Below are 144,179 nucleotides of genomic sequence, written 5' to 3'. Positions count from 1 at the left end.
TGTGTGCCCACGTAAGCATTTTTGTCGCATTTTTTAAAGCATTTTAACCAGCAAAAAATGCTTAAAAATCACTTAAACGAAGCAACCCTATTCTTTTTAATGCATTCTGCACTTTTTGTGCATATTAATGCGTTTTTTTCCGCAAAAAAATTCATCGCGGTAAAAAATGCAGTATGCTCATTAATTTTGCGGAAAGGTCCGCGTTTTTAGCTATTTTCTATGAGACTGGGGAAGCATGGATAAAACACATAAAAAACAAGCGTTTTTTGTGCAAAAAAATGCACAGAAAGCGCACAAAAAAGCACGTTTTCTGGGAAGGAGTCCGGTTTTCATTCAGAAATTTTCTGCATATGTGGGCACATAGCCAAAGGCGGATGCCTTATCTCATTGTTCTTCTTGGGGTGGAGACAATTGGGAAAATGTTCCTATACTACAAAAAGGGGTGGTTATTGCGTCCGATCTTGAAAAAGAGGTTTTGGAGGCTCAAGGGGATGCCCCTGCTGCCTGTCCATTAGGTAAACTGTACATGTGAATCTTGTGAGGTAGCGCTGTCAATCAAGGTTGGGGGACACTCGCTTGGCAGCCTCACAATCAGATCCAGCTCGGGTTTTCATAAGCCATAACATAGTCCATGAGGTTTATTTGTCATCATAAACCACAGCAATATAAACAGCATTACAGGATAGCGTCCATTATACAGGCTATTCAGCCTCATCCTTATCTCACCCACGTCAGGGTTCCCACATGGCTGTTTCTCCAGGCTGCAGAAATCCACTCACTCCTCAGGGACTCTCAGACACTGGCCTCCATTACACACACAGGCTGTTAGTGAGGAGATCCTTCTCCTCACGGGACCTTCCAAACTGGACCAATCAGGTGCCAGCATTCCCCTCATGTGACCTACCCTAGCCACATTATATGGTCTATAGCCACGCCCACCGGGTCAAGTGACTATGACCTCATCACAGGTCCTTCACACACTCACATAGCCTTTTAATACAGGCATTTTCAGACACACCCCTGGGCTGGTTTGTAGGTAACCAGAACCCACCCATCTCTCTAGTTACCTGAAGACTTCTCCCTTATACTTAGAAACAACACCTCAGCAATGATATTGCGGATCACACATACACAAGTCTCCATCTCAAAGCCACCCACTTTGAGATACATAACTATCCTTCCGGATTCTGCCACTCATCCATTCTCTTGGGACATCCACACAGCACCCCCTAGTTGACACAGTGGTCATTACACCACAATCTCCATCTTCTTAGTTAACATCATGATTCGGTCTTGGCTGGACATCCCGGTAATAAAGCCAACACAGATCTTCTTACTCAGTGTTTTTGGTGGTCACGGAAACATCTGGGATGTCTGGGAATGTGTAACTGCATGCAGTGTCTGTGCGCATTCTAAAACCTATCATACTTATCCATCTTGGTTTCTCCATCCAATAGACCTTGGACTTATTTGTCTGTTGTTTTTATCACTGATCTACCCTTGTCGGCAGATAATACTGTAATTTTGGTGGTGGTGACAAGATTTAGTGAAATGTCACATTTTATTGGGCCACCCACTTTACCTAACACCAAGACTTCCAGATCCTTCGGTCCTTATAAAATTGTGACCATTGTCAATCCCGTAGCAGTCCGTCTTGCTTTTCCGCCCACTTTTAGGATCCATAATGTGTTTCATCGATCTCTACGCAGAAAATACATTGCGTCCTCTGTACCATCACTGCTACCGCCATCTTCAGACATTGTAAATGGAAATTTGGAATTTCAAAAAGCTAAGATAGTTGATTCTCGCTTAGTTAATCGGTCCCTTCGGGATCTGGTGCATTGGAAGGATACGGTCCTGAAGAGGGGATGAGGGTGACCCGGTCCGTGGCCCTGGGCGTCCAATGAAAATGTTCAATAAAGTTTATAGGGGATGATTTAAAAGGGAATTAGTTTTTGACGCCACCTGTGAGATTCGTCAAATAAGGTGTTAGTCGACGCTGCTTCAGAGTCCATTGGGGCTGATGGTGATGCAGCAGAGTTGTTATAGCTCTCCACAGGTAGAGCTGGGCCCCAGGTCAACTGAATGTGTAAGTGATGAGATGATGATGATGGTGGTTGTAGTGCAGGGCAGATGGTATAGCAAACAAATCTGAGAATACAGCGGGTGTCACGGGGTTACCGTGACAGAACAGAGCCAGAGAACCGCAGCATCTTGTGGCTCCTGCATTGCCGCCGAGAAGAAGCACTTCAGCATTTTAAGGGTGTTTGTTTCTTTCAGCAGGACAGGGGTTAATAGGTCTTGTGGAAATCCCTGCTTTCAGCTGTGCTTGGTTAACCACTCCTCACTCCTATAAAAACTAGGTCCACTGGCCAGATCTTTGTCTGAGATAGCATTTGCTTCAAGGATCTGGAAAGAGAGAGAGGAGCTGGTGTTAGGAGTGCTGGAGTTTATTGTGCGACTACTGTGTGGTTTGTACGCTTGGAGATTCCTCATCCATTCCTGCTTTGTTTTCTTCCCCCATCCTTCACACCCTGGTGTATACCTCTGTTTGCTTGTGAGAGTATTATTTGTGAGTGGAATTTTCTTTTACCCTTGTCTCGTTTCCCCTGTCTGACGGGTTGGTGTACTTCGGTACACGGTAGCGCCTCTCTTCCCCGGGAGGGGGGAGGGGGACAGACGCAGGGCTAAAGCTAGGAGACAGGGCTAGGGCGGAGCCCCCGGCATCCTCACCATCTGAGGTATCCCGGGGAGCAATGCGAGTTAGGGTGCCCCCTAGTGTCAGGGCCAGGAAAGGTGCCCCTGGTCCCAGGTTACTCGCCAGCCCAATCGTGACATTATCTCAGACCCAGAACCTTTTTCTGATCCATGATGGATCCCATCACAGCGCTGACAGGGAAGTTGCAGCAGCTCAGTCTGGAGGTGGCGGATTTACGCACGGTGGTTTCACAGCCCCCTGTTACATCTGGTGTGGGGATTGCGTCATCCAGACAAATCATTGTTGAACCTAAGGTTGCGCTGCCAGACAGGTTCTCTGGTGGGCGGGACAAGTTTGTTGTGTTGAAAGAGGCCTGTAAACTTTATTTCTGGCTGCGTCCGGTATCCTCCAGTACGGAGGAGCAACGGGTGGGGATTGTTATCTCGCTCCTGCAGGGGGACCCACAAGCATGGGCATTCTCTCTCCCTTCTGACTCACACTCACTCAAGAGAGTAGAGGGTTTCTTTCAGGCTTCGGGCTTTTTTGTATGACGACCCTGATCGCGTCTCCTTGGCTGAGTCATCTCTGCGCCATCTTCAGCAAGGAGATCGTTTAGCTGAGGAGTACTGCTCCGAGTTCCAGCGGTGGGTCACCTACACTAGGTGGAATGACCCAGCCCTCCGTAGTCAGTTCTGTGAGGGTCTCTCTGAGAGGGTAAGAGATGCCTTAGCTCTCTATGAGACTCCTGATTCCCTAGAGGTGGCCATGTCTCTGGCGATCCGGGTTGATCGCTGTCTTCGCCAGAGAAAAAAGGAGTCACATCTGGGGATAGGAGGTCCAAGTTTGAGCGTGGTCTGTACAGATCCCACTGTGGAACCCATGCAGGTGGGTGCGGCTTCCCAACCTAGCAAATGTACAGTAGTTCGGCGCAAGGGAGGAGTGTATTTCTGTTGTAGCAAAAGAGGTCATTTTGTTAACACATGTCCTACCCGTCATTTGTTTAAACAACCACCGGAAAACTAGAGGGCTCGGGTTGCGGGGAGGTTGGCAACTCGGGTGTACTCGTAACCTCGGAGGAAAAGACTCAGTTTTTCCTTCCAGCCATTTTGTATATGGGGGAAAATAAGGTGGACGTATCTACCTTCTTGGACAGTGGGGCAGGGTTTAATTTGATAGACGCCAAGTTCGTCCAGGACCAAGGTCTTGTCGCACATACCTTGTCCAGACTGATACCCATTATAGCCATTGATTCCGGCCCTCTAAGGCAGGGGCATTTCACGCAGGTGGTCCATGACTTGCGACTACAGGTGGGAGCCATACATTCTGAGGTGTTAAGCTGTTATGTGCTTGAGGGCCTGCCCTCACCTGTAGTACTGGGACTTCCGTGGCTCGCAGAGCACAATCCAGTAATTGATTGGCAGACACGGGAGGTGATAAAATGGAGTACTTACTGTCAAGGACACTGCTTGGGTATCCGGTTGGCAAGGGTGTATGCTCAGTCCATGCCCCATTACCTGTCAGATTTCGAGGATATGTTTTCAGAGCAGGGGAGCCAAGAGCTTCCTCTTCATCGTTCTTATGACTGTGCCATTAATCTGGTCCCTGGTGCCAAGCTGCCCAAGAGCAGACTTTATAACATCTCAGGTCCAGAGAGGCAGGCCATGAAGGACTATATTAGGAAAAGCCTGGCTAAGTGTCATATCAGACCATCCTCTTCTCCCTTTGCCGCAGGGTTTTTTTTTGTCAAGAAGAAGGATGGGGGTTACGTCCTTGCCTGGATTTCCGGGAACTGATTGCTATCACTATCCGTGATCCGTATCCGCTACCTCTGATCCCCGACCTCTTTAATCAAATTGTGGAGCAAAATGGTTCTCTAAAATAGACCTCAGGGGGGCATACAACCTCGTCCGCATTAAGGCGGGTGATGAGTGGAAGACTGCGTTCAATATGCCAGAGGGGCACTATGAGTGTCTAGTGATGCCTTTTGGATTGACAACTGCGCCCGCCGTATTTCAGCATTTTATTAATGACATCTTCAGTCACCTAATAGGCAGGTTTGTGGTTATTTACCTGGATGATATCCTTGTATATTCACCTGACCTTGAATCACACCAGCAACATGTTAGGCAAGTTCTCCACATTCTACGTGACAATAAGTTGTATGTCAAACCGGAGAAGTGTATGTTCTCGGTTGAGGAGATCCCTTTTCTTGGATATGTATTATCCTCCACCGGTTTTCGCATGGATCCAGCGAAGGTCCGGGCGGTATTGGAATGGGATCGTCCTGAGGATTTGAAGGCCTTACAAAGGTTTTTAGGTTTCGCCAACTACTACCGAAAATTTATAAAAAACTTTTCGGTAGTAGCCAAACCACTCACTGATATGACTAAGAAGGGGACAGACTTCTCCAAGTGGCCCAGTCCTGCCAGGGAGGCATTTGACACACTGAAGAGGTGTTTTGCTTCTACGCCAATTCTTATTCAGCCTGATGTCACTCGGCCTTTTATTGTAGAGATGGATGCATCCGAGGTGGGAGTGGGGGCTGTATTGTCACAGGGTGCGTCTCTTGGTAAATGGCAACCATGCGCATACTTCTCAAAGAAACTTTCGCCAGCTGAGAGAAACTATGATATTGGTAATAGGGAACTCTTGGCTATCAAATGGGCATTTGAGGAGTGGCGTCATTTTTTTGAAGGGTGCGGCTCACCCTGTGATGGTGATCACTGATCATAAGAATCTGGTTTACTTGGAGTCAGCAAAACGTCTTACACCGCGTCAGGCAAGATGGGCATTATTCTTTATCAGGTTTAACATTTTTGTTACTTTTAGGCCAGGGAGCAAGAATGTTAAAGCTGATGCTTTGTCCCGTTGCTTTCCGAGGGGAGGCGATAAGTGCAAACCGGTACCTATTCTACAAAAAGGGGTAGTGATGGCATCAATATGCTCAGATCTGGAAAGAGCGGTTGCTGATGCTCAGGAGGACGCCCCTGCTACCTGTCCTCTGGGTAAACTGTTTGTGCCGCTCAATCTTCGTCTAAGAGTCCTCAGTGAACACCATGATACAGTGCTGGCTGGACATCCGGGGAATAAGGCCACCACAGATCTGCTTACTAGGCGTTTTTGGTGGCCAGGTGCTCATAAGGATGTTCGGGAGTATGTGGCCGCCTGCAATGTCTGTGCACATTCTAAGACTTCACATTTGCGACCATCTGGGACTCTCCAACCATTGGAGATTCCCAACAGACCTTGGACTCACTTGTCGGCTGATTTTATTACTGACTTACCTGCGTCTGCAGGGAACACTGTAATCTTGGTGGTGGTGGATAGGTTCAGTAAAATGTCTCATTTTATTGCGTTACCAGCCTTGCCTAACGCCAAGACTTTGGCGCAAATCTTCATCAGGGAGATAATCAGACTGCATGGGGTTCCTACCGATATTGTCTCAGATCGGGGGGTGCAGTTTGTCTCCAAATTCTGGAGGGCGTTTTGCAACCGTCTTGGGATCCATTTGCCGCTCTCATCGGCTTTTCACCCGCAGTCCAACGGGCAGACTGAACGGATTAATCAAGATTTGGAAACATATCTTAGATGTTTTGTGTCTGAGAATCAGGAGGACTGGGTGACCTACCTACCCTTGGCTGAATTTGCAGTTAATAATCGCTGTCAAGAATCAACCAGTAAGTCCCCGTTTTTCGGGGCATATGGGTTCCATCCACAGTTTAGTTCATTTAATGGTGATCACCCCTCTGGTTTGCCAGAGGAAGAATGGTTTTCTTCTTCCATATCTACCATATGGCAGGGGGTGACTAATAATTTGCGAAAGATGGGTTCTAAGTATAAGAGTGTGGCCGATCGGAGACGTATGGTGGGTCCGGACCTGTGTGCTGGTGACTGGGTGTGGTTGTCCACAAAGAACATTAAGCTGAAGGTTCCATCTTGGAAATTGGGCCCCAGGTTTATTGGTCCCTATAAAATCTTAGCCGTCATCAATCCGGTAGCATTCCGCCTTGCTCTGCCACCGACTTTCAAAATTCATAATTTTTTCACCGTTCACTTCTCAAGAAATACGTGACATCGGCTGGACCTTCACCCCTGCCACCTTCTCCTGTTATGGTCGATGGTAATCTGGAGTTCCAGTTAGCTAAGATCTTGGACTCTTGTTTTGCTCGCCGGTGTCTGCAATACTTGGTACATTGGAGGGGGTATGGTCCTGAGGAGAGGATGTGGGTTTCAGCTTCTGACGTCCATGCGGCCAGACTGGTTCGGGCCTTCCATGTGGCACATCCGGATAAACCACGCCCTGAGGTTCCGGAGGTCCCTCGCAGAAGGGGGGTACTGTCATGGGGTTACCGCGACAGAACAGAGCCAGAGAACCGCAGCGTCTTGTGGCTCCTGCGTTGCCGCCAAGAAGAAGCACTTCTCCGGGGTTTTAAGGGTGTTTGTTTCTTTCAGCAGGACAGGGGTTAATAGGTCTTGTGGAAATCCCTGCTTTCAGCTGTGCTTGGTTAACCACTCCTCTCTCCTATAAAAACTAGGTCCACTGGCCAGATATTTGTCTGAGATAGCATTTGCTTCAAGGATCTGGAGAGAGAGAGAGAGGAGCTGGTGTTAGGAGTGCTGGAGGAGTTTATTATGCGACTACTGTGTGGTTTGTACACTTGGAGATTCCTCATCCATTCCTGCTTTGTTTTCTTCCCCCATCCTTCACACCCTGGTGTATACCTCTGTTTGCTTGTGAGAGTATTATTTGTGAGTGGAATTTTCTTTTACCCTTGTCTTGTTTCCCCTTTCTGTCGGGTTGGTGTACTTTGGTACATGGTAGCGCCTCTCTTCCCCGGGAGGGGGGAGGGGGACAGACGCAGGGCTAAAGCTTGGAGACAGGGCTAGGGCGGAGGCCCCGGCATCCTTGCCATCTGAGGTATCCCGGGGAACAGGGCGAGTTAGGTTTCCCCCTAGTGTCAGGGCCAGGAAAGGTGCCCCTGGTCCCAGGTTACTCACCAGCCCAATCGTGACAGCGGGGTTGTAGTTTCCTTTACCTTTACTGGATGTATGGAGGTGCAGACTGGAGCACTGGTTACAGATGACAATGGAAGTCCTAGCAGCCCAAAGCAACTCAGGATCCACTCAGACAGGTGGGTTGGAGGCCTCCTTACTGTGCTTCTCTATTTGAGGTCCTTGCTGCCTAAAGCTCTGCTCAGTCCTCTGTTCCTCTCACTGTCTGTCAGAAAACGTTACCCACATGGTAGGCCACTTGAACCTTACACAGTTGTCGTTCCTCATGGAGTCTCCAGGCTCTAACCTGCTGCTGTGCCTTCAGGTGTGTGATGGGCCCAGAAGACCTGCAATCTTCTCCTCTTTCAGATTTAGCTACTGAGACCGTAGTGCTCTGCAGCTACGGACTCCGATGTCTCGTTCATGCGCTGAGCTCTGGGATGAGCGTGGTCACAGCTCCTCTTCCCAAGCTTCCCTATACTTTTCTCTTCAATCTCTGACTCAGAATGCACTCCAGTCTAGGGACAAGTTCCTCACTCGTCCAGTTCCCCAGCACTGACTGACTGAAATTCTAACTAACTTCGTCTTCCTGACCAGAGAGAGCAGTTCCCCTGAAGTCGGGTTCAGAGCTCTCCCTGCTGGGCCGGAGCCAGAACTGTGTTGCATGCTGTGTATACCTGGCCAAGGGATCCTTCCTTGCTTCAGGCCTGACATCACCCCCTGTGAGGGAGGCAATGCCATTGTCTCAATTGGACTCCTGTGGTGCCACATTTACACTCTACAAAGGAGAGAGAGAGCACTGCTAACCATAAGACCTCACACTTTACAAAGGAAAAAGAGAGGACCCCATAAGAGTTTACCTTCTATATAAGAATTAGAGAGGACCCCACTTAGCATAGAAGCTTACATTCTAAAGAAGAGAAAGAGCCCCTGCTGACTGTAAGATCTGATACTCTAGAGGAAAAAAAGAAAGGATCCCACTGACCATAAGTGCTTACAATCTACAGAAAAATATTCAGGATTGAGAGTCCTCAGTAGTTGATACCTTTTAATGGCTAACTGAAAAGATGGTAATACATTGCAAGCTTTCGAGACTACTCAGGTCTCTTCATCAGGCTAGACTAATACAAAATCTGAAGTCACATATTTATGCACAATACAGCCTAGAAAAAATGCAATAGATAAGACAAGTGACGTGAAGCAGAACTATAGGGAGAAACATAAATATAAACATTGGACCAGTTCATAGATAAGGAGTCTGGATGTTTTATGGTCCTCTGATTGGGGTCTAGTTCTGTGTTGCCCTGCAAGGTTTTAAAAGGAAATTCCTTAATTGATGTAAAAAGACATAAATCCATGCGACACATTCATTCCAGCACTGAGAGTGTCAAAGTTCGTCATAAATTTGTACTCCCAAACTCGTCTCTCTATCTGAGATGTGAAGTTACCTTTCAATACCAGTAATTTCATATCCATGCTGCTGTGATCAGGGATACAGAAATGTTTTGCCACAGGTAGATCCATTCTTTTTTCTCTTATTGTGTGACGATGAGCATTCATCCTTGTTCTAAGCTTTTGCCCTGTCTCCCCCACATACAGACCCCCAGTTGGACATTTAGTACAAATAATTAAGTACACCACATTAGATGTAATGCAGGTGAAAGTACCTGGGATCTTGTAGTCCTGATGTGAGTTGGGGATCTTTATCTTGTCCGTGGTCATTATAAATGGACAGGTTTTACATTTTTTCTGGTTGCAAGGAAAGGTTCCTGCAGCTGTTGGAGAGGACAGGGAGCTTCTGACAATGATGCTTCTTAAATTTGGGGGCTGCCTAAAACACAGCAGTGGGGGGTCTGGAAAAATTGATTTTAATCGGGCATCTTTTTGTAGTAAAGGTTGTAATTTCCGTGCAGCTCCCCTTAGCACCTCCAGATTTGGGTTGTAGGTGACTACTAGAGGCACTCGGTTATTTTCTTCTTTAGCTTTGTAATGTAGCAGGTGATTCCTTGACAATCTGGTGGCTCTTGTAATTTGGTTTTCAATTGTTCTTGGATGGTAACCCTGATTCAAAAAGGTTTTTTTGAGGCGACCAAGGTGTTTGTCTCTATCCATGGGGTTGGAACATATACGATTGTATCTGATGGCTTGGCTATAGATAATAGAGTTCTTTATGTGTTTTGGATGGAAACTGTCCCATTTAAGGTATGTTGGACGGTCGATTGGCTTCTGATACAGGGATGTCTCTATTTCATTGTTTTTTAGCTTAATGATGGTGTCCAAAAAATTAATCTCGGTACTGGAGTAGTTGAGTGTTAAATTGATGGTGGGATGAAATTGATTAAACTGTTCGTGGAACGTCTTTAGCTGTTGCTCAGACTCCGTCCAGATGATTAAAATATCATCAATGAAGCGGTAGTAGGCCAGGGGCCTGATGGGGCATGAGGACAAAAAATCGCTTTCAAGCTTGGCCATGAAAAGATTTGCATACTGTGGAGCCATTTTACTTCCCATAGCTGTGCCAGTCTCCTGTAGATAGATCCTGTTGTCAAATTCAAAGTAATTGTGGGTGAGGATGAATTTTATAAGTTTCACCACGGCATCAGCATCAGTCCCTGTGTTTTCCATGAAGAATTTGCAGGCATGTAAACCATCTTGGTGTGGGATATTAGAGTACAAAGATTCCACATCCATGGTGGCCAGGATGGTTCCTTCTGGTAGAGGACCTATTGCTGCTAGTTTATTCAATAGGTCAGTTGTGTCCTGAATGTAGCTGGATGTATCCTTCACCAGTGGTTTAAGAATACCCTCTACCCATCCAGATACCTGCTCAGTGAGGGTGCCCACACATGAAATAATTGGTCTTCCTGGATTTCCAGATTTGTGGATTTTGGGAAGCATGTAGAATGTCCCTATTCTTGGAGTCTCTGGTATCAGGTCATCGCCAGCTCTTATGGACTGGTCAGGCAGACAAGAAACCAACTTGTTTAGTTCCTTGTAATAGTCCTGTGTAGGATCCGACTCCAATTTTCTATAGTAGCATGTGTCCATAAGTTGCCTGTTTGCTTCCTTCATGTAGTCTGACGTATTCATCATGACTATTGCACCTCCCTTGTCAGCAGGTTTAATGATGATTTCTTTGTTGGTTTTTAAAGACTGTATGGCCTTTCTCTCCTGGGCACTGATGTTGGATGCTTGTCTCCTGTTAGTGTCTATGATTGTGGATTTTATCAAATGTCTGAAGGAGTCTATATATTTATCCAAATGAGGGTTGCGTCCAGGTGGAGGTGTCCAGTCTGACCTTTTCCTAGTTGTTACGATCCCTTTTCCTTCGGTCTGAGTGTTTTCTGAATCTTCTGTATCATTGAAATATTCCCTCAGGCGCAGTCTCCTGAAATACTGTTCCATATCACTGCAGAGTTCAGTTTTATCTAGGGCCTTAGTGGGACAAAATGAGAGTCCTCTAGAAAGCACGGCCAGTTCCACTTTGTTGGGTTTATAATCTGAGAGATTGATGACACAGTTAGATGCTTTTGTGTCTGGAATGGAGTGGTTGTCCAAGTTGTCAGGTTTTGGATTTGTTTTGTATCTGTTTGTATAGAGTCCTGAATTGAGACGCAGTCTGTGTAGTTTCTTTTCCTTGTTATGAACCAGAAAGGTCCGTAGTTTGTTGTAGTATTGTTGTAATTTTTGCTCTGTGCTTTCTGTAAGTGTTTTCCTCAGAGTTTCAAATTGCCCCTGGACTTTGCTCCTTATCCTTATACAATCTACAGGAGATAGAACCCTGTTGAGCATAACAGCTTACATGTTGCAAGAGAGATAGGATGCCACTAACCATAAAAACTTATGCTTTTTAGGAGACAGAAAGAGAGGACTCCATTAACTCTAGGAGCTTACATTTTACAGGAAATAAAGAATCCTGCAGACCATAAGAGTTGACACTCTAGAAGAGAGAAAGAGAGGACCCTACTGACCGTAAGAGCTTACACTCTTCATGAGATAGAAAGAGAAGACCTCACTGACCATAAAAGCTTACACTCTTCAGAAAATGGAAAGAGAAGACCTTACTGACCATAAGGGTTTACAGTGTATAGGAGAAAGAGAGAGAGGGGACCCTGTTACTATAAAGAGCTTATACTCTACAGGAGAGAGAGAATGCTGTTGAACATAAGAGCTTACACATTACAGGAGACACAGGACTCCACTAATCATAAAAGCTTACACTCTTCAGGAGACAGAAAGAGAGGCTCCTACTGACCATAAGAGCTTACACTCTACAGAAAAGAGAGCTGACAAAAAACTCAGTTAGCTAATTGGTGCAAAAATGCTGCTGAAAATCTCATCCAATACTCATTTCGGGAATTTAGCCTTGGCCTCATTCAGACTTTAGGAATTTTTCTGGTATTTAAAAAAACATTTTTCATCATTGCTTTGAATCCCAGTTTCATCAATGTTTGGTCTGTGTGTCAGTGTTTACCATCACAGTGTTACATCAGTTATTTTTCACTGCTGAATAAAAAATAAAAATCTACAAAACTTCTCCTATCCATTACATGTATATGTATGTTAATCATGGAGAGCACATGGACATTGATGACATCTGTGTGCTGTCCCTAAATTTCTTGGACCCATAGACTTGAATGGGTAATTTTGATCCATTACTTGGATCAAAAACAGACATGTCTCCATGATTTTCCGGTGACCACTCAGTCTGCAAAAAAAACACAAACGTGTCAACAGGGCCATGAATTATAATGGGTATTTGTTCTCTCCATGATAAACGTGGATAGAACATGTATGTATCTCAAAATGTCTGTATGAGGCTTAAAGGTACTGTCACACTTAGCGATGCACCAGCGATCCCGACCAGCGATATGACGCGGTTAGGATCGCTGGTGCATCGCTAAGTGGTCGCTAGTGAGCTGCCACACAGGCAGATCTCACTAGCGACATCGCTGGGGACGGGGGTCGCTACTTACCTGTCACACCAGGCGATCCTGTGTCCTCCCGCCCGGCTCCACGCGTCGCTCGTCGTCACAGCAGGAAGCGCCGCAGGAAGCTGACGATGAGAAACAGTCCAGGACGTTCTCGCGCGATCAGCGATAACCAGCGGGGGAGCGGATTGTAGGTAAGTATCACACGCAGCGATATCGCTAGCAATATCGCTATAACGTCACAAGTTATAGCGATATTGCTAGCGATATCTCTTAGTGTGACATGCCCTTTAGACAGAAAAATTGCACAACACAGGTCATCTCTGAAAAGATCTATGAAAGGTTAATACAAGCATAAGCCACTGAGTCACAGCTACAGTCAGTATGTAAATAATGTCTGCCCAACAATAGGCTCTTTGATGGGAATCAAAAAGGCAGACGAAAACATTGCCATATTTCTATGCAACAGAACCTTCGCCTCCAGGCTTGTTTAGCTGGAATTAAAAGAAACACCTACAACTGGCAGACAAATATCAGATTTTTCCCATCAATGTTTTCTCTAGCAGCTAATTGATGCTATGTCTAATGGCCAATAAAGTGATTTTAATAGTAGACATATTGTGAGCCAAATTTAAGAATATTTTATATTTTCCAACTTATATTAATGCTACTTAGTACAGTAGATTTTACATTGCCCACTGTCCTTCAATAATCTTTGCAGTCATTTTATCAGCCCACTATCACACCAAACCTCTGGCAAAAATTAGAAATATAATTTAGAAGTACTTATAATTTATAAGGAGACATTTTACTATTGTCAGTGACTGAATGTTGTAATTTCAAGTAAATGAGAAGCGAAAACATCTATAGCAACACTGCCAATGGGGACTTTCTCAGACAGAGTGGTATAAAGGATAGAACTGTAATTTAGCTATTCAGAATTTTTCAATAGCCTTGGTACTTCTGATTAGTTTGAACAGTTGTCTCCTGATTTCACTTTTTTGGGGGGGTTTTGGCAGCTGGGAAAAAACATACAGTTAGTGCTGTTCCCAAGCGCCATGTGCTGACTACAAGATTCATCATACTCACTTGGCCTCCCTGCGATCAGAGAGAGCTGATGATGCTGATGACAGTTGTAGACAGTGTATTAAGTAAATTAAAAAAAATAAAATGGCATGGGATCCCCCTCATTTTTATTAGGCAGCTGAGGGAAAGCAGACAGCTGGGGGCTGGTGTTATTATTCTGGGAAGGGGCCAATATCAATAAAGGTTCCCAGCCTATTAATATCAGCTCACATCTGTATTAAAAAGGGACCCCAAAAAATGAGGTGAAGTCTCTCCTATTTTTAATACCAGTAAAGGCTAAACAGACAGCTACAGACTGATATTAATAGGCTGTGGAGGGGCCATAGATATTGGTCCCTCCCAGACTTATAACACCAGCCCTAAGCTGCCATAGAAATGGTACATCCATTAGATGTGCCAATTCTGGTGCTTAGCGTTTGGCTCTTCCCACGTACCCTGATGCATTGGCAAGCAGGGTAATAGCTTTGGGATTGATGTGAGCTGTGTAGTATCCACTGACATCTAGCTCAGGGGTTAGTAATGGAAAGGCATCTGTCAGACACCCCCATTACTAATCCCGTAGTCAAAAGTAATAAACACACAGAGAAAAGTCCCTTAATTGTAAAAATCACTACCCAACCCTATTTTATCTATTTATTATTATTCAAAACAAATATAATCCAAAGTGGTCAGCCGTAAATTTATCCCACATCACACGACGATTTCTAACTCTGCTACATCCGGATGCTGTGCTGAACCGGTGACATCAGTAATGTGACCGCTCAGCACGATGTCCGGAACACACTGATAGCAGCGTGAGAACTCGTCTGCAGTGACGAGCGGTGAAGTAATTAAGGGTACCGCCGGTCACAGGCAGCGATTCTTATGGTAATCTCTGTGTGAGCCAACCTGTGAATTGTGATAACCTTTACTGATGTCAGCGCTCGCAGCATGACAGTGATAATGCCTATAAAGTAATGCAATGTAATGGTGTTATATAAGCAAGCACAATAAATAAATATTATTCTAACATATTGCACGTGGAACCACATTTAAATGCCTAATGATCACATGATATACTGTATCTGGACACCATTAAAGCACCACTGAGGAATCTGAGCACCACTCTTCATAAATGCCTTCTAGAAAATGACTAGTATGCAGTTCTGCAGCAGTCTGTTTACATCATATGTGAAGGGGGTTAAAGGCTTAGTAGTGCTTGCAAATCTCAGCAAATCGATTTGCTATTAATCAAAAATGGGGAACATTTCTATGAAGCTGGCAAGTACGAATTTTAGTTATTGTTCTGCAAAATCTAACATAAAGTTTAAATGTAGTTTAGGCCTGTTTCACACTTCCGTTTTTGACCATCAATCAAAATCCGCCGTCTTTAAAAAAAAACGGATCCGCCATTTTTTTTTGGCAGATCTGTTTTTTTCCCCCATTGAGTTGCATTACCTGCGGATCTTGACGGATGGCCATCCGTTGGATCCGTTTTTTTGCGGATCCGCCAAATTTTTTTCGGCCGCCGACATGTCTGGACGGACCATGCAACGTATTTTTTGCTGCAGGATCCGCATTTTACAGTGCTCATGCACTGGAAGTCAGCCGGAAATTTAACCCTGAAATCCTTTCTGGCGGACGGAAAAAAATCTCTCTCTCTCTCCTCCCTGTGCTGCGGTTCCTTTAAAGTTCTTCATTGAAAACGGTCCGGTGCCATCCGTTCACATCAGTTACCAACAGATCCGCTTTCCGCCATTTTGGAGGATTTTAACTGACACAAAAAAACTGAAGTGTGAAACAGGCCTTACACTTGTAAGTTGTCTATGCTCTGGTTCACAGTGGACAACACAAAAAATTACATTCGTAATGATTAACTATACTGACTATGAATGCAATTCAATTACACCAAGAAAACTGACTTGTAGGTCAGTTCAATTACATGTCGATGATATAAATCAGTTCTTCTTCCACTTCTACTACCAATAGTCTAGTTATCACTATGCATTGATTCACTTTTAAAACACATCAATATTTAATTTGGAGGAAAGCTTCAGATGGAAATGATGAGACAGGCTATTCAATATGTCAAATTATTCAGGGACAATGCTTAACATTTCTTAGAAAAAGAAGACAAATTTTGTACTTTGGGAAATTAGCAAGTATGAAACCCTTTGCCAACAATTCATCCTGACACCCATAATAACGATATATGTGCAGAAAATAAACCTGTGCAATATTGTGCTGTTTAGTTTTAAGATAAAGCAAGTGTTTATCAGGCGACACACATATTTCTTAAGAGGTGCTGGTCAGTATTATAAGTAGACTCAAATGCTATAAAGGTAAATTGCAACCCATTAGTGTCTGCGCTTGTAATATTGAGTGTCACTGTGAAGTGTGTGGAAAATTCTTGTCCTTGTGTATTCTTCATTAACTCATGCATGTGGCCTTCCTGTTCATATAATGGAAGGGGTGTTCAGTCTCCCTTTGTATTATAAATTAGCACCCAAGAACCATAGAATTGCCAAGTATGAATCAGGATATGGATACTTACACAACATCCTATATACTTTCTGAGAAAAAGAAATCCAAAAGTATATGACTAGATTTGTAACAAAATAATGTTAATTAATTATACCTAATAATGTTTAATAAGTAGACAAAAGTACCACTGAATAAAAACACTTCCAGTGGCACATTAATTGTCATCACACTTTCAATTCAAAGTACTCCATTTTTTCATGGAGAAATGTATATTGATTTTTTTTTTACAAAGCATCTGGTTCTAACATTTTGAATGAATGTCAAATGTGAGACATGTATACAATTAGAAAATATTGCTTACCACAATAAATATATGTTCAAAAAGGACCAATGTCTTAAACCTTCTCTTGAAATGGGACGTGTCAACCTCATATTAACCATAGAAGTATAGCTTCATTATAAATTGTGAATGAAAAAGGAAGTAAATTAAAAAAAAAAGCAAAAACCTATTTTGCTCTATGACTCACGCCTTCTCCTGCCTGCCCATCCCTCAGCTATTCAATTGAAATAGGTCTGACAGGCTTCGTGGTGATACTTTTCACTCCAGTAAATAAGTTTTCTTTCTTTCAAAACCTGCACCAGATACCAGATATGAAGATTGGGTTTTCTATGACCGGTCTAGGTACTATAGTTATGGGAAACATACTTTTGGCATTGTGGCTCAGTGTTGGACACAATGAATTTACTTGCATCGCTGTGTGGTTTGCGCATCAGCCCCGAATTAAAATCTGCCAGATGGATAACATTGTGCATGCTATATCTCTTATCTATAGAAAGCTAAAATTATGATAGGAATGATGTAATTAATATCTCTCATCTGGGACTTTCAGGGGGGCAGGTATCCATAAGAACGGTGAACCCATCATTTTTGAGAACCGTGCCGCATCTCATTTACATGCCCCATGTGAGGTTATAAGGAGAGTGACTCTTACGCAGTAAAAGCAGATTCTGATCTATAGAGCCATTGTTCAGCACTGGGAAATACAACCGGCTGCCCCATTTCCTAATCAGAGTACTTCTCTCCGCAATATATGCACAATTCCAATGACAAGTCTAGTAGTTTTCTTTTATTTATACCGTTTATTTTTATGTAACTGTAAATACTTTATTATCTTGTCCCCTTCCTAACATATTTTGTATATTTTTATAAACACTGCCTAATTGTATTAAATATAGTAAGTTTAATAGGTTCCTTCCTCTTGCTCTATAAACCGTACCCCTGAAACCTCATTAGGCCCCACATTACCATTATCTAGTATAGGTATCTAATTGGCCTGTATAAATGTCTGGTGGTGGCAGCTAGCTCTTCTTTGGTTATTGTGGCGTTTGGTAGTGACCGTACTGAAGTATACAGTTGTGGCCAAAAGTATTGACACCCCTGCAATTTTGTCAGATGATACTCAGTTTCTTCCTGAAAATGATTGCAATCACAAATTCTTTGGTATTATTATCTTCATTTAATTTGTCTTAAATGAAAAAACACAAAAGAGAATGAAGCAAAAAACAAAACATTGATCATTTCACACAAAACTCCAAAAATGGGCCAGACAAAAGTATTGGCACCCTCAGCCTAATACTTGGTTGCACAACCTTTCGCCAAAATAACTGCGACCAACCGCTTCCGGTAACCATCAATGAGTTTCTTACAATGCTCTGCTGGAATTTTAGACCATTCTTCTTTGGCAAACTGCTCCAGGTCCCTGATATTAGAAGGGTGCCTTCTCCAAACTGCCATTTTTAGATCTCTCCACAGGTGTTCTATGGGATTCAGGTCTGGACTCATTGCTGGCCACCTTAGAAGTCTCCAGTGCTTTCTCTCAAACCATTTTCTAGTGCTTTTTGAAGTGTGTTTGGGTCATTGTCCTGCTGGAAGACCCATGACCTCTGAGGGAGACCCAGCTTTCTCACACTGGGCCCTACATTATGCTGCAAAATTTGTTGGTAGTCTTCAGACTTCATAATGCCATGCACATGGTCAAGCAGTCCAGTGCCAGAGGCAGCAAAGCAACCCCAAAACATCAGGGATCCTCCGCCATGTTTGACTGTAGGGACCGTGTTTTTTTTCTTTGAATGCCTCTTTTTTTCTCCTGTAATCTCTATGTTGATGCCTTTGCCCAAAAAGCTCTACTTTTGTCTCATCTGACCAGAGAACATTCTTCCAACACGTTTTAGGCTTTTTCAGGTAAGTTTTGGCAAACTCCAGCCTGGCTTTTTTATGTCTCAGTGCGGTCTTCCTGGGTCTCCTTCCATACAGTCCCTTTTCATTCAGACGCCGACAGATAGTACGGGTTGACACTGTTGTACCCTCGGACTGCAGGGCAGCTTGAACTTGTTTGGATGTTAGTCGAGGTTCTTTATCCAACATCTGCACAATCTTGCGTTGAACTCTCTTGTCAATTTTTCTTTTCCGTCCACATCTAGGGAGGTTAGCCACAGTGCCATGGGCTTTAATCTTCTTGATGACACTGCGCACGGTAGACACAGGAACATTCAGGTCCTTGGAGATGGACTTGTAGCCTTGAGATTGCTCATGCTTCCTCACAATTTGGTTTCTCAAGTCCTCAGACAGTTCTTTGGTCTTCTTTCTTTTCTCCATGCTCAATGTGGTACACACAAGGACACAGGACAGAGGTTGAGTCAACTTTAATCCATGTCAACTGGCTGCAAGTGTGATTTAGTTATTGCCAACACCTGTTAGGTGCCACAGGTAAGTTACAGGTGCTGTTAAGTACACAAATTAGAGAAGCATCACATAATTTTTCGAACAGTGCCAATACTTTTGTCCACCCTCTTTTTTATGTTTGGTGTGGAATTATATCCAATTTGGCTTTAGGACAATTCTTTCTGTGCTTTTTCATTTAAGACAAATTAAATGAAGATAATAATAACAAAGAATTTGTGTTTGCAATCATTTTCTGGAAGAAACTGAGTATTATCTGACAAAATTTCACGGGTGTCAATACTTTTGGCCACAACTGTATGTACACATCTATGGGATGGAATTCACTGGGAAGTGCCCAATAACCTGATTAGTAGAAAAAGTAGCCGTTGTCTTGTCCATCAATTGCTAGTCAAGTGTGTGATTGTCCTGATGATTGTTGGCAATCGGTGTGCTGTTCGTGACAATAATCCTTAGACATAGCCTAGAATAAAAACATAGTGACTAAATACCCTGCAGTAAGTAATTAAGTAAATAATAATAGTACATATAAATAACATAGGGAACCTAATTGTCAACTAAGTATTTACATGTACTATTACTATTGACTTATTTTCTTACTGCAGGGCATTTGCTCATTAATTTTATTCTAGGTTATGTTTGTTACTGGCCGCAGTGTGAATATGTGCCTACAGATTACACTTATATCAACATGTGTTCCAGCTCATTTTTTGGTGTTTTTATAAGCCTATTACAGTTAAATATAGGTAATACATATTATTAGGAAGAAACACATACATGCAGCCAAGTATGTAACCAGAAAAAGCTAGACTCTGTCACAAAATTTCTTTCTTGCTACAAAAAAAATCTACGAGATGGGTAATAAATAATATTTTAGAACATGTAAAAAATATGTTGTAACACCTTTATTGTGCAACCAATGAAAGTGATGCTTGTCCTTAATATGCAGATTAATGTATAGCTCTTGAACAATATAGTCACATTTCTTGTCACGTGAACATATGCTGATTTTACAAAGTTGTGAAATTTGAGTTTTTCTTTCTCCTCCCCAAAAATCTCCACATTTCTGTAGTTGAAGAAAACCTTCAAAGCAAATGTTCAATATTGTGTAATATTTTAATCTCTGTTCTGCCCTCTTAATAGGGCAAAGAATGTTTTATTATTGCTGGGTTAATTATACCACCATCTAGTGGTGGCTGAATTTATAGCAGTGTCTTCAATAGCATTATAAAGCCTGTGACTTTAACAGAAGCAATGCACTATGGGACTAAAGCATTGCTTTGTGGGAAGGAAGCAATGTATTCTGGGATGAAAAAGGGCCATTTTGCTTTTGTGGATCTCATAGGATGCACATGTTATTTTGTCCTCCTGTGTAACCTTTGTTTTTCCTGCAACTTCTCTACTTGAATCACTACCCAGCTAAAGCATATCTGGTAAGCTTAATCTTTCTTGTAATGGAGTGATTCAGAAAGGTGTTATTTACTGTCTAGCAGCCAAGAGATGTCATTAACCCTTTAGTTGCCAGTTCTCAGTAAATGTAATCATAAACTATGTATTCCTATGTAATGTTTGCATCATGATATACACTTCCTTGATTGTGTTAGCTGTGATCATCTGCCCAATACTTATGCATGTTATTTGTATTCCTTGTAGTTTTACTGCGCATGTTCTATACGCTTCACAAATAAACAAGTTAGACTACAGAGAACAGTCTACTTTTTTTGGAAGACAGAGCTGTGGTTTATACTGTATGCTGGATTGCACATCGTGTCAGCGTGCTGAAGGCAGAATAATCTCAATGAATTCAAATTCTTTGCTAATTAACTCCTTACTATGGTTAGTAAGTTTTCAGAGCCGAAAGTCCCCTGCGTATACGTGCAATTGAAAACTAAAATTCTGACTGTCTGCATGTGCCACTAAGGCTACGGTGTAACGTTCAGTATTTGGTTAGTATTTTCCATCAGTATTTGTAAACCAAAAGGAACAATCAGAGGAAAAGTATCATAGAAACACATCACCACTTCTATATTTATCACTCACTCCTGGTTTTGGCTTACAAATACTGAGGTAAAATACTGAAAAAATACTGTACATGTGAACGTGCCCTAAGGCTCCATTCAGATTCAGACATTTTTACTGGAAAAATAACTTCTGTCACATAATTCTTTATGTTAAATGGCAGACACCATAATGGATGCACAACAAGCCCAATTATATTCAATAGGTTCAGTTGAGTGTTTTTTTTTTTACTTTTCCTATATGAAGAACTGAATTCCTAACTCAGGTGTGATCAGAGCCTAAAACAGTATTCAGTAAGTACCTAAGCTTTTTCTAATGTGGAAGCAGGAAGTCAGAATTTTATCACGTCTCTGACATATTAAAAGTAATGAACAATATAATAAATATAAATCATGAAATTTAGTTAGTGAAGAATTCTGAAGCCAAAATCAGCAAAGTGCTATAAGTTGAACATTTACTTAAAAAAAAATGGAACAAGCAGGATAACATGAGAACAGTGGTTAGTAGTGTTGAGCATTCCGATACCGCAAGTATCGGGTACCGGCCGATATTCACTGTATCGGAGTTCCGATACTTTTAGCATGTCGAATACCGGAATCAGAAGTTCCCATAATTGCTATGAGCCAGTTTGATTTGATTCAGCCAATGACAATCCTCAGAAGTGTGGGCACATCCTGTTAGGCATGTAGGCATGTTATCTAATGGCATGGCTGTGATTGGCTGCTGAAATTATGTCATGATGCACTATAAAAGCCGCCGCCGCCATTTCGGCTTCACTCTGCTGTGAATTCAGTTAGGGACAGGCTGCTGTTCAAGACTGTGAGGGACAGTTAGAGATAGCGATTTTCACAATCATAGTGTGCTTTACCCAGGCTACATAATCCACCACTGTAGCTTTCTTTTGCCTTGCAGCCTTGTTCACAGCTGTCTGCAAGGTCTGTGTGAGTGCAGCTCACGCTGAGTAGTGTGTCCTGCAGCCACGTCTGGTTGTAGGCCGCTCAGCGTGTGTCACTGCCTCATACATATTTTTCTTTTCTTGCTGCTCATTTTTCATTCTCCTATTAGTGTGCACTGTGCATCCATCCGTATCCATATACGTTGGATGCAAACACTATAGGAGTAGACAGCCTTTAAGTGCTAGTGCCCAGTTTGCTGCACTGTTCACGGCTGCCTGAGAGGTCTCTGTGTGTGAGTGCAGCTCACGCTGAGCAGTGTGTCCTTCAGCTACGTCTGGTTGTAGGCTGCTCAGCGTGCGTCACTGCCTCACACATTTTTCTTTTATTGCAGCTCATTTTTTATTCTCCTATTAGTGTGCATCCATCCGTATCCATCTACATTGGTTGGTTGCAAACACTATATAGGAGTAGATAGAGGAGCCTTTTTTTCTGGCTTGTTCCCTTCAGCTGCAGCCAGATTAGTATTACCCTATTTTTGGAGCCTCATCTTTTGCATTGTAGGTTACCTTCCTGCATTGTAATAGCTCCAAAAAGTTTGTGATACTATCGCTTTCAAATCTTTGGTCACATCCTTTTAGTTTAAAAAAAAAAAAAGTTCACCAAACACTCCATTTGACAGTTGTGTAGGCCACATTAGCTCCTATTAAAGTGTAGTCCACACACACACTTCATTAAATTAGTGTTTCTTATACCTGTTACCAGCTGTTCAGGAATTAGCACACTAAGCCCCCCCTTTGTACTTTTCTGCCTATCTTTATCAGTCTGCCAAGATGAAGAAGGCAGGGAGTAAGGCACGTGGGCGTGGAGTTTCAGCAGGGAGAGGATGTGGGGATTCTGCAGGGAGAGGACGTGGGGATTCTGTGCCTGCTGCGGGCACCAGTGAGTCAGCATCCCCCAGTTTTAGCAGGCAGCAGTCCTTTATCCGCAGCTTTGTAGGATCTCGCCATACTCTACTGCTGCGGGAGGAACAAATTGAAGCCGTTGTCGGATGTATGGCAGCTAATGCATCGACTTCAATGACTTCCACGTCCTCTCAGGGCCAGAGCACTGAAGAGCAACCATCTGTCTCTTCACCACCTGCCAAAGTGCCCAGGCAGTCAGAGAGCCCTGGACAGGAGCCATCACAGTCTCTAATTCTGTTCTCTGAATCTGTTGGCTTCAAGAATGTGAAGAAGAGGGAGTATGCAGTGATGCGCAACTTCTTTGTCCCTCGGAATCTGAAGAGGCGGGTGGGCCAGTGCCTATGGTCAGCACACCTCAGTACACATCAGATGATGACGAGACTCGGGTGCCACTTTCTGGTGCGTACGGTGTTGGCGAGACAACCCAGGAGAAGCAGGTGTTTGAAGAGGGGAGTGTAGATGATGCGGTCCTTGACCCATCATGGCGTGAGGAACAGGAAGGTGGTGGGAGCAGCTCTGAGGAAGAGATTCCCCGAACAGCCAAAACAGGAGGGAGAGGGAGGGGGCAGACTTGGTTGCCTGTAGCCTCCACTTCGGCAACCGTTAGGAACATTCCTCTTTCAAAAGCCAAAACGGGCGCTCCCAAGACTTGCAGTGTGTGGTCCTTTTTTGACACAGTTGCAGATGACATTTGCTTTGTCAAATGTAAGTTGTGTTATCAGAAAGTCAAAAGAGGGAAAAATGTCAGCAACCTCAATATCACAAATATGTGGAAACATGTGCTGACCAAGCACGAGGTGGAGTTACACAGACACACTGAAGACGTAGGCCAACGTACAGCACCACCTACCACCTCTTCAGCTCGTGTTGGGGCCTCTTCCTCCAGCTCACACACAGCTGGTTCGGCTTCCTCACAGGATCGCCAAGGAAGAACCTCTGGCACTGTTGTCCGGAGACCCAGTGACATTCCACCCACAGCACCACGTTCCCAGTCATCCTCACACTCCCAGGCCACTCTACAGCCATCGGTAGCACAGGCATGGGATAAAAGGCGGCCATACTCGGCAAACCATCCCCAAGCACAGGCTCTGAATGCTGGCATTGCCAAACTATTGGCCCTTGAAATGCTCTCATTCAGGCTGGTGGAGACTGACACCTTCCGGAACTTCATGGCATTGGCAGTCCCACAATACACCGTGCCCAGCCGCTTTTATTTCAGCAGGCAAGCTGTTCCTGCCCTGTAAAAACATGTGAAGGGAAAAATAAAACATGCGCTACTAAACGCCGTCAGTAGCAAGGTCCACCTGACCACCGATGCGTGGACCAGTAACCATGGACAGGGACGATACCTTTCCCTCACTGCCCATTGGGTCAATGTTGTGAAGCCGGGTACAGAGCTGGAGAGTGGCGCTGTACGTGTTCTGCCAACTCCACGGATTGCAGGAATCCAGTCTCTACACATTGACTCCTCCTCCTACTCAAGTTCCTCAGAAACAGCGCTGCAGGAGCCTGTTACGACCGATTTGAGCACAGCCGTGGCCAAACGTCAACAGGCCGTACTCAAATTAATTTCTTTGAGGAATCGAAGCCATACAGTGCAGGAGCTCTGGAATGCCATCAAGCAGGAGAGTGACGTGTGGTTTGTGCCAGCGAATCTCCAGCGGCCTTGGTAGTGTGTGACAATGGCCAAAATCTGGTGGCAACTCTGGGTCTAGGCAACGTCACTCACATCCCATGTCTGGCACATGTGCTGAACTTGGTCATGCAGAGCTTTCTGAGGGACTATCCGGATCTTGATGCACTGCTGTACAAGGTCCGCATAGAGTGCGCTCACTTGCGGCGTTCCAGCACGGCAAGATCGCGCCTTGCTGCTCTGCAGTGCCGATTACGCCTTCCGGAACATCGCATCATATGTGACCTACCCACCAGGTGTAATTCAATGTTACATATGTTGGAGCGGTTGTGTGAGCAGCAGGCAGCAGTCATGGAGTACCAGCTGCATCAGGCGCAAACAAGTCGCACTGTGCGCCGGTCACACTTCAGCACCACTGAGTGGGCCTCTATGAAGGACATCTGCCTTGTTTTGCGTGCCTTCGATGATTCCACGTGGATGGCGAGTGCAGATGATGCACTAGTCAGCATGACTGTCCCCCTTATCTGCCTGCTTCAAAAAACACTGCAAGCACTAAGGGAGGAGGTTTTGGAAGAGGTGGAGGATGAGGAGTCACAAATGCCATCTGCTTCTGGACAGTCTGCGCTACGTGGTTCCTCACAAAGGCCTAGGCAGGGGACACTTTGTGAGGAGGAGTCAATGGAGGAGGAAGACATCTGTCCAGAGGAGGGAGGTACACAATGCTCTAGTCAGTATGTACAGCGAGGGTGGGGTGATGCAGAGCAGGCAGAGATGACGACTCAAGGAGGGGACAGCGTTTCTTTGGCATGTGGGAGTCTGCAGCACATGGTTGATTTCATGCTGCAGTGCCTGAGAAAAGACCACTGCATCGCCCACATTCTCAACACGACTGATTATTGGGTGTACACCCTCCTAGATCCTCGCTACCGGGACAACTTACAAAGCCTCATACCACCGTTGAACCGGGAGCGTAAACTGCGGGAGTACCAAGACACACTGGTGCAGTCCATCATGTTCTCCATTCCTCCCGACAGCAGTGCTGCTAGTGCTTTACAAAGCAGCTCTGTGCGTCGAGGCAGTGGACGAAGCTCGGCACAAAGAAGGAGCAGAGGCAACGCCTCAGCACAAGGCAAGACCAGTATGGCCCAAATGTGGCAAAGTTTTGTGTGTCCGCCACAAATGTCTACACCATCACAGACGGCTCCAGTCAGCAGGAGGCAACGTTTCCATCAGATGGTAACAGACTACATGTCTTGCCCTGTCAGTGTACTCCCAGATGGCTTTTCCCCCTTCAAGTTTTGGGTCTCTAAGCTGGATACATGGCCAGAGCTTAGCCAGTATGCATTGGAGGTGCTGGCTTGCCCTGCTGCCAGTGTATTATCGGAACGCGTCTTTAGTGCCGCAGGTGGTGTACTAACAGACCGTCGCACGCGACTATCCTCCGATAACGTTGACCGGCTTACTTTTCTGAAAATGAACAAGGCCTGGATCTCGCCAGAATTTGCCAGTCCTCTTCCAGAATAAATAATTGGTTGGCAACATTATAACAGGTCTCCTGTTGTGTTCATGTTTCTACCACCTGAACTGTAATCCCTGGGCTTCAACACAGCCAGTTGTCGCTCAGAAGTGCCGTCTTCACAGAGAAAAACACACTAGCTCCTGTGGTAGTGGGGTTCAGTAACGCCAGCTGCTCCCCTGCTGTGTGGACGGCAAAGTCTCCTGCTCCCTCCACATTGAAACTACTACTGATTTTTAACCGTGCTCCACTTAGGCCTCTGGCTCCACTGTCTCTAGTTTTTCCCCTAGCCTCCAACCCCGCCAGTTTCTGCTAAGAAGTGGCGTCTGCACAATCCACACTTGTTCCTGTATTACTGGGGCTCAGTCACGTCAGTTGATCCCCTGATGTGTGTCCGGCAATGTCTCCTGCTCTGTCCACATTCCCATTACTAGTAGTGGGAATGTGGACAGAGCAGGAGACCTTGCCGGACACACATCAGGGGATCAACTGACGTGACTGAGCCCCAGTAACTCAGGAACAAGTGTGGATTGTGCAGACGCCACTTCAGAGCAGTAACTGGCGGGGTTGGAGGCCAGGGGAAATACTAGAGACAGTGGAGCCAGAGGCCATAGTGGAGCACAGTTACAATCAGTAGTAGTCTACAACCTATATAAAACTTGCTGCAAGTTGGCCTCCGCCTGCTGCATGATTGATCCTGGGCTTCAACACAGCCAGTTGTCGCTCGGAAGTGCTGTCTGCACAGAAAAAAACACTAGCTCCTGTGTTAGTGGGGTTCAGTAACGTCTGCTGTTCCCCTGCTGTGTGGACGGCAATGTCTCCTGCTGCCTCCACATTCAAAAACCATCAGGCCTCAGCCTGCTCCATGCTTGATCCTGGGCTCCAACAACGCCAGTTGGTGTTCAGAAGTGCCGTCTTCACAGAGTAAAACACACTAGCTCCTGTGTTAGTGGGGTTCAGTAACGTCTGCTGTTCCCCTGCTGTGTGGACGGCAATGTCTCGGGCTGCCTCCACATTCAAAAAACATCAGGCCTCAGCCTGCTCCATGCTTGATCCTGGGCTCCAACAATGCCAGTTGGTGTTCAGAAGTGCCATCTTCACAGTGAAAAACACACTAGCTCCTGTGTTAGTGGGGTTCAGTAACGTCAGCTGTTCCCTTGCCTTGTGGACGGCAATGTCTCCTGCTGCCTCCACATTCAAAAAACATCAGGCCTCAGCCTGCTCCATGCTTGATCCTGGGCTCCAACAACGCTGGTTGGTGTTCTGAAGTGCCGTCATCACAGAGAAAAACACACTAGCTCCTGTGTTAGTGGGGTTCAGTATCGTCAGCTGTTCCCCTGCTGTGTGGACGGCAATATCTCCTGCTGCCTCCACATGCAAAAAACATCAGGCCTCAGCCTGCTCCATGCTTGATCCTGGGCTCCAACAATGCCAGTTGGTGTTCAGAAGTGCTGTCTTCACAGAGAATAACACACTAGCTCCTGTGTTAGTGGGGTTCAGTAACGTCAGCTGTTCCCCTGCTGTGTGGACCGCAATGTCTCCTGCTGCCTCCACATTCAAAAAACATCAGGCCTCTGCCTGCTGCATGCTTGATGCTGGGCTCCAAAAACGCCAGTTGGTGTTCAGAAGTGCCGTCTTCACAGAGAAAAACACACTAGCTCCTGTGTTAGTGGGGTTCAGTAACGTCAGCTGTTCCCCTGCTGTGTGGACGGCAATGTCTCCTGCTGCCTCCACATTCAAAAACCATCAGGCCTCTGCCTGCTCCTTGCTTGATCCTGGGCTCCAACAACGCCAGTTGGTGTTCAGAAGTGCCGTCTTCATAGAGAAAAACACACTAGCTCCTGTGTTAGTGGGGTTCGGTAACGTCAGCTGCTCCCCTGCTGTGTGGATGGCAATGTCTCCTGCTGCCTACACAGTCACACTACTACTGATTTTTAACCGTGCTCCACTTAGGCCTCTGGCTCCACTGTCTCTAGTATTTCCCCTGGCCTCCAACCCCACCAGTTGCTGCTCTGAAGTGGCGTCTGCACAATTCACACTTGTTGCTGTGTTACTGGGGCTCAGTCACGTCAGTTGATCCCCTGATGTGTGTCCGGCAATGTCTCCTGCTCTGTCCACATTCCCATTACTAGTAGTGGGAATGTGGACAGAGCAAGAGACCTTGCAGGACACACATCAGGGGATCAACTGACGTGACTGAGCCCCTGTATCCCAGTAACAAGTGTGGATTGTGCAGACATCACTTCAGAGCAGTAACTGGCGGGGTTGGAGGCCAGGGGAAATACTAGAGACAGTGGAGCCAGAGGCCATAGTGGAGCACGGTTACAATCAGCAGTAGTCTACAACCTATATAAAACTTGCTGCAAGTTGGCCTCAGCCTGCTCCATGATTGATCCTGGGCTTCAACACAGCCAGTTGTTGCTCGGAAGTGCTGTCTGCACAGAGAAAAACACATGCTCCAGTGTTAGTGGGGTTCAGTATCGCCAGCTGCTCCCCTGCTGTGTGGACGACAGTGTCCTGCTGCCTCCAAAATCACACTACATCTTATTTTCTACTCGCTTCAAGTAGGCCTCAGCCTGCTCCATGATTGATCCTGGGCTTCAACACAGCCAGTTGTTGCTCGGAAGTGCCGTCTGCACAGAGAAAAACACATGCTCCAGTGTTAATGGGGTTCAGTAATGCCAGCTGCTCCCCTGCTGTGTGGACGACAAAGTCTCCTGCTGCCTCCAAAATCACACTACATCTTATTTACTACTCGCTCCAAGTAGGCCTCAGCCTGCTGCATGATTAACCCTGGGCTCCAACATCGCCAGTTGCTGCTCAGAAGTGGCTTTGGCACGGGTACTCCCTCCTGCCCAGCCTGGTTCCAGCACGCTTGCTGTTTCCGGGGATTGTCAATGTCACTTTGCCACCAATACGTTGTCCTGTTGTGTTGCGGTCGGGTTAGCCGAGTCTATGGTGCCTGCAGTTTCGGTGCTTCCTATGTGGGCTGCGGGTTCTGGTAATAAAGGCTGGTTCCGTAGTGCCAATAGGACAAACACCCCCTGTTGGACTGTGGGTTTCGGTAACTGCGTCCTGCTCGCGGCCTTGCAACTTTGTTTATTATGGGTACCTTGTGCTACTCATCCGGGTTCCAGCACCGTCAGCTGGTTCTCGGCAGTGTCTTTGGCCTAGGTGCCTCCTTCTCGGTATCAGAGTTCCAGCTACGTCAGCTGGTCCTTGGTAGTGCTTTGTAGCACAGGTACCTCCTGCTTAGTAACCGTGTTCCAGCACCGTCAGCTGGTCCACGGTTGTGCCATTGGCTCTTGTTCCTTCTGCTGCCACTCAGGGTTCCAGCACCGTCAGCTGGTCCTCGCTAGTTTCATCTGCTCTTGCAGCTTCTGCTACCCATCCGGGTTCCAGCACCGTCAGCTGGTTCTCGGCAGTGCCTTTGGCCTAGGTGCCTCCTTCTTGGTATCTGAGTTCCAGCTACGTCAGCTGGTCCTTGGTGGTGCTTTTAGTAACCGTGTTCCAGCACCGTCAGCTGGTCCACGGTTGTGCCATTGGCTCTTGTTCCTTCTGCTGCCCCTCCAGGTTCCAGCTCCCTAGTTTCATTTGCTCTTGCAGCTTCTGCTACCCGTCCGGGTTCCAGCACCGTCAGCTGGTTCTCGGCAGTGCCTTTGGCCTAGGTGCCTCCTTCTCGGTATCCGAGTTCCAGCAATGTCTGCTGGTAGTTGGTAGTGCTTTGTAGCACAGGTACCTCCTGCTTATTAACCGTCTTCCATCACCGTCAGCTGGTCCACGGTTGTACCATTGGCTCTTGTTCCTTCTGCTGCCCCTCCGGGTTCCAGGACCGTCAGCTGGTCCTTGCTCGTTTCATTTGCTCTTGCAGCTTCTGCTACCCATCCGGGTTCCAGCACCGTCAGCTGGTTCTCGGCAGTGCCTGTGGCCTAGGTGCCTCCTTCTCGGTATCCGAGTTCCAGCTACGTCAGCTGGTCCTTGGTAGTGCTTTGTAGCACAGGTACCTCCTGCTTAGTAACCGTGCTCCAGCACCATCAGCTGGTCCACGGTGGTGCCATTGGCTCTTGTTCCTTCTGCTGCCCCTCCGGGTTCCAGCATCGTCAGCTTGTCCTTGCTCGTTTCATTTGCTCTTGCAGCTTCTGCCACCCATCCGGGTTCCAGCACCGTCAGCTGGTTCTCGGCAGTGCCTTTGGCCTAGGTGCCTCCTTCTTGGTATCCGAGTTCCAGCAACGTCTGCTGGTCCTTGGTAGTGCTTTGTAGCACAGGTAGCTCCTGCTTATTAACCGTCTTCCAGCACCGTCAGCTGGTCCACGGTTGTGCCATTGGCTCTTGTTCCTTCTGCTGCCCCTCCGGGTTCCAGCACCGTCAGCTGGTTCTCGGCAGTTCCTCAGCCTTCTTGTACCTTCTGTTACTTTACCAAGTTCAAGCTTGTGGAAATGGTTTTTGGTTCTCACTCTGGATCTCCCTGATGTTGACCCTGAAGACGACGACCCTGAAGACCACACCGAAGAAGACCAAAAAGATGACCCTGAAGAAGATGACCAAGAGGACAAAGAACATAAAGACAACCACCAAGATGCAGAACAACAAGAGACAGAAGACCAAGAAGCAGAAAAACCAAAAGCAGAAGAACATTAAGCATAACACTAAAAATCAGAGAAAATGATATTATCTAAATTATAAGCAGAAGACTAAGCAGTGTATGGGAGTGAGTCTGTACCTCCTCGTGGTGCCCCTGGAAAATGGCTGCCGCTGCAGGCCAAACTGAACGCGGACAAATCCTGTTGTAAATCTTTTGTGACAGGCAGAACGGAAGGTGTAATCTTCAAACTTTTATAGATAACAACTACAGGAATGCCTGTCATAAATAAGAATATGATGAAGAAGAAGATGAAGAAGTAGAATATGAAGAAGAAGAATCGTTGAATAAGAAGAATATGAATAATGTACAAAAAAAGAATAATAGGAAGAAGGTGAAGAAGAAGAAGATGAATAAGGTGAATAAGAAGAAGTTGATGAAAAAGATGCTGCTGCTGATGAGGATCATGAAGGAGAAAGTGTGGGAGAAGTAAAAAAGAAGGTGAAGAGCATGGAAGTAGTGAAACATACATATCTGACAATATATAAAAGAGGTTAACATAGTCAATATCTTTGTAACTCTGAACATCTTTAAAAAAAAATTTAATTCCTGCTATTCCATTTGATTGGGCTAAACCTCTATGGCTTTAATGTCTCCTACACCTCCCACAATACAGTCTACATTATTATTAGTTGTTTTTCTTCATGTAGAATTAACCTACAAGGAAAGAAAGGTTTTCTTTTTTTAATTCCGATATTTCTGTTCCATTGACTTGAATGGGACTTCCGGGATTGGAATCAGAGATACCCGATACTTTTTTTTTTTATATCGGCTGATCCAATCCGATCAGATATTTTTCAATATCGGGTGGTATCGCTCAACACTAGTGGTTAGTAAGTAAAAAAAATTGGGCATTTGATCTAGGACTAAAAAAAACTTGTTATGTCTTCAAATAAAATTAATATTTTATTGACTCACAATATTTAACGATTTATTAGCCATCAATCTTATGTTGAACTTTGCGTATGAGAAAAACATATTATTCTAAAGTTCCAAATAATCTCTCTAAAATGTACAGTGGCATGCAATGTGGTCAGAATGAGGAAGGACAATCACATGTACGGGATCATTATGTGTTACTACCGTTCATCATGTGTACTGGGACTTTGAAGGTCATCATGTGTGTGTACTGGGACTTTGAACAAAGAGGATCTTTCATGGTCAGATTTTACTTAGCTGAATCCTTTCTTAGTTGATGTAAGGTAATGGATCACCTCACTCTGATTTGTTTTGTGGACTAATTTACTGTGCTGATTTTTTTTTTTTTACTTATTTTCAGCCTATTGCTATATTACAAGTGTAAACACTGTTTTTTCTAAGATGTTGGTGTCACCAATTTCGTACCTTTTATGCAGCATATTACAATTCTTGGTTCGATAATACAGAAAGCCTTCTCTATGAGACTCAGTAAAGGCACGGCATGGAGACACTCTAAAACATAGCTAGTGGGCTTCATGATCAATTTCCATCCACAGAGACAAAGATACACAAGCTCGTATCAAGCTAATTCATACAAAGCTTTCGCCCAGGGACAGAACAGTGCGCTGCTGAATGTGCTGATGAAAACACAGATAGTGTAAGCAGATCAAAGAACCATTTTGTAGCCCCCGCTTCAAAGCTTGGCACAATAACTAATATGTGGATGACAGCGGTATGCCTGTTCTTGTTATCAAATCCTGAAATTAATTAAAAGAAAATGCTGATGCTGAAAATATGCTTCACTTCCCTGACCATTACACATTAGCATCTCTCACAAGATGGTCTAAATTATCTCAGTAAATCAGATTAATACGATAACTTCATAAAATTGTAAATAAAATAATTACATTGTTTTGCGAACATTGCTAATGAGCAAACTACTCATAAGGTTTTAAAGCATCCTCTGTCAATTCACAGTCAAGAATTAATATTTAAAGAAATATCAATGTTATTTTTTTTTATAAATTTGGGAATTTTCTGAAGTGTGTCCATCCATGGATGACATTATTACAGTCATGTATCCTTCTTGTGCCTTACAGATCCTTTATGTAATAGCCACTGAACCAGACATTACAGCACAGAATGTACAGAATGAGAAGTATTGTACTTTCGTGTTGTGATCTTAGACATAAGATCACATAATTATAGTCATATTATAGCCATTTCCATGTATAACTACCCATATGAGCCATCTCTGCCATCTTTATTTCCATAGAAGGAAGTAGAACCTTCAACATTATGGTGTGAGAACCATCCTCCATCTATTATTTACCACTACACAATGGTAACTCGTAGCTTGCTGCATTTGTGTTTTACTTGAATACCATTCTCTGCATTAAAGGGGTTAATACCATCTGGTTTTAATGCTTTAAATATAGGGTTGTGGTTGGTAATTAGATTCCACAAAAGTAGGATGGTGACGCTTTCACTGATAAAAATATCCAAGTCTCTTTACAACACTTGCAAACACTGTTGGTCCTAATGAGAGTTTTCCTTCTAGAGTCATTTAATTAACCATGACATTTTACATTATATGCTGGAAACACTATAAAAACATTATACTAATGATGGTGTAGCTAAGCAATGATTAAAGTGCAATTAATAGGGAGAAGAGGTTTTTATTAATGATGTAACAGAAAATCACCATGATACTTGTAATCAGGGTCACTTTAAGATGCTTTCATTAGGGTGCTTTCACACTGCGCTTGGTCCCATGTTCTGTCGTCCTGTCAGGGCTTACATCCAAACCCACCCACAAAACAGGATTCAGGCATATGCACCAGTGGGGCCGTTGACTTTAGTGGTGATGATAGAGTCTGGCCTTAAGACTGGTTGTGTGATCAAAGATCACACTGTGCATCTGCTACATTGCAGAGTAATGCAGGTGAATGGGGTCGCATTCCAACCCCTAGGGTACCAAGACAAGTAAGATTTTTGATGCGTAAGGTACTCTAGGGGTCCCAATGCAACTCCAACCACTTGCATTATGCTGGGATGTGACAGCTGCACAGAGCAATCTGCATCACAACTAAAGCCGCTGCCTAGCCCTAGCCTTAGGGTATGTGCTTAAAACGTCTTTATCAACCTGAAAATGAGAGAACCTGTCATAAAATTGAAAATAATGCACAGCAAAGTAAAAACAAGATTGCTGTGCACATGATCAGGCTTTTAGCACAACGTTTAACCACGTCAAGGAAACTGTTAAGTGGTTAAAAGAATTAGCATTTTTTTCTTTGGCCAGCTTCCGTTAGTTATAGTTTAAATTATAGGAAAAAGATGACGGTGGCAAAACCGCTAGCAAAGCCAGATCAAGAAAAGACTGCAGGCTTTCTCCTGAAGCATCTTCATCTATGAAAACATCAGCAGGTGCCTCAACGTCTTAAAGATGTCATGCGCTTATACCCTCTTTGCTTGTTAGGAAGGATACCTCTGTAATATAGAACCTACCTGATGTAACATGGCACTCGTTTATTTTTCATATGGAATCTTACAGTAAAAACTCAGTATGCCTCTATATAAAATCAGACAGAAAAAGAGGAAATCATAGGATTCTATAACATGTTACGCCTCCATAAGATATCCCGTGAACGTGAACATGAACCACCACAGATAAGATCATTTTATAATTAGTGTTGAGCATTCCGATACTGTAAATATCGGGTATCGGCCGATATTCGCTGTATCGGAATTCCGATACCGAGTACCAATATTATTTCAATATCGGATACAGGAATCGGAAGTCCCCATAATGCAATGAGCCACTGTTGTGGCTGTGATTGGCTGCTGAAATGATGTCATCATGATGCGCAGTCTGTGTGCATCATGATGCGTGGTCTGTGCCGACTGCCGGGGGTCTGTGCTGACTGCCGGGGGTCTGTTCGGGCCTGCCGGGGGCCTGTGCCGGCTGCCCGGGGTCTGTACGGGCCTGCTGGGGGCCTGTGCCGGCTATCGGGGGTCTGTACGGGCCTGCCGGGGGTCTTGTGTGTGTGTGCAGGCATCGTCCGATGGGACTACAAGTCCCATCGGGCTATGCCTGCTACAATGACAGTGATTGACACATTAGCCAATGATGGGACAGTAGTAGTCCCATCATCCGGCTAATGTGTTGAATGTAAAAAAAAATAAAACACATAAAACACATACATACTACATACATTCTACATACATACTACATATATACAACATTCATACAACATACATACATACTACATACATACTTCATATATACTACATTCATACAGCATACATACATACATACATAAATACTACATACATACTACATATATACAACATTCATACAACATACATACATACTACATACATTCTACATATATAAAACATTCATACAACATACATACATAGTACATACTACATACTGTACATACTTCATATATACTACATTCATGCAACATACATACGTACTATATATATACTACATTCATACAGCATGCATACATACATACTACATACATACTACATATATAAAACATTCATACAACATACATACTACATATATACAACATTCATACAACATACATACATAGTACATACTACATTCATGCAACATACATACATACTACATATATACTACATGCATACATACATACTACATACATACTACATATATACAACATTCATACAACATACATGCATACATACTACATACATACTTCATATATACTACATTCATATATACTACATTCATACAGCATACATACTTACATACATACTACATATATACAACAATCATACTACATACATACATACTACATACATACTTCATATATACTACATTCATACAACATACATACTACATATATACAACATTCATACAACATACATACATAGTACATACTACATACTGTACATACTTCATATATACTACATCCATGCAACATACATACATACTACATATATACTACATTCATACAGCATGCATACATACATACTACATACATACTACATATATACCACGTTCATACAACATACATACATACTACATATATACAACATTCATACAACATACATACTACATACATACTACATGCATACATACATACTACATACATACTACATATATACAACAATCATACAACATACATACATACATACTACATACTTCATATATACTACATTCATACAACGTACATACATACTACATATATACCACATTCATACAACATACATACATACTACATATATACAACATACATAAAAAAAACACATACATACTACATACATACTACATATATACCACATTCATACAACATACATACATACTACATATATACCACATTCATACAACATACATACATACTACATATATACAACATTCATACTACATACATACTACATATATACAACATTCATACAACATACATACATAGTACATACTACATACATACTTCATACATACTACATTCATGCAACATACATACATACTACATATATACTGCATACATACATACATACTACATATATACAACATTCATACAACATACATACATACTACATACATACTTCATATATACTACATTCATACAACATTCATATATACTACATTCATACAGCATACATACATACATACTACATATATACAACATACATACATACTTCATATATACTACATTCATACAACATACATACATGCATACTACATACATACATATATACTACATTCATACAACATACATACGTACATAGTACATAATACATACTACATACATACAACATACTAAATACATACTAAATACATACTACATACATACTACATACAATACATTCATACAATACATACATATAGACATACAGTACATATAACATAGAGTACATACTCACCATTACTTGTCACTTTGCTCCCCGAAGCCAGTGTCATCTGTGAAAAAATACGAAAATAACAAGCAACCTATATACTCCCTGATCCGCAGAAATCCACGAGTGTCCCATGCCGATCTGCCGTGGAGACCAGCAGCATCTGCTCTAGGGGGCTCCAGGAATACAATGACGGGAGGTAGGTATCCTTCTGCACTGTATTCCTCCGCCACTGTAAAAAAATGGTCCCTAGTCTCACTTTTGGCATTGCTGTGTGAGAAAGTTCCCACACAGCTTTTGCCATAAAGTGAGACTAGTGAACGATAGTAACCTCTCAGTGATGCAGTGCAGGAGATCGCCGTGGCTCGTGGGACACTCGTGGATTTCTGCGGATCAGGAAGTATATCGGTTGTTTGTTATTTTCATATTTTTTGACAGATGACACTGGCTTCGGGCAACAAAGTGACAAGTAATGGTGAGTATGTACTCTGTGTTATATGTACTGTATGTCTATATGTATGTATTTTATGAATGTATGAATGTATTGTATGTAGTATGTATGTATGTAGTATGTATGTTGTATGTCTAGCATGTTGTATGTATGTTGTCTCTATGTAGTATATATGTATTATGTAGTATGTATGTATGTTGTATGAATGTAGTATGTATGTATGTAGTATGTATGTAGTATGTATGTAATATGTCTGTAGCATGTTGTATGTATGTATGTATGTTGTATGAATGTAGTATATATGTAGTATGTATGTATTGTATGTATGTTGTATGTGTGTTGTATGTCTGTAGCATGTTGTATGTATGTAGTATGAATGTAGTATATATGTAGTATGTATGAATGTATTGTATGTAGCATGTAGTATGTATGTTGTATATCTGTAGCATATTGTATGTATGATGTATGTAGTATGTATGTATGTTGTATGAATGTAGTATATATGTATGTAGTATGTATGTTGTATGAATGTAGTATATATGTATGTAGTATGTATGTATGTATGTAATATGAATGTAGTATATATGAAGTATGTATGTAGTATGTACTATGTAAGTATGTTGTATGAATGTTGTATATATGTAGTATGTATGTAGTATGTATGTTGTATGAATGTTGTATATATGTAGTATGTATGTATGTTGTATGAATGTTGTATATATGTAATATGTATGTAGTATGCATGTATGCTGTATGAATGTAGTATACATGAAGTATATATGTAGTATGTATGTATGTTGTATGAATGTAGTATATATGTAGTATGTATGTAGTATGTATGTGTGTTTTTTTTTTTTTTTTTTTTACATTCAACACATTAGCCGGATGATGGGACTACTACTGTCCCATCATTAGCTAATGTGTCAATCACTGTCATTGTAGCAGGCATTGCCCGATGGGACTTGTAGTCCCATCGGACGATGCCTGCACACACACAAGACCCCCAGCAGGCCCGCACAGACCCCCAGCAGCCGGCACAGGTCCCCGGCAGACCCGTACAGACCCCTGACAGCCGGCACAGGCCCCCGGCAGGCCTGTACAGACCCCCGGCAGCCGGCACAGGCCCCCGGCAGGCCTTACAGACCCCCGACAGCCGGCACAGGCCCCTGGCAGGCCGGTACAGACCCCCGTCAGCCGGCACTGGCCCCCAGCAGGCCCGTACAGACCTCCGACAGTCGGCACAGGCCCCCGACAGGCCCGTACAGACCCCCGGCAGCCGGCACAGGCCCCCGGTAGGCCCGTACAGACCCCCGACAGCCGGCACAGGCCCCCGGCAGGCCGGTACAGACCCCCGTCAGCCGGCACTGGCCCCCAGCAGGCCCGTACAGACCTCCGGCAGGCTCGCACAGACCCCCGGCCGCACACACAGACACGCACAGTGTCCGCCCACGCACCGCCCACACTCTTCCCCCCTCCCGAACTGGATGTGCAAGTAAAGAAAGGGGTTTTTTTTAATTCCGATATTTCTGTCCCATTGACTTGAATGGGACTTCCGGTATCAGAATCGGCGATACCTGATACTTTTTGGGTATCAATCTGATCCGATATTTCTCTATATCGGATGGTATCGCTCAACACTATTTATAATACATAAATACTTAGCACAAATATAAATCTTTGTTTGCAGACACATTTGTGATGTCAGCTTGTACATAGGCCAAGTTCCACCGAAAAGTTCTGTACATTCACATGAATTTAAATTGCTGGTAATTTTTTTCATGGTGACACTTCTTGCAAAACTATGTTACATGAGGCTTCAGGGGAGGCCATGTGGGTGGCTCCAGACATCGGGCCTGACCATAAGAGATTGGCCCCAGACACCAAGGCACGCTGCCAGACCTGAGGCAGGAGGCCCAAAAACATGGCCAGACCCAAGGCGGGCGGCACCAGACACAAGATTAGACCCGAGGCGGGCGAGCCCAGAAAAGGGGCCAGTCCCGAGGCGGGCAGACCCAGACAAGGGACCATCCCATTTCCACTTCCAAAGCAGGTGGAATTGTGCATTATGATGAGTTATTGGGCTGCAAAGACCCCATGTATTGTTCTGGCACAGGGCAGGGGCATTCTTTATTCACTGTCTGCTCCTGTGTCCACTATTCAATATGTCTTCTATCAGGGAGCCAATTGAAACCTGAGAAATAGTTCACTTTGCTTTCTATTATGTATATATTTTATTGTATTTATGAGCTTATAGACAGAGGAGCAATTCCTTCTCCAATCTATTTAATCCCTGTTCACAGATGCAAAGAGAATCAAGTACAGATGCAAATAGAAAATACTTTTCTGATTTTCATGTGCAAGAAAAAAATAACTGCAATGCCTTAACAACCTGGGAATTTTTCATTTTTGCGCTTTTGATTTTTCCTCTCCTTGGTTCAAGAGCAATAACTATTTTTATTTTTGCATTGATGTAGCTATGCAAGTTTGTTTTATTCCAGAACAAGTTTAAAATGAGAATTCATTTTACCATGCAATGTAATGAAGAGTAGGGAAACAAATTTCAAAAATGGCGAATTAACCACAATTCCATTATTGTGTGTTGTGTAAAAATGATCTGGAAACATGATTCTCTAGGCCTGTATAATTACAACTTTTTTGTAGGTTTAATGTTAAAAAAAGCAGAAATTTGTAAATTAGTGAAGGCTTGTTGTTTGCATGCAGAACTGACATTTTATGATTTTATTCTATTTTTAGGAAAAGTCAACGTCTAAAAAGGAGAATTGTAGCACTTGGATTTTTCTTTCTTTTCTTCTTTTTCGAGCTTAACATATGGTTTAAACTATTTTAGATTTTGGTAGATTGGACTGTTTTGGACATGTCCATATCAAATTATTAATTTCTTTTTTAAATAGAGGAAATGAAGAGCAATGTGATTTTTATATTTTTTTCATTTAAAACTTTTTTTTTATTTCAGTATATTATTTGGTAACATGAGTGGTGTCATTCAAAACGACACTTGTCCCTAAAAAAAAAGTCCTCATACATTTATGGCAAAGAAAATAATAAAAAAAAAAGTTATGGCTCTTGGAACAAGAAGAGGAATAAATGAAAGTAGAACAATAAAAAATGTCCAGAGACTTAAGGGATTAAATAAAAACATAGATTGCAACTAGTGTGCTTCTGGATGAATTCGGTAATCACCAGGCTAAAGTTATCACAAACCTAAAGCTTTCATGTTGCTTTTAATTAGCTCCGTATTGTAATTCAGAATTTAATTCCTAGGTTTGGAGAACTACAAAGTAATTTTGTAAACCAGTTTATACGGGTGAGCTGGGGGAATTCACATCTACAAAGAGCTTGACAGCAAACTTGTTTTTTTGTGAAAAAATAAATTAGAAATAATTAACTATTCGTAATTGTGAGAGCCTAAAGTGTACAAGTTAGGGGTATATATATAATTGAGGGTTAATTTACATTGCTCATGTGCTATAATCTGTGATAGACAAAGATGAACACTTATTGATCAATAGTTATAATTAGAGGAAATTAGGTGACAAAAATATTATTCTTTATTATCTATCAGCAAACATTATATCAGCGCCTCACACTCCGGTACAATACAGGACAACCCATGACATATCGTACACTCCATCATTACAGCATGTAATTATCATTGAATGGAATTACACATACTGTACTGGTTGCATCATATGTACTAGAAATGGGGCACAGTGTTGTATCACAAAGATCAAACAATTAGTCTCTGATTCATGTCTATAACTCGCAAATTACTCCTCTCAAAATCCTTCTTACCATCACAGTCATATGGAGCTGTCACCCAGGACATTAAGCTACCTTCCTGTAAAAACAAGAGCCTTGGCTTTTCCCCTGTAGGCTACTATAGATCACGTATTGTATTGATTCCTGCATGTAAACCAAGGAAACAAAGAAAGATCAGCTGGGATTAAGGGAAGGACCATATCAGAGACTATTTACCTCTGTCATGAATTTTTGACCCTGGGATGGTACTACAGCCCCACAGCTGGTGAAAATATCTACTCATCGGAGCACGTTAGAAGAGGAAATACAAATCATAATTGGGAAAAATAAGAAAATTAGTCATTTTAATTTTTTTTCCTCAAAGTAAATATATTACAAACTTTATTGTTTAATTTGGGGATGTTTAATCATTGTCTTATTCTCTAGAAAGCCTATTTAAGCAAATGCACACAGTGGTATGAGGAATACAGTAAATTCAACACTGTGATGCCACAGATTTTTCCCCATGGTGGGACGATTAAAGGATTATCTTATTAGGACTAATATACAAAGTTATGTCATAGATTAGGACTAATATACACAGTGATGCCATAGATTAGGACTAATGTTGAGCATTCCGATACTGCAAATATCGGGTATCGGACGATATTTGCTGTATCGGAATTCCGATACCGAGTACCGATATTTTTTCAACATCGGATATCAGAATCGGAAGTTCCCATAATGCAATGAGCCACTGTTGTGGCTCTGATTGGCTGCCGAAATGACGTCATCATGATGCGCGGTCTGTGCGCATCATGATGCGCCGTCAGTTCAGGCCTTCCGGGGGGTCTGTGCCGACTGCCCGGGGATCTGTACCGGCCTGCCCGGGGGTCTGTACCGGACTGCCTGGGGGTCTGTGCCGACTGCCTGGGGGTCTGTGCCGACTGCCTGGGGGTCTGTACCGGCCTGCCGGGGGGCTGTGCCGGCCTGCCTGTGGTCTGTGCCGACTGTCCGGGGGTCTGTGCAGGCTGCGGGGGTCTGTGCAGGCATCGTCCAATGGGACTACAAGTCCCATCGGGTGATGCCTGCTACCATGACACATTAGCCAATGATGGGACAGTAGTAGTCCCATCATCCGGCTAATGTGTTGAATGCAAAAAAAAAATACATATTACATACATACTACATGCTACATACATACTACATATGTGCTACATACATACTACATATATACTACATGCATGCAACATACATACATACAACATATATACTACATGCATGCAACATGCATCCTACATGCATGCAACATACATACATACTACATATATACCACATGCATGCAACATGCATACTACATATATACCACATATATACTGCATGCAAAATGCATACTACATATATACTACATGCATGCAACATACATACATACTACATATATACCACATGCATGCAACATGCATACTACATATATACCACATATATACTACATGCATGCAACATGCATACTACATATATACTACATGCATGCAACATACATATATACTACATATATACTACGTGCAACATGCATACTACGTGCAACATGCATACTACATATATACCACATGCATGCAACATACATGCTAGATATATACCACATATATACTACATGCATACTACATATATACTACATGCATGCAACATACATATATACAACATAATGCATGCAACATACATATATACAACATATATGCTACATGCAACATACATACTACATATATACCACATATATACTACATGCATGCAACATACATATATACTACATGCAACATACATACTACATATATACTACATGCATGCAACATACATACTACATGCATACTACATATATACCACATGCATGCAACATACATATATACCACATATATACTGCATGCATGCAAAAGCTGGGTGGGAAATTTCTCACACAGCAATGCCATAAAGTGAGAGTAGAGACTTTTTTTTACTGTGGCGGAGGAATACAGTGCGGAAGGATTCCTGGAGCCCGTAGAGAACTGTAGCATCAGCTGATGCTGCTGTTCTCCACGCAAGATCGTCGTGGGACACTCGTGGACTTCTGCGGATCAGGGGTAAGTATATTGGTGGCTTGTTATTTTAATATTTATTCCACAGATGACACTGGCTTCGGGGAACAAAGTGACAAGTGATGGTGAGTATGTACTCTATGTTATATGTACTGTATGTCTATATGTATGTATTGTATGAATGTATTGTATGTAGTATATATGTATGTTGCATGCATGTAGTATATATGTAGTATGCATGTTGCATGCATGTGGTATATATGTAGTATGTATGTATGTTGCATGCATGTAGTATGTATGTAGTATGTATGTTGCATGTAGTATGTATGTAGTATGTATGTTGCATGTAGTATGTATGTAGTATGTATGTTGCATGTAGTATGTATGTAGTATGTATGTTGCATGTAGTATATATGTAGTATATATGTATGTTGCATGCATGTAGTATATATGTGGTATATATGTATGTTGCATGCATGTAGTATATATGTTGTACATATGTATATATTATTTCGCTTTAATTGTATTGTTAACGTTGTTACTTATGACTGTTGTGTTTGAAACTGTTCAACTGTAAAGCGCTGCGGAATATGTTGGCGCTATATAAATAAAGATTATTATTATATGTATGTTGCATGCATGTGGTATATATGTAGTATGCATGTAGTATATATGTGGTATATATGTAGTATATATGTAGTATGCATGTTGCATGCATGTAGTATATATGTAGTATGTATGTTGCATGTAGTATATATGTTGTATATATGTATGTTGCATGCATGTAGTATATATGTTGTATATGTATGTTGCATGCTTGTGGTATATATGTAGTATGCATGTAGTATATATGTAGTATGTATGTTGCATGCATGTAGTATATATGTAGTATGCATGTTGCATGCATGTAGTATGTATGTTGCATGTAGTATATATGTATGTTGCATGCATGTGATATATGTAGTAAGCATGTTGCATGCATGTAGTATATATGTTGTATATATGTATGTTGCATGCATGTGGTATATATGTAGTATGCATGTAGTATATATGTGGTATATATGTAGTATGTATGTTGCATGCATGTAGTATGTATGTAGTATGCATGTAGCATGCATGTAGTATATATGTAGTATGTATGTTGCATGTAGTATATATGTAGCATATATGTATGTTGCATGCATGTAGTGTATATATGTTGTGTATATATGTATGTTGCATGCATGTGGTATATATGTAGTATGCATGTAGTATATATGTGGTATATATGTAGTATGTATGTTGCATGCATGTAGTATATATGTAGTATGCATGTAGTATATATGTTGCATGTAGTATAAATGTAGTATATATGTATGTTGCATGCATGTAGTATATATGTAGTATATATGTATGTAGCATGCATGTAGTATATATGTGGTATATATGTAGTATGCATGTTGCATGCATGTAGTATATATGTTGTATATATTTATGTTGCATGCATGTGGTATATATGTAGTATGCATGTAGTATATATGTATTATGTATGAAGTATGTATGTTGCATGCATGTAGTATGTATGTTGCATGTAGTATATATGTTGTATATATGTATGTTGCATGCATGTAGTATATATGTTGTATATATGTATGTTGCATGCATGTCTTATATATGCAGTATGCATGTAGTACATATGTGGTATATATGTAGTATGCATGTTGCATGCATGTGGTATATATGTAGTATGTATGTATGTTGCATGCATGTGGTATATATGTAGTATGTATGTTGCATGCATGTAGTATATATGTGGTATATATGTAGTATGCATGTTGCATGCATGTAGTATATATGTTGTATATATTTGTTGTATGCATGTGGTATATATGTAGTATGCATGTAGTATATATGTATTATGTATGTAGTATGTATGTTGCATGCATGTAGTATATATGTAGTATGTATGTTGCATGTAGTATATATGTTGTATATATGTATGTTGCATGCATGTAGTATATATGTTGTATATATGTATGTTGCATGCATGTGCTATATATGCAGTATGCATGAAGTACATATGTGGTATATATGTAGTATGCATGTTACATGCATGTGGTATATATGTAGTATGTATGTATGTTGCATGCATGTAGTATATATGTGGTATATATGTAGTATGCATGTTGCATGCATGTAGTATATATGTTGTATGTATGTTGCATGCATGTAGTATATATGTGGTATATATGTAGTATGCATGTTGCATGCATGTGGTATATATGTAGTATGTATGTATGTTGCATGCATGTAGTATATATGTGGTATATATGTAGTATGATTGTTGCATGCATGTGGTATATATGTAGTATGTATGTTGCATGCATGTAGTATATATGTAGTATGCATGTTGCATGTAGCATGTATGTAGCACGTATGTAGTATGTATGTTGCATGTATGTAGCATGTATGTAGTATGTATGTATGTTGCATGCATGTAGTATGTATGTTGCATGTATGTAGTATGTATGTATGTTGCATGCATGTAGTATGTATGTTGCATGTATGTAGCATGTATGTAGTATGTATGTAGCATGTATGTAGTATGTATGTAGCATGTATGTAGTATGTATGTTGCATGTATGTAGTATATATGTAGTATGTATGTAGCATGTAGAATGTATGTAGTATGTATGTTGCATGCATGTAGCATGTATGTAGCATGTAGTATGTATGTAGTATGTATTTTTTTTTATTATTTTTTTTACATTCAACACATTTGCCAGATGATGGGACTACTACTGTCCCATCTTTGGCTAATGTGTCAATCACCGTCACGGTAGCAGGCATCGCCCGATGGGACTTGTAGTCCCATCGGACGATGCCTGCACAGACCCCCACAGCCTGCACAGACCCCCGGACAGTCGGTACAGACCACCGGCAGGCCGGTACAGACCCCCAGCTGTCCGCACAGACCCCCGGGCAGTCGGCACAGACCCCCAGCAGGCCGGCACAGACCCCAGGAAGGTCCGTACACACCCCCAAGAGGCTGTACAAGGACAGAAAAGGGTTTTTCTTATTCCGATACCGGAAGTCCCGTAGACTTGAATGGGACTTCCGGTATCGGAATCGGCGATACCTAATACTTTTTTTGTATCGGGCCGATACCATCCGATCCGATATTTTAGGGTATCGGATGGTATCACTCAACACTAATTAGGACTAATATTAATATGCAAATTTATGTCACAGATTAGGACTAATATACACAGTGATGTAACACATTAGGACTAATATACACAGTGTTGTCACGGAATAGGACTAGTAAACAGTGATGTCATAGATTAGGACTCATACACGCAGTGATGCCATAGATTAGGATTAATATGCACAGTGATGTCACAGATTAGGACTAATAAATACAGTGATGTCATAGATTGGGACTCATACACACAGCGATGTCACAGATTAGGATTAATATACCCAGTGATGTCACAGATTAGGATTAATATACCCAGTGATGTCACAGATTAGGACTAATAAACACAGTGATGCCATAGATTAGGATTAATATGCACAGTGATGTCACATATTAGGACTAATATACACAGTGATGTCACAGATTAGGACTAATAAACACAGTGAGTCCATAGATTAGGACTAATAAACACAGTGATGCCACAGATTAGGAGTAATAAACACAGTGATGTCATAGATTAGGACTAATATACACAATAATGTCACAGATTAGGACTAATATACACAGTGATGTCACAGATTAAGACTAATAAACAGTGATGCCATAGATTAGGACTAATACACACAGTGATGCCATAGATTAGGACTAATATACAGAGTGATATCATAGATTAGGACTAATATACACAGTGATGTCTTAGATTAGGATTAATAAACACAGTAATGTCACAGATTAATAATAATAATAATAATTTTATTTATATAGCGCCGACATATTCCGCAGCACTTTACATTTTAGAGGGGACTTGTACAGACGATAGACATAACAGTAATCACATAGGTCATAACAGATACCAAGAGGAATGAGGGCCTTGCTCACAAGCTTATAATCTATGAGGGAAAAAGGTAGACATGAAAGGTGGGTGGTAACAGTTGCCCTGATTGTTTGGACCAGCCATAATGTTAAGTGTGTAACAGTACTGACACAGAGGGCTGATAGATGCATAAAGCATGTGGGAACATGATGCGGGGAACCTGGTTATGATAAAACTTTTGACTGGGCCACCCAGGGATAGTTAGGTTAATGTGTTGAGGAGGCAGGCCAGTCTGGAAAAATGTGTTATTAGGACACGCTTAAAATTGTAGGGATAGATTAGGACTAATATACACAATATTGTCACAGATTAGGACAATATACACAGTGATGCCATAGATTAGGACTAATAAACACACTGATGCCATAGATTAGGACTAATGTACACAATGATGTTACAGATTAGGACTAATAAACACAGTGATGTCACAGTAGAGATATAATCTACAATATAAAGTGCAATGCATATAAAGATATCACAGCACAGTAGAAAATAATCACTCCATATGTATGACTTTTATATCTTATCTTTGTCCCATCACTGTGTTTATTAAGGTCATTAAGATTTAGATGTGACATCATTTTTTACTCACTGTTATCTCTGCATTGTGGCATCCCTGTGTGCACAATCCCCTACCTGTACACTGCTGTGAGCTCAGTTGGTTAATCTCACAGTATTGTTACATCACTCATACTTACCATATCGTATGACATCACTGTGTGCTTTTACCGCGCCGTGTGATCTTACATTAGACAGCACTGTGCATTATCTTTTCACTGTAACATCACTGAATTTATTATGCTATATCAGGCCTCTTTCACACATCAGTCTTTTGCCATCAGTCACAATCTGTCTTTTTTTGAAAAAAACGGATCCAGTGAATGATGCCACTGGATCCGTTTTTTTCTCATAGACTTGTATTAGCGACGGATGGCAGTAAGTTTCATCCTTCGTTTGACGGATCCGTCATAAATTCTTTGTCCGTCGGCCAGCGACAAAGGGCAAAGTAACGTTTTTTTGTGTACGTCGAAAAATCGGACGACGGATCCAGCGCCATCCGTCATTGGCTATAATGGAAGCCTATGGGAGCAGGATCCGTCGCTGGATTCCGTTTTTTAAAACTAAGCATGCCCGGAATAATTTCTATTCCTTTAATTTAGCCCCTACAGCTGCTTTTTCCATTGTGGCACATAAAATCTCTCATTCTCTCTCTCTAATTCTGTTCCTATAAAATTCCTACAGCTGCTGCTTCAACGGATCCGTCAAAAAAACGGATCCAGTGCATCAGTTTTTTACAATCTGCACAGGATCCGTTTTTTCAACACTTTGACGGATTGTTACTGATTCTAAAAAACTGATGTGTGAAAGAAGCCTTACTAGTGATGGTTGAGCACTAAAATGCTCGGGTGCTCATTGCTCGGGTCGAGCAAATTGGAATACTCGGGTACTCGACCTAAACAACGAGCCCAATGTAAGTCTATGGGAAACTCGAGAATTTTTGCCGCGCCCCCCCGGGGGTCTTTTTAGGGTCTAAAAACGTTGGAAATCGATGGGAACAGTGCTCAAATGACAATGGAACATCATGGGGAAGACCCCTGAAAGCATTTCTGATTCCTAGGTCACTGCTGTGAACTCTTACGCCACATTTACAGGCGCACAATAAAACATACAAAAACAAACCAAAAATGGATTTTCCTGGGAAATATGTTAAGAAACATCCTTTCCAGGGTAATGATTTGTATGTAAGGCAAAATAAATAACCCCCAAAAAATGTACATCCACCACTTGGGCTATGTTCACACGTAGAGCTTTTGGTGCGTTTTTCAACTTTAGCATTGCTTTCAACCAATACAAATGCATTCACAGGAAAATATCATTTTAACATTTAACAACCTTAGATGGCTATGTGGTTTGTGACACATCATCAGACACATCCAGTTTCATTTATGATGGAGGGACCCTGAAAGTCACCAAGCCTATTTTTATAGAGGCATCAGGCGGCATTAATATTCTTAAAGGGCCATCAGCCAGATATGCTTTGTTGTTCCCACTATTAAATACTGAGACTCCTATACTGTAATTGCCCATACAGTGAGTGGCTGGGCTGCCAAAAATTAGGACTCAGCCCAATACCTCTTTGATGAGACGTACATGAGGGCCTCATTAAAAAATGTTCTCATTATAAGAAAGTGGGTCTCCCATAGTGTTTGCCTATGCATTGAATGCAAGGCCTACATTGCCCCAAAGTTACACGCACCCCAATAACACTTGTAACAGACATCCTGCATGGCCACATGATACCAAGGTTCCCATTATTATTCATTTGGTACTGCTATACTGTTTAGGCGCCTATGCATTGAATGCAAGGCCCACCTTGCCACAAAGTTACATGCAACCCTATAACCCTTTGAACCGACGTACAGGATGGCCACATGAAACCAAAGTTTCCATTTTTTTCATTTGGCACTGCCATACTGTTAGCCTATACATTGAATGCAAGGCCTGCCCTGCACCAAATTTTGACACACTGCACCAAATTTAGACGCACCCCAATACTGCTTTGAAGAGACGTACAGGAGGGTAGCATGAAAAAATGTTCCCATTACGAGAAAGTGGGTCTCCCATACTATTTGCCTATGCATTGAAAGCAAGGCCCGCCTTGCCACAAAGTTACACGCACCCCAATAACCCTTTGAATCGACGTAGCGGATGGCCACATGAAACCTAAGTTCCCATTATGCTTATTTTTTTACTCCCATACAGTTTGCCCATGAAATGAGTGCAAGGCCTGCCATGCCACAAACTTACCCGCACCCCAATAACACTTGGAAAAGACGTCCTGAGTAGCCATATGAAACCAAAGTCCTCATTTTTAGAAATTTTGTACTGCCATACTGTTTGCCTATTCATTTAATGCCTTGCCACAAAGTTACACTCACCCCAATAACCCTTTGAACCGGCATACTGGATAGCCACATGAAACCAAAGTTCCCATTTTTTTTCATTTGGTACTGCCATACTGATTGCCTATGCATCGAAAGCAAGACCTGCCCTGCCACAAACTTACACGTACCCCATAACACTTGGAGAAGATGTCCTGGATGGCCACACGAAACCAAAATTACCATTATTATGATTTTTATTCTCTCAAAAGTTTGCCCTTGAAGTGAATGCAAGGCCTGTTCCAAATTTGGATGGACCCCAATAACCCAAAAAGCAAACGTCCTGGATGGCCACATGAAACCAAAGTTCCCATTCTTCTTCTTTTTTTTTCCTCCCATACAGCTTGCCCATTAAGTGAATGTAAGGCCTGCTCCAAATTTGGATGCACCACAATAACCCAAAAAACAGACGTCCTGGATACTGCCACAATGTTTGCCTATGCATTGAATGCAAGGCCTTCCTTGCCACAAAGTTTGACGCACTCCAATAACCCTTTAAACCAATTTAGTGGATGGCCACATGAAACCAAAGTTCCCATTATGCTTATTTTTTTTTACTCCGATACAGTTTGCCCATGAAGTAAGTGCAAGGCCTGCCCTATCACAAACTTCCACACACCCCAATAACACTTGGAATAGACGTCCTGGATGGCCACATGAAACCAAAGTTCCCATTATTATATAGAATCATAGAATGGTAGAGTTGGAAAGGATCTTCTGGGCCATCTGGTCCAACCCCCTGCTCAAAGCAGGATTCACTAAATCATCCCAGACAGATGTCTGTCCAGCCTCTGTTTGAAGACTTCTATTGAAGGAGAACTTACCACCTCTCACGGCAGCCTGTTCCACTTATTAATTACCCTGTCAAAAAGTTTTTTCTAATATCTAATCTGTGTCTCCTTCCATTCAATTTCATCCCATTGCTTCTAGTCTTTCCTTGTGCAAATGAGAATAAAGATGATCCTTCTACAATGTGACAGCCCTTGAGATATTTGTAGACTGCTATTAAGTCTCCTCTCAGCCTTCTCTTTTGAAAGCTAAACATTCCCAAATCCCGCAACCGTTCCTCGTATGACATGGTTTGCAGACCGGTCACCATTGTGGTCGCTCTTCTCTGAACTTGCTCCAGTTTGTTGATGTCTTTTTTTAAAATGTGGTGCCCAAAACTTGACACAGTATTCCAAATGAGGTCTGACCAAAGAGGAGCACAGGGAAATAATGAGTTCACGTGATCTAGACTGTATGCTTCTGTTAATACATCCTAGAATTGTATTTGCCTTTTTTGCTGCTGCATCACACTGTTGGCTCATGTTCAGTCTGTGTTCTATTAGTATACCCAAGTGTTGTGAGTTCATTTTTCCCTTCACCGTTGAGGTCTGATGAACTCCCTCCTCTGGTAAAGGAAGGTAGTGAGGCTGATTACCAAACACCTGGGCAGCTAGATGATGACTGGGTGGCTGGAATTGAGGACTGGATATAAGGCAGCCGACACCCTTCTGCCTTGCTGGTGATCCTGCTGGATTCTTGGAGACCAGTCTGATTCCTGCGTCTCAAAGCTAAGTTTTTTTGCTCTGCTTTGTACACTTCAGTTTTGTTTTTGTTTTGCCTTGTTTTTTGGGAGTTCTGCCATCCCCGGCCGGGGGTGAGCTGAATTCCATTTTTGTCTCTGATCTGTTGATCTTTTGCTCTGTCTTCAGAATATACCTGAGTGCTGATTTAGTCTTTTGAAACCTAGCGACTTCAGGGCCTGTTTTTCCTATCAGTCGGTTGGCACATTTTGGATAGGGTTTTTGCGGATGGCAAACAGCAGCTTTCCTATCCTGTCCTATTTTAGTTAGCTTAGGCCCCATCATTTGCTCAACCTATCTTTCTATCTGTGTTAGTGTTTTCATCTTGCTTCACCGTCATTATATGTTGGGGGCTGCCTATTGCTTTGGGGTCTGCTCTGGGGCAGTTTAGTTTTTCCCCTTTCTGTCTTTAGGCTATGTAATTCTCCGGCTGTGATCGAGGGGTCTAGGGCACCATAGGAACCCCCCACGGCTACTGCTAGTTGTTGTGGATAGGTTCAGGGGTCTGCAATCCGATAGCTGCCAACCTCTCTGGTTTTTCTGGACTTAGCTAGTATTTTGTTTTTACCTCCTTCGGTGACTCATCATAACAGAATCAACAGCCATACCACAGATCCTAGGGTACTCAATAGCAGGAGAGAATTGTAAAAAAAAAAAAAAAAAAGTGTTAGAATTTTTTTTTTTTTGTGCATATTTTTTCCTTTATATCTCTGAGGCCATAGGGGGAAGTTTTCTCTCAATGGAGATGAAGCAATTATCTGATCGTGTGGAGCAGCTCGCTGCTGAAGTGCGGGGAATTTCTGCCTATCTTGCTCATTCACATGCTGCTGAACCAAAGATTCCTACTCCTGATGTGTTTTTTGGGGATCGGTCTAAATTCTTGAATTTCAAGAATAATTGTAAATTATTTTTTGCCTTGAAGCCTAACTCGTCGGGGAACTCCGCGCAGCAGGTTAAAATTGTCATCTCTTTGCTGCGCGGTGATCCCCAGGATTGGGCGTTTTCTTTGAAACCTGATGATCCTATTCTGAATAATGTGAACGCACTTTTTCAAGCCTTGAGGTTGTTGTATGATGAACCTAATGCTATTGATCAGGCTGAAAAGACCCTGTTGGCATTAAGCCAGGGTCGGGATTCGGCAGAGTTGTACTGTCAAAAATTCCGAAAGTGGACGGTCCTTACTACTACCTGGAATGATGGTGCCTTGGCAGCCCTCTTTCGGAAGGCTTTGTCAGAAACTGTAAAGGATACTATGGTGGGATTTCCTGTTCCCTCTGGTCTTGACGATTCTATGTCATTAGCCATTCAGGTGGATCGGCGTTTACGTGAACGCAAAACTACATGAGAGATGTTGCCACCTGTTGAACAAATGTCTGAACCTATGCAATGTGATAGAGTTTTGTCTAGGGCGCAACGTCAGGAGTTCAGAAGGCGTAATAAGCTGTGTTTTTTTGTGGAGATGCCTCGCATATTATTTCTGTCTGCCCTAAACGAGAGAAACGTTGTGCACACACGTTTTCTGTGGGTGGTGTTCAACCTAAGTTTCTTCTGGCAATTACTCTGATCTGCTCCCTGTCCACATTTTCCGCCAAGGCTTTTGTGGATTCGGGAGCAGCTCTGAACCTGATGGACTTGGATTTTGCTAAACGTTGTGGATTTCCTATGACATCTCTTCGGACGCCTATCCCTTTGAGGGGTATTGATGCTACTCCTTTGGCGAAGAATAAACCTCAGTTTTGGACCCAAGTGGTAATGCGGGTTGCCCCAGACCATCAAGAAAATTGCAGATTTTTGGTGTTGCATAATTTGCATGATACCATTGTTCTGGGGTTTCCCTGGTTGCAAATCCATAATCCAGTTCTGGATTGGAAATCTTTGTCTGTGGTGAGTTGGGGTTGTCGGTGTGCCCTTAGTGATGCTCCTGTTTTCTCCACCTCTCCCCAGTCGCATGATGTTCCTGGCTATTTGGCTGACTTTTATGATGTATTTAGTCAGAATGAGTCTGCGTCTTTGCCTCCTCATAGGAGTTATGACTGTGCAATTGAGCTGAACCCGGGGTGTAAATTCCCCAACGGTCGGCTTTTCAATTTATCTGTACCCGAGCACGAGGCTATGCGATCCTATATTAAGGTGTCATTGGAGAAGGGTCATATTAGACCATCCTCTTCACCCTTAGGTGCTGTTTTTTTTTTCATGGCTAAAAAGGATGGTTCATTAAGGCCTTGTATTGACTATCGTGCCCTCAACAAAATTACTGTTAAATATCAGTATCCGTTACCCCTGATTTCTGATCTATTCTCCAGAGTTAAAGGTGCTTGCTGGTTTACCAAGCTTGACCTCAGGGGGCGTATAATCTTATTCGCATTAAGCATGGGGATGAATGGAAGACGGCGTTTAATACTCCGTAGGGACATTTTGAGTACCTGGTGATGCCTTTTGGGCTCACTAATGCCCCTTCTGTCTTCCAGTGCTTCATGAACGATATATTCCGAGACTTTGTGGATAAATTTTTGATTATCTATCTGGATGATATTTTGATCTTCTCCAAGAATTGGGACTCTCATGTGGAACATGTTGGGACTGTGTTCCGGATTTTGAGGGAGAATTCCCTGTATGTCAAGGGATCGAAATGCCTTTTTGGGGTACAGAGGATTTCATTTTTGGGATTTATTTTGTCTCCGTCAACTATTGAAATGGACCCAGCCAAGGTACAGGCCATTTATGATTGGGTTCAGCCCACTTAGAATCATAGAATCATAGAATCATAGAATCGTAGAGTTGGAAGGGACCTCCTGGGCCATCTGGTCCAACCCCCTGCTCAAAGCAGGATTCGCTAAATCATCCCAGTCAGATGTCTGTCCAGCCTCTGTTTGAAGACTTCCATTGAAGGAGAACTCACCACTTCTTGTGGCAGCCTGTTCCACTCATTGATCACTCTAACTGTCAAAAAGTTTTTTCTAATATCTAATCTGTGTCTCCTCCCATTCAGTTTCATCCCATTGCTTCTAGTCTTTCCTTGTGCAAATGAGAATAAAGTTGATCCTTCTACAATGTGACAGCCCTTTAGATATTTGTAGACAGCTATTAAGTCTCCTCTCAGTCTTCTCTTTTGCAAACTAAACATTCCCAAATCCTGCAACCTTTCCTCATAAGACAGGGTTTGCAGACCGGTCACCATTCTGGTCGCTCTTTTCTGAACTTGCTCCAGTTTGTTGATGTCTTTTTTAAAATGTGGTGCCCAAAACTGGACACAATATTCCAGATGAGGTCTGACCAAAGAGGAGTAGAGGGAAATAATGACTTCACGTGATCTAGACTGTATGCTTCTGTTAATACATCCTAGAATTGCATTTGCCTTTTTTGCTGCTGCATCACACTGTTGACTCATATTCAGTCTGTAATCTATTAGTATACCCAAGTCTTTTTCACATGTGCTGTCACTTAGCCCTATTCCTCCCATTCTATATATGCTTTTTCCATTTTTATTGCCCAGATGTAGTACTTTGCATTTCTCCCTGTTAAAAACCATTCTGTTTGTTGCTGCCCACTTCTCCAGTTTATTTAAATCTTTTTGAAGGCCCTCCAGAAGTTTTTGGGTTTTGCTAATTTTTATCGGAAATTTATAGCTAATTTTTCTGGTATTGCCAAGCCATTGACTGATTTGACTAGGAAGGGTGCTGATGTGCTGAATTGGTCTCTGGAGGCTGTTTCTTCCTTTCAGGAGCTGAAGCGAAGATTCACTTCTGCTCCGGTTTTGCGGAAACCTGATGTCTCACTCCCGTTTCAGGTGGAGGTGGACGCTTCTGAGATTGGTGCAGGAGCGGTGTTGTGCCAAAAAGATCCTGTGACATCTAAATCGAATCCTTGTGCTTTCTTTTCCCGAATGTTCTCCCCATCCGAACGTAACTATGATATGGGGAATCGGGAACTGTTGGCCATGAAATGGGCATTTGAGGAGTGGAGACATTGGTTGGAGGGAGCCAAACACCAAGTCGTGGTCCTTACTGACCACAAGAATTTGATTTACCTGGAGTCGGCCAAGCGCTTGAATCCTAGACATGCTAGGTGGGCCTTGTTTTTCACACGTTTTGATTTTGTGGCCTCTTTTCTTCCGGGCACTAAGAATGTCAAGGCAGACGCCCTCTCTAGGAGTTTCCTTGCTGATTCTCCTGTTGTGACTAAGCCTGCTACCATCTTAGGCGAGGGGGTAGTTCTTTCTGCCATCTTGCCCGATTTGAGACGTGCTCTGGAAGAGTTTCAGAAGGACAAACCTGAGCGTTGTCCCAGTGGAAAGTTGTATGTTCCTGACCAGTGGAGGAAGAGAGTGATGTCTGAAGTTCATTGCTCTGCATTGGCTGGTCATCCAGGTATTTTTGGTACTAGAGATCTGGTGAGTCGGTCTTTTTGGTGGCCCGCCTTGTCTCATGATGTCAGGAATTTTGTGCAGTCCTGTGGGACTTGCTCCCGGTCTAAACCTTGTTCTCGCTCTAGTGGCTTTTTGATGCCTTTGCCGGTGCCCAGGAGGCCATGGACCCATATTTCAATGGATTTTATCTCTGATATGCCTGTCTCTCAGAGAATGACTGTTATTTGGGTGATTTGTGATAGATTCTCTAAGATGGTCCATCTTGTACCACTCCCCAAGTTGCCATCTTCCTCTGAGTTGGTGCCCTTGTTTTTGCAACAGGTGGTTCGCTTGCACGGGATTCCTGAGAACATTGTATCTGACAGAGGAGTTCAGTTTGTGTCTAGATTTTGGAGGACTTTCTGTTCCAAGCTGGGAATTCAGTTGTCCTTCTCCTCTGCGTTTCACCCTCAGACCAATGGGCAGACGGAGAGAGCAAACCAGACTTTGGAGTCGTATTTGAGATGTTTTATTTCTGCCGATCAGGATGATTGGGTTTCATTTTTGCCCTTGGCCGAATTTGCTTTAAATAATAGAGCTAGTTCTGCCACTTTGATGTCACCTTTTTTTTGTAACTTTGGGTTTCACCCTCGATTTTCTTCAGGGCAGGTAGAGCCTTCTGCCTGCCCAGGTGTTGACACTGTGGTGGAGAGAATGCACCAGATCTGGGACCAAGTAGTGGATAAGTTGTCTCTCTCCCAGGAAAAGGCCCAGCGGTTTTCCAACCGGCGTAGGACCGTTGGTCCCCAGTTTAAGGTGGGTGATACAGTTTGGTTGTCATCAAAAAATATCGCCATGAAGGTGGCTTCTCCTAAGTTTAAGCCTAGATTTATTGGACCTTACAAGATTTTGGAGATTATTAATCCGGTCTCTTTTCGGTTGGCTCTTCCTGTCACATTTAAAATTCATAATGTGTTTCATAAGTCCTTGTTGAAGAGGTTTGTTGAACCAGTAGTTCCTGTGGTGGCACCTCCTGACCCTGTATTGGTTGAAGGTAACATGGAATATGAGGTAGAGAAGATACTGCATTCCCGTCTGGCTAGACGGAGACTCCAGTATTTGGTTAAGTGGAAGGGTTATGGTCAGGAGGATAATTCCTGGGTCTCTGCCTCTGATATTCATGCCGAAAGATTGGTGCGTGCCTTTCATCGGGCTGACCCGGATCGCCCTGGTGGCGTGGATGAGGGTTCGGTGACCCCTCCTCAAGAGGGAGGTACTGTTGTGAGTTCATTTTTCCCTTCACCGTTGAGGTCTGATGAACTCCCTCCTCTGGTGAAGGAAGGTAGTGAGGCTGATTACCAAACACCTGGGCAGCTAGATGATGACTGGGTGGCTGGAATTGAGGACTGGATATAAGGCAGCCGACGCCCTTCTGCCTTGCTGGTGATCCTGCTGGATTCTTGGAGACCAGTCTGATTCCTGCGTCTCAAAGCTAAGTTTTTTTGCTCTGCTTTGTACACTTCAGTTTTGTTTTTGTTTTGCCTTGTTTTTTGGGAGTTCTGCCATCCCCGGCCGGGGGTGAGCTGAATTCCATTTTTGTCTCTGATCTGTTGATCTTTTGCTCTGTCTTCAGAATATACCTGAGTGCTGATTTAGTCTTTTGAAGCCTAGCGACTTCAGGGCCTGTTTTTCCTATCAGTCGGTTGGCACATTTTGGATAGGGTTTTTGCGGATGGCAGACAGCAGCTTTCCTATCCTGTCCTATTTTAGTTAGCTTAGGCCCCATCATTTGCTCAACCTATCTTTCTATCTGTGTTAGTGTTTTCATCTTGCTTCACCGTCATTATATGTTGGGGGCTGCCTATTGCTTTGGGGTCTGCTCTGGGGCAGTTTAGTTTTTCCCCTTTCTGTCTTTAGGCTATGTAGTTCTCCAGCTGTGATCGAGGGGTCTAGGGCACCATAGGAACCCCCCACGGCTACTGCTAGTTGTTGTGGATAGGTTCAGGGGTCTGCAATCAGATAGCTGCCAACCTCTCTGGTTTTTCTGGACTTAGCTAGTATTTTGTTTTTTCCTCCTTCGGTGACTCATCATAACACCAAGTCTTTTTCCTCCCATTCTGTATGTTTTTTTTCATCTTTATTGCCCAGGTGTAGTACTTTGCATTTTCCCTGTTAAAAACCATTCCGTTAGTTGCTGCCCACTGCTCTAGTTTATTTATATCGTTTTGAATTCTCTCTCTCTCTTCTCTAGCATTAGCTATCCCTCCTAACTTTGTGTCATCAGCAAATTTAATCAGTGTACCCTCAATTCCTTCATCTAAATCATCGATAAAGATGTTAAACAATACAGGGCCCAGGACTGAACCCTGTGGTACCCCACTTGAGACATTCTTCCAAACTGCCATTTACGACAACCCTTTGGGTCCGATCACTAAGCCAGTCATGAATCAACCTAACAGTTGCCCTGTCCATCCCATACTTAGTCATTTTTTCAATAAAGATTGTGTGAGATACTTTGTCAAATGCTTTGCTGAAGTCAAGATATATTATATCTACAGCATTTCCCTGATCCTCCCAGTCAGTGATTCTGTCATAGAAGAAAATTAAGTTAGTCTGACATGTCTTATTAGTTACAAACCTATGCTGACTCTGTTTAATCACTTCAATCTTATTCAGGTACTTGCATACATGTTGTTTAAAAATTTATTCAAAAATCTTTTCTGGTATGGATGTCAGACTCACCAGCCTATGGTTCCCTATGTCCACCTTCTTCCCTTTTTTGAAGATAGGAACAACATTTGCTCTTCTCCAGTCTTCTGGGACTTCTCCTGTTCTCCAAGAATTTTCAAAGATTATGGATAGTGGTTCAAAAATTTCTTCTGCTATCTCCTGTGTTGTAATTCATCTGGACCTGGAGACTTGAATTCATATAGGTTAGCAAAGTATTTCCTCACTATCTTTCTGTATAGATATCCTGGATTCTTCTATTCCTTTAATAGGACAGTGAAGATCAGTTGATGTTACATTTCCTTTCAGAGAGACAGATACAAAATAAGAATTTAAGAGTTTGGCCTTCCCAACATCCTGTACCGACATTTATTTGGTATTACCACACTTACCTATGCATTAAATGCAAGGCCCGCCTTGCCACAAACTTACACGCACCCCAATAACCCTTTGAATCGACGTACTGGATGGCCACATGAAACGAACTTTCCATTATTAGGAAGTTGGCCAGAAAAATTGGGTCAATAAGTAGGCTAAGACACAACAAATCAATTCTATGGAAGCCTGAAATTGTACAATTTTAATTGCAATGATATGCAATCCGTGTGGCTGACAAAATCCTGTGGAAAATATCTGCCCTGTAGCTAAATATTTTTTGGGCAGCAAAATGTTGTCAAGAAATTTTACAAGACACTCCAAAAAAATTTTAAGTACCACAAAAATGTCAGAATTTTCTGCGCACTCAGATGTGATCACTGGGACGGGTAAATCCGTTTAAAATAGCTGGATTTTCACACTGTACTATGAAAAGGATCTGGCTGTATTCTGCAGTGTCAACAACAAATGGAGAAAAAAAGTGTGCTTTGGATTGCTTTTGAATTAAATAATCAGGTTTAAGATGCAAAAAAAATATTCCTGGCCACTGATACCTGGGGCTAGGTATATACGGTCAATATATGTAATAGGCAGCAGCAGACAGTGATGGAATGGACCCTCTTGATGTATGCAGTCAAGAATGCCACATACAATGCCTGCCTGACTAGCAGTAATATCTATATACCCACATACAGTGCCTGCATGCTTTGCATTGATATGTATATTCCCACATACACTCCTTGCCTACCTAGCACTGCAATCTATATACCCCGTAATTAGTCCTTAGAAGGACTGTTGATTTTGCTGGATTTGTGGATTCAACAATGGTCTACCCACAGTAACTGATACCCCACCTATTCTGTCCCTATCACTGCAGCAACTCTCCCAACACTGGTGATTCCTGAGCTGACTGGGACAAGCTTGGCGGCGCCAGGTCTGATATAGACCTGATAACGCTGTGCGGCCAGCCAATCACTGTAATGCCACAACCAACATTGCTGTGGCATTATTGTGTGTGGAAGACAATTCCTGTATGTTGATTGGTGCTCTAAAGAGCGCCAAACAAGCAGGGTGGGGACCCGAGCTCCCGCCAAACAATCCTGAAAATGCTCGGCGCTTGCTGAGTACCGCGATGTTTGGCCAAGCACCGAGCATTACCGAGTATGCTCGCTCATCACTATGTATTATCTCTGCCCCAGGTTTATTAGCTGTTTGGCCTCAGAAAATGCCTGTAAGACAATTGCTAAAACAAATAGTCTGTAAAACAAATAGTCCAAAATGTTAATATCTATGATTTGAGGCCTTGTTCACTGTCTTATCGTGTTTGAGCTGTGTCTTTGGCATATGAACAATATACAGTAAATGTTAGGCCATGTTCACACATTCAGTATTTGGTCAGTATTTTACATCAATTTTTGGAAGCCAAAAGCAGGAGTGGGTGATAAATACAGAAGTGGTGACGTGTTTCTATTCTATTTTTCCTCAGATTGCTACACTCCTCGCTTTGGCTTACAAATACTGATGTAAAATTCTGACCAAATACTGAACGTGTGAACGTGGCCTAAAAGAAAATAATTTGAGAAATCATGGATGGTGCGTAGGGAGTGCAAGTATACGCGTTAGGATTCGATACTCGGCGAGTAATGCGGTACTTGCGGTGCTCGAATCCTAGCGAGTACATTTCACTTCTCGCCTCACTATATTCAGGTCTCCCGCCCAGCATGTGTTAGTCAATCACAGCAAAGCTGCCACCTTCTTTGTTGTGGCATTACTGTGATTGGCTGGCCACGCAGAATCATAGTCATAGCCTATGAGTCATAGGCTATGACTATGTGTGCGCGAAGAATGTCTGCGGGGGTCTGTGAGGCTGTGTGTGTGTGCGGAGAATGTGTGCTTGTCTGTCTGTGGGGCTGTGTGTGTCTGTCTGTGGGACTGTGTGTGTGTGTGCCATGCCTGTGTGGGGCTGTGCTGGCTTGTGACGAGCTCTGCGGGCTGTGCGGGGCTGTATTGGGCTTTGCGGGCTGTGCCGGCCTCTGCCAGGCCTGTGCGGGGCTATGCTGGCCTGTGCCAAGCCTGTGCGGGGCTGCGCCGGCCTCTGCCAGGGCTGTGCAAGGCTGTGATGGCCTCTGCCGGGGCTGTGTCGGCCTCTGCCGGCCCTGTGCGGGGCTCTGCCGGGCCTGTGCAGGGCTGTGCCGGCCTCTGCCAGGGCTGTGCAGGGCTGTTTCGTCCTCTACTGGGCCTGTGCAGGGCCGTGTCGACCTCAGCCAGGCCTGTGCGGGGCTGTGCCGGCATCTGACAGGGCTGTGCCGGGCTGTGCCGGCCTCTATCGGGGCTCTGCCGGGCTTTGTCGGGCTCAGGCTCTGCTGGCTGTACGGGCATCATCTGATGGGACTACTTGTCCCATCCGGCTATGCCTGCTACAGTGACAGCATTAGCGGATGATGGGAAAGTAGTATTCCCATCATCCGGCTAATGTGGTGAATATAGAAAAAAAAAGACATACAGATTATACAACATATAAATACAGTACATACACATAACATAGAGTACATACTTACCGCACACACCTAATTCCCCGAAGCCATCGTCTCCTGCAAATAATATTAAAATAATAAACCAACCTATACTCACCTTTCCGTCATAATCCATTAATAATGAGTGTCCCACGACGATCTCCTGTGGAGAGCTGCCACATCAGCTGATGTGAGCCCGTCACAGCCCTGCACAGCATCGGCAGAGCCCCTCACAACACCGGCAGAGCCTGGCAGAGGCCGGCCCAGCACAGCCCCACACAGGTCCGGCAGGGCCTGGCACAGGCCAGCACAGCCCCTGCACACACACAGCCCCACAGACCCCCGGACACATTCTCAGCACATATTCTCCGCGCGCACATAGTCTCCGCCCACACACATTCTCCGCCCACACACATTCTCTTCCAATTACTCGCATTTCGCATAGACTTACATTGGACTCGCTACTCGTTAAAAATACCCGAGTAATAGGAGCTACTCGCAATGAGTACAGCAAGTCTGAGTATTTCACTACTCGCTCATCCCTAATGGTGCGTTACTCTACCGGACATTATGAATGGCCCAAAAAAACATTTATTTTTTGTGGATTTTCCATGAATTTATGGATGGTTAGCAACCCAGGTGAGGAGTATAAGATGTAGGAATCAGTAGTATGAACTCAGGCTCAGACTGGCCCACAAACTGCCACACTCTAATATGAGCAGTACTTGCCACAATATACTTGAATTACTATGTAAAATCCAGGAGGAGAAACGAGAGCATGCGATAAATTGCATATAAAATTATCAAAACTTTATTTAGAAAAAGTGCTACAGATAATACGTACGTAACAAGGTGCCAATCAAACAATGCAGATAGTATCAACCCAAATGCCCAACTCCTCCCACCAAGATGGAAAAATTATCCCAGTATGCATCCCCATTGTGGACATATACCCAGTAAACCATGTAAATATGCAGCAATAGTGTCCAGACACTGAATCCAAAATCAGACACCACAAGGGCGGTAAAAAAGAGCGCTGGTGTGATGTAATAACAGGCCGCAATCTGCAGCCAAGCAATGTCAAAAATAGCCACAAGACAGCTTACCGGGGTAGGAAGAAGAGGGAGAACCAGGCTGTGCCACCCCCGACGCGCTTTTCGCGGCACCCCAGGCTGCTTTATCAAGAGGAATCTGATGGAAAGGTCCAAACAGGACCTTGAAATAGCCAGAGCAGTGCAGGCATCATGTACAAGGCGCACGCGCCCGGCTGTGACCCAGACGCAGGCGCAGTAGATATAGATGCCAGCTGCAAAGTGGAGCCGCTGATGCAAGGAGCGATGCACACGGCCATCAATAATAGAAAAAGGAAAGGGGGGGTTTAAAAAGAGTAAATGCAGCAAATGCATGGAGCAGAATCTTAAGTAAAAGACATACATGATGGAATAGTATACATGCCATACAAAATACATATAATGTTAAAATAGCCACCATATGCAAATAACATATACCAATGTATAAATAGCATTGCCAAAGGGCATACGCGTAACAACAAGAATTAGTTGATTATAGATTTATACCAAATACAGAGGTAAATAAAATATATGGCAGTATTTTGAAAAATATACAGCAAAATTTCAGCAAAATTTCCGATGGTCAAACATGTATAAATGTCCATGTAGTGCTGCATACACTTGATAGTAGTAGTCCCAATATAGAATGAAGCCACGTCAGTATCCAAAACAGGGGAATACTGTATACTAAATAACTAAATATGAAAGAAGAAAAAATTAAAATTAGTGAAAAAACTCTTATGAAATTAAAAACATTTAAAAGCAAGAAAAGAAAAGGCTGCCAAGGAACCATGGGGAGATACGGGATTATGCGAAGGCAAAAAACAACAAGGAAAGGTAACAGAAATAGGAACTACACAAAGGTTCTAAACATCAGTACAGCGAACTGATAATCACACACTGGAATGCACAATTTAAGTCCATAAACCCAGTGTGCCAATATCCACACATGGGCATAAGGTCTAAAGAAAGGGGGCAAAACTCAAAAATTCATTGAGTCCTCTCAGTGTCATGGTGTCCAAGTGGACAATCCACTTCACTTCCATTTGTGCCAGGATTTTTTATGGTCGCCACCCCTGATGCCCATGTGGAGTGCATCAATCCCCCTAATTTTCAGCAGTCCCGCATCACAATGGTGTTGAAAGCCGAAAGTGTCGGCGGATCGTTTTTAACTCGGCCAAAGCAGACACCGCCTTGGCCGCGCCAATGTCCCGCACATGCTCCCGTACCCGCACCCTCAGCTCCCTAGTGGTGAGACCCACATATATTTTGGGGCACGGACATGTAGCATAGTAGATCACATTTGAGGTGCTACACGAAATGCGATGTCTGATCTTAAATTCCCTCGTGCCATCTGAGGAACTGAAGGTAGAGCAGAGCAGGACATTGGCGCAGGCAAGGCAGTGCCCACACGAAAAAGACCCACGCACCGGACCGCTGGAACCAAAGAAGTTCCTGGGAGTAGGAACATAATGGCTCCGTACCAAAAGGTCATTTAAGTTCTTGGATCTGCGTGGTGTCATAGAGGGAGAGCTCCCCAGGACAGCCCTCAGGGATGGATCTGTCTCAAGAATAGACCAGTGCTTACGTAAAATGCCACTCATGATTGTAAGTGGAAATGAACCGAATAGGTCCATCTCCATCTGACATTCCACTCTTCCGGGTAGGGTGTAAAAGACTGCTGCGTGGAGTGTATCTCGCCCTGTTGTAACCAGACTTTATACACTTGCGACTATAACCTCTAGTCAAGAAGTGATCTTTTAAGTCCTGGGCCTGTCTCTCAAATCTATCATCGGTGGAGCAGATGCACCACATGCAGAGGAACTGTCCGACCGGGATGGCCCTCACAGTGGCAGGATCATGGGCAGATGTAGCGTGTAATAGAGAGTTAACAGATTTGGGCTTCCTGAATATGTCCGTCTGGATGCGCCGGTCAGCATCGACCTCCAGACGGACATCCAGGAAGTCCACACGTGTATTATCAAATGAATATGTTAAATTGATGTTGCAAGTATTTTCATTCAAAGACCTCATGAAGTCCCCGAGCTGGTCGACTGTCCTGTCCCACAAGAATAGAACATCATCTATATATCGGTACCAGCACAGCACATGGGAAACGCCCTGTGGACCCCCGTCGCCAAACACATCCCTCTCCCAGGTACCGAGGAAGAGGTTGGCATACGAGGGCGCACAGGCCGCGCCCAAGCCTGTGCCCTGCTTCTGCAGATAAAATTGATCCTTAAAGACGAAAAAGTTATGGGTGAGAATGAAGTCGACCAACTCAAGGATCAGCTCACATAGAGGGCCATCCAGGTCGGAGGCCCCCAAAAAATGGCAGACAGCATCCACACCCACCGAATGATCAATACAGGTGTAGAGACTTTCCACGTCATAGAATCATAGAATCATAGAATCGTAGAGTTGGAAGGGACCTCCTGGGCCATCTGGTCCAACCCCCTGCTCAAAGCAGGATTCGCTAAATCATCCCAGTCAGATGTCTGTCCAACCTCTGTTTGAAGACTTCCATTGAAGGAGAACTCACCACTTCTCGTGGCAGCCTGTTCCACTCATTGATCACTCTAACTGTCAAAAAGTTTTTTCTAATATCTAATCTGTGTCTCCTCCCATTCAGTTTCATCCCATTGCTTCTAGTCTTTCCTTGTGCAAATGAGAATAAAGTTGATCCTTCTACAATGTGACAGCCCTTTAGATATTTGTAGACAGCTATTAAGTCTCCTCTCAGTCTTCTCTTTTGCAAACTAAACATTCCCAAATCCTGTAACCTTTCCTCATAAGACAGGGTTTGCAGACCGGTCACCATTCTGGTCGCTCCTTTCTGAACTTGCTCCAGTTTGTTGATGTCTTTTTTAAAATATGGTGCCCAAAACTGGACACAATATTCCAGATGAGGTCTGACCAAAGAGGAGTAGAGGGAAATAATGACTTCACGTGATCTAGACTATATGCTTCTGTTAATACATCCTAGAATTGCATTTGCCTTTTTTGCTGCTGCATCACACTGTTGACTCATATTCAGTCTGTGATCTATTAGTATACCCAAGTCTTTTTCACATGTGCTGTCACTTAGCCCTATTCCTCCCATTCTGTATATGCTTTTTTCATTTTTATTGCCCAGATGTAGTACTTTCCATTTCTCCCTGTTAAAAACCATTCTGTTAGTTGCTGCCCACTTCTCCAGTTTATTTAAATCTTTTTGAATCCTCTCTCTTCTCTAGTATTAGCTATCCCTCCTAGCTTTGTGTCATCAGCAAATTTAATCAGTTTACCCTCAATTCCTTCATCTAAATCGTTGATAAAGATGTTGAACAATACAGAGCCAAGGACAGAGCCCTGTGGTACGCCACTTGAGACATTCTTCCAACTGGATGTGCAGCCATTTACGACCACTCTTTGGGTCCGATCACTAAGCCAGTTATGAATCCACCTAACAGTTGCCTTGTCCATTCCATACTTAGTCATTTTTTCAATAAGGATTGTATGAGAGACTTTGTCAAATGCTTTGCTGAAGTCAAGATATACTATATCTACAGCATTTCCTTGATCCACCCAATCAGTGATACCGTCATAGAAGGAAATTAAGTTAGTCTGACATGTCTTATTAGTTACAAACCCATGCTGACTCTGTTTAATCACTTCATTCTTATCCAGGTATTGACATACATGTTGTTTAATAATTTGTTCAAAGATCTTTCCTGGTATAGAAGTCAGACTCACCGGCCTATAGTTGCCTGGGTCCACCTTCTTCCCCTTTTTGAAGATAGGAACAACATTTGCTCTTCTCCAGTCTTCTGGCACTTCTCCTGTTCTCCAAGAATTTTCAAAGATTATGGAGAGGGGTTCAAAAATTTCTTCTGCTATCTCCTTCAGTACTCTGGGGTGTAATTCATCTGGACCTGGAGACTTGAATTCATTTAGGTTAGCTAAGTGTTTCCTCACTATCTTTCTGTTTATAGATATCCTGGATTCTTCTATTCCCTTAATTGGACAGTGAATAACAGTTGATGTTACATTTCCTTTCTGAGAGAAAACAGATGCAAAATAGGAATTTAAAAGTTCAGCCTTCTCAACATCCTGTCTTACCATTTCATCATTTTCATCCTGTAAAAATCCTATAGTATCTTTGACTTTTCTTTTACTTTTGACATATCCCCAAAATCCTTTATTATTGCTTTTGACATCTCTTGCAAGCCTCAATTCATTTTCAGCTTTAGTAATCTGATATGTGCCCTGCAGGTTCTGCAGACAGCATTATATTCTTCTTTAGATATGCCTCCCTCTTTCCATTTTATAAACATTTTTTTCTTCCTTTTTAGCATGTGCTTAAGTTCTGTGTTCATCCATCCTGGTTTCCTTAAATGCTTCCTATTCTTCCCTCTTTTCGGAATTGTTAACAACTGTGCTTTGAGAATTTCATTTTTCAAAATTTCCCATCCTTCCTGGACATTTTTGTCTTTAAGGATATCCAGCCATTGGATCCCTCCAATTCTCTTTCTGAATCCCTTAAAATCTGCCTTTCTGAAATCTAACCTTGACTTCTGAGTCTTCACAGGTCTTCCGCCTCTAGTTATCCAAAATTCTAAAATAGCATGGTCGCTACCTCCTAGGGTCCCAGCCACTTTTACCTCCTCCTCCTTTACCTCCTTTTACGTCAGCAGTGACCAGAAGAGTGGAAGGCTCCACAAGGATGCCATCGACCCGTGCCCGGACGTCCGTCGTGTCACGGATATAGGAAGGCAGTGATTCCACAAGTGATTTCAGATAGAAGTCAATAAATTGACATACAGGTTCACACATGCCGCCTATACCAGACATGATAGGACGCCCCGGGGGGTCAAGGGCATCCTTGTGGACTTTGGGTAAGAGATAAAATGTGGTGGTCCTAGGAGACCTGACCACCAACCCATCAAAGACTTTTTTGGTAATAATGCCACTCTCAAATGCCCGCTCAAGAATCAGTTGGAGTTCCTTTGAAAATGAGGCCCTGGGATCAGAATAAAGTTTCAGATACGTGTCTGGGTCCCTTAGTTGGCGAAATGCCTCCCGTTCGTATTTCTGGTTGAGCCACACCACTATGTTCCCCCCTTTGTCCGCCGGCTTAAAAGCTACATCCGCCAAGGACTGTAATTGGGAGATCGCCTGGCATTGTTTATAAGTAAGATTATCAAATCTCCGTCTGGAGAATAGTTTTTTTAAATCATCACTTACCAATTTGGACAGAGGGGGGAACCGAGTGCATTTGGGCCGAACCAGGGGAGGAAACTTACTTATACATTACTTGAATTGAATTACTATGTACAGCCCTTTATTCATTTATCAATCTACCTAGTTTATTGTTATATTAATTTGTGAATGAGGATGTCATCACATTTGCTTGTAGTTAAAAAGTGGGACCCTGGAGTTGGTTACTGGTGGGCCCTTTGCACCCCAGTCCGACACTGTATGAGTGTCTTTATTTTTACATGGTAGATAACTTGTATGGGAACAAAAGTACGCAAGACCATAGGCTGATACTCTTTTGGGTACAAGGAAAATAAAAGGAAGGTGTTCACCTGAGCAGGTTGTATGCACTGCTGCCTTGGGGCTATGGGATAATCTTCTCCAGAACCAGAATAGTTGACCAATTTGGATAACACAATATCAGGTTCTTCTACTGTAATGAAGAATGGTTTTACGTGGGTATTATCTACTAGTTTTAATTCTGAGGAAGTCTTTCGATATCAGAGGAGCTGCTTACTATTCTGCTCTCAGTAAAGTATTTGGAAGTTAATGGTGGATTCTAATAGTTAATGGTGGCGTACTAACCACTTCCTAGGAAATCACCTGCAGAACTGAATTCAATTACATTTTATTAGATGACTGAAATAATTAGGGCTGCAGTATGTTATTACATTAATATTCCAAATTCATTGTCCTCGTTAAAGGATTCTTCAGATTATTTGGATATTGTAAAGACTATAGGAATCTTGATCATTTATTCAATATTAAAATTCTGCTCTGTTTCTGAGTTGGCAGGTGTAGTCATGCGAGTTTCGTCTCCTTATTTCTTTATTTCTCCCTACAGTTAAGCTTGGTTTATATTTTAATGGTCAACAGACAGAATACAAGTCAGTTTATAAGATTGGGAGTTGAATGAAATAAAGAGGTACAGGATCAGGGCAGACACTAAACCTTGAATTGTGTACTTCTATTACTAAGTGGTTACTTATGGGATTGTAGCTATTCCTGCTGTACAGTTTACCCTTACCATTTATAAAGCATTAAAATAGTTATATTATATTATTAATATTATGGTGATTATTACCCAGTGTAGAAATCATACGGAGGACCAGCACATTATAATAGTGCACTAACCCTTTATATAAATGGATGGCCATTTGTTAGAAGTTCTAACCCTGTAGCTACAAGTGATGCTTTCCCCGTTACTCGACTATCCCCTCTCCAGTCCATGCTTAATGCAGCAGCCAGGGTCATCTATCCGGCTAATCGGTACTCGGACGCTTACGCTCTTCGCCAGTCCTTACATTGGCTGCCCATTCATTATAGGATCCAATTCAAAGTACTTGTTCTCACCCACAAAGCTCTCCACAGTGCAGCACCTCCCTACATCTCCTCCCTCATTTCTGTCTATCGGCCTAACCGACTGCTGCGCTCTGCAAACGACTTTCGACTAATCTCTGCACTAAACTGCACCTCACACTCCTGACTCCAAGTCTTCTCCCGCGCTGCGCCAATCCTCTGGAATGCTCTACCCCAAGAAATTAGGACTATCCACAAGTTGCACAGTTTTAGGCGCTCCCTCAAATCACATTTGTTCACAGCGGCCTATCACGTTCACTAATCAAAATCATTCTAAGTGTAAGTGTGCGTGTGTAGCCCATTCACTATCTCCATCCATCCTTCACTCCCTCAAGATGGCTGGATCTTAATTGTAAATACATCACTGTAAATACACACCTGCACTTTGTATCTCCCCCACCTCATTGTAGATTGTAAGCTGAGCAGGGTCGTCTTATTTTGCTTTAATTATTGTATTGTTAACGTTGTTACTTATGACTTGTGTTTTGAAACTGTTAAACTGTAAAGTGCTGCGGAATATGTTGGAGCTATATAAATAAAGATTATTATTATTATTTCCTAACCCAACCCATACATATATATATACTGTATATATATATATATATATATATATAATATATACACACACATGCAGTGTGTATATGTACCTTGTAGGTCAGCAGTATTAGGAACCTTGAAAGAAAGTGTCTTATTCGTGTAACAATTTCCTTGATAAGGACTTATAATGAAGTCATTTCTCTTTTTACTCTATTCCTTTTGTTCTTTTGCCTTCACATTTAGCAATTTTATAAAATACAATTAAACACAATAATCTATGATTCCAAATGAAGATCATACCATTTGCTTATGTGGTTTTCAATGACCATTTCCTTTGTCACATTCCTCCTGGCTTATGGAATTTTCCATGGTTCTGACAAATACTAGTTCTTTAATATGTTTTATTGCCGACTCCAGGGATTTCATTGCTGTCACTGAATTTATGGGAAAGTTAACATAGCAAAACTCTTTGAAGTCTGAGAAAATATAAAGCAAACTTTTTGTGAGACTTAATGGAGCTTAAAGGGAGTCTGTCACACAAAATAACTGTTCAAACCAAGCACACGCATTCTGTGTACCGCCTAGTGTGGCCAAACAGTAACGTACAGCTTCCAACACACTTGTTTTGTATCTATCTTTGCGACTTGTAACTTGATCGACATCTCTAGATTCACAGAATCTAAAATCTTTTATTCTAAAAGACTTTGCTGAAAAGCCCTGCCTGCCTGGAAATATAGCTAAGATGTAATGCTATTTCAGAATACTAAATTATTTACATTTATTATCCGTTCAATAATAAGCCTTCATCTAACATGTATCATTCCTTGTAACCATTGGACCTAAATGTGCCTATTTTTCATCAAGTTTCATTGGCCTGCTAATGTTCTCTAGGTAGTACATTTTCTTAAATATAAGGGTCAGGGCATTTTAACAATCCAGTATACACTGATATGAACACTGGCTGCACTTTAATTATCGGCCTTTTTCATGTTCTTATAAATAGATTACCGACCAAGAACAACAAAGCATTCCATATCCAAACAGTTATAAAGCTCCAGGACATTGCTGGCATTCTGCAGAAATGCTGAGCCGACATGTAGGAAGCAGGCGACATTCAAAGATCTTTATGAAACACAATGAATGATGAAATGAACAGAACATAATCTTTGATTGCAGTCTGTTAAAAAAAAAATCAATGTAGGCGTAATGTCTCTTACATCAAGATATGTAACTTACCCAGGAATGTGGTGCCAGTAAATATTTGTTTTTCACTGTGTATAATAGCTACATACATCCTATCCATTGCATTTGATATGTACACACAATTAAAACATTATTTGATTGTATTTTAATTTGAAACGAGAAATATAAATGATATGAAATCCTTACAATAACCTGTAGAAAGCTTATCAGGTTGCAGGGAGATGACTCGCACAAGTCTCGCATCTCAATACCCTGCACTTGGGACGGAGTGTGTGGCTGCATGTCTTTCTATGCAGCCGCACACTCCGGTCCCAAGTGCCGAGTATTGAGATGTGAGATTCGTGCAGTTTCTCGCATGTCTGATCCCGGCCTAAGGCCACTGAGATGCATGGACTGTCCACAGGTCTCCTGCCAAAAATTAAGAGACCACCACATCAAAACCCTGTCCTAGGCAGCTCATTCTCCTGACCTGAACCCCATTGAAAACTTCTGGAATGTAATCAAGAGGAAGATGGATAGTCACAAGCTATCAAACAAAAACAAAGAAGAACTGCTTACATTTTTGTACCAGGAGTGGCATAAGGTCACCCAAAAGCAGTGTGAAAGATTGGTGGAAGGCATGCCAAGACGCATGAAAGCTGTGATTAAAGGTACTGTCACACTTAGCGATGTACCAGCGATCCCCACCAGCGATATGACGCGGTCAGGATCGCTGGTACATCGCTAAGTGGTCACTAGTGAGCTGCCACACAGGCAGATCTCACCAGCGACATCGCAGGGGTCGGGGGTCGTTACTTACCTGTCAGACGAGGCGATCCTGACGTCCTCCCGTCCGCGTCCACGCGTCGCTTGTCGTCACAGCAGGAAGCCCCAGCAGGAAGCTGATGACGAGAAACAGCTCAGGACGTTCTTGCGCGATCAGCGATAACCAGCGGTCGGAGGTATCAGACATAGCGATATCGCTAACAATATCGCTGCTACGTCACAAAACCAGTGACGTTATAGCGATATTGCTAGCGATATCGCTTAGTGTGACAGGCCCTTAAAAATCATGGTTATTCCGGGGGGCGTGGCCTGGATGCCTAGGGTGCCAGTTGCATGAGCTGAATGCTCCTTCCCTGAGACCCTGCAAAGCGACAATTTCAGAGCCTTTCCTGCATATTAATTAACCCACCCGGCTGCCCGAATCCTCACTGATCACTGGCAAGATGACAAGGGGTAAGAGAAATCTCAAAAACCAAAGCAAATTGGAGATTTTCTTCAACGGGGATACCAGGCAAGATGGACCCTCAGTAAGCAGAGTCTCCTGCTCCTCAGGAGAGTCCCCCTCTCCACTACCCCTGTGCCCAGCAAAGACCACCGCTGCGGTGCAGGATGAGGCAACACCCACCTCACCTTGTCTCCGGGGTCCGGGTCCAACACCAGGATCTAGATTTTCCCCACTTACGGAGGGACACGAGGGAAATTTAGTTACAGCAGGCCGGCGGATGGATATGCAGCAATGCACACCTCCCCTGCTCTCCCAGAATAACAAGAGAGATGTTGCAGAGAAAGGGGATTCTGGAGGGGACAATTGTAAATCTCTTGCAGTATTACAGAAACTTCCTACAACAGATCTCCCTGCTTCAGGAACTTTCATTAAAGATATGCTGATGGCTTTTAGCACCGCAATGCTAAAGGACTTTTCTTTAATGTTAAAACCTGTTACATCTCACATTCAGGAGGTGGAGGAGAGAGTGTCCCATGTAGAGGACAAAATGGGAGAATTTGCATCTTCCCATAACAACCTTATTGACTCTCACAATGAAATGGCAGAAGACATAGAAGCCATATATAATAAACTTGTGGACTTGGAGGATCATAACCGCAGGAACAACCTGAAGTTAAGGGGTGTACCAGAAACCACCACACCCTCTGAGCTGAGGGGCTATGTACAAGATTTAATCCAAGCGGTGGTCCCCTCCTGTTCACCATATGAGCTAATTATTGATCGAGCGCACAGAGTATCTCGTCCAAGCCACTTGCCAGACACTGTTCTGAGGGATATTGTTGCACGCATTAATTGCTATCATATTAAAGAGGAACTTCTGTCTTATTCCAGAAAGAAAGGATCTCTGTCTTCACCTTTCCACCAAATCAAAATTTATGCTGATCTCTCGGCAGAGACACTGCACTTCCGCAGACTAATGAATCCCATCACTGCAGCCCTCAGAGAATCTCAGGTGGCGTACAGGTGGGGGTTCCAAAAGAAATTGCTCATTAACAACAAAGGATCGTGGCATACTGTCTCTTTATATGAAAGAGGAAGAGATTTGCTTCGTACCTGGGATATACAAGTGCAGGAACAACCTCAAAAACAAAGAGAGCCGCCTGTAAGGGCAGAGGAGACAGAAAGTCCTCCCAAAAAGAAACAGGCGCTGAAGATATAATCATTACCTATATTTTACTATCTTTTAACAAGGGTGGCATCCTGACTGGTTGGCGCGGACAGTGATATACCCCCCCGCGGTTTTGTGGACCGAAGTGCAGTCCTCGGTCTGTTTCATGACTTTACTTCTGATTTTATTAGTTTGAATTGTGTTTGGTTTTTGTTTTTTTCTATCTTTTTGCATTCCTGTGGTTTAATCGGGTCCAGCATTTTCCCGCTTTGCAGGGAATTTTGACAGGTGTAATGGGCAACCCATTAGTCATACTAGCATCTGTATGTTTACAATATGGTTATTACAATATGCTCACTTAATGTTAGAGGCCTAAACAGCCCTCATAAAAGATCTTATATGTGGAAAGAGGCGGTCGCAGCTAAATGTGAGGTGTTTTGTGCCCAGGAGACGCACTTATTGGAGAAAGACTCCCACAGACTGTCTCATCGGCTCTTTCCATATGTGGTCCAATCTAATTTCTCAAAAAAAAAGAGAGGAGTGATGTTAGCTATCAAGGGGTCTGTTGCTTTGTCCTCGACTTATCTAGAACTTGACCCGGCAGGTCGATACCTCATACAAGTGGGCACCATAAATAATGTTTTATATACTATAGCCGTCATTTATACTCCAAACCAAGCGCAGACTAGATTTATCAAAAAATTATTAACTAGAATCAATAAAGTTAAACAGGGCCACGTAATCATATGTGGGGATTTTATTTGTGTTTTTGATAATTCTCTGGACTCTTCCACCCCAACCTCCAGGGGGCCGCCTGTTCTCCCCCCCTTAGCCTTTCAGGAGGACCTATATGACATATGGAGGGTTCTTCATGCATGTGAGAAGGACTATACCTACTTTTCACAGGTACATCACTCCTACTCCCGGATAGACCTATTCTTGGTTAGCAAGTCTCTCCTTAATATTGTCAACTCATCAGAAATAGGTATAATAACTTGGTCGGATCTCGCCCCCATAAAGATGTCTATTCGGGAAGAATCTGAGTGCCCCCTTTACTCCCCGTGGAAGATGAACCTCTTTATTCTAAAAAAACCCCATTTAGTGGCACAAACAAAAGTAGCTCTTAAAGAATACTTTGAGCTCAATGCGGACTCGGTCACTAATTACTTCCATGTATGGAATGCCCATAAAGCGTTTATCAGGGGCCACTTTATTAAAATAGGCCATATTCTTAAAAAGCAAAGAGAAAAACGCTTATCAGACCTTATAGCATCGATCAGTTCACTGGAATAGATGAATAAAAGAGCCCCATCCTCTGCCAAAATGTGTAAACTACGTGATCTCCGACTGGAATTGCGGGAATTACTCTTACACAATTATGAAAAAAATCTTATGATCACCAAAGCCCATTACTACTCCCAAAATAATAAAGTGGGTAAACTGCTAGCATCCAGAGTGAAAATTAAAACTTCTAAAACTAAGATCCCCTTTTTGAGGAACTTATCTCCCGATTCTAAGATATACACTCCTCGGGAAATCGCCAATAAATTTAAGGATTACTATGCTTCTTTGTATAACTTAGATCCAAGAGCAGACGTCCATGGCCCAACAGCCCCTGATACAAATCTGTTTTTATCAAGCATTAACATAGTAACATAGTAACATAGTTATTAAGGTTGAAGGGAGACTTTAAGTCCACCTAGTTCAACCCATATCCTGTCCTAACCTGCCCTAACATGTTGATCCAGAGGAAGGCAAAAAAAACCCATGTGGCAAACAGTAAGCTTCACATTGGGGAAAAAAATTCCTTCGTGACTCCACATACGGCAATCAGACTAGCTCCCTGGATCAACGCAATATTAAGGAAACTACTGTATATACCCTGTAATATTATACTTTTCAAGAAAGGCATCCAGTCCCTTTTTAGTAGGGAATCACTCATTACAACATCATATGGCAGAGAGTTCCATGGTCTCACTGCTCTTACAGTAAAGAATCCGCGTCTGTGAGTATGCTTAAACCTTCTTTCTTCCAGACGTAGAGGATGCCCCCTTGTCCCCGTCACAGGTCTAAGAGTAAAAAGATCATTAGAAAGGTTATTGTACTGTCCCCACATATATTTATACATTGTAATATGATCACCCCTAAGCCTTCGATTCTCCAAACTAAATAACCCCAAGTGTAATAACCTGTCTTGGTATTGCAGACCCCCTAGTTCCCTAATAACCTTGGTCGCTCTTCTCTGCACCCGCTCCAGTTCAGCTATGTCTTTCTTATATACCGGAGACCAGAACTGTACACAGTATTCTAAGTGTGGTCGCACTAGTGACTTATATAGAGGTAAAATTATGTTCTCCTCATGAGCATCTATGCCTCTTTTAATGCATCCCATTATTTTATTTGCCTTTGCAGCAGCTGCCTGACACTGGCCACTAAATGTGAGTTTGTCGTCCACCCATACACCCAAGTCTTTTTCAGTGTCAGTTTTGCCCAGTGTTTTACAATTAAGCACATAATTATACATCTTATTCGTTTTACTCAAGTGCATGACCTTACATTTATCCCCATTAAAGCTCATTTGCCTTTTATCAGCCCAAGCTTCTAGTTTACATAAATCCTTCTGTAATATAAAACTGTCCTCCTCTGTATTGATTGCCCTGCAGAGTTTAGTGTCATCTGCAAATATTGAAATTCTACTCTCTCTGCCCCCTACAAGGTCATTAATAAATATGTTAAAAAGAAGCGGGCCCAAAACTGACCCCTGTGGTACCCCACTGCTAACCATGACTCAGTCCGAGTGTGCTCCATTAATAACCACCCTTTGTTTCCTATCCCTGATCCAGCTCTTAACCCACCTAAACATATTTTCCCCTATCCCCATTGTTCTCATTTTATGCATCAATCTTTTGTGTGGCACCGTATCAAAAGCTTTTGAAAAGTCCATGTACACCACGTCCACTGCATTCCTTTGGTCCAGTCCAGAACTTACCTCTTCATAAAAGCTTATCAGATTAGTCTGACAGGAACGGTCCCTTGTAAACCCATGTTGATATTGGGTCATGAGGGTATTCTTCTCCAAATACTCCAGTATAGTATCTCTTAGAAAACCCTCCAGGATTTTACCCACAGTTGAGGTTAAAATTACTGGCCTATAATTTCCGAGTTGAGTTTTTGTCCCCTTTTTGAATATTGGCACCACATTTGCTTTACACCAGTCCTGTGTTACAGACCCTGCTATTATGGAATCTTTAAAGATTCAAAATAATTGTCTATCTATGACTGTGTTTAATTCCTGCAGTACTCGGAGGTGTTTCCCATCCGGGCCCGGGGATTTGTCAATTTTAGTGATTTTTAGACCCCGCCGTACTTCCTTCTGGGTTAAGCAGGTGACATTTAATGGAGAATTTTTATCCCTGATCATGTAATCCGTCATGGGATTTTCTTGTGTAAATACTGTTGAAAAAAAGTCATTTAGCATATTGTTTTTTTCCTCATCCTCATCCACCATTTCTCCCACACTATTTTTAAGGGGACCAACACTATCATTTTTTAGTTTCTTACTATTTATGTAGTTAAAGAATATTTTGGGATTATTTTTACTTTCTCTGGCAATGAGTATCTCTGTATCAATCTTTGCTGTCTTGATTTGCTTTTTACAGAATTAATTTAATCTTCTGTATTTAGTTAATGCCTCATCACTACCTACTTGCTTTAATTCTCTAAATGCTTTATTTTTATATCTTATTGCACCCCTTACAGCTCTATTTAGCCATAGTGGTTTCCTCCTATTTCTCGCATGTTTATTCCCATACGGTATATATTGTGCACAGGTCCTATTCAGGATGCTAATAAATGTCTCCCATATTCTTTGTATATTTTGTACATTAATCTCCCAACTCTTGCACCAGACCAGTTAGAAATCTTAAACGCACCTTTGACGGAGACTGAATTGACCAAAGTTATTAACTCTCTCCCAGAGGTGAAGGCCCCAGGCCCGGACGGTCTTACAAACTTGTACTGTAAAGCTTGCCAGGAGACCTTAGGCCCACACTTATGCAAAACCCTACAATTAGCAGCAAATGAAGGGAGCTTCCCAAAAGAAATGCTGACAGCTACTGTGATCACACTCCCAAAACAGGGAAAGCCACCGGAGGTGCCCCAAAACTTCCGCTCGATTTCAGTGTTAAACACTGATGTCAAAATTTATGCTAAGTGTATTACTCTGAGATTGGCGCCTATCATTCCTTCCCTTATTAACCCAGACCAGGCTGGTTTTGTGCAAGGGTGGACTGCAGCTGACAACACCAGGAAAGTAATTGATTTGATAGATGTAATAAATAGAAGGGGAACACCAGCTGTGGTAGTGGCCTTAGATGCCAAGAAGGCATTCGACCGAGTGAGATGGTCGTTTGTCTTCTCGGTTCTGGAGCGTATGGGGTTTGGGAGTCGGGTGCTGACCGCTATTAAAGCTCTGTATTCTGCTCCGTCGGCCAGGGTTTTTGTGAATGATACCATGTCAGAGACATTCCCCATTACAAATGGCACTTTTGGCAGGGGTGTCCTCTCTCCCCCCTAGTGTTCATTTTAGCTTTAGAACCACTTGCCCAAGCAATCAGACAAAGTCCAGATATCTGGGGCATAGAGGTGGGGAAACAATCTCATTGCATCACATTGTATGCTGATGATGTGATATTGACGTTAGCACGCCCCCTGGAGTCTTTGCCGGCAGCTCTAGAGATTATTGAAAAATTTGGCCTCCTATCTTACTACAAAATGAATGAGAATAAATCTCAAATTCTACCCCTTAACATACCATTACCGCAGTTGAAACGCCTTAAGGCCATTATGAGGATGGTCTGGCAAAAGGAGCAAATTTCATACCTGGGAACGTTGGCAATATCATCCTCCACTAATTTGTACAAAGCCAATTACCTCCCCTTACTAGCAGATATTGAGAATGAGATGAGCAGACTCCAGAAATTTGAAGTCTCCTGGGTGGGTCGTATTGCACCGTTTAAGATGTTATTACTGCCCAAAATGTTATATTTATTTCGCACGGTGCCGATATCACCTCCGAAGGTGTTTTTTCAACGTTCTCATAAGCTTCTGAACGCCTTCATCTGGGGAGGAAAGCAGCCTCATTGTCGAGACATTTGTTGCAACGCGCAAAGCCAGTGGGGGGGTGGGACTCCCTAATGTGAACGACCCCCTAATGTGAACGATTACTATATAGCAACTCAACTCAGCTGGTTGAAGGACTGGTGGAATCGCGATGCCCCAAGTAGGTGGTCCCAAATAGAGGCACATTTTGCACCCTCACACGATCTCAGGGCTGTGCTATGGGCAGCTCTGGTTGACCCACGGAACCTGGGGGCCCTCCTTCCACTGACTAAGCACTCCCTGTCTAATTGGCTTCAAGTTCACTCCTCCACTCAGACACACATCCCTGCATTGCCTCTCGAGGCACCTTTAGAACTTCTGGAGGTGTTATCAGAGGACCTTGACCTGTACCATTGGAAGATAGGCGGGATCACGGTATTAAGCGATATAGTTGAAGATCGCACTCTTTTACCTTTTGCCCAGTTGAAAAACAGGTTTGGCTTGACGTTTATAGACCATTTCTCATATCTCCAGGTACAATACATTTTAAAGAAATATCTAAACTTCCCATATAGGGTTAATAGTGATATTATTAGGACCCTCTCATCTTCCTCATCCCTAGATATGGGCTTGAGACCCCTTTATGATTCCTTGGGACATAAGAGCAGATTTTTAAAATCTATACCCTTCATATCTTGGGAAAAAGACCTTGGTAAAGCCATACCTGACAAGGACTGGTTAAGAGCAATTAAATTGGCAGGACGGACGTTTAGATGTGCATCCCACTTTGAATCACACTTGAAGCTGATACTCCGCTGGTATTTTACTCCCGTGAAGCTCCATTCCATGTTTTCCAACACCTCACACCTATGTTGGCGAAACTGTAATCAGGTGGGGTCCTTATATCATATATTTTGGGATTGTCCACTTATAACTTCTTTGTGGGATCAGGCCTTTAGACTTATTTCACTTGTAGTGGGACAGATCGTCCAGCCGTCCCCCTAGGTGGCGCTCCTCCTCTTAAACATACATGCATCCCCCCCCGTGCTCTAGAGTGGTAACGGCTCATATTGTGTTAACGACAAGACTCCTATTAGCTAAACAGTGGAAAAAAGATGTTATTCCTAAGAAAGAGGCCATAGCTCAAGCAGTTAATACCACGTTTATTTTTGAAAAAATGCTAGCCCACAAAAATAACGCCCTACAGAAGTTCACAGGGATTGGCAGGCTTGGGAAGTGACACAGTTAGCGAGTCACAGTTGAACCAGTCAAATAAAGGTGGGGGGAGGGCCCTGGGTGGGAGAAGACCGAAGCTCTTTGTTTATACTGCAATGGTTGCATAATTACACATTTATGTTACTTTGACCTGTGTTGTACATTTGTGATAATGTTGTATTATAGTATTTTCAACAAAAACGAATTAAAAAAAAATCATGGTTATTCCACAAAATATTGATTTATGAACTCTTCCTGAGTTAAAACATTAGTATTGTTGTTTCTAAATGATTATGAACTTGTTTTCTTTGCATTGTTTGAGGTCTGAAAGCACTGTTTTTTTTTTCTCTCCTTTTTAGAAAAAAAAACAACAAAATTTATTGCTTAGAAATTTGGAGACATGTTGTCAGAAGTTTGTAGACTAGAAGAACAATTTACATTTTACTCAAAAATATACCTATAAAGATAAAAATCAGACAAACTGAACATTTGAAAGTGGTCTCTTAATTTTTGCCAGAGCTGTATATACGCCTATGAGGCTGTCACATTCAGGTCGGGAGACCACTGATGATGTACAATACTGAAATGTAGGGAAATCTATGGACTGTATGAAAACATCAAATGTCAACCTTTTTTTTCCCTTTTTTTAAGCAATGTACATAAATTTAATACTACGTAAATATGAGAACTTTGTAATTACAAAAATAATTGTAAAAATGTCCATTCATATTGCAACCACAGTACAAAGGAAAGATTTATTAGAGAGTTTTGCAGAGACAGTTTTACTGTGTGTCAAGTTATAAATTATACAGTATACTTACAGGTTATGAAATTAGCTTGAAGGGGTTGTCCATCGCTGGGGACTTTCTATTTTATGTAAAGGGAACCTAATACATATAACAGTCAGCAGCATGTATCAGCCACTGGCTGCGTAATCACAGCCATGCACCATGTGCAATGAAAATTAAAGGCTAAATATCACTTTTGCAACTTGGTTTCATTAAAAATTGTGCATTATTTTTCCATTAATCTAGATGATTATAGTCCTCGGCAGGGCACTTACGCAGTCCTGGTGCCCGCTTCACTGCCCAGGGATCCGGGGCAGCACCTTCTCCCCTCCTAGGGAGTTTTCGACTGCGCACGCTGCTGAGCACCTGCTCTGGGCAAACCTGCCCAGGCGCTGACTGAGAACAGGAACTTCCTGTTCCTTTTTGGGCTATTAACCCAACCCCCTGGGTTAACCCCTTCTGTCTCTGCCTCTAACATGTGCATAGCAAACACAGCACAATGCAGTACAACAGTAATAAATAGCATGTAATAACATTGGAAAGCACAGGGAACATCACAGCACATACATTATAAGACAATACACATCAACAGGTTACATACAGGGGAAACACACGCAGTAATGGAGAAAGGGGGAGGCAACGAGGTACTCTGCCACCTCTCTACACCCCTCCCTCCTAAAAACATGTCCTCGACCGTCATGGCCTATATAAAAGAAACACAACATAGCCCTTAAAAAAGCATAAAGTCTTCATCTGTTATCGCGGATCGAAAATGGTACCAGCTAAATTACTACACTAGAGTTGAGCGAAACGGGTCGAACAATTTCAAAAGTCGCCGACTTTTGGCAAAGTCGGGTTTCATGAAACGAAACCCGACCCTAGGATGAGGTCGGCCATGAGGTCGGCGACTTACGCGCCAAAGTCGCGTTTCAAAAGTTTGTTTAGCGCTCTTTTTCAGCCAATCAGGATCCACGGACACTGTGGGCAACGTGATGACATAGGCAGGGGTCACCACCATCTTTCAGAAGGGCATGCAAGTGATTGGCTTGCTTTGGTGGGCGTCACAGGGGTTATAAAAGGGCGTGCACGCCGACCGCCATCTTACTTCTGCCGATCTTAGCATAGGGAGAGGTTGCTGATTCTGTAGGGAGAGCGTTAGGCAGGGAAGAAGAAAAAAAAACTGCTTCTGCTGCTAGCGATTTTGCCTGTGCAACACACCAGTCACTGTGTGTGCAGTGCAAGGGGAGGCTATATTGTGGTGGATCAGCGGTGTTGGTTGTTAGGCTGCCTTCTAAGGCTTCCTGACAGCTGCATTGCTGTTTCCCCACTGCTCTGCAAACTGCTTTTTTAAAAGCAATCCCAATTTTTTTTTTTTGTCCTGCTGAGGTACTGAGCGTGCATTTATTCACACCATACAGCGGTGTACGCTCCTCACAGAGTACCGTGTAACGGCTGTTATCACAGCCACAGTGAAGCTATCTGTGTGTCACTGTGGAAGGATAAGTGGAGGACTTGTTCCGTTCTTACAGACCTACAATCTAGGGAGATTCCTATTCTGCCCAATTCTACAATTCACTTTTTTCACACCTGTGCCATCGAGCCTGTGACATAGCGCTCTGATATTCAGTGGGCCTCACACAATCCAAAAGTGTCCAGTGTCCACAAGTGTCTGCAGAAATTCAAACTCTCCCTTATCCTGTAGTCACTTTTTTCACACCTGTGCCATCGAGCCTGTGACATAGCGCTCTGATATTCAGTGGGCCTCACACAATCCAAGTGTCCAGTGTCCACAAGTGTCTGCAGAAAATCTAAATCTCCCCTGTCCTATAGACACCTTGTACCTTGTTTTACATTACTATATAGTTTGTTGGATTTTGTCTACATTTCTACCAAAAATGAGGAAGGCTGGTGGAAGAGGCCGTGGAATTGGGCGGGGGTTGGCAGCTGGTAATGATGGAGTTGGTGGTGGATCTGATGGTAGTGGCAAAAGCAAAATAGGACCGAATGCAGGAGGTGTTGAGCCTGCGTCATCGTCTGGCTCCATAAGGCTTTGAAGGCTTAGTTTTCTAGGAGTTGGCAAACCGCTTTTAACGCCAGAGCATCAGGAAAAAGTTTTGTCTTACATTGCTGACTCAGCCTCCAGCTCTATCGCCTCCTCTTCTGAAGTTGTAAAAAGTAAAAGCACTGAGTCGTTATTGGAGGCTCATGTTCATGAACCACACCTTTCCTTGTGTCCTTCACCCCAACCAAGATTGAAGGATGACGCAGGCCATACTACTGATTACTCCATGGAGCTGTTTTCACATACCATGCCTGGATTATCAAGTCAAATCGTGAATTACCCAGGCCAAGATGAATCTGACATGGAGTGCACTGATGCACAGCCGCTGATAGATGATTCTGCTGGTACATTCACTCAGAGCACTACATTGTCCTCGCAGTGTACAGAGCCAGATTCTGACCCTGATGAGACTCAGGTGCCCCTTCCCGCACACTATACCACCATACACGGTGACACAGAGGAAGGTGCACATGACATTGAAGAGGAGGTGATGGATGACCCAGTTGTTGACCCAGATTGGCATCCATTGGGGGAAGAGGGTGCTGCTTCCAATAGCTCAGATGAGGAGCATCCACAGCAGACATCGACATCGCAACAGCTGTTATCTGGCAGGCCCGGAGCACTCCAAAGACAGGTTCCAAAAATCAAGAGTTGCTGGACAGCTTGTCCAGAGGGTCAAAACATCACAGCGTGCTAGGCCGCAAAATGTCTGCCAAAGTAGGAAGAGTGCAGTGTGGCACTTTTTTGAACAAAATCCTCATGATCAGGCCAAGGTTATCTGTAAGAAGTGCGCAAAGACCTTTAGCCGAGGGAAAAACCTGAAAAATTTGAATACCAGTTGCATGCTTAGACATTTAACCAGCATGCACTTGCAAGCGTGGACACAACACCAAACCTCAAGTGCCACATGTGCAACTGATCACAAAGAAGGTAGTCAGCAACGCTACATTGTTTCCCCCACTGTAAGCCCACCGGTTAGCACAGCAGCAAATGTTGAGGTGTCGTTGCAAGGCCACAGCAGTCAGGGAATCCCACTGTTATATCAACGAAATACTGAATCTAGGCCATCAGAAAGAACACCAACTCCATCACCATCATCAACCCTCTTTCAGTCCGCCCTGTCCACCGCTACTTCCACCATATGCAGCTCTCAAGTCCAGCTCACCCTCTCAGACACTATGAGTAGGTCAAGAGAGTACTCAGTCTCTCATCTGCGTACACTGAGTTTGAACGCCCACATTGCCAAACTAATCTCGTTTGAGATGATGCCCTATCGGTTGGTGGAAAGCGCAGCTTTCCGCGAACTCATGGCCTATGCAGTACCACGCTATGACCTACCCAGTCGCCACTTCTTCTCTCGCAAAGCCATCCCAGCCCTCCACCATCATGTGAAAGACCGCATTGTCCATGCACTCAAGCAGTCAGTGAGTGGAAAGGTGCACCTCACAACTGATGCATGGTCCAGTCAGCATGGCCAGGGCCGTTACGTGTCCATCACTGCGCACTGGGTTAATGTGGTGGATGCAGGGTCCACAGGGGACAGCGGTGGTGGGACAGTGCTGCCTAGCCCACGGTATAGGAAACAGTTGGCTGTAGGCGTTCCAGCCTCCTCCTCCTCCAGAAGCGAAAGCTCATCCACAGAGTGCAGTCGTACGAGCACTCCATCTGCAGCTGCCACTGTTGCACACGAGGTGTCCCCCTATCGAGCAGCTAGTGGAAAGCGTCAGCAGGCTGTGTTGCAGATGATGTGTTTGGGCGACAGACACACCGCCGAGGTGCTGGCCGAGTACTTGAAGCGACAAACTGAGTCATGGCTGGGCAGTGTACATCTTGAGGCAGGCAAGGTAGTTAGTGATAACGGCCGTAATTTTGTGGCAGACATAGCCCTTTCAAAACTCAGCCACATACCTTGCTTGGCTCACACCTTGAACCTGGTGGTGCAGTGCTTCCTCAAAAATTATCCGGAGTTAACAGCCCTGCTCCAGAAGGTGCGAAGACTGTGCGCGCACATCCGCCGGTCGCCTGTACACTCCGTTCGTATGCAGAAGCTGCAGCGATTGCTCCACCTTCCCAACCACCGCCTCATTATCGACATTGCAACAAGGTGGAACTCCACCCTGCACATGGTGGAGCGGCTGTGCGAGCAGAGGCAGGCCATAATGCATTTGTGGGAGGATACACAGCCAGGCACTTTGAGAGCAGACATGGAGTTGACAGGTGTGCAGTGGTCGAAGCTGAAAGACCTCTGTAAAGTCCTTCAGTGTTTTGAGGAATGCACACGGCTGGTAAGCGCAGACGACGCCATCCTAAGCATAAGCATCCCACTTATGCGTCTGCTCATGCAAACTTTGACGCACCTTAAGGAGCAGGCGTCTGCAGCCAATGTTGACGAGGAGGAAGAGGTGGAGGGAATCGTTGATGACATTCAGCCATTGTCTGCTCAGGGACCTCTCCTGGACGAGTTGGAGGAAGAAGAGGAGGAGGAGGATGATTATGGGGATGATTACTTAGGGGAGGAGGATGCATCTCGTGGGGCAAGTGAAAATATTGGAGTGGCAAGGTCTGGTACAGGGTTTGTGCGTGACTGGAGGGATGTGGATTTGCCAGAAAGTGCTCCTCCAACCAGCACTCGCAGTGCATCATTGACACCGGGAACATTGGCCCACATGTCAGATTATGCCTTGCGGATCCTAAAAAGGGACCCCCGCATTGCCAAAATGATGAACGATGACGACTACTGGTTGGCCAGCATCCTGGATCCACGCTATAAAGGCAAATTACAAAACATCATGCCACAGGAGAACCTTGACCTAATATTGGCTAATAAACAAGCAACTCTGGTAAATCGGTTGCTTGAGGCATTCCCAGCACACAGCAGCGGTGATGGTTCTCACACGAGCCGTACGGGCCGGGGGCAGCTTGGCAGAGGTGTTCATGGTGCACACAGCAGAAGTGGCGTTGGAGACAGGGGTTTCATGACAATGTTGTGGACTGATTTTTCAAGTACCGCTCACACAACTGGTAATACTGCATCGATGGAAAGTGACAGGAGACAGCAGTTGTCAACTATGTTTACAAACTACTTTTCCTCCCATATCGATGTTCTCCCACACAGGTCATTCCCCTTTGACTATTGGGCCGCTAAACTGGACACCTGGCCTGAATTGGCACAATATGCCTTACAGGAGCTCGCTTGCCCAGCTGCAAGTGTGCTATCGGAAAGAGTCTTCAGTGCAGCTGGATCAATCCTGACAGAAAAAAGGACCCGTCTGTCAACCCAAAATGTGGATGATCTAACCTTCATTAAAATGAAACATGCATGGGTTTCCAAGGATTTTGTCCCACCTTCCCCTGATGACACATAGGGTGACAGAAAAATGGCTTGCTTTGGTCCACCTCTTCCTGGGACTTGACCTATTTCACCTTTTGCATCAGCTGAATGTCCAACATCAACATATGCCACTTTCTAAAACTCCCTAACTGTGCTGCCTCCCCCCCCATGGCCGGGGTCACCACCTAGCGCACGACACCGTGCGAGTGCCGCTGCCCTGGACAGGTGGGTAGGCTGACTCTTGGGTGCGGGCACTGGCACAGGGTCCCTCATAGTGCAATCAAGTGTCTCTGATGGTGGTGGTGCACACCCGCCGTCAGACACACCGCCGTACTATGAGGGGCCCAGTGCCAGTACCGACGCCCACGAGTGGGCCCCCCTTGCTTGGGCAGGGCCCCAGCATTTGCAATCTTTACCTCTCCCTGCTCCTCCGCTGTGTAGTCTGGGCCGTCAAATCCATACTGTGCCTGACACCGTCTGAGCCTGCCTCCTGATGTATAGACATATATTTTGAATGTGTACGCTATCCATACATGTTATCCGGGGATACGGTACCCTTTCTCACCTTTGTGCAATCACTTGCAAGCCATACTGGGCCTAACACCGTCTGAGCCTGCCTCCTGATGTATAGACATATATTTTGAATGTGTACGCTATCCATACATGTTATCCGGGGATACGGTACCCTTTCTCACCTTTGTGCAATCACTTGCAAGCCATACTGGGCCTAACACCGTCTGAGCCTGCCTCCTGATGTATAGACATATCTTTTGAATGTGTACGCTATCCATACATGTTATCCGGGGATACGGTACCCTTTCTCACCTTTGTGCAATCACGTGTAATCCATACTGGGCGTGAGAACGGCTGGCGAGCTGTTAAGCAAGCTACAGCACCTGTGGTTTGCACACGTAATTTTTCATTTTTTCAGGAATGACGGTTAGGCCTAATTCCGGAACTGCGGTTGACCTGCACTTACTGGGAAATCATCGTTCACGAGTAATAATTGTAATCAGTGATCCCCATCACTAACGTTGTTCAGCGGGTTATCTGCACCTGTAAGCGACAAACGCTGGCCTTTTCAGTGTAGCGCACATGCAGCCACAGACATGTAAGGGCATGACACACCAGTTATTGGCCAATCTCATGTGCCAGAGCCTCACGTGTCCCTCTAGTAAGCCGGACTCGGACCGCGGGGCATGACGGAGTCTCGTTCGTTAATGGAATTAAGCTTGCAATGTGTGCATCTGTTCTGTAGCTGGCATGGTTGAGGTTGCCCGTGTTGAGTCAAATTACGCCGTAGGCTCCACTCCTGGTGGTGCCCTTCTGGACATTCCTTTAAGGTTCAGCTTTGCAACCATACTGCCCACGTAAAACAAACACTTTGCCTTCATGAACGCTGTTTGGAGGGTCATGACTCGTGGGAATAACGCCGCCCAATCAGTTAACCTGCTAGAGAGATCCTTCGTTGCTCCCAAGCATGACATCACACTCCCTAGGAGGAAGGTAATGCCACTGTGGCGACCGTACTCCTGGGGGCGACACAAGTGCACTGATGCCCAGCCACTGCTCGATGAATCTGCTGGTACATTGTCCCAGACCACTACATTCCCCTCGCACGCTACACGGCCTGAATCTGACCCTGATGAAACTCAGGTTACCCTTCCCATATACAGTTCCATCTTACACGGTGACAAAGAGGAAGCTGCAGATGAAAGTGCATGTTCGGCCCACCCGCCATCAGACACACCACCGTACTATCAGGGGCCCTGTGCCAGTGCCGTCGCCAACGAGTGGGCCCCCCCTGCTTGCTCAGGATCACAGCACTTGCAAGGTTGAAATACTGTGCAGTGAGATGGAAGATGGGGATGACGAGGAGTCCAGACTAGTACAGGGATTCCCTAGCGAGGAGACTTATTTGATTGTTTTCAATGTTGGGACAGCAATTTTTGGGGAGCACTATACTCTGGAGAATGATAGATGGGGCCCACCATACACTGGAACATTCCAAAGGTGGACATCAGACACTGGAGCAGCATTTACAGGGCCCATTATACACTAGAGCATTAGAAATGGGGCCCATTATGTTTGGAGCATTATTTGGTCCCATAAGACAGTGGAGCTTCATCCATGGGGACCAACATATACTGTAGCATTATGTGGAGCTCATCATATACTGTTTCAAACATTATATGGGACCAATGATTCTGTATGGAGAAATAGATGGGCCTCGTCATGAGATGTAAAAAGTGAAGTATTTTTCATTGTACTATACCGCTATTTCTCTGCCGTATCGGAGCATGATGAGTTGTGGTATGTGTTAAAGGGGCGCTCTTTCGCCCAGGGCACATGAAAACCTGGAGCCAGCCCTACCCCCCCACAACTTTAGCCAAATAACCCCCATTTTTCAGTGCATAACTTGTATTATGAAGTTGATTAAGGTTGACCAGCTTAAGTAAGAAGAATTGATGCTTTTGGCATTCAAATGAGCACTCTAGGTGTGTTTCCTGCCCTCCTCTCACTGCCGACTTTTATTCCCCATTGACTTACATGGGGTTTCGTGTTTCGGGACGACCCCGACTTTTCCCTATAATCGGCCGATCTTGCTCGACCCGACTTTTGGAAAAGTCGGGTTTCACGAAACGAAACTCGACCATAAAAAAACAAAAGTCGCTCAACTCTATACTACACTTTAGTTCATACAGTCCAAAAAAAATATAAGAGAGTATCGCAGTCCATAATACGAATGTAGTCTCTTAAAGTGGCCCGATGGCCATTTAACACCGGTTCACCTAATCCAGTCCCTGCTTGCTCCTCTGGTCTCCTGCACATAGTTTTCCCCCCTCCCTCCTTTTAGTGGACTACTGGCTTGTAGATGGTGGTGGACTGCATATAACATTGTGCCAGTACAGGGGTAAAAGAATGGGGCAGAGTCCAGGGGCAACACAGTCCAGTTCTTAGGCAGCTGCACACAAAGCCCACCGTAATCAACCCTCATAGGGTTACAGCCCCGTGGTCCAGCAGGAGAGGCGCAACGGGCACAACTGAAAACTGGGAGGAGGGGAAAAGCAACTTTTGGACATTGTGACTGCATCGGCCACCACTAACACCTCAGTCCTTTGGCGCCGTACAGGGTTCACTGCCCTCTCAGGGACGTGGAAAAGTCCCTTTTACTTTTCCTTGGGTACAACCGGCACCGCACACATTTTTTTTTAAAGGGGCTGCTTCAGTCTATGCACGGCCACTAGTTAGTGTAACGGATCCTGCACAGCGGTGTGTGTGTTGGATGAGGATCCACTGGAGGAGGAGTCTCTATTGTTCCTTCTGCTCCACATCCCCTCCAGCGGTGATCCCACAGCTCTCAGCCTCCGATTCAGCTGTTACAATTGTGGCCGCCTCACTGCATCTAGGCGCCGCTCTCGCCTGCACATCTGCAGGAACTGTGGCAGCAGCAACTGGCCATTCAAAACCACTTAGCCTCCTGCGTTGGGCTTGCCCCCCAATCGGAGGCCATCTGCATGGCCACCGCATATGGCCCTCGGGGCCCCTGTTCTTTGACGAAGGCAACACGGGCCTCCTCCTGCCGAGGACCGAGGAAAGTCCGGGATCCAACATTCACATATACCTTCGTGCTGGTTTCAGCCTCCTGGATAAAGCCGTATGCTTTGGCACAGACAAGATGCCAGACTACACTGCTGGTAAATCCGGCCAGCTGCAGCTCCCCCGCCGGGGCGCTGCAATTCTTTAACAATGTGGTGCCCTCGCCGCTTCTCCTGGATCACACTCTGGAATCACCGGGCCTCTCCTGCAGTGGCTGTCCAGGGCTCCTCCACATACGCACTGTTGGCACAGGACAGGACAGGTGTGGGTCGGGAGGAAGCAGACGCCACCAACACCGGGGACGATAGCGGAGACGGGGCAAGACCGGTATGGTGGTGGGGCCACAAGAGGTGGAGAAGCAGCGGGCGGGGTGGTAGGGAGCTCGGACGGAAACCCCTTACTGCTGCTGTGTTCGGCCACAGTTCTCATGTGCGGCTGTGGAAGGCAGTGATGCCATTTCAAATGTCCTCTCTGCTCCTTCCATTTCTGGCTCCTTTAATTCCACAGGTTCCTCACTCTCCACCGGCCGTTTGTCCAACAGCTGGAAAGGATACCATTTCATGAACTCCTCCGACCACCAGGCCTCGAAACATAGGCCCGTCTCCGCCTGGGCCTCGGATCTCCTCCAATCTTGGCGACCGATGCCTTAGAGGAACGACATTCTCCTTCATTCCATCTCAGTAAGTAATGGCGTCTCCCCTCTGGACACACTGTCCTGCTCTACTGGGTTCCACACATTGGTGGGCGGGGTCACACTTTGTGATGGCCAGGAAGGTTACGTCCGAGAGTGGACCCTCAGGATCGCGGCACTGGAGCTCCCGGGGGCGAGCGCGCCAGGTGGTGCCGACCCCTATACAGGGGCCGTTAGGGGCAGGCCCTCGGAAGACAGAATCCGCGACTGGTAGAACCAAGAGGGGCGGCTCAAAGGACTGAGTGAGGGGTACAGGACTGAGAATGGATTACAGAACGGAGTAGGAAGTACAGAACTGAGTACAGGCCCGGGACACGGAGTACAGGACTGGGCACTGAGAGCGGAGTACAGAACGGAGACACGGAGTACAGGACTGGGCACTGAGAGCGAAGTACGGGAGGGAGACACGGAGTACAGGACTGGGCACTGAGAGTGGAGTACAGGATGGAAACACGGAGTACAGGACGGGGCACACAGAGCGGAGTACAGAATGGAGAGAGAGTGTGAAGGGGAAACCCCTAAACACTAGGCCAGGATACCGCATGGAAAGGCATACGATAATCAGGCATCTCCACCATGCTGGAGACGCCTGATATACCCCATGCTGCTGGCTGATTTGGCACTTAGATTTCTGGGCGGGCGCTGCAGGGTTAAGAGACCTGCAGAGTGCGCGCCCGCGGCCTAAGGCATGATACAGGCACGCGCCGGAATGACGAGAACGTGGAGGAGGCAGGCACCGTGCGGCATGGTGAGCGCCGGTGAGTACAGGCGGCAGCGGGCCCCGCCACTGCTGGGATGGCGGCGGCTACCACCGCCGACGTGACACACTTGGCTGTTCCACCCTTTTCCTTGGCTTCTGCTGCACGGGTAGAAGCTTCTTCGCCCGAACCCATTTAGGGCAGCCTTTTTCACAGGGACGCGCAACCTCCTGACTTTTGGCACCAAATCTTCTCCATGACAACCACGAAAGGCAACAGCATCTCTCATCTTCACGCCAACGGCCACCGTCTTCTCGGTAGCGGTCGGCGCCATCTTTAAATCATCAACTGCAATCTTTGTTTCGTTCACAGCGGTCACCGATTCATAGGTCCCAAAAGTCCTCTCTTGCAGTCTTGCAGTTGTGAGGTTCCGGGGGGTCCATCTTGCTGTCTATGCCCAATGTAACAAGGTGGCACAGGGTGGTAGCCATCAACGAGTCTATTTAAAGCAACAGTCCATGAACACCAACAGTTCATGAACACCCTGGCCCCTTGTACATAAAATAGACAGGACAGTCACTGCAGCACAGACAATAAGGATCCAGGAACACAACCCAGGCACAGTTGTATTTCAACAGGGAAAACGATTTATTGCAGAAAAAGGAAGATACAATAAACTGGATAAACTTACCGCACTTTCCCAAGAAACATTCACTGCAGTATCAGCAGCAGCAGCAGTAGTAGCAATAGTTCACAAGCTGGTATGTAGACGCTTATAGTCCTTGGCGGGGCACTTACGTAGTCCTGGTGCCCGCTTCACTATCCAGCACTTTCTCCTCTCCTAGAGAGTTTTCAGCTTTGCACACCGCTGAGCACTTGCCCTGGGCAAGCTTTCCCAGTCAATGACTGAGAAGAGGAACTTCCTGTTCCTTTTGGGGCTATTAACACAACCCCCTGGGTCAACCCCTTCTGTCCATGCCTCTAACATGGTCATAACAAACACAGCACAATGCAGTACAATACATAGCATGTAATAACAGTGCAAAACACAGGGAACATCACAGCACATGCACATACCTCCCAACCATCCCGGATCCAGTGGGACAGTCTCGATTTTGACAGTCTGCCCTGCTGTTCCGGCCTGGAGTTTACTTTTCCTGCACTGCACTGATAAATCGCCTTGCCCCCCCCATGCACTGACCCCATCCATTCCTGGCCCTTCCAGAGAGACCCACCGCAGCCCCTCACTCCTAATAAATCCCAGAATTGATGTTGCTAGGCTGTTCTGTGTGCACAGGACCTGTAATGAGGTCACAGGAAGGGAGAAGTCAGGGGTCACATGATCAGGGGCCTCAGTGTATGCAGGACTCTGCTGTGCTGGTTATTATGGTGGCGGATGAGGGCAAGTTTACGTGTGGGGTCAGAAGGGTTTACATAGTGGATGAAGCAAAGCCGTGTATGTACGAGGTGTACGGAGCGGTGCCATGTGTGTACGAGGTGTACGGAGCGGAGCCGCATGTGTACGGGGTGTGTGGAGCGAAGCTGCGTGTGTGCAAGGTGTACGGAGTGGAGCTATGTGTATACTTGGTGTACGGAGCATAGCCATGTGTGTACGAGGTGTACAGAATGGAGCCCTGTGTGTATGAATTGCATGGAGCCGTGTGTGTACGAGGTGTACGGCGCAGAGCCGCATGTGTACGTGGTGTATGAAACGGAGCCCTGTGTATATGAAGTGTATGGAGCTGAGTCGTGTGTGTACTGAGTGGAGCAGAGCCGTGTGCACAAGGTTTACGGAGTGGAGCCATGTGTGTACTGAGTGGAGCCGCATGTGTGCGAGGTGTATGGAGCGGAGCCCGCGTGTGTATGAGGCATACAATGCAGAACTGTTATGAATGAATCACCGAAGGAGGAAAAAACAAAAATACAAGCTGAGTCCAAAAAACCGGAGAGGTTGGTAGCTATCGGATTGCAGACCCCTGATCCTATTCACACAACTAACAGTAGCCGTGGGGGGTTCCTACGGTGCCCTAGACCCCTCATTCACAGCCGGAGAACTAAATAAGCCTAAAGAAAGAAAGGGGAAATCTAAACTGCCCCAGAGCAGACCCCAAAGCAATAGACAGCCCCCAACATGTATTGTCGGTGAAAAGCAGATGAAAACACAAACACAGACAAAAAGACAGGTTGAGCAAACGATGGGGCCCAACTAACTAAATAGGAAAGGACAGAAAAGATGCTGGCTGCAATCCGCAAAAATACTGCCAAAATAATGTCCAACACGTCTGATAGAAAAAAGGCCCTGAAGTCACTAGACTTCAAAAACACTATATCAGCACTTAGGTATATTCTGAAGACTGAGCAAAGGATCAACTTGACCAGAGACAAAAATGGAGCTCAGCCTGTACAAACAAGGGCAGGCAGAACACAAACACTAAGTAAACAGACAATATCTCATGGAAAAATAAGAGAGCAAATACTTCGCTTTCAGAAGACAGGTACTGAACTGGTTTGCAAGAGCTCAGAGCAGAAAGGATCACCAGCACCCCTGTAGGGCGTCGGCTGCCTTATATCCACTCAGTGATTCCGGGTGTCCAATCAGGCTCCACCTGTTCAGATGACAGGTTCTTCACAACCCAATCAATTTCACTACCTCTCTTCATCAGCAGAGGGAGGTCGTCAGACATCAACGGTGAAGGGGAAAATGAACTCACAACAGTACCTCCCCCTTGAGGAGGGGTCACCGAACCCTCATCCACGCCACCAGGACGATCAGGATGGGCCCGATGAAAAGCACAAACCAATCTTTCGGCATGAATATCGGATGCAGGGACCCAAGAATTATCCTCCTGGCCATAACCCTTCCATTTAACCAAATACTGGAGTCTCCGTCTAGCCAGGCGAGAATCCAGTATCTTCTCAACCTCATATTCCACATTACCTTCCACCAATACAGGGTCAGGAGGTGCCACCACAGGAACTACTGGCTCAACAAACATCTTTAACAGAGACTTATGAAACACGTTATGGATCTTAAATGTAACAGGAAGAGCCAATCGAAAAGAGACAGGATTAAGAATCTCCAAAATCTTGTAAGGTCCAATAAATCTAGGTTTAAACTTTGGAGAAGCCACCTTCATAGAGATATTCTTTGATGACAACCAAACCATATCACCCACCTTAAACTGGGGACCATTGGTCCTATGACGGTTGGAAAACAGCTGGGCCTTTTCCTGGGAGAGAGACAACCTATCCACCACTTGGTCCCAGATCTGGTGCATTCTCTCCACCACAGTGTCAACACCTGGGCAGGCAGAAGACTCCACCTGCCCTGAAGAGAATCGAGGATGAAACCCAAAGTTACAAAAAAAGGTGACATCAAAGTGGCAGAACTAGCTCTATTATTTAAAGCAAATTCGGCCAAGGGCAAAAATAAAACCCAATCATCCTGATCAGCAGAAATAAAACATCTCAAATACGACTCCAAAATCTGGTTGGTTCCCTCCGTCTGCCCATTGGTCTGAGGGTGAAACACAGAGGAGAAGGACAACTGAATTCCCAGCTTGGAACAGAAAGTCCTCCAAAATTTAGAAATAAACTGAACTCCTCTGTCAGATACAATGTTCTCAGGAATCCCGTGCAAGCGAACCACCTGTTGCAAAAACAAGTGCACCAACTCTGAGGAAGATGGCAACTTAGGGAGTGGTACAAGATGGACCATCTTAGAGAATCTATCACAAATCACCCAAATAACAGTCATTCTCTGAGAGACAGGCATATCAGAGATAAAATCCATTGAAATATGGGTCCATGGCCTCCTGGGCACTGGCAAAGGCATCAGCAACCCACTAGAGCGAGAACAAGGTTTAGACCGGGAGCAAGTCCCACAGGACTGCACAAAACTCCTGACATTACGAGACAAGGCAGGCCACCAAAAAGACCGACTCACCAAATCTCTAGTACCAAAAATACCTGGATGACCAGCCAATGCAGAGCAATGAACTTCAGACATCACTCTTTTCCTCCACTGGTCAGGAACATACAATTTTCCAATGGGACAACGCTCAGGTTTGTCCTCCTGAAACATTTCCAGAGCACGTCTCAAATCGGGCGAGATGGCAGAAAGAACTACCCCCTCACCTAAGATGGTAGCAGGCTTGGTCACAACAGGAGAATCGGCAAAGAAACTCCTAGAGAGGGCGTCTCCCTTGACATTCTTAGTGCCCGGAAGAAAAGAGACCACAAAATCAAAACGTGTGAAAAACAAGGCCCACCTAGCCTGTCTAGGATTCAAGCGTTTGGCCGACTCCAGGTAAATCAAATTCTTGTGGTCAGTAAGGACCACGACTTGATGTTTAGCTCCCTCCAACCAATGTCTCCACTCCTCAAATGCCCATTTCATGGCCAACAGTTCCCGATTCCCCACATCATAGTTACGTTCAGAGGGGGAGAACTTTCGGGAAAAGAAAGCACAGGGATTCATCTTAGATGTTACCGGATCTTTTTGGGACAAAACAGCTCCTGCACCAATCTCAGAAGCGTCACCTCTACCTGAAACGGGAGTGAGACATCAGGTTGCCGCAAAACCGGAGCAGAAGTGAATCTTCGCTTCAGCTCCTGAAAGGAAGAAACAGCCTCCGGAGACCAATTCAGCACATCAGCACCCTTCTTAGTCAAATCAGTCAATGGTTTGGCAATACCAGAAAAATTAGCTATAAATTTAGGATAAAAATTAGCAAAACCCAAAAACTTCTGGAGGGCCTGCAAAGAAGTGGGCTGAACCCAATCATAAATGGCCTGTACCTTGGCCGGGTCCATTTCAATAGTTGACGGAGACAAAATAAATCCCAAAAATGAAATCCTTTGTACCCCAAAAAGGCATTTCGATCCCTATACATACAGGGAATTCTCCCTCAAAATCCGGAACACAGTCCGAACATGTTCCACATGAGAGTCCCAATCCTTGGAAAAGATCAAAATATCATCCAGATAGATGATCAAAAATTTATCCACAAAGTCTCGGAAAATATCATTCATGGAGCACTAGAAGACAGAAGGGGCATTAGTGAGCCCAAAAGGCATCACCAGGTACTCAAAATGTCCCACTGGAGTATTAAACGCCATCTTCCATTCATCCCCATGCTTAATGCGAATAAGATTATACGCCCCCCTGAGGTCAAGCTTGGTAAACCAGCAAGCACCTTTAACGCTAGAGAATAGATCAGAAATCAGGGGTAACGGATACTGATATTTAACAGTAATTTTGTTGAGGGAACGATAGTCAATACAAGGCCTTAATGAACCATCCTTCTTGGCCACGAAAAAAACCCCAGCACCTAAGGGTGAAGAGTAGAGTTGAGCGAAACGGGTCGAAAAATTTCAAAAGTCGCCGACTTTTGGCAAAGTCGGGTTTCATGAAACGAAACCCGACCCTAGGATGAGGTCGGCCACGAGGTCGGCGACTTACGCGCCAAAGTCGCGTTTCAAAAGTTTGTTTTGCGCTCTTTTTCAGCCAATCAGGATCCACGGACACTGTGGGCAACGTGATGACATAGGCACGGGTCACCACCATCTTTCAGAAGGGCATGCAAGTGATTGGCTTGCTTTGGGGGGCGTCACAGGGGGTATAAAAGGGCGTGCACGCCGACCGCCATGTTACTCATGCTGATCTCAGAATAGGGAGAGCTGCTGATGATGATGATTTTGTAGGGAGAGCGTTAGGCAGGGAAGAAGACACCAAAAACTGCTTCTGCTGCTAGCGATTTTGCCTGTACAACACACCAGTCACTGTGTGTGCAGTGCAAGGGGAGGCTATATAGTGGTGTATCAGTGGTGTTGGTTGTTGGGCTGCCTTCTAAGGCTTCCTGACATTCCTGCATTGCTATTTACCCACTGCTCCGCAAACTGCTTTTTTAAAAGCAATCCCAATTTTTTTTTTTGTCCTGCTGAGAAGAAAAAAAAACTGCTTCTGCTGCTAGCGATTTTGCCTGTACAACACATCAGTCACTGTGTGTGCAGTGCAAGGGGAGGCTATATAGTGGTGTATCAGTGGTGTTGGTTGTTGGGCTGCCTTCTAAGGCTTCCTGACATTCCTGCATTGCTGTTTACCCACTGCTCCGCAAACTGCTTTTTTAAAAGCAATCCCAATTTTTTTTTTGTCCTGCTGAGGTACTGAGCGTGCATTTTTTCACACCATACAGCGGTGTACGCTCCTCACACAGTACCGTGTAACGGCTGTTATCACAGCCACAGTGAAGCTATCAGTGTGTCACTCTGTGAGAATAAAACGAGGACATGTTCCGTTCTTACAGACCTGCACTCTAGGGAGATTCCTATTCTGCCCAATTCTACATACACCTTGTAGTTTGTGATACACTAGCCAATTTCTGCCTGTGACATAGCGCTGTGAAATTCAGTGGGCCTCACACAATCCATAAGTGTCCAGTGTCCACAAGTGTGTGCAGAAATTCAAAATCTCCCTTATCCTCTAGTCACTTTGGTCACAGCTGTGCCATCGAGCCTGTGACAGAGCGCTCAGATATCAGTGGGCCTCACACAATCCAAAAGTGTCCAGTGTCCACAAGTGTCTGCTGAAATTCAAAATCTCCCTTATCCTCTAGTCACTTTTGTCACAGCTGTGCCATCGAGCCTGTGACATAGCGCTCAGATATCAGTGGGCCTCACACATTCCAAAAGTGTCCAGTGTCCACAAGTGTCTGCAGAAATTCAAAATCTCCCTTATCCTCTCGTCACTTTTGTCACAGCTGTGCCATCGAGCCTGTCACATAGCGCTCAGATATTCATTGGGCCTCACACAATCCAAAAGTGTCCAGTGTCCACAAGTGTCTGCTGAAATTCAAAATCTTACTTATCCTCTAGTCACTTTGGTCACAGCTGTGCCATCGAGCCTGTCACATAGCGCTCAGATATTCATTGGGCCTCACACAATCCAAAAGTGTCCAGCGTCCACAAGTGTCTGCTGAAATTCAAAATCTCCCTTATCCTCTAGTCACTTTTGTCACAGCTGTGCCATCGAGCCTGTGACATAGCGCTCAGATATCAGTGGGCCTCACACAATCCAAAAGTGTCCAGTGTCCACAAGTGTCTGCAGAAATTCAAAATCTCCCTTATCCTCTAGTCACTTTTGTCACAGCTGTGCCATCGAGCCTGTCACATAGCGCTCAGATATTCATTGGGCCTCACACAATCCAAAAGTGTCCAGTGTCCACAAGTGTCTGCTGAAATTCAAAATCTCCCTTATCCTCTAGTCACTTTTGTCACAGCTGTGCCATCGAGCCTGTGACATAGCGCTCAGATATCAGTGGGCCTCACACAATCCAAAAGTGTCCAGTGTCCACAAGTGTCTGCTGAAATTCAAAATCTCACTTATCCTCTAGTCACTTTGGTCACAGCTGTGCCATCGAGCCTGTCACATAGCGCTCAGATATTCATTGGGCCTCACACAATCCAAAAGTGTCCAGTGTCCACAAGTGTCTGCTGAAATTCAAAATCTCCCTTATCCTCTAGTCACTTTTGTCACAGCTGTGCCATCGAGCCTGTGACATAGCGCTCAGATATTCATTGGGCCTCACACACTCCAAAAGTGTCCAGTGTCCACAAGTGTGTGCAGAAATTCAAAATCTCCCTTATCCTCTAGTCACTTTGGTCACAGCTGTGCCATCGAGCCTGTGACAGAGCGCTCAGATATTCAGTGGGCCTCACACAATCCAAAAGTGTCCAGTGTCCACAAGTGTGTGCAGAAATTCAAAATCTCCCTTATCCTCTAGTCACTTTGGTCACAGCTGTGCCATCGAGCCTGTGACAGAGCGCTCAGATATTCAGTGGGCCTCACACAATCCAAAAGTGTCCAGTGTCCACAAGTGTGTGCAGAAATTCAAAATCTCCCTTATCCTCTAGTCACTTTGGTCACAGCTGTGCCATCGAGCCTGTGACAGAGCGCTCAGATATTCAGTGGGCCTCACACAATCCAAAAGTGTCCAGTGTCCACAAGTGTCTGCAGAAATTCAAAATATCCCCTGTCCTATAGACACCTTGTACCTTGTTTTACATTACTATATAGTTTGTTGGATTTTGTCTACATTTCTACCAAAAATGAGGAAGGCTGGTGGAAGAGGCCATGGAATTGGGCGGGGGTTGGCAGCTGGTAATGATGGTGTTGGTGGTGGATCTGATGGTAGTGGCAAGAGCAAAATAGGACCGAATGCAGGAGGTGTTGAGCCTGCGTCATCGTCTGGCTACATAAGGCCTCGAACGCTTAGTTTTCTAGCAGTTGGCAAACCGCTTTTAAAGCCAGAGCATCAGGAAAAAGTTTTGTCTTACATTGCTGACTCAGCCTCCAGCTCTATCGCCTCCTCTTCTTCAGTTGTAAAAAGTAAAAGCACTGAGTCGTCATTGGAGGCTCATGTTCATGAACCACACCTTTCCTTGTGTCCTTCACCCCAACCAAGATTGAAGGATGACGCAGGCCATACTACTGATTACTCCATGGAGCTGTTTTCCCATACCATGCCTGGATTATCAAGTGAAATGGTGAATTACCCAGGCCAAGATGAATCTGACATGGAGTGCACTGATGCACAGCCGCTGATGGATGATTCTGCTGGTACTTTCACTCAGAGCACTACATTGTCCTTGCAGTGTACAGAGCCAGATTCTGACCCTGATGAGACTCAGGTGCCCCTTCCCGCACACTATACCACCATACACGGTGACACAGAGGAAGGTGCACATGATATTGAAGAGGAGGTGATGGATGACCCAGTTGTTGACCCAGATTGGCATCCATTGGGGGAAGAGGGTGCTGCTTCCAATAGCTCAGATGAGGAGCATCCACAGCAGACATCGACATCGCAACAGCTGTTATCTGGCAGGCCCGGAGCACTCCAAAGACAGGTTCCAAACATCAAAAGAGTTGCTGGACAGCTTGTCCAGAGGGTCAAAAGATCACAGTGTGCTAGGCCGCAAAATGTCTGCCAAAGTAGGAAGAGTGCAGTGTGGCACTTTTTTGAACAAAATCCTCATGATCAGGCCAAGGTTATCTGTAAGAAGTGCGCAAAGACCTTTAGCCGAGGGAAAAATCTGAAAAATTTGAATACCAGTTGCATGCTTAGACATTTAACCAGCATGCACTTGCAAGCGTGGACTCAACAGCAAACCTCAAGTGCCACATGTGCAACTGATCACAACGAAGGTAGTCAGCAACGCTACATTGTTTCCCCCACTGTAAGCCCACCGGTTAGCACAGCAGCAAATGTTGAGGTGTCGTTGCAAGGCCACAGCAGTCAGGGAATCCCACTGTTATATCAATGAAAGACTGATTCTAGGCCATCAGAAAGAACACCAACTCCATCACCATCATCAACCCTCTTTCAGTCCGCCCTGTCCACCGCTACTTCCACCATATGCAGCTCTCAAGTCCAGTGGGCCCCCCTTGCTTGGGCAGGGCCCCAGCATTTGCAATCTTTACCTCTCCCTGCTCCTCCGCTGTGTAGTCTGGGCTGTCAAATCCATACTGTGCCTGACACCGTCTGAGCCTGCCTCCTGATGTATAGACATATATTTTGAATGTGTACGCTATCCATACATGTTATCTGGGGATACGGTACCCTTTCTAACCTTTGTGCAATCACGTGCAATCCATACTGGGCCTAACACCATCTGAGCCTGCCTCCTGATGTATAGACATATATTTTGAATGTGTACGCTATCCATACATGTTATCTGGGGATACGGTACCCTTTCTAACCTTTGTGCAATCCATACTGGGCCTAACACCATCTGAGCCTGCCTCCTGATGTATAGACATATATTTTGAATGTGTACGCTATCCATACATGTTATCCGGGGATACGGTACCCTTTCTAACCTTTGTGCAATCACGTGCAATCCATACTGGGCCTAACACCGTCTGAGCCTGCCTCCTGATGTATAGACATATATTTTGAATGTGTACGCTATCCATACATGTTATCCGGGGATACGGTACCCTTTCTAACCTTTGTGCAATCACGTGCAATCCATACTGGGCCTAACACCGTCTGAGCCTGCCTCCTGATGTATAGACATATATTTTGAATGTGTACGCTATCCATACATGTTATCTGGGGATACGGTACCCTTTCTAACCTTTGTGCAATCACGTGCAATCCATACTGGGCCTAACACCGTCTGAGCCTGCCTCCTGATGTATAGACATATATTTTGAATGTGTACGCTATCCATACATGTTATCTGGGGATACGGTACCCTTTCTAACCTTTGTGCAATCACGTGCAATCCATACTGGGCCTAACACCGTCTGAGCCTGCCTCCTGATGTATAGACATATATTTTGAATGTGTACGCTATCCATACATGTTATCCGGGGATACGGTACCCTTTCTAACCTTTGTGCAATCACGTGCAATCCATACTGGGCCTAACACCGTCTGAGCCTGCCTCCTGATGTATAGACATATATTTTGAATGTGTACGCTATCCATACATGTTATCTGGGGATACGGTACCCTTTCTCACCTTTGTGCAATCACGTGTAATCCATACTGGGCGTGAGAACGGCTGGCGAGCTGTTAAGCAAGCTACAGCACCTGTGGTTTGCACACGTAAGTTTTTCATTTTTTCAGGAATGACGGTTAGGCCTAATTCCGGAACTGCGGTTGACCTGCACTTACTGGGAAATCATTGTTCGCGGGTAATAATTGTAATCAGTGATCCCCATCACTAACGTTGTTCAGCGGGTTATCTGCACCTGTAAGCGACAAACGCTGGCCTTTTCAGTGTAGCGCACATGCAGCCATGGACATGTAAGGGCATGACACATCAGTTATTGGCCAATCTCATGTGCCAGAGCCTCACGTGTCCCTCTAGTAAGCCGGACTCGGACCGCGGGGCATGAAGGAGTCTCGTTCGTTAACGGAATTAAGCTTGCAATGTGTGCATCTGTTCTGTAGCTGGCATGGTTGAGGTTTCCCAGGTGGAGTCGAATTTAACCGTAGGCTCCACTCCTGGTGGTGCCCTTCTGGACATTCCTTTAAGGTTCAGCTTTGCAACCATACTGCCCACGTAAAACAAACACTTTGCCTTCATGAACGCTGTTTGGAGGGTCATGACTCGTGGGAATAACGCCGCCCAATCAGTTAACCTGCTAGAGAGATCGTTCGTTGCTCCCAAGCATGACATCACACTCCCTAGGAAGAAGGTAATGCCACTGTGGCGACCGTACTCCTGGGGGCGACACAAGTGCACTGATGCCCAGCCACTGCTCGATGAATCTGCTGGTACATTGACCCAGACCACTACATTCCCCTCGCACGCTACACGACCTGAATCTGACCGTGATGAAACTCAGGTTACCCTTCCCATATACAGTTCCATCTTACACGGTGACAAAGAGGAAGCTGCAGATGAAAGTGCAGGTTCGGCCCACCCGCCATCAGACACACCACCGTACTATCAGGGGCCCTGTGCCAGTGCCGTCACCAACGAGTGGGCCCCCCCTGCTTGCTCAGGATCACAGCACTTGCAAAGTTGAAATACTGTGCAGTGAGATGGAAGATGGGGACGACGAGGAGTCCAGACAAGTACAGGGATTCCCTAGCGAGGAGACTAGGGAATACATACTACATACATACTACATGCATGCTACATACATACTACATGCTACATACATACTACATATATACTACATGCATGCTACATACATACTACATGCTACATACATACTACATATATGGGAAATTCCCACACAGCAATGGCATAAAGTGAGACTAGGGACTTTTTTTTTTAAGTGGTGGAGGAATACAGTGCAGAAGGATACCTACCTTCCGTCATTGGATTCCTGCAGCCCGTAGAGAACGGCAGCATCAGCTGATGCTGCAGTTCTCTACCCAAGATCGTCGTGGGACACACTCGTGGACTGCTTCGGATCGTGGGTGAGTATTTTTGTGGTTTGTTATGTTAATATTTATTCCGTAAAAGACAATGGCTTCGGGGAACAATGTGACAAGTATTGGTAAGTATGTTACTCTATGTTATATGTACTGTATGTCTATGTATGTATTGTATGAATGTATTGTATGTAGTATGTATGTAGTATATATGTAGTATATATGTGGTATGTATGTAGCATGTAGTATGTATGTAGTATGTATGTAGCATGCATGTAGCATGCAGTATGTATGTAGCATGCATGTAGTATATATGTAGTATGTATGTAGCATGTAGTATGTATGTAGCATGTATGTAGCATGTATGTAGTATGTATGTAGTATATATGTAGTATGTATGTAGCATGTAGTATGTATGTAGCATGCATGTAGTATATATGTAGTATGTATGTAGCATGTAGTATGTATGTAGCATGCATGTAGTATGTACTGTATGTAGTATGTATGTAGTATATATGTAGTATGTATGTAGCATGTAGTATGTATGTAGCATGCATGTAGTATATATGTAGTATGTATGTAGCATGTAGTATGTATGTAGCATGCATGTAGTATGTATGTAGTATATATGTAGTATGTATGTAGCATGTAGTATGTATGTAGCATGCATGTAGTATATATGTAGTATGTATGTAGCATGTAGTATGTATGTAGTATGTATGTAGTATATATGTGTTATGTATGTAGTATGTATGTAGTATATATGTGGTATGTATGTAGTATGTATGTAGTATGTATGTAGCATGTATGTAGCATGTAGTATGTATGTAGCATGCATGTAGTACGTATGTAGTATGTATGTAGTATTTTTTTTTTTTTTTTTTTAACATTTAACACATTAGCCGGATGATGGGACTACTACTGTCCCATCATTGGCTAATGTGTCAATCACTGTCATGGTAGCAGGCATCGCCAGATGGGACTTGTAGTCCCATCGGACGATGCTTGCACAGACCCCCGGACATCAGCACAGCCCCCCGGCAGGCCGGCACAGCCCCCCGGCAGGCCGGTACAGACCCCCACAGGGTGCACAGACCACCGGCAGGCCGGCACAGCCCCCCGGCAGGCCGGTACAGACCCCGGGCAGTCCACACAGCCCCCCGGCAGGCCGGCACAGCCCCCCGGCAGGCCGGCAGAGACCCCCGGAAGGCCCGAAATGACGGCGCATCATGATGCGCACACACCGCGCATCATGATGGCGTCAGGCTGTCAATCAACTTTGAACTTCCGATTCCGATGCCGACTTCCGATATTGAAAAAATATCGGAAGTCGGTATCGGAATTCCGATACAGCAAGTATCGGCCGATACCCGATACTTGCAGTATCGGAATGCTCAACACTAAATATGACCCTTCTCCAACGACTCCTTAATATAGGATCGCATGGCCTCGTGCTCGGGTACAAATCGAAAAGTCGACCCTTGGGAAATTTACACCCAGGACTCAGCTGAATTGCACAGTCATAACTCCTATGAGGAGGCAAAGACGCAGACTCATTCTCACTAAATACATCATAAAAATCAGCCAAATAGTCAGGAACATCATGCGACTGGGGAGAGGTGGAGAAAACAGGAGCATCACTAAGGGCACACCGACAACCCCAACTCACCACAGACACAGATTTCCAATCCAAAACCGGATTATGGATTTGTAGCCAGGGAAACCCCAGAACAATGGTATCATGCAGATTATGCAACACCAAGAATCTGCAATTTTCTTGATGATCTGGGGCGATCCGCATTATCACCTGAGTCCAAAACTGAGGTTTATTCTTCTCCAAAGGAGTAGCATCAATACCCCTCAAAGGGATAGGCGTCCACAGAGGTGTCATAGGAAATCCACAACGTTTAGCAAAATCCAAGTCCATCAGGTTCAGAGCTGCTCCCGAATCCACGAAAGCCTTAGCGGAAAATGTGGACAGGGAGCAGATCAGAGTAATTGCCAGAAGAAACTTAGGTTGAACACCGCCCACAGCAAATGTGTGTGCAAAACGTTTCTCTCGTTTAGAGCAGACAGAAATAATATGCGAGGCATCTCCACAGAAAAAACACAGCTTATTACGCCTTCTCGACTCCTGACATTGCGCCCTAGACAAAACTCTATCACATTGCATAGGTTCACACATTTGTTCAACAGGTGGCAACACCTCTCGTGCAGTTGTGCGTTCACGCAAACGCCGATCAACCTGAATGGCTAATGACATAGAATCATCAAGACCAGAGGGAACAGGAAATCCCACCATAGTATCTTTTACGGTTTCTGACAGACCCTTCCGAAAGAGAGCCGCCAAGGCACCATCATTCCAAGTAGTAAGGACCGCCCACTTTCGGAATTTTTGACAGTACAACTCTGCAGAATCCTGACCCTGGCTCAATGCCAACAGGGCCTTTTCAGCCTGATCAATAGCATTAGGTTCATCATACAACAGCGCTAAGGCTTGAAAAAATGCGTTCACATTAGCTAGAATAGGATCATCAGGTTTCAAAGAAAACGCCCAATCCTGAGGATCGCCGCGTAGCAAAGAGATGACAATTTTAACCTGCTGCGCGGAGCTCCCTGATGAGTTAGGCTTTAAGGCAAAAAATAATTTACAATTATTCTTAAAGTTCAAAAATTTAGACCAATCCCCAAAAAACACATCAGGAGTAGGGATCTTTGGTTCAGCAACATGTGAATGAGCAAGATAGGTGGAAATTCCCCGCACTTCAGCAGCGAGCTGCTCCACACGATCAGACAATTGCTTCATCTCCATTGAGAAGAAAAAAAATTCCCCCTACGGCTTCAAAGACATAGAGGAAAAAATATACACAAAAAAAAAAAAAAAAAAAAAGATTCTGACACTTTTTTTTTCTTTTTTTTTTTTTACAATTCTTTCCTGCTATTGAGTACCCTAGAATCTGCAGTATGGCTGGTGATTCTGTTATGAATGAGTCACCGAAGGAGAAAAAAGCAAAAATACAAGCTGAGTCCAGAAAACCGGAGAGGTTGGTAGCTATCGGATTGCAGACCCCTGATCCTATTCACACAACTAACAGTAGCCGTGGGGGGTTCCTACGGTGCCCTAGACCCCTCGTTCACAGCCGGAGAACTAAATAAGCCTAAAGAAAGAAAGGGGAAATCTAAACTGCCCCATAGCAGACCCCAAAGCAATAGACAGCCCCCAACATGTATTGTCGGTGAAAAGCAGATGAAAACACAAACACAGACAGAAAGACAGGTTGAGCAAACGATGGGGCCCAACTAACTAAATAGGAAAGGACAGAAAAGATGCTGGCTGCAATCCGCAAAAATACTGCCAAAATAATGTCCAACATGTCTGATAGAAAAAAGGCCCTGAAGTCACTAGACTTCAAAAACACTATATCAGCACTCAGGTATATTCTGAAGACTGAGCAAAAGATCAACTTGACCAGAGACAAAAATGGAGCTCAGCCTGTACAAACAAGGGCAGGCAGAACACAAACACTAAGTAAACAGACAATAGCTCATGGAAAAATAAGAAGACAGGTACTGAACTGGTTTGCAAGAGCTCAGAGCAGAAAGGATCACCAGCACCCCTGTAGGGCGTTGGCTGCCTTATATCCACTCAGTGATTCTGGGTGTCCAATCAGGCTCCACCTGTTCAGATGACAGGTTCTTCCCAACCCAATCAATTTCACTACCTCTCTTCACCAGCAGGAGTTCATCAGACATCAACGGTGAAGGGGAAAATGAACTCACAACACAGAACCGTGTGTGTATGAGGTGTGCGGAGCCATGCGTGTACAAGGTGTATGGTGGGGAGCATTCTTACCTCCCAACCGTCCCGGATCCAGTGGGACAGTCCTGATTTTGAGAGTCTGCACTGCTGTCCCGGCCGGGAGCTTACTTTTCCCACGTACATAGGAGTACACGGTGGAGCCCCGAGGAGCACTTTAAAACGCGCACGTGATGTTTCACCAGAGGTGATGTGCTAGAAGTTGACCTGAAATGAGGTAATTTCAGGAGGAGATTATGACGGAACCATGGAGGTACTTCAGGGAATGCTTCAGATCCATCACCATGTCCTCCTCTGACTGCGTGGACAGCGGGATCGCCTTGGATCGGGGATGCCGGCCATGTGAGTGGATCATGATATGTCCTGCACTGGTAGGCTCAGATTGGCACTACAAGGGGAGTCGGGCTGCTATAGTATCTTTATAGAATCTTTCTTTCTCTCTGTTTCTTTCTCTCTCTGTTCTCTTTCCCTCTCTAATCTTTCTTTCCCCTCTTTCTTTCTCTCTGTTCTTTCTCTCTCTGTTCTTTCTTTCCTCTTTCTTTCTCTCTCTCTATTCTTTCTTTCTCTCTCTGTTCTTTCTTTCTTTTTTCTCCCTCTCTGTTCGTTCTCTCTGTCTCTCTCTCTGTTCCTTCTTTCTTTTCCCTCTTTCTTTATTTCTTTCTCTCTCTGTTCTTTTTATCCGTCCCCTCTTTCTTTCTCTCTCTCTCTGTTCTTTCTTTCTCTCTCTGTTCTTTCTTTGCTTCTTTCTCTCTCTGTTCTTTCTTTCTTTCCTCTCTTTCTTTCTCTCTGTTCTTTCTCTCTTTCTCTGTTCTGTTTTTCTCTTTCTTTCTCTTTCTCTCTCTATGTTCTTTGTTTCTTTTCCCTCTTTCTTTCTCTCTATCTCGATGTCCTTTTTTCTTTCCCCTCTTTCTTTCTTTCTCTTTCTTTATTTCTTTATCTCTCTGTGTTCTTTCTTTCCACTATTTCTTTCTCTCTTCCTCTCTGTTCTTTCTTTCTTTCCCATCTTTCTTTCTCTCGGTTCTTTTTTCTGTCCCCTCTTTCTTTCTCTCTCTGTTCTTTCTTTCTTTTTCTCTGTTCTTTCTTTCATTCCCCTTTCTTTCTCTCTGTCTGTTCTTTCTTTCTTTCTCTCGCTGTTCTTTCTTTCTTTCTCTCTGTTCTTTCTTTCTCTCTCTATTCTTCCTTTCTCTCTCTCTTCTTTCTCTCTAATCTTTCTTTCTCTCTCTGTTCTTTCTTTCTCTCTTTCTGTTCTTCATTTCTCTCTCGCTGTTCTTTCCCCTCTTTCTTTTTTTCCCCTCTTTCTTTCTCTCCCTCTCTGTTCTTTCTTTTTTCTCCTCTTTCTCTCTCTGTTCTCTTTCTTTCTCTCTCTGTTCTTTCCCCTTTCTCTCTGTACTTTCTTTCTTTCTTTCTTTCATTCTTTCTCTCTCTGTGTTCTTTCTTTCCCATCTTTATTTCTCTCTGTTCTTTCTTTTGCTCTGTTTCTTTTTTCCTCTTTCTCTCTCTGTTCTTTCTTTCTTTCTTTCTTCTCTTTCTATCTCCCTCAGTTCTTTCTTTCTCGCTGTTGTTTCTTTCTTTCTCTCTGTTTTTCTTTCTTTCTCTCTGTTCTTTCTTTTTCTCTCTCCTTTCATTCTTTCTTTCTCTTTCTCTGTTTTCTTTTTTCTCTCTCTCTTTTCTTTCTTTCTTTTCCTCAGTAAAAGTCAGTGTGCCCACAGTACCAGCCACTGTGCCCATAATGCCAGCCACTCTGCCCTCAGTACCAATCAGTGTGATCAGCAGTGTTAAATGGGTGCAGTTGGGGTGTGGATATGGGTGTGACTATTTGTGAAATGGGTTTGGTTGGGGGCGTGGCCTAAAATTTGCCATGACGCAGCAACCTTTGTCCCACTTTCCCTTCTTCAAAAGTTGGGAGGTATGCATGCATTATAAGTCAAAACACATCAACAGGTCCTCATATGTGGAAGAAAACTACAGATTGGGTGCAAGGCAGGGATTGGAAAGGAAGGAGCGTCAGTTCACTTTTTGACTGTAAAATTTCCTGGAATCATTAGCGGACATCATGTCCCGTTTGGAGAGCCCCTGATTTGCAAAAACAATGGAAACTACCCATAAATACCTACAGGGGAACTACACACAGCAAAGAATGAGAGGAGGAGGCAACAAGGTTCTCCACCACCTCCCTAAAGCACCATCTTGAAGGAAAAAAATGTTTTTTAAACCCTTTTCTCCTTTACTTGGATAAGTAGCAAAAATGGTGTTTTTAGGGGGGGAGGGGGAATTCGATATGTAAGCACACAACAGGGGCATAGGAGCACTAATCAGCTCCCACGCAAATGGAAAAAATACATCTGAATGGGACAGGACCTGCCAAGATGTCATGATCTTGTGACTCGAGGGGAGGCACCACAGAGTTTTGCTGGCTAGAAGCAGCAGTATGCTAATAGAGAAGATGAGGAGATAAGAGCCTGGTGAGCAGTAATGAGGGAACAGCCGTACATGGGGAGTGCAGAGTGTATGTGATAGAGGAGAGTTCAAACTGTGTGGGCTATGGGGGTGTAGACTGACATAGGGGTGTGTGAGAGCACATGCTGTGTGAAATGTAGGGGTGCAGATTGGAGATCCACATCACATATGGGCAGGAGCTGAAAGGAGGGGGTGGGAATCCTTATTGCAGTATATGGAGTGAATGTGATAAGCCACAGATCACAGGGGAAGCACTATGGGGGGCTTAACCCTTACCTGTCCTGCTCAGGACATACAACAGTACAAGCTGGGAGTGAAGAGGGAGGTAAGGGTTAACTCCCACATACAAAGGTGAGGACTCCAACCATCTGGCTGTGAGTGTCAGCGGGCCACATAGGAGCACTCAGGGGGTCAGATGTGGCCCGCGGGCTGCAGTTTGCCCAGGCCTGCCTTAGATGCTGCTGTCAATAGTGACAACGTTATATAAATGGTTAACAGAGTGTGGGGGCTCCGTTTTTAACTCTATTGGCACCCGAAGATCATGATTGTGTGTGGGTTCTCCATCTTTAATTCCATCGGCACCCGGAGATCATGATTGTGTGGTCCTGATGTTTGTCATGGCAATTCATGGCCAAATAACAGCCTTAGAGTCTGCCGGCTACAGTGGCCTGTTCAAAAGTTACTGACATTTAAGTGGTAAAATATACATTTTCATTTCTGTTATGCCCCTTTGTATTAAATCCTGAAAATCACCTGAAGGGTTAATAAACTACCTGAAAGAAGTTTTCAGTATATCAGGTGGTTAGGTTTTTAAAATGATATCACTTTTGGGGGTTTTGCAAAATGTAAGACCTCCAAAGTCACTTCAAACCTGGATAGGTCCTTAAAAAGAAAATTTGTAAATTTCCTTGAAAAAATGAAAATTGCTGCTACATTTTTAAATTTCCTAAAATGCAATCAAAATAAAAGAATATTTTACAAATTATGCTGTTGTAAAGAAGGCATGAGGGAAATGTTATTTATTATGGTTTTTCTATGGTATGACTGTCTGGATTAAAGGAATAATCAGGCAAAGTTTTAAAATTCCTAATTTTTTACCATTTTTCTCAAATTTCTGATTTACCTTTCTTAATCACGATTTATGTGGTTTAATTGCATTACATTTTATATTCCTCCTAGAAAGGATGTTATTATATATGCACTAATTTGTATTTTCTTTCCGTGGTTGATTGATTTTTGTTTTCGTTTTCTGATGGGTTGCGCCGCTTTTTTCGGATTTTCTGCGCTCCTGACTCACTAACTCATTTTTTAGCCAGCATTCATACGGCAGTATAACTGTGGCTTCTAATTGCCAGGAGGAGTGTTGGAGCCCCGGATGTAACTATGACAACTTGATCTCGCGGTGGTTACCAGATGTAACACTATATCAGTACCGGATGTGACCTTCCGGGACTCGCAGCGCTACCATGACTATGTAAGCAGCGTCCCTGGATATGAGGTGACGTATCATTGGGATTCTAACATGCATGCGCTTAACATTATGCTCCAGTGAGGGCTCATTCACTAGCTTAGTGATGACAGGTTTTTTACTAATTAATTAATATGACGCCACCCATACCGTTTTGTTGGCCCAATGAACTTGTCCTGCCACAGATTATCACTACCAATGCAATTAGGTTTCCTGCTTACTATTGGCTCTTACTTGTTTATATACCCTATCTGGCCAGTATCCCACCACCCCTTGGATGAAGCATTTCATTACGAAATGCGCGTCGGGTGTGGTGGGTTCCCCAGGAGTGCTCCTTAGGTAACTATGTTTCTCCACGTATATATGTATATATACACTGGTATTTTTGATATACATATTTGTACCTCTTGTGTTTGTATTAGGGTTTTTGTGCTGCTGTCATATCTTCACCTATTTGTCTGCTACCTTGGACGCATTGTTTTTTGTAACTTTACATTTGTTTTGTACATTTACTGTATACTCTAATTTTCACTATGGGTCCTAGGTGGTTTACAATGGGTTGCTAAGTATACAAACTATAACATATTTGTATGGTATTTATGACGTAGATTGACAGCCCCCCTTTTTTGTGCATAGTTACATAGAACCAACTTTGGTTTTTCAATTTATATGTGCATGCAATACATATGTATGACCACCAGCATATATGTATTTTTGGTCGCTTCTTGGGTTACTCACCTTTTTTCCCTGTACCTGTGGTACCTGCCCAGTTTTTCTATTTTATGATATTTTTCAATAAAGATTATTTTTAATTTTATTTTGCCTTGTGTGAAGTTTTGTGGATTGGTGACGTGTTCATGTTTACTTCATGGCTTTGCTTTAGGGATATATTTAGGTGTTGTTGCATGGAGGACTATGTGGGGCCCATTATATTGTATGGAGGACTATGTGGGCCCCAATATACCATATGCAGCATTATGTGGTACTCATTATACTGTATGAAGGACTATGTTGGGCCCTTAATACTGTGTGGAGAGCTGTGTGGGGATCACAGTTGGGAATCATACTGTGTTGAGGTCACCATACTTTGCTGGGGGGGTGCAGTAGAGTCATCATACGTGTGGAGGGTACTGTGGAGGTATTCACTGTGAGGGCATCATATTGTTTTTGGGGTAGTATCACTTATGTTATCATCAAACTTTATCTGTATTGTTATTCAGGGTTTTTATCCTTTGTTATTACATATTTAATTAGGCCATTGTGCTCTATGTTTTTTTACTGCTCTTAAATAACAATTCCAGTATGGCTCATTTGTGATTATTTTTAAAATTTTATTCTAAGATCTATTAAATAAAATGTACTTTGTTCGTGGGACAACCCCTTTAAGTTTGCTTCCATATGAAAAATTTGACACGGACAGCACACGGGTCACACACAGATGGTACACACGGACACACGGATGCCAGATGAATGTGATTTTACACATTGCCCAGGCTTCACCATTCAGGTGCAGGTGCCCTTAAGCAATAAGTGTCTCCCAGCCATTGGCTGGGGACACTTTGGGATGGCGTGTGGTCTCTTTAAGAAAGAGGGAGCTCCTGCGTGCTCTAATCATACTGCGTACCATTCAGGAACCAGCGCACTGTTGAGAATAAGTCACTATCACAAAAAAATTTCCATCCAGGTACCTTTTAGATGACGTTGTCTCTGGAGTCATTCTCTTTCTTTTGTTCTCATCTTATTTAGACGCCATGATGATTTTTCACAGCCACATCTCATCTCTGCAGACTTCCATTCTCTCTGGGCTTCAGCAACATATCGCCCCCACAATACTCTTAAAAATAGCAGTGTCATTCGTCATTATAATACTCCTGAATAAAAATATCTGCCCTACACTGATCCCTGAATAAATAATTGCCGCTCACTGTGTTCCCTGCACAAAATATGACCCACACTGTTCCTCTTATTAGGTACATGCCCTCCACACTGTCCTCTCCTTTTCATACTGGGCCCCCTCTTCACGCTGTCATCTCACACTGTGGCCCCCTATAAGGACCTGTCTCTATACTGTGCCCCCTCATCTCATTCCATTTCCTTGGCATACTGTCTCTTCCTGGCTGTGCCCTTTTATAGTCCCAAGCATACCCCCTACACTACTCAATCTCTATTCTGTGACCACTCACACTTTTTTCCCCATACTGTCAAATCTTCACACTATTCCCCTCAAAAGTATCCTAACACATTTCCCCCTCTCCCTCATACTGTCTCCTCACACATTCCTATGCTAAATATACTGTCTCCTCACAAATGTACCCCCTTTGTTCTCCATACTGCCTCCTCACACATTTCTCCGACTCCCCTAACTGTGTTCACACCCATCCAATCACACTCAGTCGCTCCCTACACTGTGTCTGCATACATTCACTCCTCACACTGTGTCTGCATACATTCACTCCTCACACTGTGTCCGCATACATTCACTCCCCACTCACTAAACTGTGTCTGCATCCATCCCCCCACTCACAACACTGTCTACACCGTCATACATGCCAGCCCATCTTTCACCTTGCTCTTCATACTGTGCACTCAAATTTCTCCCATATACTCTCCCACTCTCCATATTGTGTCTGCAACCATTTCTTCCTTGTTCCCCAAACTGTATTCTCACATCTTAGTCAAATCTTATGTCTCCCCCTCTCAATACAATAAATCTTTGGTGTCTTCAACTCCACTGGAGCACGTACCAATGCCCATTCTGTATGGAAAGCAAGGAAGTGCCCATTATATTGTAAGGAGGACTATGTGGGGACATAGTCTGAATTTATCATCAAAAAAGCATTACGGAAGCATGTAGCCATAAAATACTACCATTTTATTAAGGTCAATACAAAAGACACAAAAAACAACAATATGTATAAGATAAAAGGAGATTGGTATCCAATAAGACACCACAAAGTACATATGCGCTATAAAAGTGATATACTCAATGCTAACATCATGCACATCATCTGTGAAGCATTATACATGAAGATGGTTAATAAGTGATACAGGTAAATCACATTGAAACAAAGCCCATATGGTATATTATAAAATATTTCCACCAAAAAAAAATGGGTGAACAGGGCTAACTCAATTCACACAGAGCCTTGGGCACTAATATGATAATGCTAGTTACTGCCATTAGAGTTGAGCGAAACGGGTCGAAAAATTTCAAAAGTCGCCGACTTTTGGCAAAGTCGGGTTTCATGAAACGAAACCCGACCCTAGGATGAGGTCGGCCACGAGGTCGGCGACTTACGCGCCAAAGTCGCGTTTCAAAAGTTTGTTTTGCGCTCTTTTTCAGCCAATCAGGATCCACGGACACTGTGGGCAACGTGATGACATAGGCAGGGGTCACCACCATCTTTCAGAAGGGCATGCAAGTGATTGGCTTGCTTTGGTGGGCGTCACAGGGGTTATAAAAGGGCGTGCACACCGACCGCCATCTTACTTCTGCCGATCTTAGCATAGGGAGAGGTTGCTGCTGCTGATTCTGTAGGGAGAGCGTTAGGCAGGGAAGAAGAAAAAAAAACTGCTTCTGCTGCTAGCGATTTTGCCTGTACAACACACCAGTCACTGTGTGTTCAGTGCAAGGGGAGGTTATATTGTGGTGGATCAGCGGTGTTGGTTGTTAGGCTGCCTTCTAAGGCTTCCTGACAGCTGCATTGCTGTTTACCCACTGCTCTGCAAACTGCTTTTTTAAAAGCAATCCCAATTTTTTTTTTTGTCCTGCTGAGGTACTGAGCGTGCATTTTTTCACACTATACAGCGGTGTACGCTCCTCACACAGTACCGTGTAACGGCTGTTATCACAGTCACAGTGAAGCTATCTGTGTGTCACTCTGTGAGAATAAGTCGAGGACATGTTCCGTTCTTACAGACCTGCACCTACTAGTTTTGTCTAGCTTTCAAACAGTTAAATATATTTGCTGTTTGATCACATTCAAAACTATAGAGAGACAGCGTGTGTCAGTCCGTATACTTAAAAAACACGGAGCTTGACAATTTTACGTACACCGGACAGCCATGTACGTGCACGCTCCTCTCAGTACCGTGTAACGGCTGTTATCATGGCCACAGTGAAGCTATCTGTGTGTCACTGTGGAAGGATAAGAGAGGACTTGTTCCGTTCTTACAGACCTACACTCTAGGGAGATTCCTATTCTGCCCAATTCTACATACACCTTGTAGTTTGTGATACACTAGCCAATTTCTGCCTGTGACATAGCGCTCTGATATTCAGTGGGCCTCACACAATCCAAAAGTGTCCAGTGTCCACTAGTGTGTGCAGAAATTCAAAATCTCCCATATCCTGTAGTCACTTTTTTCACACCTGTGCCATCGAGCCTGTGACATAGCGCTGTGATATTCAGTGGGCCTCACACAATCCATAAGTGTCCAGTGTCCACAAGTGTGTGCAGAAATTCAAAATCTCTGTGATCCTGTAGTCACTTTTTTCACACTTGTGCCATCGAGCCTGTGACATAGCGCTCTGATATTCAGTGGGCCTCACACAATCCAAAAGTGTCCAGTGTCCACTAGTGTGTGCAGAAATTCAAAATCTCCCATATCCTGTAGTCACTTTTTTCACACCTGTGCCATCGAGCCTCTGACATAGCGCTCTGATATTCAGTGGGCCTCACACAATCCAAAAGTGTCCAGTGTCCACTAGTGTGTGCAGAAATTCAAAATCTCCCTTATCCTGTAGTCACTTTTTTCACACCTGTGCCATCGAGCCTGTGACATAGCGCTCTGATATTCAGTGGGCCTCACACAATCCAAAAGTGTCCAGTGTCCACTAGTGTGTGCAGAAATTCAAAATCTCCCTTATCCTGTAGTCACTTTTTTCACACCTGTGCCATCGAGCCTGTGACATAGCGCTGTGATATTCAGTGGGCCTCACACAATCCATAAGTGTCCAGTGTCCACAAGTGTGTGCAGAAATTCAAAATCTCCCCTGTCCTATAGACACCTTGTACCTTGTTTTACATTACTATATAGTTTGTTGGTTTTTGTCTACATTTCTACAAAAAATGAGGAAGGCTGGTGGAAGAGGCCATGGAATTGGGCGGGGGTTGGCAGCTGGTAATGATGGTGTTGGTGGTGGATCTGATGGTAGTGGCAAGAGCAAAATAGGACCGAATGCAGGAGGTGTTGAGCCTGCGTCATCGTCTGGCTCCATAAGGCTTCGAAGGCTTAGTTTTCTAGGAGTTGGCAAACCGCTTTTAAAGCCAGAGCATCAGGAAAAAGTTTTGTCTTACATTTCTGACTCAGCCTCCAGCTCTATCGCCTCCTCTTCTGAAGTTGTAAAAAGTAAAAGCACTGAGTCGTCATTGGAGGCTCATGTTCATGAACCACACCTTTCCTTGTGTCCTTCACCCCAACCAAGACTGAAGGATGACGCAGGCCATACTACTGATTACTCCATGGAGCTGTTTTCACATACCATGCCTGGATTATCAAGTGAAATGGTGAATTACCCAGGCCAAGATGAATCTGACATGGAGTGCACTGATGCACAGCCGCTGATAGATGATTCTGCTGGTACATTCACTCAGAGCACTACATTGTCCTCGCAGTGTACAGAGCCAGATTCTGACCCTGATGAGACTCAGGTGCCCCTTCCCGCACACTATACCACCATACACGGTGACACAGAGGAAGGTGCACATGATATTGAAGAGGAGGTGATGGATGAACCAGTTGTTGACCCAGATTGGCATCCATTGGGGGAAGAGGGTGCTGCTTCCAATAGCTCAGATGAGGAGCATCCACAGCAGACATCGACATCGCAACAGCTGTTATCTGGCAGGCCCGGAGCACTCCAAAGACAGGTTCCAAAAATCAAAAGAGTTGCTGGACAGCTTGTCCAGAGGGTCAAAAGATCACAGCGTGCTAGGCCGCAAAATGTCTGCCAAAGTAGGAAGAGTAACTGGGTCTGAGCAGAAAAAGTAAATTAATGTGCATGCAAAATGTAATTGTGTATCTGTGTAAAGGTCATGTGTTCATATGCAATTACATTTTGCATGCACATTAATTTACTTTTTCTGCTCAGACCCAGTTTCTCAATTGTTTCATTGTGCATTCTGTGCATATAAGGGTGTGACCGCCCTGTTTCTGAGTTGGAAAATCCATCCTGTCTGGCCTATACTATTACTTGTGGCTCAGTCCCTCTGTCCTTGTTCACATTTACGTCACTTGACAAGTGGAAAGGTTTTAAATACAAGAGTTAGGACTGTCCCACAAGGGTTGCCGTGACGTGGCGGGATGGCTTCTACATTATTTTGATCAAAATTATGTTAACTAAATACCCTTATTATTACTACCTTCATGCAATTTTTGCAATATATTTTTTTACTTTTTTATTCCAGGATATTTGTTTTGTGTTTTGTTTTTGTTTTTTTCAAAGTAGGAAGAGTGCAGTGTGGCACTTTTTTGAACAAAATCCTCATGATCAGGCCAAGGTTATCTGTAAGAAGTGCGCAAAGACCTTTAGCCGAGGGAAAAAACTGAAAAATTTGAATACCAGTTGCATGCTTAGACATTTAACCACCATGCACTTGCAAGCGTGGACACAACACCAAACCTCAAGTGCCACATGTGCAACTGATCACAAAGAAGGTAGTCAGCAACGCTACATTGTTTCCCCCACTGTAAGCCCACCGGTTAGCACAGCAGCAAATGTTGAAGTGTCGTTGCAAGGCCACAGCAGTCAGGGAATCCCACTGTTATATCAACGAAATACTGAATCTAGGCCATCAGAAAGAACACCAACTCCATCACCATCATCAACCCTCTCTCAGTCCGCCCTGTCCACCGCTACTTCCACCATATGCAGCTCTCAAGTCCAGCTCACCCTCCCAGACACTATGAGTAGGTCAAGAAAGTACTCAGTCTCTCATCCGCGTACACTGGGTTTGAACGCCCACATTGCCAAACTAATCTCGTTTGAGATGATGCCCTATCGGTTGGTGGAAAGCGCAGCTTTCCGCGAACTCATGGCCTATGCAGTACCACGCTATGACCTACCCAGTCGCCACTTCTTCTCTCGCAAAGCCATCCCAGCCCTCCACCATCATGTAAAAGACCGCATTGTCCATGCACTCAAGCAGTCAGTGAGTGGAAAGGTGCACCTCACAACTGATGCATGGTCCAGTCGGCATAGCCAGGGCCGTTACGTGTCCATCACTGCGCACTGGGTTAATGTGGTGGATGCAGGGTCCACAGGGGACAGCGGTGGTGGGACAGTGCTGCCTAGCTCACGGTATAGGAAACAGTTGGCTGTAGGCGTTCGACCCTCCTCCTCCTCCTCCAGAAGCGAAAGCTCGTCCACAGAGCGCAGTCGTACGAGCACTCCATCTGCAGCTGCCACTGTTGCACACGAGGTGTCCCCCTATCGAGCAGCTAGTGGAAAGCGTCAGCAGGCTGTGTTGCAGATGATGTGTTTGGGCGACAGACACACCGCCGAGGTGCTGGCCGAGTACTTTCAGCGACAAACTGAGTCATGGTCATGGCTGGGCAGTGTACATCTTGAGGCAGGCAAGGTAGTTAGTGATAACGGCCGTAATTTTGTGGCAGCCATAGCCCTTTCAAAACTCAGCCACATAACTTGCTTGGCTCACACCTTGAACCTGGTGGTGCAGTGCTTCCTCAAAAATTATCCAGAGTTAACAGCCCTGCTCCAGAAAGTGCGAAGACTGCGCGCGCACATCCGCCGGTCGCCTGTACACTCCGTTCGTATGCAGAAGCTGCAGCGATTGCTCCACCTTCCCAACCACCGCCTCATTATCGACATTGCAACAAGGTGGAACTCCACCCTGCACATGGTGGAGCAGCTGTGCGAGCAGAGGCAGGCCATAATGCATTTGTGGGAGGATACACGGTCAGGCACTTTGAGAGCAGACATGGAGTTGACAGGTGTGCAGTGGTCGAAGCTGAAAGACCTCTGTAAAGTCCTTCAGTGTTTTGAGGAATGCACACGGCTGGTAAGCGCAGACGACGCCATCCTAAGCATGAGCATCCCACTTATGCGTCTGCTCATGCAAACTTTGACGCACCTTAAGGAGCAGGCGTCTGCTGCCAATGTTGATGAGGAGGAAGAGGAGGAGGGAATCCTTGATGACATTCAGCCATTGTCTGCTCAGGGACCTCTCCTGGACGAGGTGGAGGAAGAAGAGGAGGAGGAGGATGATGATGGGGATGATTACTTAGGGGAGGAGGATGCATCTCGTGGGGCAAGTGAAAATGTTGGCGTGGCAAGGTCTGGTACAGGGTTTGTGCGTGACTGGAGGGATGTGGATTTGCCAGAAAGTGCTCCTCCAACCAGCACTCGCAGTGCATCATTGACACCGGGAACATTGGCCCACATGTCAGATTATGCCTTGCAGATCCTAAAAAGGGACCCCCGCATTGCCAAAATGATGAACGATGACGACTACTGGTTGGCCAGCATCCTGGATCCACGCTATAAAGGCAAATTACAAAACATCATGCCACAGGAGAACCTTGACCTAATATTGGCTAATAAACAAGCAACTCTGGTAAATCTGTTGCTTGAGGCATTCCCAGCACACAGCAGCGGTGATGGTTCTCACACGAGCCGTACGGGCCGGGGGCAGCTTGGCAGAGGTGTTCATGGTGCACACAGCAGAAGTGGCATTGGAGACAGGGGTTTCATGACAATGTTGTGGACTGATTTTTCAAGTACCGCTCACACAACTGGTAATACTGCATCGATGGAAAGTGACAGGAGACAGCAGTTGTCAACGATGGTTACAAACTACTTTTCCTCCCATATCGATGTTCTCCCACACAGGTCATTCCCCTTTGACTATTGGGCCGCTAAACTGGACACCTGGCCTGAATTGGCCCAATATGCCTTACAGGAGCTCGCTTGCCCAGCTGCAAGTGTGCTATCGGAAAGAGTCTTCAGTGCAGCTGGATCAATCCTGACAGAAAAAAGGACCCGTCTGTCAACCCAAAATGTGGATGATCTAACCTTCATTAAAATGAACCATGCATGGGTTTCCAAGGATTTTGTCCCACCTTCCCCTGATGACACATAGGGTGACAGAAAAATGGCTTGCTTTGGTCTACCTCTTCCTGGGACTTGACCTATTTCGCCTTTTGCATCAGCTGAATGTCCAACATCAACATATGCCACTTTCTAAAACTCCCTAACTGTGCTGCCTCCCCCCCCATGGCCGGGGTCACCACCTAGGGCACGACACCGTGCGAGTGCCGTTGCCCTGGACAGGTGGGTAGGCCGACTCTTGGGTGCAGGCACTGGCACAGGGTCCCTCATAGTGCAATCAAGTGTCTCTGACGGTGGTGGTGCACACCCGCCGTCAGACACACCGCCGTACTATGAGGGGCCCAGTGCCAGTACCGACGCCCATGAGTGGGCCCCCCTTGCTTGGGCAGTGCCCCAGCATTTGCAGTCTTTACCTCTCCCTGCTCCTCCGCTGTGTAGTCTGGGCCGTTAAATCCATACTGTGCCTGACACCGTCTGAGCCTGCCTCCTGATGTATAGACATATATTTTGAATGTGTACGCTATCCATACATGTTATCCAGGGATACAGTACCCTTTCTCACCTTTATGCAATCCATACTGGGCCTAACCCCGTCTGAGCCTGCCTCCTGATGTATAGACATATATTTTGAATGTGTACGCTATCCATACATGTTATCCGGGGATACGGTACCCTTTCTCACCTTTATGCAATCACGTGCAAGCCATACTGGGCCTAACACCGTCTGAGCCTGCCTCCTGATGTATAGACATATATTTTGAATGTGTACGCTATCCATACATGTTATCCGGGGATACGGTACCCTTTCTCACCTTTGTGCAATCACGTGCAAGCCATACTGGGCCTAACACCGTCTGAGCCTGCCTCCTGATGTATAGACATACAGTGGGGCAAAAAAGTATTTAGTCAGTCAGCAATAGTGCAAGTTCCACCACTTAAAAAGATGAGAGGCGTCTGTAATTTACATCATAGGTAGACCTCAACTATGGGAGACAAACTGAGAAAAAAAAATCCAGAAAATCACATTGTCTGTTTTTTTCTCATTTTATTTGCATATTATGGTGGGAAATAAGTATTTGGTCAGAAACAAGCAATCAAGATTTCTGGCTCTCACAGACCTGTAACTTCTTCTTTAAGAGTCTCCTCTATCCTCCACTCATTACCTGTAGTAATGGCACCTGTTTAAACTTGTTATCAGTATAAAAAGACACCTGTGCACACCCTCAAACAGTCTGACTCCAAACTCCACTATGGTGAAGACCAAAGAGCTGTCAAAGGACACCAGAAGCAAAATTGTAGCCCTGCACCAGGCTGGGAAGACTGAATCTGCAATAGCCAACCAGCTTGGAGTGAAGAAATCAACTGTGGGAGCAATAATTAGAAAATGGAAGACATACAAGACCACTGATAATCTCCCTCGATCTGGTGCTCCACGCAAAATCCCACCCCGTGGGGTCAGAATGATCACAAGAACGGTGAGCAAAAATCCCAGAACCACGCGGGGGGACCTAGTGAATGAACTGCAGAGAGCTGGGACCAATGTAACAAGGCCTACCATAAGTAACACACTACGCCACCATGGACTCAGATCCTGCAGTGCCAGACGTGTCCCACTGCTTAAGCCTGTACATGTCCGGGCCCGTCTGAAGTTTGCTAGAGAGCATTTGGATGATCCAGAGGAGTTTTGGGAGAATGTCCTATGGTCTGATGAAACCAAACTGGAACTGTTTGGTAGAAACACAACTTGTCGTGTTTGGAGGAAAAAGAATACTGAGTTGCATCCATCAAACACCATACCTACTGTAAAGCATGGTGGTGGAAACATCATGCTTTGGGGCTGTTTCTCTGCAAAGGGGCCAGGACGACTGATCCGGGTACATGAAAGAATGAATGGGGCCATGTATCGTGAGATTTTGAGTGCAAACCTCCTTCCATCAGCAAGGGCATTGAAGATGAAACGTGGCTGGGTCTTTCAACATGACAATGATCCAAAGCACACCGCCAGGGCAATGAAGGAGTGGCTTCGTAAGAAGCATTTCAAGGTCCTGGAGTGGCCTAGCCAGTCTCCAGATCTCAACCCTATAGAAAACCTTTGGAGGGAGTTGAAAGTCCGTGTTGCCAAGCGAAAAGCCAAAAACATCACTGCTCTAGAGGAGATCTGCATGGAGGAATGGGTCAACATACCAACAACAGTGTGTGGCAACCTTGTGAAGACTTACAGAAAACGTTTGACCTCTGTCATTGCCAACAAAGGATATATCACAAAGTATTGTGATGAAATTTTGTTTCTGACCAAATACTTATTTTCCACCATAATATGCAAATAAAATGAAAAAAAAACAGACAATGTGATTTTCTGGATTTTTTTTCTCAGTTTGTCTCCCATAGTTGAGGTCTACCTATGATGTAAATTACAGACGCCTCTCATCTTTTTAAGTGGTGGAACTTGCACTATTGCTGATTGACTAAATACTTTTTTGCCCCACTGTATATTTTGAATGTGTACGCTATCCATACATGTTATCCGGGGATACGGTACCCTTTCTCACCTTTGTGCAATCACGTGCAAGCCATACTGGGCCTAACACCGTCTGAGCCTGCCTCCTGATGTATTGACATATATTTTGAATGTGTACGCTATCCATACATGTTATCCGGGGATACGGTACCCTTTCTCACCTTTGTGCAATCACGTGCAAGCCATACTGGGCCTAACACCGTCTGAGCCTGCCTCCTGATGTATTGACATATATTTTGAATGTGTACGCTATCCATACATGTTATCCGGGGATACGGTACCCTTTCTCACCTTTGTGCAATCACGTGCAAGCCATACTGGGCCTAACACCGTCTGAGCCTGCCTCCTGATGTATAGACATATATTTTGAATGTGTACGCTATCCATACATGTTATCCGGGGATATGGTACCCTTTCTCACCTTTGTGCAATAATGTGTAATCCATACTGGGCGTGAGAACGGCTTGCGAGCTGTTAAGCAAGCTACAGCACCTGTGGTTTGCACACGCAAGTTTTTCATTTTTCAGGAATGACGGTTAGGCCTAATTCCGGAACTGCGGTTGACCTGCACTTACTGGGAAATCATCGTTCGCGGGTAATAATTGTAATCAGTGATCCCCATCACTAACGTTGTTCAGCGGGTTATCTGCACCTGTAAGCGACAAACGCTGGCCTTTTCAGTGTAGCGCACATGCAGCCACGGACATGTAAGGGCATGACACACCAGTTATTGGCCAATCTCATGTGCCAGAGCCTCACGTGTCCCTCTAGTAAGCCGGACTCGGACCACGGGGCATGAAGGAGTTTCGTTCGTTAACGGAATTAAGCTTGCAATGTGTGCATCTTTTCTGTAGCTGGCATGGTTGAGGTTTCCCAGGTGGAGTCGAATTTAACCGTAGGCTCCACTCCTGGTGGTGTCCTTCTGGACATTCCTTTAAGGTTCAGCTTTGCAACCATACTGCCCACGTAAAACAAACACTTTGCCTTCATGAATGCTGTTTGGAGGGTCATGACTCGTGGGAATAACGCCGCCCAATCAGTTAACCTGCTAGAGAGATCCTTCGTTGCTCCCAAGCATGACATCACACTCCCTAGGAGGAAGGTAATGCCACTGTGGTGGCCGTACTCCTGGGGGCGACACAAGTGCACTGATGCCCAGCCACTGCTCGATGAATCTGCTGGTACATTGACCCAGACCACTACTTTCCTCTCGCAAGCTACATGTCCTGAATCTGACCCTGATGAAACTCAGGTTACCCTTCCCATATACAGTTCCATCTTACACGGTGACAAAGAGGAAGCTGCAGATGAAAGTGCTGGTTCGGCCCACCCGCCATCAGACACACCACCGTACTATCAGGGGCCCTGTGCCAGTGCCGTCGCCAATGAGTGGGCCCCCCCTGCTTGCTCAGGATCACAGCACTTGCAAGGTTGAAATACTGTGCAGTGAGATGGAAGATGGGGACGACAAGGAGTCCAGACTAGTACAGGGATTCCCTAGCGAGGAGACTTATTTGATTGTTTTCAATGTTGGGACAGCAATTTTTGGGGAGCACTATACTCTGGAGAATGATAGATGGGGCCCACCATACACTGGAACATTCCAAAGGTGGATATCAGACACTGGAGCAGCATTTGCAGGGCCCATTATACACTAGAGCATTAGAAATGGGGCCCATTATGTTTGGAGCATTATTTGGGCCCATAAGACAGTGGAGCTTCATCCATGGGGACCAACATATACTGTAGCATTATGTGGAGCTCATCATATACTGTTTCAAACATTATATGGGACCAATGATTCTGTATGGAGAAATAGATGGGCCTCGTCATGAGATGTAAAAAGTGAAGTATTTTTCATTGTACTATACCGCTATTTCTCTGCTGTATCAGAGCATGATGAGTTGTGGTATGTGTTAAAGGGGCACTCTTTCGCCCAGGGCACATGAAAACCTGGAGCCAGCCCTACCCCCCCACAACTTTAGCCAAATAACCCCCATTTTTCAGTGCGTAACTTGTATTATGAAGTTAATTAAGGTTGACAAGCTTAAGTAAGAAGAATTGATGCTTTTGGCATTCAAATGAGCACTGTAGGTGTGTTTCCTGTCCTCCTCTCACTGCCGACTTTTATTCCCCATTGACTTACATTGGGTTTCGTGTTTCGGGACGACCCCGACTTTTCCCTATAATCGGCCGATCTTGCTCGACCCGACTTTTGGAAAAGTCGGGTTTCACGAAACGAAACTCGACCCTAAAAAAACAAAAGTTGCTCAACTCTAACTGCCATACATTAATACCTGAGTGGTAAACATATCGAATATCTGGAAAAACATCAACAAATGTCTCTATGTAGTATAGCTCCATAGTGGAGCAGGAGTTGCTCCTATAGAAAGATGAAGGCATCAACTATGTAAAAACTAAGACACAGAAACAGAACACAGTATGACAAACGTGCATAAATACTCTGTTGTAAAATATATGTAACTGTAAGTAGCAAGTGCTAGTAAAAGATGTTAACAAAACCAGGGTATTTTGTTGATACGTTTTTTTGCAAAAAAATGTACGCTAAGCCACTCCGCCACGTCAAGGCATACCCTTCTCGGAGCAGTCCTATCTAATATATTTAAAAACCTGAACATGTGAATAATACCTTCATGAGCAGGGTTCAGAAAGGTGCTGCCCGGTATGGGCTCGCTGGGCAAAATGGCTTTTTATGCATGTCCCAAAAGAGAGAGGCGGGGATCTCCCAAAGCTTGCATAAGCAAGAAATCAATAGATTCAGAACACATGACACATGCACAAAAACTGAACGGGTCAATAAGACCCTGTTCACACCACCCAAGAACTAAGACACAGAACACAGTATGCCAGCCCATCTTTCACCTTGCTCTTCATACTGTGCACTCAAATTTCTCCCATATACTCTCCCACTCTCCATATTGTGTCTGCAACCATTTCTTCCTTGTTCCCCAAAACTGTGTTCTCACAACTTAGTCAAATCTTATGTCTCCCCCTCTCAATACAATAAATCTTTGGTGTCTTCAACTCCACTGGAGCACGTACCAATGCCCATTCTGTATGGAAAGCAAGGAAGTGCGCATTATATTGTAAGGAGGACTATGTGGGGACATAGTCTGGATTTATCATCAAAAAAGCATTACGGAAGCATGTAGCCATAAAATACTACCATTTTATTAAGGTCAATACAAAAGACACAAAAAACAACAATATGTATAAGATAAAAGGAGATGGGTATCCAATAAGACACCACAAAGTACATATGCGCTATAAAAGTGATATACTCAATTCTAACATCATGCACATCATCTGTGAAGCATTATACATGAAGATGGTTAATAAGTGATACAGGTAAATCACATCGAAACAAAGCCCATATGGTATATTATAAAATATTTCCACCAAAAAAAATGGGTGAACAGGGCTAACTCAATTCACAGAGCCTTGGGCACTAATATGATAATGCTAGTTACTGCCATACATTAATACCTGTGTGGTAAACAGATCGAATATCTGGAAAAACATCAACAAATGTCTCTATGTAGTATAGCTCCATAGTGGAGAAGGAGTTGCTCCTATAGAAAGATGAAGGCATCAACTATGTAAAAACTAATTAGGCTGTGAGAAGGGTAGCTGTATGCATGTCAAACTGTGATATGCTGAGAGTGCTACATGCTAGCATAAAAGGTGACAGCCCAAAAACGGGTAAAATACAAATAGACCTGTGAGTGTGAAGGTCCCCGACGCGCGTTTCGCGTAAGCTTTGTCCACTTACCCCCTTGGAAAAGGCAGTAACTAGCATTATCATATTAGTGCACAAGGCTCTGTGTGAATTGAGTTAGCCCTGTTCACCCATTTTTTTGGTGGAAATATTTTATAATATACCATATGGGCTTTGTTTCGATGTGATTTAGCTGTATCACTTATTAACCATCTTCATGTATAATGCTTCACAGATGATGTGCATGATGTTAGCATTGAGTATATCACTTTTATAGCGCATATGTACTTTGTGGCGTCTTATTGGATACCAATCTCCTTTTATCTTACACATATTGTTGTTTTTTGTGTCTTTTGTATTGACCTTAATAAAATTGTAGTATTTTATGGCTACATGCTTCCGTAATGCTTTTTTGATTATAGTTGTATTGGAAGAGCCACCTATCTAGGCCAAAAATCTTTTTGAATTCTCTCATAGTCTGAATTTAGTAGAGAGATCTGGTCCAGGGTATGAAATAAGTAAAAAGAGTCTGGTCCATAATAAATTGACATACCTGTTGGAAGAAATTATATCTATCGGAAGGATGCCACTGTCACGATCCATTTCTGGATCTGTGTCAGTTTGGGCTGTTCTGATTTAAACTTTTTTCCTTTCGGGCCATCGGGGATTAATGTCAGTTTCTGCCCCCATGGCCGCTGGTGTTACTGCATGTTTTGATAGTCTGTGGATGCAGCTGGTGACCACTCCCACCTTCCTACTTAAGGTCACCTGGTACACCAGCCGAACTGTGGAGGGCTGCAGACTTCCTCCGTGAAGCTCCACCCACTGCTGCACCTCCTCCGGTCAGCTCCGCCTACATCTGCATGTGGCCTGCAAACCTATCTTTAACATTGGGTACGCAGGTCGTGCGGATACATCCGCATGTGTCGTTTTGATGATGCAGCGACCCGCGTTGAATGCAACATGTTGCAATTTGATGCAGTCGACACATAGTCAAAACGACGCATGCGGAGGCATCCACATACATCCGCATAGCCTGCGTACCCAATGTAAAAGATAGGTACGCAGGCCACATGCAGATGTAGGTGTAGCTAACTGGAGGAGGTGAGGCAGTGGGCGGAGCTTCACAGAGGAAGTCCGCAGCTCGGCCATCCGCAAATGTGAACCTAGCCTAATATGTGTAACCTTGCTCTCACCATTGATTTGCAGTTTGTACACAGGAAGCTTCTAATCAGGAGTGTGAGTGGGTTACACAGGGCTAAAACTTCTGAGCACTGCTACATTAGGCTATGTGCATACGTTTCAGAAATGCAGCAGGAATGTCCACAGCATTTCCGCAACTCCCTGCTACGGGTCAAACGCATGCAGAATTCGCATGTGTTTTCCCGCACAACACAAGCGTTTTGCTAGCGTTTTTAGCTTGCAGAATGCTAGCGCTTTTCCAAGCGATTTGAAGAATCGCTTGGAAAAGTGATTGACAGGTTGGTCACACTTGTCAAGCATAGTGCTTGACAAATGTGACCAACTTTTTACTATTGATCCTGCCTATGCGGCATCAATAGTAAGAGATAGAATGTTAAAAATACTAAAAAAATAAAAATATACTTACCCTCTGACGGCCCCCGGAGTCCTCAGCGGCACGAAGGACCTTTGTGACATCATGGTCGTATCTGGGGTGATACAAGCAATGCGTTCCTGGGAGCGGAACTTGTCAGCAGCACCGCTGAGGACTCTGAGGGCCGTCAGAAGGTAAGTATACCCCTTTTTTTTATTTTTTATTTTTTTTTACAGGAATATGGTACCCAGGGCTTGGAGGAGAGTCTCCTCTCCTACAGACCCTGGGTACCATCCACACATGAAGCGCTCACTTTACGCATGGTGGGCATAGCCACATGCATAAAGTGAGCGTTTCTATACAATCCTATGGTGGAGGAATCGCCGCGATTCTGCAGAATTAATGAACATGCTGCGGATTTTATTGCTATGCGATTTCACATCGGAAAAATCTGCAGCATTAGCACACCAATTGCACGGAATCCAATAGGATTGCAAGGGAATGCGTTTTGTTAGCGTTTTTAAGCATTTCCACGGCGGGAAAAACACAGTGGAAACGCTTAAAAAAACGTAACGTGGGCACACAGCCTTACAACAGACAACTGCAAAAACAAAGTCAAAACTGCACCAAGCAGTTCAGTAAGTGGCACATCGCTAGAATCATTCTCTCTGCCCCTACATCATGCTGCTCTCTGATTTCATAACACAACCTGCTAACAGATTCCCTTCAACAGGAATCGTGTATATATCCTATTCTAATAAATTGGTGCAAAATTGTCATGTTTACGGATGGGGTTCCACCTCTGCCGTCATGGTGTTAATGTTGTGTGCCTCTTTTTGGACCTGGGAGGGACATATATACCCCTTCCTGGCTAAGATTCTCAGTCAGTTATACTGTTGTTATGACTTTGTGTTTGACCCCCTGGTGTGCGTGTATACTGCATTGCTTGATTGCCTCCTGTGTATGACCTGGTCTGTCTGCTCACTCTGTTCTCTGTCTCATGTTTTGGTACTATTGTCTTCTTTGGTTCTGACCTCCTGGCTTGGCTATTGTTACTCCGTTACAGTTTGTCCCTACTGTACCGCACTGCTCGCTCTGGCATTTTGACCTCTGGCTTCGACTTCACTACCCCTACGTCTCAGTCCACGGTACCTCTCGTATCTCTTGGTTTTGACCTCGGCATACATTGACTTGTCTCTGGTTTTCTTTGTCCCCGCTGGCTGTCGGAACCTGGCTCCGCCCCTTGGCCACTCCCCCTCAGTCACGTGGGACAGGTCCTGTGCACAGTCTAGTGAGTTCACCTTCATTCCCCAGTCACCTCTCCTATTTCAGTGTGCAGCCCCCTGCGGTAGGTTACACAGGGGGTCGTTACATTATAACTGACTATGACATTTAAACAGGATTTGCACCCTTTTTTTCCCCTGGTCATGGATTCGCTGCATGCTTTTTCTGAGCAGGTGAATAGCCTCGCTCAGATGATGCAGAAGCTGTCTATGGAGCAGTAAGCTTTGGCTTGGTCGCACCAACAGGTGCAAAGAGATATGGCGGGAGCCCTACAGGGTTCAGTTCCATCGGGGGCTGGGACGAGGACACCACTGACGTTTCCTTAGTAGCTGCGGAACCTCTGGTGAAGTTACCTGACCATTTTTCTGGGGATAAAAAATTATTTTGAACTTTCAAAGAGGGGTGTAAATTATTTTTTGAGTTGCGTCCCCGCTCCTCAGGGAACAAACTGCAGAGGGTGGGGATTATGTCATCATTAAGGGGGGCTCCGCAGGCATGGGCTTTCTCTCTCTCTCCTTCCACACCTGAACGTATGTCTGTAAGTTCGTTTTTTTTGAGGATCTGAGGCACATTTACAATGAGCCTGATAGAGTGCGTCTTGCTGAGGATATGGTGATGAGTGTGGCACAGTGGAAGCACTCAGCGGAATGGTTTTGCTCTGAATTTAGGCATTGGGCTGCAAAGATATCATGGAATGACGCCGCCCTGAGGGGATTGTTCCATAGGGGCCTTTCCAACCGTCTACAGGATGCTCTGGCAATACATCCTCCCCCTGCTACCTTGGATGACGCCATGACTCAGGCGGTTTGCATGGACTGAAGGCTCCGTGCTAGAGGAGTGATGCAGCAGGAGGCCCCTTTATACTCCAACCTGGCCGACACTGTGTCCATATCTGAACTCATGGAGATTGGTGCTATCTCATTGAAAGAAAGAGAGAGAAAACGCTGCAGAGACAACCTACTATGCTTCTACTGTGGAGCCTCTGGACATTGGAAAAGGGACTGTCCCTCTTGTCTTTCATCAGCAAAGATGTCGGGAAACGCCTAAGTCTGGGTAACAGTCGAAGAGGTTGCCCAGACTCCCAGGTACTTTTTTCCTCACTTGCTAAAATCTTTCTCTCTGTTCTCTCTTTTTCTCTCTGTTCTTTCTTTCCCTCTCTATGTTCTTTCTTTCTCTCTCTGTTCTTTCTTTGTTTTCCTCAGTACTAGTCAGTGTGTCCTCAGTACCAGCCACTGTGCCCTCAGTACCAGTCAGTACCAGTCAGTGTGATCAGCAGTGCTAAATGGGTGCGGTTGGGGTGTGGACATGGGTGTGACTAGTTGTGAAATGGGTGTGGTTGGGGACATGGTCTAAAATTTGCCACAGCCTTTGTCCCTCTTTCCCTTCAAAAGTTGGGAGGTATGATGGTGGGCCCCAAGAATAATTTTTCTCTGGTGGGCCCAAGATACTCCAGTCCAATGCTGTAAGGGGGCCAATTTCTACCTCCAAAGCAGGTGTAATTTTACATTTTTAGGAGCTCTTGGGCTGCAAAGGACCCATATATTGTTCTTGTACAAGGTCCATTTTCTGTCTGTGTCCATCAGTGCCTGAAATATTTGGTATTATCGAATGTTACACGTCATACATATAAAATTAAACATCGCAAACTAAATAAATTTGAGTCCATGGCCGTCTGGCATCCTTGCAGGCACCAGAGAGCCATCCTCCATTACTGCTCTTAAACAATGATAGGATTAGATGTTCTGTATTCATCATGTGTCCTCTGAAGTCACAAACAGCTTTTGATAAATCTGCTTACCATAAATACATTATGGCATGGCACAATCTGGTGTGTATAATACCATCAGTGACACCTAACCTGATCCAACCTCTCATGACAAATCTTATCAGTTTCCAGAAAACTGGAACGTTGTAGTATTAGTGAATAATTGAGATCATTTATCAATAAGCAAGAATTTTGTGTATCATTTATTACCAAATGTTATCACTTGTGATGATTGCCTTATAACAAGAGTACGTACTGAGTGGTCATAGATTCCTGCCTATTCGGATTCCTGCCTATTCTTTAGCTCAATTTATATTCTGAAAACAAAGCAGAAAGTAAAAAATTTAAGTCAGACAGTAATCAACTTTACTCAGCTATAAGGAGAGTGAAAATCAATCCCAAAATTGGTTAGACGCCTTCTAGTCCGTGCTTATGATTTCTATTCAATTGGTAAAACCATTGAGAATTACCCTAATCACATTATCTAAACCTTAAGGTACTTGCACATGGAGGTAACGTGAAAAAAGCTGCAAGTTTTCTAGTGGAAACCACTTCAGAAAATGATGCTTCTTTGTGGTGGTTTTAGAGGAGTTGCTTCCTGAAGTTGTTTTGGGGTATGTACATACAAAGTCTTTTTTTTTTTAGCGGATTCTGATATGGTCACTGTCTGAAGAGCCTATGTACTAACCCAGTCCAGAGTGTGTCCATCCATTTAAGTAATTCTGGATTGTGAGTAGCATCTGTACACTACAGCTCACTCTCTAACTGCCCCTCTACATTATCCCCTGCATTTGTGAGCTGTAATTCTCCATTTCTAGTCACCTCCATTTTAGATGCAATGCATTTCTCATTTGCTGTGTTCTGGCACCATCTAATGGTGAAAGTGTACAATGACTCATAATTATTGTTTTGTAAGGATCTGAGATGTGAATTCGGTGTCCTATTGGCCAGCTCCATCACATGGTAAATAGGAGGAGCTGTTTTCCAAGCAAGTCTAGAATGTTCTTTAGTCTGAGAGATGTCTTCAGGGAGAGCAGAACACATGGGGAGGCTGTTTTCACTACAAGATCTCCTGCAAGCCTAAGAGCCTGGGTTCCCTCTCTAACCTGTACAGACAGGGGCGCACCTAAAATGAGGCAAGTTGAGCCTGTTGCCTCAGGCGGCAGGCAGCTGGTGTGCAGAGGGGGTGGCAACATGACTGCAATGCTCTCCTGTACTAGCTCCAGCCTGCAGTCAGCATAGGAGACTGGAGCTGACAGAACAGCACAGAGAGCCTCCCCCTCCCCTCCCCCCTGCCCTGTCTCTGTTAGCCCACTACTCCAGCCCTGCCTCTTACTGCAGCTGTGATCAGGACATCGGATGCCCACTTCCTCCTGTCTAGTGCAGGTAGCAGGGACAGAAGGGATTTACCAGCATCTGATAACCTTATCTGAGTGCATGGAGCAGAAGACCAGGAAGCACCAGAGCTGTACCTAGGAACAAAAAAGCTAAGAGGCAAGCATTAGTTGAATTAAGAAGAAGCAAAGCTGTGTCCACTCTGCTCCCATGCCACTAATTCAGAAGAAAATCACCACTCCTGTGGTGAACTATAATTCCCAGCATGCCATACGAGCTGCTGTACATGATGGGAGTAATAGTTCTCCTCAAAGGCATAAGGAATAGTCAACCATATGACATAAATGGCACCTATGGGATTGTAATGGGACTCTGATGGCTGATACATGTTACTTGATCCACAGGCCGCATGTATCAGACATTGGCTGTATGATCTCAGCCATATATGTTTGAATCTGAAATGCTGCTGTGTTTCAGGGAAAAACATACTTTAAAATTTGCCAAGGACTAAGGCCACATAGGTGACTAGTAACACAGGTGGGTCCTTGGTGGCTTCTCCCCATCCACTCCCACTGAGGGACAATTTTCTTCCTGCGTGCGTGTCCAGGAACAGACCAGTCATTGGCAGCAGGAAGGGAGAAGTCAGACATGTCGTTCTCTGTGACGCAGCAGCGTTACAGAGACAAACATACCTGGCTTAGATAGTACAGCTGGTGTCGGAAACGTGCTGCCCATGGGTCACACAGCAGGTATGAGAGGTCAGGTTCACTTTAAGGGTATGTGCACATGTTCAGTATTAGGGTATGTTTCCACATTCATTACTCGTTCAGTATTTGCTGCGGGTTGGATGCTGCGTACAGACGCAGCTTCCAATCCGCAGCGGCCAGATGTTACAGCATAGTGGAGGGGATTTTATGAAATCCCATCTCCACTATGCATGCAAACACGCAGGTGGTAGACCTGCTTAACCGGACATGAAGCGAGTCTTTATAGACTGGAGCATTTCTATTTATCTTGGGGAGACACTCAGTCTCCCCAAGATAAATAACAGTGTATTAAAACAATGCGGTGATTCAATGAACACATGCGGAACACATTCGGAATCAAATCACGTACAAAATACGGCAGCGCTTTGGGCAGAGCGGGTGTCCGCTGCGATCAAAGTGCTGACAATCCTGACAGTGGACACACACCCTTAGGCAGCGCTTTAGACAAAACACATGTCTGCTCCATCCAAAGCGCTGCCGTCTATTGAACACAGGTGATTCCGCATGTGTTCACTGTACCGTGCAGATTCTCCGCATCCTGTATATTGTATGGGTGACATTTAGCTTGTGGAGATTAGAGTCTACGTAAAATAGACATGCTGCTGGAAAGACGCGCCGCATGTCCATCTCCGCAAGTGATTTGCGGGCGTCTGTACACACATAGTGGACATGGGATTTGATGAAATCCCATCCACTATGCTGTAACATCTGGATGCTGCGGGTTGGATGCTGTGGATGCACACAGCATTTAACCCGCAGCGTTTACTGACCGTGGGAATGTACCCTAAAGTGTTTGTTCAGCGCTGCTGACTGCCGCATTGGGAGGCAAACAGCGTTGAAGACATAGTGTACAGATACCTGACAGGACAAATGCATGAATGGCAGCTATCTTGGGTGTATCTTGGTAGGTATGGTTTTACACAAGATATCGACACCACTCAGTGTGCATAAATAAATGGTGCTGGAGAAACCCTTTAACCCAACTGTATAACGACAACGCTATACAAAAAAATTACAGTTAGTGGTCAGTGATTTTTTTTTTTCATGTTTGTTTTTTTGTGGAAATGAAAAGTGTAAACAAAAATATAAATTTGATATCTTTGCAATCGTATGAAAAACCAGAATTAAGCTAACTTGTCAATTATACTCCACATTCAGCTTTACCCCTCTGCAGCTTATTGTAACCGAATACACACTGCTGCTGCACCCGGTGTCTATTATTGTCTGTATCTCTGATGTCACGTCAATAGGACTACAGACAATTAGCTGCTGAGCTCCTGATTGGCTGCAGCTCTATTAACGTGACATCAGAGCTATAGACACTGGATCTGCACAGTGTGAATAAAGCACAGGTTGTTTTTTTAAACAAACAATGTTGGGGGGTAGTGCCATGTGATGTTTTATCGGATAGCACTCGGCCCAGTATTATTCTATGGGGCAGAGCAGTTCAGCGATTATTTTCTCATGTTGAATCGGTATGAGGCTGGTTTCACACTAGTGTTTTATCGCGCAGTGCATCGTGCGCTATCGGGCTCACGCGCAATGGTCCCCTATATTTAACATGGTGGGCGCAGGGTCTAGCGCTTGCATGCGTTCATCAGCGTTTTCGTGCGCTGCGCATTTTCCAGGTGTGCGCCCAGACACGCAAGACGCTACATGTTGCATTTTTTGTTCCACCCAACCTCGTTAAAAAAATCGCATGCGCACGTGTGCGCACGGAATGCGCAGAAAAATAACATTACTGTCTGAGGGGTCGCTGGCGTGCACATGGATGGGCGCACATCAGCGCTTTTTGCACGCACGCGATTTTAGAGTAAACAATGTCTAGACACTTGTTCAAACCACCCCCTACACAAGCAACATTGTTTGGGAGGAGTGTAGATAAAAGAAGGTGTCTGCAGTGCCAGACCACTACTTTACAGACAGCCTGGATGAGACCAGACAGCCTTGCAAATCACAGCCCTTTGGATCCAAGCTGCAGCTGTGAGTATTAAACCTAATGTCTGCCTGTCCTTTCAAATTTATTATGTACTAATGTTTATTTTTTTTTTAAATTGCAGCACGTCTTCTGGATTGGAATACTCTCCATCCCAGCAAGAACTGGCCGAAGCAGAGCGTGAGGTGAGTATCTTCCTGCCTTTGGTAAGTATAGCTGCTGCCTCTACAAATGTGCAATAATTTTTTTTCTTTACAGACATCGTCATCGCACCCGGCAAGTGAGGCTGAACAGCGGGAGCAGCCTAGCCAAGTCCCGGCGAGGAGACGGATTGTAAGTATATGGTCTTTGAATGTCCCTTTTTTTAAATTTATTTTTTTTCTTCCTTTTTTTCTGTCCTGTTATTCATCTTCTATCTTGCTTCTTTTATTTCTATTTTTCTATCTTTTTCCTTCTAAAAAATTTCCAAGATTATAATGTTTTTTTTTCTAGGCTCCACAACAGGATGAAGACAACCTATCTGGACAACGATGCCCTGATCCGCCTGGTCCAGGAGCGTGTCCCATTGTGGGACAGCCGTGACCAGCAGTACAAGGACACTGTTGTGACCCGGCAGCTCTGGAATGAGGTGGCCGCAGCGTTGATGGATGGCTGGAACAGCGCCTCTCCAACTTCCAAAAAGGCGTTTAGTAAGTATTTCCATGCTCTGTGATGCCGCCTGGACTCTTGTTCCTGATGATACTGTTGTGTTTCCTGCTAGAATATATTCTAGCAGGAATCACAACAGTGTCATCAGTATCAACAGTGACTGCATTGTGTATTTTACTGCTGTATTGTTCCTGCTTTGACTTTTGCTCCTGATGATACTCCCAGGAAGAAGCAAGCATGCGAAATGCGCATCGGGGCTCAGCACTGTTCACCAGGTAACATATACCTTTGAATTTACCCCTTTTCTACCTCTCAAGTTTTGTCCATGCATAGCGGACATCCTAGCCTTTGGTAGTAGATCCATGGCTACTTAGCCATTATGTTGAATTAGGGTACATTAGTATTAATTTATTTTTGTTGATATGCACTAGTGGACATTTTTAGTATTATTCATTTGTCCATTTACTGTTTTCAGTAATTGCATTGCACAATATTTACTATATACCCAATATACTGTACCCCTGAAGTATAATAGCATTTGGATCATTTACCTCATATCTCTGCAGGCACATTTTGCATATTAAATAGTATTAGCAGTTTTTTCAGGCTTTTTTACTAATTCGTCCATTTTTGCTCTACATTTCTGCATGCATTTTTTCTATATGCATATAAAAACATCAGTAAGTCCGTTGGCTATTTTGCCATTTTTTATGTTTTTAAAACAAATTGTACTTTACATTTATTTAGCACTAGTAAAAAGCACTTTTTGAAGCTGGAGGCACATTTTTGAATGATTGATTTATTTATGAGCCTTATGCTAATTAGTAGCTTATTTATTTGATCATATGTAGGCTGGGGCCACATTGATGTTATTGTGTTATTGATCAAAAAGCTGCTTTTCTACTCTTTAAAATTATTGTACATGATCAATTTGGATATTACTTGATGAGCATATTAATGCAGATTTTTCTATATTCATATATATATATGCCTCTATTGTGATTCATACAAATTGAATTTATTATTCAGGACAAATATTGATTATTATGGTAATACTAAACATATAGCCTTTTGGTAAACAGTAAATTTTGTGACGTTAATCTCCATTGGAAAATGATTTTATGGATGTATTTTAATTGTGATGAATAAAGTTGACTAATTTTAACTCTATATTGGCATAGGCTTCCTGTTTTTGCTTACGTTGGTAATATTTACTGTATAGTCACATGGTCAGGTGTCATAAAGAGTGACGGGTGCTAGTGCATCCCCAAATCACTATTTGTAACATCAGGCCATGTGACACAAATATTAGTTGTATTATCTCCACCGTCGCTGCAAATTGAACACAAACTGTAGAGATGAAAAGGTCATACAACTTGTGTGTGTGTATGTATATGTAGGGAGGAGGACCCCCGCAGAGTGTCCGGGCCAGAACCAAGGGGACCGCCATCTGAGTTCCTAAAGAAACAGTACCCAGGGAGCAGAGGAAGAGAGTGGACTGCTGAGAGTGACAGGACAGCAAGGGGAGGGGCGAGTATAAAAGGGACAGGGAGCGCGCAGGGGAGTCAGTTGGTGATACGTCAGACACGGGGCAGGAGACAGAGGGGGTGTGAGAGTACTAGGAGGACATTGATAGTTCAGAGAGGAGACCAGCAGCAGAGGGTAGATACGCAGTGGCCCTCAGGAAAGAGGCACCGAACTTACCGACAGGGAACTGCCTCTTCACCCCAATCCCGGGTTGCATTCTGCCCCGGTCATCCTTGGCAGTTACCACTGAGCCCGAGCCCTCTGCGGCCTGTCCACTGCCTCTCCCGGCCGCTGCCATCTCCTTTAGCCCGTGGTTGCGGCCTGCCCGCTGCCACCCGCGGACGCTGCCGCTTCATTTCAGCCTGTGGTTGCGGCCTGTTTATCATCGCTCACAACCGACTTCACCCCGCTGCAGTCGGGGCCTGTTCCTCGTCAACAGAGACACTCTGCACACAGCCCCAGGCTGTGCGCGTGGCCAGTAAACCGCCACTCTTGACAACTGCGACACAACCCTGCTTGGGGACAGGAGTCCGATTGAACTCACTAACAAGCGCAACCCCGCTGTTACAACAGAGGGTTACTTCATCTCAGGACTCCATCAGGGCCTGTTGTGCCTCAACTCCTCCTGGGCGCTGGAGCGCCTGAAGACTACTCCAAATCTTCAGCAGCTGGGCCCAGCGGCTGCGACGCCAAAGCAGCCTCATCAAAGACGCCAGAGCAGCCTCAAAGACACCAAGGCAGCCTCATCAAAGACGCCAAAGCAGCCTCATCAAAGACGCCAAAGCAGCTTCATCAAAGACGTAGCTCCCACAGAGACGCCGTGGGACATCTGGACGAATAAGTGACATTATAGAGTATAAGGACCCATTCACGGCCATACCGCGGCCCCATAGTCACCAGCCTCGGCAGGGTTAGTCGTGTTCTTTTTAAATAGTGTTTGGTTGTACTGAGTCCCTGCGAGGACAACTGTTGTTATCCCTTTTTGGTTGCTTAGTATAGCCCTAGTGGCTTTAATTTATAAAAGTTTGCTTTCCAAAGTTCAACCAGTCTCGCGTCTCGTCACTGCATCCTGCGAACCTGCTGTTACCTACATATAGTCACATGGTCAGGAGTACTAGTAAATTCATGATGCACAAAACACAGCATCATGAATTCACTGGTACACCTGGCCTGTTGATTATTGTATTGGAGTGTAAAACACAGAGTGCACTCGGTACAGGTATCAAAACAGGTTTTTTATTAACATACACACAAGAAAACCTTTTAACATTTTTACACCATTTGATCTTGCCGTTGCACCCATCCTGCATCTGAGATGAAGTAGGCCACAAATTGGTCCCTCATTCGGCCAACTTCAACGGATGACCTGAGAGGGTGCTGAGTGAATTCAGGCAATAGGTTAGGAGCTGCATCATCGAGTTCAAAGTTCGGGAGCTCTTTAGCCATCACAAAATTATGTAGAACCACACAGGCCTTCACCACCTCATCCACTGTTTCCAGTTTCATATTAATGGCTATGCCGAGAATGCGCCATCTGGAGACAAGTATGCCAAAGGTACACGCTACAGTTCTTCTTGCCTGGACAGCCTGTAATTAAAAATCTTTTTGGTGTGGTCCAAGTCCCGGCTGGAGTAAGGTTTGAGCAGGTTTTGGCACATCTGGAATGCCTCATCCCCAACCATTAGAAATGGCTGTGGCGGACCTTCGGTGTTGGGAAGAGGCCGTGGCATGGGGAAATTGAAATGGTTGCCATACAACCTCCGGCCCATGTCCGAGTTCTTAAAAGCCTGGGCGTCATTCCCACGGCCAAATGCCCCAATGTCCACTGCAACAAACATACAGTCTGCATCCGCAATGGCTATGAGTACTGTAGAAAAGTACTTGTGATGGTACTCAGATCCAGTTCTTTTTGGTTTGATAATCCGGATGTGTTTCCCATCAACCGCTCCCAAACAGTTGGGGAAATTGCAGACTGTCCAGAATTTTTCAGCTATTTCCATCCACTTTTCGGCATTGGGCAGGGACATAAATTCCGGACAGAGAACGTTCCACAAAGCCCAGGACAGAGAACGTTCCACAAAGCCCGGCAGGTGTCGGCAACAATTCCAGACAAGGTGGATATTCCAATCCGGTACTGAAAGTGGAGTGAAGAGAGGCTCTCTCCAGTAGCCAGGAATCTGGGAAACCGAGAAAGAACAAAAATTAATATGTCACGATTGGGCTGGCGAGTAAACTGGGACCAGGGGCACCTTTTCTGGCCCTGACACTTGGGGGCACCCTAACTCGCCCTGTTCCCCGGGATACCTCAGATGGTGAGGATGCCGGGGCCTCCGCCCTAGCCCTGTCTCCTAGCTATAGCCCTGCGTCTGTCCCCCTCCCGGGGAAGAGAGGCGCTACCGTGTACCGAAGTACACCAACCCGAAAGACAGGGGAACAAGACAAGGGTAAAAAAAAGTTCCACTCACAAATAATTCTCTCACAAGCAACAGAGGTAAACACCAGGGTGTGAAGGATTGGGGAAGAAAACAGAGCAGGAATGGATGAGGAATCTCCAAGCGCACAAACCACACAGTCTTCGCACAATAAACTCCTCCAGCACTCCTAACACCAGCTCCTCTCCCTCTCCAGATCCTTGAAGCAAATGCTATCTCAGACAAAGATCTGGCCTGTGGATCATGATTTGCAACTTGTAGACAGGCTGAATACATGTGGGAATTTCCTAACAAACAGGCATTCCATACATGTATTCAAGCTGTCTAGCAGTCACAAATCATGTAGCTGAGATGTTGAAAACGAAATCTCCGAGCATGCCACAATACTCGTGAGACTACCCGAGCAATGAGTATACTCACTCATCACTAGTTCCAAGTTATAATTCCCGTTCCTGCTGAATCGAAAGTGACGCGCTCCAGCGGCCGTGGTCCTATATAGTTATATATCCATCACATAACCGCAGTGCACACTGGGAGTCACGTGACCGCAGGTGCTATTGGTCATGTGATGGAAGGTCCTGATGAAGCTACAATGAAATGCCTGTATGAGCAGCTCCTGGATGTCAGCACAGACACAAGAAGAGCCACAGGGGAGCTGGTAGCATGGAACCATCATCGGAAGGTGACTATAGTGATGGGGCGGGGAGGAGAGTGCAGGCACATCCCCTGTCTACCTACTCAGCGCAGCTTTAGCACCGAAGTGATGGACAGCGGGTGCAGTGAATATTACATGAGCCTAATGAGCGGGAGCACTGACCACCCGCTGTCTCTGCAGCCCACAGCCAGCCCACCCCAGCCCCCTGACACCACTCCAGAGCCGCCCCCCTCCCCTACAGCACAGAGATTCAGATTATAAGACGCACACCCCCACTTTCCCTCAAAATTTGGGGGAACAAAAGTGCGTCTTATAATCTGAAAAATACGGTAAACGCATTTCAATGTATATAGTTACTTCTTCAGGAAAAACCACAAGGATTGTGAGACAGCAGGAGTATCATTTAAATAGGTTAACGCTTTGAATGTGGGCGCCAAAAAACTGAACCACATGACAACGTGTCAGGGTTCAGTCCGGTACCACATGATATGACACATGATATACAAAAACGTTAGTAAATTTCAATTTAATACAATAATGTTTTTTAAAAAAATTGAACTACGTGAAAATCTGTTTTGTACCACATAAAAAAGATTTTCATATAGTTCATTTTTAAAAATGATATTGTTGTATTGAAATTTACTGTTTTTATATACAGTATCTCACGAGATTTCAGTGCCGAGATGTCCATCTGCGCTTGCGCGGCGGCCATTTTCCCGGAAGCAATCCACTGCACAGGGTATTGCAAGCAGGGATGGAACGGCAGAGCCCCCCACGCAGCATGGGACAGAGCGCGGTGGCGATCACCGGGGGCACAGCGCGGCGGCAGCACCAGCACCCAGCAGCATCGGGGGCTAGAGCGGGTGGCAGCACACGGCAGCACCAGGTACAGAGCGCGGCGGCAGCACTGGGGGACAGAGCAGGCAACAGCACCAGGGGACAAAGCGGGCGGCAGCACCAAGTACAGAGCGCGGCGGCAGCATCGGGGGACAGCGGGCTACAGCACCAGGAGACAAAGCGGGCGGCAACACCGGGGGACAGAGCACGGCGGCAGCACCAAGGGACAGAGTGGGCGTCAGCACCGGGGGACAGAGCGGTAAGCAATAAGATGCCTGGATTATAAGAAGCACCACCATTTTATTAAAAAAAAGTTTTTTCCTATTTTTCTCCTCAAAATTTGGGGTGGGTCTTATAATCCGGATATATGTCTCAATTCTGTTGGCAGCCCGGAATTTGTCCACTAACTCCCTTTATTGGCTGTAATATAGAATGATGTTTAAGGCGACTGTGCATTTTCCAGCTTTGTTTCAGCATGTTGCTCTGCAGATAATATCTATTTTAGCTACTATTTCGCAAAATAATCTTTTTTTTGCACAACAACATGATTGACTGTAAAATTATTGTTGAAGACTCCTGACAAATTGTGATCTGTTTTTGCAAATGCATTTTGAAATGTCTTTATTATGTGATTTCAGAGCATGATCCCAGATTTAACTTTTTTAATCACAAACTTAGCTGTGTATCAGATTTAATAGTATGTTTTAAGTGTAAAAAATAGGACCACAAATTGGTTATTGGTTTGATTTTTGTAAATGTTTGTGTGCTGATTCTCACCTTTTCTGTATTTTAATTATGGTAGATTTGCACACACGGAACTGTATGTGTCATCAGCGTGCACGTGTGTGGGACGTTTTGCAACCCCTGCTGCTACCAGAAACACTGATGTCTAAAAGAGCCCTTAGTGAACTCAATTATTTACCTAACACTGGCTGACTTTTGCTGATTTTTAGGCTGTGTTCACACACAGCGGTTTTTTTTTCGCGTTTTTCCCGTGGATTTACCAAAAAATCAGCTAAAAAAACGCCTAAAAGAAGCTTCCCATTCATTTTAATGCATTTTGCACTTTTTGTGCATATTGATGCGTTTTTTACCGCAAAAAAACGCTTCACGGTAAAAAACTCAGCATGCTCATTAATTTCGTGGTAAATTCTGCATTTCTGGCTATTTTCTATGTGTCTGGGGATGCTCCGGAAAAAAACGCGGCAAAAACATGCAAAAACCGCGGCAAAATTGCACAGAAAAAAATGCGCGTTTTCTGGGAAGGAGTCCGGTTTTCATGCAGAAATTTTCTGCATACGTGTGCACATAGCCTTAGGAAAAAAGCTTGGGAATCTGAACACAAATCCAATGTGCAACATTCATGTCAAATTTGAGATTAGTGAATGTTTTCCAAACAAGTTTGTTCATCTCTAGAGATGAGCTGTGTTGGTTTGGCGCCAGACATGGCATTTACCATGTTAGCCAAAAAGTTGGATTTTGGTCTCATCTGACCACAGAACCTTCCTCCATACATTTGTGGAGTCTCCCACATATCTTTTGGCAAACTCAAAATGAGTCTTACAATTTTTGTGTGTAGGTAAAGGCATTTATTTGCCCACTCTTCCGTAAAGACCACCTATATAAAGTGTGCTGCTTTTTGTGGTCATAAGGACAGATACTCCAGTCTCTGCTTAGGAACTCTGCAGCTCCTTCAGAGTTACCTTTGGTCTCTGTGCTGCCTCTCTGAGTAATGCCCTGCTTGCCCGGGCTAAGAGTTTTGGTGAGCAGCCCTCTTAGCAGGTTTGTTGTGGTACCATGTGCTTTCCATTTGATGATAATGTATTTGATGGTGCTCCAGGGGATCATTAGAGACTGGGATTTTTTTTATAACCCAATCCTGACTTGTGCTTCTCAACAACATTGACCCTGACTTGTTTGGAGATCTCTTTGGTCTTCATGGTGTTATTTAATTAGTGGTGCCTCTTACTTAATGGTGTTGTGGCCTTTCAGAAAAGGTGTGTATTTAATGACAAACCGTGTGACACTGAGATTGCACATAGGTGGACTTCTTTGCATAATCATGTAACTTATGAATGTACCATAAATTTTTAGGAGCTTCATGGCAAAAAGAGTGAATACATATGCACATTCCAATTTTTAGTTATCTCATCCCAAAAAATTTAATTTATGCCTATATTTTTTTTTCATTTCACTTCATGACTATAGGCTGTTTTGTACTGACATACAAATCTGATTACAAAAATATTTAAACACATGTTGTAATGTAACAAAATAGGTAAAATGCCAAGGGGGTGAATACTTGGCAAGCCACTGTATATCTATACCTCCTAAGCTTCTGGTAAAGATGCCCTATTTGTCTAATTTCTTTACACAACCAAATTATTGGCGAGATTGTGAGAAGGGCATTTACTGTATATACCTGTGTACTTTATTCCATGCTTACTGTCAGGAAGGTCAGCAGGCTTAAAGGTAAATGCATGCATAGAAAATTTGTTGCAAATTTTCCCCAAAGCATCTGCAGCATATTCACGGTATTATCAACATTTGTTTAACATGTTATCAAGGATTTTCTTCCGGATTTCATCCTCTTGCATTGCAAAGGGTGACTAAGGCTGTGTGCACACGATGCAGATTTGCTGCGGATCCGCAGTGGATTTTACAACGCAGAAACTCTGCATATCCGCATTGTGATGTACAGTAGCCTTAAAATCAATGAAAAAAAAAAACGCTGTGCAGACGCTGCGGATTTTTCCGCTCGGTTTTCCTGCGGTACAAAATCCGCAGCATGTCACTTGTTTTGTGCGGTTTTCCATCTCCCCTGTCTCCAAATCCTCAGGGGAGAATCCGCAGTGGGAAACCGCACAAAAACCGCAAGGAAACCGCAGGAAAAATGGAAGAAATCCGCAGGAAAAATGCAGGTCATTTGACCTGCGGATTTCTTCCATTCTGCACGGAAAAATCCGCAGGGCTAAAAACTCCGTCTGCACTCAGCCTAACACAATGAAAATGTGCAGAATGAATTAACACATGGCAAATTTAAAAATCAAAACTGCAGGTTAATTTGTAGATGGAAAATGTCAGTACCATGTAGATAAGACTTTTAACCCCTTTCTGCCATATGACGTACTATTCCATCAATGTGACCTGGGACTTAATTCCCATGAATGGAATAGTACGTCATATGCGATCAGCCGCTCTCACGGGGGGAAGCGCGGCTGATCGTGGCCGGGTGTCATCTGATTATCATAGCTGACACCCGGCAGTAAGTGCCAGAAGCGGTCACGGACCGCTCCCAGCACTTTAACCCCCGGCACACTGTGATCAAACATGATCACAGTGTTCTAGTGGTATAGAGAAGCATTGCGCAGGGAGGGGGCTCCCTGTGTGTTTCCCTGAGACCCTCAGAACAACGCGATGTGATCGCGTTTTTCCAAGGGCCTCCTCCCTGCAGGCCCCTGGATCCAAGATTGCTGCGGGGTTCTTCCGGGTCCGGAGAGCAGGCACCGGCAAGCCTCCTGCACTGCCTGTCAGATCGCTGATCTGACACAGTGCTGTGCAAAGTGTCATATCAGCGATCTGATACTATATAGTGATGTCCCACACTGGGACAAAGTAAAAAAGTAAAAAAATAAAAATTATCATGTGTAAAAATATTTTTAAAAATTCCTAAATAAAGAAAAAATAAATAAATATCATTCAAAAAATACATTTCTTTATATATATTTAAAAAAAACAATAAAAGTACACATATTTAGTATCACCGTGTCTGTAACGACCCGCCCTATAAAACTGTCCCACTAGTTAACCCTTTTAGTGAACCCTTAAAAAAGCACAAAAAACAATGCTTTATTATCATAATACCGCCTAACAAAAAGTGGAATAACACACAATCAAAAAGACGGATATAAATAAATGTGGTACTGCTGAAAACGTCATTTGTCCCACAAAGAACAAGCCACCACACAGCATCATCAGCGAAAAGATAAAAAAGTTATAGCTCTCAGAATAAAGCGATGCAAAAATAATT

General features: G+C 44.3%; 1 long non-coding RNA gene across 1 annotated transcript; it reads right to left on the bottom strand.

The window, feature by feature from the left end:
- Positions 1–61,951: 61,951 nt before the first annotated feature.
- Positions 61,952–141,979, bottom strand: LOC141094603 (uncharacterized). The gene is made up of 3 exons (XR_012233119.1): positions 141,853–141,979; positions 69,668–69,843; positions 61,952–62,928 (listed from the first exon to the last, which is right to left on the bottom strand). It is a non-coding gene; the product is annotated as an uncharacterized lncRNA (long non-coding RNA).
- Between the last annotated feature and the right edge of the window lie 2,200 nt (positions 141,980–144,179).

The sequence above is a fragment of the Dendrobates tinctorius genome, unplaced genomic scaffold (assembly GCF_039654945.1).
Source record: "Dendrobates tinctorius isolate UK_male_01 unplaced genomic scaffold, ASM3965494v1 ptg000064l, whole genome shotgun sequence".
NCBI lineage: Eukaryota > Metazoa > Chordata > Amphibia > Anura > Dendrobatidae > Dendrobates > Dendrobates tinctorius.
Note: the sequence above shows the minus strand (reverse complement) of the source record. Positions and strands in the feature narration are given on the sequence as shown.